This window comes from Oreochromis niloticus, linkage group LG22 (assembly GCF_001858045.2).
Source record: "Oreochromis niloticus isolate F11D_XX linkage group LG22, O_niloticus_UMD_NMBU, whole genome shotgun sequence".
Taxonomy (NCBI): domain Eukaryota; kingdom Metazoa; phylum Chordata; class Actinopteri; order Cichliformes; family Cichlidae; genus Oreochromis; species Oreochromis niloticus.
In genome coordinates, this window is record NC_031985.2 from 26,583,419 (window position 1) to 26,727,597 (window position 144,179).

Consider the following 144,179-nt stretch of genomic DNA (forward strand, 5'->3'; position numbering starts at 1 on the left):
AGAGGCCTGTGTGCTTGGCGTCCTCACAGGTGCAAAGCTTGGACAGGATACCATAATTTGAATACTATGAATAAGACAAATTATGTGTGCACACACATCTGTACATTCTTTATATAATTTTCATGTAGAATCACATATCAAAAGCTGAGCATAAAAGAGAAACGTGTCCACGGTAAATGTTAAAGTTCAAGCAAAGCAGCAGCATTTATGATTGAGTCGGGGGGGGAAAGAGTGGGAACTATCTGTACAAGGGAGCTGTCTGTTTAACATTTTATATGGAAAATTCACTTGGCATGCAAGACCATCAGACTTGTGTTAAGTTTATGTGGCATGTTTGGAAAACTTGGCCAAAAGAAAATTGTTCTTTTTCCAAAGTCCTGGAAGCAGAGGAGGGCTCCATCAACTTCTGAATAACGTGGCGTGGTGATCATGTGACCACAGACTCCTCTCTCTGACTCTGAGAGAAAGAGGAGTACAGCAACTCTTTCCAGACCCCAATGGAAAACTACTGCTGGAGCTACTGTATTTCCTCCACTGCTCCCCAAAACTTTGTGGTCTCTCCCCTCTCTTTGCGTGTGTGTCTCCATGTTTCTCTCAGACTTTCTTTTCTTTCTCATTAGCCTGTCTCTACTTATTCCACAGACCCATCCCCCCCTTCACTGCCTTACGAACCTTTCTTCTTGTAGGAAAGACTGAGTGAAGAAAAGGGAGGGAGAAAGGGAGAGAAAAAAATGAAGTGCTGTTGTTGGAATATGTGTCAGTTGGACAAATAGGCTCCACATGCTTGTCGTCATGGTGCAGGATGTAGCACACTTAATCTACACCGCCTTCATCTTTCTTTTGCCTTCTGCCCTCCTTCCCTATCTCCCCGCAGTAACTATATTTTGCCCCGTTCTTTATTGATCCCATTCCTTCGCTTTATGATGCTCTATTTTGTGCTTCTCCACTACCCCCGATGTCACGACAGGCTAAATTAGACTTTGGTAACGTATTACAGCGCGTTGCTCCGGTCTTAAATCCGAAACGCGCTCGGTGTGTGGCGATGTTGTTGCTCACGTTTCTGGTTTGCTGCAGCAGTGAGAATGTTTCAGCTCGGCGCCTGGCAGTTTGACTTTATTCCATGGCTTATTGCGGCAATAATGCAGACCAGCAAACTGAGGAGCTTGGCAAACACACGCACACACTTATACACATACATACACATTTACCCATGCTAAGCTGATGCCTGGGTTACATTATCAGCCCACAAGAGCCAGCGTTGAGCATTAAGCCAATTTACTGGTACATACAAGTGTACTGGAGCTTTTAATGACTATCAAAACAGGAGTACCTCACACTAAATTACTGGAATTTAGAACTGTGCTGGAATGTGTTTTGGGCCCCTGCCCATCTCGGAGCATGTGTGGCTCTCTCTTTCGTTATTGATTGACTGATTTATATCGCCACTCATGCTTGAAATAGAATCCACTTCTCAGTCTGCGTTGAAGATACACGGCCTCGCCGAGTGCACCGACTGCATCTTGTCCTCGGCTGTGTGTCTGCGCGAAACTTTCACTGCTGCTGTGTGAGGGTTTACTGACTGCGCCTCTGTCTTTCTTTCTCATTTTCCCTCTCTCTTTTCTCAGCACCCTACCCCATCTCTACCTAAACAACGCCCATCCTGCCTGCCTAGTCCCCTCTTTCAGCTCCACCGCACCCTCCACCCCCCCTCCCGCCCTTGCAGTCCAATCCCTCATCCTTTTAGGGGAGCATGGGAGCATGCAGTGGAAATAACTGAGCCAATAAAGACACTGCCAGGATCAATTCACTCCGTGTGCCTCACGTAGTTACTGAAGGAGAGAAAGAGTGCTGGAGATGGGCGTAAGGGAGGAGGAAAGGGAGTAGAGTCCATCTTCAGTACGGGTATGACCATGGATGAAGAGGATGGCGGAGGGTAATGTGAAAGAGGCATGAGTTTGGGTAGAAGATGAACAGGAGAGGATCGAGAAGGAGGGCATGAAGAAATAAACAGACTCAGAGTCTGGAATAGAGCATGTGCTCCCACATGTGGACTCCTCCCTTCCCTTGATGCCTCATCCTAACCCATAGGTGCCAATGACAGAGAGTCTGGCTAGTTCTGGAGAACCTGTTTAGAGGGCTTTGCAACAGGTGCAACCTCTTCCTTGAGACTCTTAGATTTGTTTGCGGCACGAAGCTCAAGAGTCCTCAGCTGTAATCACACTGGATTGCCTCCCTGCTCATTTTTAATTAGGGAAACTCGAGAGAGCTGAAATTGAAAAGCCCTACTTAATCTTAAAAGCGGTGTCCTGTTAAGCAGTATGGAACAGGTGCGTGTAAAGTAGAGGTGCCGAGCAGAGCTGAAGTTGAACAGAAGGCGAGGCAAAACTCTGAGTGCTGATGGAATAAAGCCGGTTAAACCGAGGCCTCGCCTGTCGTAAATCATGCAACGTTTTCAGACCACCATACGACGCCGGTTGACTAGCTCATTGATCCTCCTTTCCAGATATCCTCCCCAGCCAAGGGCTGGAACTCGGCCAAACCTCCCACCGTGCACGATATATGTGTGATGGTAATGTATCACACCGTCACACACACACACCTATATGACCAGAGAGACACACAAGGCCTGTAAAAACCCGTCCCGGTCTAACCAGGACAGGCGCGGCAGTCATGTGTTCCCTGTCAATTTGTTTAACAGCATCACAGACAGTGATTTGAAGTGAGGCCTATTTCCTCTGAACCCCTTCTTCCCCCAAGGCTCCGAATTTTTACGATCATATCTCCGCCGCTGATCCTTCATGGCAATCTTTTATTTTGCCTTTATTGTCTTTTGTTTCCCATATGTTTTAATGATGAAGCCCTTTATGATCGTGTCTCTCAGGGCTGTCATCACAATTTAGTCCCACCAGGCAAAGATATGAATGGCTCATATGCATGTGAACTGGAGCATTTACATCAATTCTCATTGAAACCGCAGTCGCATGCAGCAGCATGGCCTGATTTCCTTGTACGCGTAGTAGAGCTGTGAAGAACTGGAGGAGAAGACAAATCTGTTAACCATATGCAGCTCTCGGGAGAGCTCCGAAACAGCGTCTTTTCATGTATAATACAGAGACCTTCAAAATAATTGCATCTTTCTTGTCAGTCCCTTTTTCTTGTTATCCTTCAGTTGCTCAGAAACACTCAGAGGCACCTTTGAAGGAAAGGTCTGGTAATTATTATCGCAATTCTCCTCTGCATTGGCACAGCAGCAGAAAACTTTGGCACGGAAATTATCTCTCCTCAGTAATCATGGCATTTGTTGATGATGGCAAAGTGGAGCAGGTAAATAGCTATGAGTCCGTTATGATGAAAGGGTGTTTGTAAAGCTGTGAAGGAGAACTGTACCTGAACGAGTGCTTAAGTGTTTGTGTGTAAAGGGTGACAGCGTGTGCAATATGTGCTTCAAAGCTCACAATTCCTATGGCAACAATGCCATTTCCCTTACTAAGCCTTTACAAAAATGCAATTAAGTTTTGTTTTGTTTTGTTTTTAGACCGAGCTTATTCTTTCATTGTATATAATTAAAACTTTAATAGATGCAGAGAAGAAAAGGCTGTGATGAAAAGAATTTTATAAGAACACTTTACTCTGGAGATTCAAAAACCATTGAATTTTGAGCATTAAAATATTTAACTCTGAAGACTACGGGCTCAAATTAAAGTGATTTGAATTTTTATCTGTGAATTTGCCAGTAGCCTGTTTAAAGTTGTGCAATTTAAAAACTTTAAGTATTAGTTTTATCCATTCAAACAGAAAATTAAAGTTCCCAATATTCAAACAATACCAAGAATCTATTCCCACGCTAGGTGCTCTGCTCTTCAGGGTTCTTTGGCAGAGCATGGCTTTGAAATGAATGTGAACATGCTCGTAGGAAAAAAGTTGCAAAATAAAGTTTTCAAATAGCAGGCATCAGGTTCGGATTATATAAAGAGCTCGGAAAAATGATTTGCCCACTTTTTAATTTCCTGGGTTTTTCACATTTGTCACAGTTTAATGTTTCAGACTATCAAAACAAATTTTAATATTAGAAAATACAGTTTTTTAATTATGATTTTTTTTTATTAAAGGGGAAAAAAGTTATCCTAACCTATCTGCCCCTATGTAAAAAAAAAATACATGTAATTGTCCTCTAAATCACCCTTGGCAGCAAGAATTGCAATCAAGTCATTGCGATAACTGTCAATGAGTCTTTCAAAATCGCTGTGGAGGAATTTAGACCAATTCACCTTTGCAGAATTATTTTAATTCAACCACATTGGAGAGTTTTTGTACATGAACAGCCTGTTTAAGGTCATGCCAAAGCATCTCGACTTTGACTAGGCCACTCCAAAAACATATTCTTTTGAGCTATTCAGAGAAACTTGCTGGTGTTAAGACTCAGGGACTCAGCCCGTCCTGCTTCATAATCTAAGTTTGCTCGAGCTTCAGGACACGAACTGATGGCCTGTCATTTTCCTTCAGGATTTTCTCACAGAGAGCAGAATTCATGGTTCCATCAATTACAGCAAGTCGTTCAGGTCTTGAGGCAATAAAACGGCTCTAGATCATCACGCTAGCACCACAATTTATGACTATTGTTGTACTTTTATGAAAAGTTGTGGTAGTTATGTGCCAGATGCTTTTGTCTTATCACAAAATATTTTTCCAAAAAGATCATTAAGATGTTTTTTGGGAAATGTGAGACGAGCCTTTGTGTTCTTTTTGGTCAGCAGCGGTTTTCTCCTTGGAACTTTCCCATGGATGCCAATTTTTCCCAGTCTCATGAACTCTGACTTTAACTGAGGCAAATGAGGCCTGTAGTCTTTAAATGCTGCACTGGATTTTTTTTTTTTTTTGGTGACCTCCTGCATGAGATTGAGCTCAGCTTTCCAAAACCTGTTAAATCACAGTTAATTCACACAGGGCCAGGTAGGTTTGGAGGGCTTTGTTCCCATACTAAATCAAATCATCATTTAAAAACTGCATTTTGTTTTAACTTGGGTTATCTTTGACTAACATTACATTTTTTGATGATGTGAGACATGAATGATGAATATTTAAATGTAGAAATCATCCATGGCTACTTTGGAGTTTTCCCAACCCAATTCCACTTGCCTTTCAAACTCCAGGTGCTTCTGGGCTTAGATAATCCCATTCTACTTCTCTAAAGTTCAAGCATGAGCTAATTTATAGCGCTGTATTGAAAAGGAGATGAAGTGTCTTTTAGGTCTATTTTACCATCTCTTCGTTTCTATTGACTTTAACCCATCAGTGTTTCTTCACTTTTGAGTTAACCATTATTGGGAGGATGTAATGACCATTAATGATTTAATTTTCTGTAATATTTATTCTTTTTTTGCAAGTTGTTTCAGTTGGTGCTTGGGGGAAAATGAATTCCTTTTCATGTTGTCTTGGCCCCCTAGATGGAACATAACAAGGGGAAATTGACTGTCAACTCCTATTGTAGCGGCAAGCTCTAAACGTGTCTGTTTCTGCTGTCATTTTGGGAATTTTAACAAAACATTCTATGTGAACCGACTTGCTTTTGGTGGCAGCGGCCAACCGAGGAACTGTAGTTTTCAACACTGACTTCATTTTTATTAGCATACCAGTCAAAACACCAGTGAACTCTAGCCACGGTGAGGTGCCCATTGTGTTTCCATTCTACTGTCCATCTAATCAAATTTCACAAGAATCACTACTCCATCTACAGAAATGGTCAGATTACAGCAAGAGTTACAAACAAATGTACACAATCACCTTATGGCCTTCAACAAAAGTCATTTGAAGGGGAGCTTTTCATTTTCACAGGAAAAGCTTCATGCATGATACTTAAAAATTTCATCAAAACTTTGTCGGGATGTATTGAACAATTTGCAACCTTTAGCAAAATGGTTAATCACTGCAACATTCTCAGTGTTAATACATTTTTGCATGTACAATATGATAAAGAACAGACTTCATGAAAAACCAAGTTATAAGATAGCTTGAAATATATCTTTGCCATATGTTGTATACCACTTGTAGCCTGTTGGCAGTGGTCCTATTGGTTGATTTCCAGATCACCAAGGTACGGTTGGTTGGGGCCATCCTATCACCGTTACACTAGCATCATGCTTATATGTTCACATATTTTCATGCTTTTAATGCTCATGGTTGCGACTGACCATGTGGTCATAATACTCCTGAACTTCAACACTTTTGGTCCTGGACATGACACATTTGGGGAGCCTCTTTGACTTCTTTGTAGATTTAAATTCTACTTAGATTGTGCAACACAGCCAGGCAATGATAAGAAAGCCTTTTACTTTGTTTCTGCACTTCACACATTGCAATAAGTCATGAACTGTGATGGATTGAACTGGATGAGCAATACATCATTAACATTTTGGCTCATCTCTGGAGGTTGGGTAATATGTCAGGATAGGGAGATTCACCAGAGTAACTTTTATTGTCTGGTCAGAGCTAAACTTCAACACATCATTTGTCAATATGCTCAGTGAAATAGGGGAAGCCACACCTTTTCAATTCCTTTCTTTCTTTGCTTATGACATCAAACCATACAAAGACATATGCACACATTTGTCCAGATTCCCCATTGGTAGTGGCTGAATGACCTTGCTTTCCACCAGTGTTTTTAGTTCAAAGAGGACACCTCTGGGTAAGCATCTAGTTCAAAGCATTTTCAGCTTTATTAGACAGAAGTGAAACAATTTGAGTGGACGGATGCTACTTAGAGAGTTTTCACATTTTCCTTTATTGTTTTTTTTAAACTAGGGGTAAAAGCTAATGAGAGAGTTAAAGATAACTACTCAGTAGAGATGTTGACCTCTCAACAGAGGACAGAAATAAATATCTTGAAGATGTGAGCACACTCCCCTACCTATTCTTCCATACCATCTGGAGGGAGGTACGCATAAATCAAAAGACAAAGTGATATTTATTCGCCTCCTGAACTATTTACTTACTGACAATAAAGGTGGAATTTATGTGGCTGTTAGGACCAGTGTTTCTGGATGGTCAGGGGCTCCAACCGAGGCCACTTTATGGATTGGATGCAATAAAAGCCAGTGATAAAACAATATGGAAGCTGTGGAAGTGGCCTTCAATCATAAGTAAGTATGATAAGTAAGTTCATTAATTTTAATGGAGTAAATTCCTCTCCATAATGCACCAACCAGGAGAGCCTAATCTGTATTTCTTTTCCTAATACAACGCTTTAACCCAGGCAGAATTGAGGCAAGCCTGGTTTTTTTGGGGGGGGTTTTTTTTGCCTCTCTGGTATGTCATGAATCAAATAGTAAGAGGTGAGGGGGAGATGGAGATGATGGGGGTAGAGGGTAAAGAGAGGGTAGAGAGGCCTGGAATAGCTTGCCAGAAAGATTAGAGAGATGCCCAGGGCTTATTTTCCAGCCTTGTGGACAAGGTGATGTCACCACATGTTTGAGAGAGATCTCCCAAAGAGAGAGGGAGAGAGCAGGGAGAAAGAGGAGAGGAGAGGTGAAGGAGGGGGTGTGTTGGAATGAGACTGGAAGAGAGACAGGCTGGAGGAATAGACAGAGACCAAGGGGAGGAAAAAAGTAATAAGAAACCGAGAGACAGACAACAGAGAAAGCAAAGAGGAGGCGAGAGAGGGAGAAAGACACTTGGGATCAGCAGAGAGGGGAGGGGAAAAAAAGTTGGACACGGCTAATCTTGCTGTAACTTTTTTTCCCTCTTTCTTTTCTCTGTGGAAGAAGACTCAAGAAAAAAAAAGAGTCAAGGGGACAAAAACCAGGCTGGATTATATTTGTCTGCATTTGCATCGCCCTGCAGGATTCCCAAGCCGGACCTTGGATCTATACACGCACAACAGCGGATTAATGTGGTCGCAAACTTGTGGATTTATCAGAAATTGAAGGTATGGCTTTTACATGCTCTCTGTCGTTTTAACTTTTCGTTTAAAAAGCGACGCTTTTTTGCCACATCCGCCGGAGATTTAAAGATAAGTTAGTCAAGTGCAGCGGAACTTTAGTGATGGAAGTGTTGCAGCAGCAAAGACTGCTTACAGTGGGCAACATCACGTGGGGATACCATACTGCGGGGTTGGCCTAAAGAAAATACCACACACCAACAATCTGGGATACTGAGCAAAAGTACTCTAAAGTTGCTTTCTCTCAGCGGAGATCATTAAAGTTGTATGTTCTCGGCTCTGACTCGTGTAGTTGTAGTAAGCTAGTATTCCTTTATTGGATTTTGCAAGCGAACGACTAGCTCCTGGCAAAAGTGATGCTGATTTTTCCTTCACATCTAATAAGCCAGGCATGGGCACAGAACGGCTGAGGTGTTGCTGTTTTCTTTGGATGGCATCCAACCCCCTGTGGCATGGAAAAGCCTCCTAAGTACACAGATTTTTTTCCACTACATGCATATCATTCGAAAAAAAGTAATCAGCTTTGGAATGACCTCAGATCGGTCTCTAAAACTAGTTTTCTCTTCTTGGGAAAGAAAATGAACAGCAAAGGAGTGGGGGCTTGAATACCACAGGAACATCTGCTTTCCTAATTACTCAGCTATCCCCCATGTTTGCTGGATTTTGCATCCTGTCTGCACCCCACGACTCACATTAAAAAATAAATCCTCCTACTCTTTTTTTTTTCACCCTCCTCCTTCAAAATGTGGACCATTTTCCACGCTTCGCTGTTGTCCAAGTGGGATTTGGTTTCACTTAAGGGTCATTTTAACGAAAAGAAACCTGCACATGCAAGCTTGAAAACCCTAGTATGCAACAGAACTCTCCTACCACCAGTAGTCTCCTCATAGCCCTGTTACAAATGTTACAAATCTATGCCCATTAAGTGTTGCTCACTTAACCTGCTGGAGGCTGCCCGTGCAATGCATAGCTGTAGGCCACAGGGTGGTATCTTCTCCCACATATTTCTTCCATACCAGCTTTTGTTGGGCCTACAGGAAATTGTATCATCCCCTTGACTCCTTGCTCATTCAGTTCAGCTGTGAAGTGAACATTAGGCGGAAATGTAAAGTCAAGCTGAAGAAAATCGGCAAGTCATCTGCTCTCTCCAGGCTGACTTCATCCACAACATAGGCTAGGAGCCAACCGGGTCATGTCATCAGATTAGGACTGACTTTGCTTCGTTGCTTTTGCAAAAGGGCCGTAGGTGTCCGTGGCATTGGAACTTCCAGGTAGCCCTGAGCAATCAAAGGAAAGAGTTTTATGTATTTAGTGCTCAGTTCCTTTCCTGGTCTGATTCACACTAGCAAATATTCAAATAAAGCCCTTGAACACTGCCCAGAATGTAAGACTAGTAAAAACTTGCCTCAGTCTCTGTTCAGTGTTACACAGGTTCTGATATTACCTTCGCTAGTTTGAAGGTTTTTGCTTGCGGTCAGTTGATATCTGGAGTGTTAAGCCCTCGGGGGCAACTTCAGCTACTTTTATTTAAAGTTAAAACAAGTTTGTGAGAAGGTCAAAACTTTCAGATACAGAGTGTGCACGTTCATGTCGTCAAAGCAAAATGCATGTTGGGAAACAGCATTTTGACCGACATCGACATCCAGCAGTAAACTAGTATTGTTTGAACCTATGAGTGTACTTAGAACTGCATTCAGGTCAGAAACATTGAGAGAAATGTAAACTTTACTTAGAGGGTGAATCCCAGACTTTGATGACTTTGCCTTTTTCTCCTTTTCCTTCAGCATAAGGTTCAGATTTGTGGTTTGGAGTCTCAAAAACCACCGGATGGATTTCCATGACTGATCCATGACTCGTCTGGTCTACACACTCACGTTCCCCTCAGAAGTAACTTATTGTAAACTGCGAACCCTCTGATCCATCTGACCATAAATGACTATTATAGGGTCTAAGTTAAAGTTTTCCCGTAGTGTATTTCTATTTGCATGCATTTGTGTTTAGTTCTAAATCTCACTGGTACATGCTAAATGAAGATATTGAATGTAGTAAGCGTTATCAATATTTAAATCAGCATTTTAGCATAACATCTGCATTACAGCTATGCAGAACTGCTATAGACGCTCTAGGCAAGTAGACTCTAGTTTTTTTCAGCCATGTATTCTCTGGAGGAATGCAGGGCTCACAGCAGCCCAACAATTATTTTAGTTTTCTCACAATAGGAATTGACCAACCTTACTCACAGTAACAATTAGCAGAGCTGATTTTGAAGCACCTCGTAAACAGAAATTGAGTTTGTGATTGTGTTGTTGAACAGTAGCTTGTGGAGCATGGTGTTAAATGGCTTGAGTCACTGTGTGTGTGCTCATCTGCATAAATGAGCCTCTGTTGACTTCCTATTCAGTATGTCTGACCACATCTCTGTATGGCAGCCCCTTTCGCCTTCTGTAGAACACATGCTGTTCTTTACACGAACGCACACAGGCGGGCTACCTGACAGATAAGGCAGGGCTTCTGTTTGATTGCTGAATTTCACGTACAGCCTCTTCTCAGAGAGAACTTCCCTTGAGGATTTTGAGCCAGGGTCACAAACTGGCGGCCAATGAGGAAGTTGCTTTCACAACTCAGCAGCAATACCACTCTTGGATTGTGCCTTTTCTTGTGTGATAGCCTAGAGTAGATTGAAAGCAGACTAGATTGTAAACTGCCCCCTATCAGTCTTCTTGCTTCTGGATGCTGTGAGAGACAGCTGGAAAAGCAATGAACCCTCAGATAGTGAATGACAGACACATTTACACCGGGTTCTTCAATCTAAACAGATGCAAACTATTCTAAACAGTGGGCTGTTGGATCACTGTTATTTAATCATCCATGTCTGGGTGGCTAATAAGCAATATAAGCAATTCTCTTGTCAGGCCATAAAGTGGACATGTTTCATTTAACTCCGTCAGAATGTGTTCCTCTAAACAGGCTTGTGCTAGAGATGTTGTTCCATCTGTAAACAGTGGCAATTGTGATGAAATGCAGGACAGTGAAAATTGCTAAGCCCTGAGCACAAGAGCCTCGGTTATTATGTGGGACTGCATCAGTGGCTCATTCTGTATGTGTATTCAAATCCATAAAAAGTACTGGTACTACTGGGCTGGGCTGTGATTGTGGATGCTGGTCATTACTTCTGTCTGTCACTCCTTGTCTTTCGGCTTTTAGAGCTATAACAGTTACACATCTGTTCCTGTTTTCCTTCCCGTGTCTTCTCCATAACCAGTGACCCAATCACTCACACGCCTGCTCACCGAGTCATGGCCGGGCCTGCGGCAAGCCCAGTGGCCTGACCCCATCCTGGCTTTACTGTATCTGTTATTGCAAGCTGTGAATGTAGTGCAGAGACAGAAATGGAAAGAGACACATCCATAGCAACTTATATCAAGAAGCCTATTAAACTGTTTTGGATTATGGCCAGATAATAATAGCAATGAGCTGTAACTTTTCCCCCAGCTTGTGTTCTGTGGACTGTGATGCATTATGCATTATGTACTGTGTGAACTTTCTTATTATTGTGATCATGTGGCATGAAGCCTATAATAATGGCTGTAGCTTCAAACTGCTCAAACATAGCTGTCTAAGGCTTTGATTAACTTCCCACCCATCCGGCTGCAGGAGAAAACACGTTTTTTAACGTATTCTTCTTGTCGTTTAGCTAACAGATGGTTTCCCCTTAATAGTACTCATGCTGGCAACAGTAGTGCCGACAGATCATTTGTGGCTTAGCATGATTGTACAGGATCTTGCAAAGACCTTGGTTCTTAAATAAACCGGTAACCTAAAATAAAAATATGGAAGAAAAAGCAACCACACCTGTGCTGTGTTTCAGGGTACTTGAACTTGCAATATGGCGTGAATAATAGTGTTCCTATCATCATGGCTACATGAATTGCTCCAGGAGTACGATGGTGTGCTCAGAATGGGCCAAAAAGTTAAGAGCAAATTGTGTTCACTCTTACCGTCTTGACTACTAAACTATTTTTAGTCAACGAAACCATTATATGATATCATCATTAGCGATGACGTCAGTGCTAGCTTAGCAAGCTAACAGCAGCAGCAGTTTAAAAAAAAGAATTACAGGAAATACATTATGTTAATTTATTCTGATATTCTTTGGTATTTATGTGCCTAATAGTGCCATCGTCCCTGTTGAAAAATGTAGTATTATGTAGGACCGAATTTAATATAACGCAGGTTACGATAGTTACAAAAATGGAGCAGCTAGCATGACATTGAAGTCTTATATTTCAAACATCGTCTTTTTCTTACTACACTGATTGTAGCATATTTATTCTCAACAAATGTTAGCAATATTTAACATATACATGTTTTTAAAAAGCATTTCTTATAAATCAAAATCTTTGGGATTTTCTTATTCGTTATTCCCAAAACAATGTTAGGTTCCCTGTTTGTTTTGCATGTTTTGTTCGACTTACATTACCTGTGCATCACTTAACGGTCACTAAAATTAGTATCTGCAGCAGAATTTTGTTTGACTCACTAGTTAATATAAAATAAAGAAAAAGCACCACAGGCCTGGCAACACCCCTATAGGCTATAGTTGACACTGTTCGTATTCTTAGTTCACAGTTTACAGTGTTTAATGTAGCTAACCTGTCAAAATCTCTTCAAAGTACACTGTGCATACAAGCACATTGTGTACATATTATGGTACATGAAAACATACTAAGTGGAGTATTTGAACTGAGCCACACTACTTAAGTCAACAGCTCCCAAAGTGGACTGCATACTCCAAATGAAAGTCTGGGGCAGGTCAGGCTGTCTCTGTTTCTCCAGAACATAATTTGAAGCACCGTCCTCCACCATATTGTCTTTTAACAGCTTCCTACAGAAGTCAGGTCAAGCTGGATGGTATTCACACACCACATTGTGTAGCCCCAGGGGAGTGTGGGGGTCATTTCTCCTGGCAGACAGCACAGGTGTGTGTTCAGAGATACAGTCTGCTTGCCTGCCTGCCTTGAGGGCCCTGCTGAACCTGTAAACACTACAGAATTATGGGGTCTTAGCACATGCCGAGGGCAAGTCCGGGTCAGCTGGGATGTGTTTACGCGGGTAATATGCAAGTGGGCGGGATTAGTGTGTTTATGCATGTACATTCTTGTGTGCGTTTATAAATGAGCTACTGTAGTAAGGGAGAGGGACTGCGCAGCTAAGATATAATGATTATTTATACGTGGCATGCATTTTAATCTATGCATGCCTTTGTGTGTGTGTCTGTGTGCCTGTTGTTTGGCCACGTGGAAGCATCTGGTACAGCAGAACAATGGCTCCAGTGGAATAGTCTCCAGATGTGTTTGTGTGTTTTGGCCCCTCTGTCTGTTTGACTCTAGACCAACTGTCCTGCATGTAAATCATTTTGCTTTCATGTGCATTTTTTGTTGTTTTGCATATGCTGCCGGTTTTGTTTGCGTCAATAAGCGCATGTGCTTATAGTCAAATGTGGCTGCATTTAAATGTAACTCCTATATATATATATATATATATATATGTGTGTATATATATATATATATATATATATATATATATATATATATATATATATATATATATATAATGTATATGTATTCACATGTATGTGTCAGAGTTTGTGTAGCAGCTGCCCAGTCAAAGGCCAACCAGATGGACATGATAATGACTATGATCAGACTTTATAGAGTTACACAACTTAATGAGGACCATTCTGGTTAATTCATATGCCACTAACAAAGCCCGCATCATACTACATAATTAACACATCAACTGTGACTGACTCATAAATATACATCAACGTCTATTTAGGAGTCAAGCATAATGCACAGCTGTCGGCAGAGTGAGCAGACTGGGTGGGATGTTGACAGAATGAAGGAGGGATTTGACTTTTTTGACTTTCCCTTTTTCTCTTTGTTCATCCATCAGCTGGTGGCTGGGGTGAGGTGAGGTGGTGTTTTTGGAGGAGTGGAACCATGTGGCTTCTCTGCTCCTCTCTGGCTCTACTGGCCATCGGCTTTGGATCGTGTGACCCTCTGGTGTCTGAACAAGGTAAGTCAAGCCTTTCCAGAAGATGTAAACCCTAGTTATTTACTTGCTTAGATAATGAAATGTAAAATTTTGAACAATGTTTTGTTTAACAAAAGGAATAATTCAATTTAAAACAAAAAAAGAAGAAAATAATAAGAAAAATATCTAAAACAGGAGTGCGCCCTCTTGTGCCTGTGCATAAAAAAGCATGGACACTGTAAATCTAAGAAACAAACTGTGCTGTCTTATTTATGCTAACCTAAACCCTTTTTGTAATGATTTCTGCCTTTTGTGCTTGCTCTAATGATGTTTCCCTGTCTCTTCGTTACTTTTCAAATGAGCTTTTATGATTATAATTTAGTCTGCATATTAATTAAATTATTTTCATAATTTTCAGTTGGTTTTTCATTGATGCTAACAGGTTTGCTAATAGCTAATATCGGCAGATAATATCGGCCTGCCGATACATCAGTCAGGTGTTAATCATCAGGATTCAGATATTGTTGGGAAATAATTCACAGTTTGCTTAAATAAAAGTGGTTAGATAAAAGCTTACCTGTTACCTAAATAAATATTAAGCTAGTAAGTAAGCTTGCTGCTTTTGCAAAGCTAAATTAAACTAACAAGATACTAGCTTTAGGCTCAGCTTGCATGGACAGAATGTCCCATTGAGCTCAACAGTGAACGAGTGCACTGGAGAGGTTTTTTCTCTCTTTTATTTTTCCAAATGGGTACTGACTGTACAAAAAGAAAATCAAGTGCATATCTTTTGTGGAGCTCTTTTTGTATCCTTCTTATTTATTAAGTTTTCCTGTTGTACAAGCTGTGAACAAAATGCTACTGAATATTAAAGGTCACAAAAAGGAACACGTTGCCCTCAAACTCTTTCTTTTTCTAACAGTTCATTTAAATGTTAAAATGACAGTGAAGTTGCAAAGATGTGCCTTTATTGCCTAAAGCAATACTATTAAAAAAAGTTGTAAACAGGATGTGAATCCTCTGACACGTGTCTGTCTGTGTGGGTATGTGCCCTGTAAGTATGAAGGCCCCAAGGCAACACAGAAAAGAGCGTAATTACACCCTGCGTGTGCGACGCTGGTGGCTTTTGGTAGCTGCGTGGTCAGGCTGTGGCAAAGAGGCGTGTGTGTTTACCATGTGCGGTTTTGTTCCTCTTTATGATCCGTCAGTCATTTGTGGTTGTGTAGTTGTATAGAAGAAACATGTTTGCATGCATGATGAAACGCTAGCTCGACTGTTTGTCGGTGTCAGGGAGAACGTGCATGTGTTACCACGTGTAACCAGGTGCGTAAAGTGTGTGAGAAGGACACAGAAACCCCAGAAAACAAGCAAGAGTGAAGAAATGTCTTTCCTCGTTTCTTTCTTTCTTTATTTTGCTTTCAACTGCCGTGCTCCCTTATCGCACTGTCAGTATGTTCTCGGGCCCGGATCTGTGATATCACTTGGGGGGCCAAGCAATTCTCCATAGCTGGCTGAGCTCTGAAGGGAACTTTGTGGAGGAGTGGGACCCCCTTGGGAGGCCCTAGTCGGAGCATTTTAGATGAGACTGAGTCAGCTCGCAGCTCCCCTGAGTCCTTCCCTCCAGTGGTTGAAAGAAAGTGCTTTCTCAAGTGCAGCAATAATACTTAGTCCCAGCAAGCGTCACATGCACACACACAATTCCTCTGACTCGTCCAAATCACTGCTTGCTGGTAATTTCCTGACATTGCAGCAGGAAAGCAGGTTTAAGTAAAACTAGTGTTGAATAGTCAAGCTGGAGTACTAGAGTCTAACCAGCAGAGTCCACATAGTTAAAGTCAAAATGCTGACATTCTTCACCATAAAGTATTGACAATATCTTTCTTCCTTGTGTCATGCCTACTTGCCGGTTTTTACTGTGTTAGGACTATTTTGCTGTTATACTATAGGTCCTTAAAATCAGTGCTGAGATATTCTGAGTGGTCCCCTATATCCTGTGATGCAAACTAATTTTTAGCACATAAATGTGAATGTGAACTGTATGCTTTTCACATTCAACAGATACTGGACACATAAGGAGGATTTTAAACAGATGTGTTAGACACTGCACCATCATTAAAGCACCACATTAGGGAGTATCCATTGCTGATCACCTTATAAAATTGAGCCTGTTTGTGCATCCAGTGAAGTTGAAGTTTCCAGGGGCCATTCAGAATGTGACTGCTGGGCTAGTTTGTAGTTCGAGCCCTGATTGTTTAACTGTGTTCTGCAAGGGGGAGTTAAGAAAGCAGTGGGATACTGGATTACGTTCAAGTACTGAACAATGCACGGATATGATCATAATAGTCATTATTTACCTTTCACATTTCTTTACGCACATGCACGTACAGGATGCCAAACATTATTTAATCTGAATTGTCTGGGTTTATTGCTGTGCATAGCGTGTAAATCTGCGTCATGATTCAGTTTATATCTGTGTGTGTGTGTGTGTGTGTGTGTACTTGTGAGAGCATATGAAGATGAGCCAGAGGCCTACAAGGGGAAAATGAGTGAGCTCATCTCCCCGCAGTGCTGTGTTTTAAGTCTTTCCACTCCTCTGTACTGCAATTTTATCTCTGGAAAATAACCAGGAATGCTCTCTATCGTCTGGCTCGTTTGCCCGACAGGGCAAGTAAGACGCACATCGTCTCCCTCTGTCATTTTTTGTTATATTTTTTTTTATTACCACCATCATTTAGCTCTTTCCTTACAGGTTTACTGTACATTTATTGTGTTAGACTATCAAATACATCACCCAGTATGTCTCTTTGCTTCCTATATGTTCCATGTCTTTAATCGACCGAGGAAGTGGAAGACTACCTCTGAGCCTGACTTTCTGCTGATCAGCAGCCTGGTCCAATTATCTTGCAATGCCACATTGTAAGGCACATTCAATAAGCACCACGCGATCTCTTATTCCAAACCACACAGCACATACTCTTGACACCGTGAGCAGACTTGTGACCTCCTTCCTCCGAAGAAAGTACCCTGCCAAGTCTCTGCTGCTCAGAAGACAAAACTAAAACACAGGCCTGACCACAATGAGGCCCTGGTAGATAAGGCCACTGCTACTTTAACCTTTGAAAGTTTGTTAAATATCACTCACAATGCAAAAAAAGGTCAAATGTAACTTATTTTTGCTGAAATATAATAGCAGGTCGGTGAAAGTTGAGTGAATAACTGTGCACTTACGCATAGTTCCGTGTCATAATGAATGCCTCAAGGGTATGAGCCTAAACTTGCATTTGAATTTTCTCACTGTCTGTATATTTGGAATATTAAATCATCCAGGTGTGATCCTTGCCTGACACGTTTGTACTTTTTAACCCTCCAAGCTAAGTGTAAGCATGTATACATCAAAAAGTAGAGTTTTACCTCACTAAAGACCTTTACATGTCTTGAATTTTTATCTTTGGCAATGCGGAGACCTGAGGGGAACACGCTCAGCAGTGTGCTCTGTGACTGCCAGTGTAGTATCATTACCTGCTTTGGCAAGGCTCAAACACAACCCATCAAAGAGGAAGTGAACCCAGCCAAGACCATCCAATCTCTTTAAGGCTACATGCAGCTACTAGCAGGATCCTGGAGTGGCAGTCATACTTTGTGCTAATTAGCTTGTCAACAAGCAAATGCTTTCATTTGATCACAGCTTGAGACGAAATGGGGTTCAAGTTCCGTAGTGGGTCCACTGCCAAACTGCCTGAGTATGCTACAGTCCACTAAAAAATCATCGATCCTTTGAGTTATGTGGAAGTAGTTTGTTTCTTCCTTGAATGAAAGTGCAGATCAAACAGTTTAGAAAGTATGCACAGCATTTATAGCAATAATGTTTAACTAGTTACCTCAAAATAACAGCGTTTGTTCCCCCTCCTCATCCTTTTATCTGGAATACTGCATTTATTATTAGAGAGCTATCCATAAATTAGCCTATCCATTAGCCTAATAATCCCTCATAGTAAATCAAAGAATTTCTGTATGTGTCTAACCAGTGATTTGATCTACTTGTTTAGGACCTATAGGGTGAGGGTGAGGTTGAGGTTGCGTTGCTAATAAGCATGTTTAGAATGGACACTCTCCTAGCTGTGAGTCATGAGAAAAGCCTCTCCCAGTGTATGTGTTCTGGAAAGGGTGTTACGTTCTCTTTGTTGAAAGATTTTTAAAGCACTGAACAGTTTATAGACTCTGTTAGCTTTAACTTTAGCAGCCTTAGTTGTTATTAGTGTAATGCTAATGCTAATATGTTAGCATGTTAGAGCTTCAAGTTAGCAAGTTAAAAATCTTTACATTATGCAATCAGGACACAGCTAGCACAATTTAGTGCTGCCAGTAGCAGAGAGGAAGATAACTCATTTGCTCTATGGTGACTTTGAATTATGTAAGGACTCAGTCACACAGGCCTAGAAACTGGTTGTCAACTTCCAGTATGACCATATGGACCGCTAGCATACTATATTCGCAGTATAGTGAAATGTCGATAATTCAGAAACCTGTCAAGATAGTTGTTTGCAAGTGCCTTAGTCCTAGTTTGCTAACATATAAATAACATTAATTCATGCTAAGAAAGAACACTGTGGATATGATGACTGATCGAAAAATACAGAGTTCATAAGGAGGTGCATTGTCTTTATGGCTCTAGGGGAACTTTGGTGGAGCATGAGGAAGTCAGAGGTGGTAGAGAGGTATGTGAGGGTGGTGCAGAATATAGATGAGGACAACGAGACAGCAGTGAGGTGTGCAGTAGGAGTGACAGGTTGAAGATGGGGGTGGGATTATAGCAGGTATCAGCTCAGAGCTGTTTCTTATTTGCAGAGGTGTTGGACATGTTAATAGCCGAGGTCAGGTAAGAGTCTCTGCAGACTTTAATGTCTGCAGATGGCATTGACATGACCTGTAGTGAGAGTAGGGGGAGCCTGGAGAAGTGGAGGTATGCACTGGATAAAAGAGGAATGCACGTGTGGGAGGGAAGCAGGGGAAATGGTGAAAAAAGGAGTAGAGGTAGTGAAAGTGGATGAGTTTAAATACCTAACTTCAACCGTTCAAAGCAATCGACAGAACACAAGAGGGGTGAAGAAGAGAGTGCAGGCAGGTTGGAGTGGGTGGAGATGAGTGTCGAGGTTGATTTGTGGCAGACGGATAGCAGAAAGAGTGAGAAAGAATTTGGAAGTGGTACTGACAAAAAGACAGAAGGCTGAGTGGAGGTGGCAGAGTTAAAGATGCTAAGATTTGTAGTGGGAGTCACCAGGAGGGACAGGGTTGGAAACGAACACGTTAGATCTATACGTCTCTAATCTATATGCTCTACTTAGGGTTTCTTTTTACTCAAATTCTAAGTTGCTGAAGGCTGTTGTGCTTTAAGCATGCTGAAAGTTGAGCATGCCCGTGAAGCTTAGGTATCCTAAAATTGTCACAGGAGAGATAAAAGCTTATTTTTTTAATCCTAAAAGACGCCCCTTCAAACTTAATTTCTTTATCTTGCAATATAATACATTTAGCTATTCTTAGTGTTACCTCAGAAAAAGCAAACTATAGCCTGGGGAGTGCTGGTCTGGGTGTAGTGGGCTAAGTTGCTTTTCCTGAAGTGACACTTCACACCTTACATTACCTGTTATGTTTCCACTTTCTCTTTTTTTCTCTCTCTGCTCTCCTTTGTTCCTCCCTCCTCATCTCTCCACCTTCTCCTCTATTGCGCTGTTTAACTTTTTATTGTGCTGCCCGTTTGCCTGCAGCCAGGGTCTCTCCACTCCACACCTGACAAAGCCTTCATCTCTATTCCGTCTGATGGAACTGCGGCAGTGATGAAACCAACCCCCACGCAAAAAGCGAAAGGGGGGAAAAAAAGAAAGCAGCCCAAGCAGCAACAAAAAGCAGATCATACCATGTCTTGACTTAAAAAAAAAAAACTCTCAGTGGGAGATATAAAGATACACTCTTTCTGTGTGTGTGTGGATATGCGTGTGTGTGCTTGTGAGGCTGCACAGTGCACTTTGTGCTGAGTTGGCAGATTAGGCTTCAGGATGGAGAATTCAAATTATGAATACAGCATGTGTGACTGTGCGAGCGAGAGAGGGTGCGAAGGCAGGATTTAAGAATGAGTGACAACATCAGAGGGCTGAGAAGACTCTGAAGCAGCGCTCGATACCTTCTCCACCGGATCCGATGTTCGGAAGTCACCTCCAACACGTCTGATTTCTTTTACTTTTAATCTCAAGCCTCTCTTAGCGTGCCGCAACATTGCTGCATGACATCTCTTTTCCGCGGCTTGATTTGTATTTGTTGACAGCAATAAGAAAATGACACACTGGTGGGGGGCTCACGGGACAAAATGTGCTGCGCTTTGCAGTACAGTCATTTGTATTTTGGAACCAAAACTGGGCAAAAAACTGCACTGCGTAAAGTGATGATCTTGATAGAAAGTGAAAAAGTGATGAACAGCTAAAAGGGATTTAATTCTTTTCTCTTTTTTTTTGAGCTGGCCTCCGTGAAATTAAATTCCAGGGTCTTGATTAAAGTTGGTTGGTTGTTATTATTCGAGGAATTATATTCCTCTATTTCACCCCGTTTTGCTGTGAGCCTTGATAAAGCTGCATTTTGCTTGGAAACATACACAGTATCTTCGGATTGCACGCTTCAAGGCAATACTCCCTGAAGCGCGCTGCCCGTTTCATCAAAAAGACATTCCCTAGGACTCCAGAGAGTAAGGCCCTATTTGCACAAGATTAGTATTGCTGTGTTGTTTAATGTGATTAAACTCTTACATCTTTGTTTGTTGTGCAGCTCTGGAAAATTGAACTTTGTGTTAATGTCAGTTTTACTGACATTAATATAAATGGTTGAGTTTCCTTAATGATAGCAAAAGGTTCCTTACCTAAAAAGGAATAACGTATCCAACCTACACTGAATAAAAATTCTTCACTTTTAATAAGCATGAAGCAATAATTTTGAGATTTTTGAAAGCAATTCATGATTAAGGAACATGTGCTTGGTCTAAATTGAGTACCAATCAAGTACATTTCATTTGACCAGATTCCAATACATCGAACATTTTTATGTAACAAAATAGCATGGCAAATGTAAATGTAACTAAATTAGTTAAAGTCAGGAATTTGGGGCACTTTTTTTCTGAGACTGCTTTTGCAGTATATTTGAACTTGTTTTCTCTATGAATTAGCAAAACCAAAAGTCAACCAAAATTTCCTTTTATAATTTCCATTATAGACTCCATAACATAATGGTGCATAAAGCACAAAAAAGCTTGCAAAAAGAAAAAAGAACACATGAATAGCAGAGATGCTGATTTGCCCAGGACTAATATGATCAGAAGACCTTAAGGTTGGTGGTTCGATCCCTGGCTGCTCCAGTATGCATGCCAGTATCCTTGGTGAAGTTCCTGAACCCCAAAGTTCTTCCCGATGCAGTCAACAGAGTGTCTATGTTAAACAGAACGCACTTAAAATGTAAAAAAAAGCGCTTGTATGAATATATGAGTGAATGAGACGTTGTATAATGAGCTTTAAGTACTCAAGTAGAGTAGAAAAGCACTATATAAGAACCGGCAATGTAAGATCAGCAGTTTCTAGACGTCTCCAAGAAATAGTTTGTGGTGTAAACAGGCCTTCAGCCTCTACTCTGTCTTCCTGTTAGGTGATAGAAACAAAGACCAGTCCTCCAGTTAAACTCCTCCTCAGAAGAAGCACCTAGTCTTTAGTTATGTGCTCCTACATACCATTAAACCATTTACAATTAAATATCTTTTATTATATTAAATATCTGTAGCCAAATCTGTAAAAATTCAACTGTTTTTTTGAGAAAGTAAAGATTTATTGGAGATCCTACAAGTCCATGTTCTCGAGTAATCACATTCACAAGATTTTTAGAAAACTTGACCTCTGACACCGGGATTTCAACTTGTCCAAGATGTTTTGCATTCTTAAAGGCAGGGTAACAACAATACACCATCAGCCTTTTCCTAAACTCCCTGCTGTCTCCTTAGTGCAGCTACCTCAATGGCTGTTCTGTATGTGCCACACAGTTAGCGGATGGCGCTGCATTAATCAGGTGCAATATTACATCTTTCACCCTCCCTGTCACAACTTCCGCATTTAACAACTTCTTAGTGCAGAAATTCGCCACAACACATTGGCTTGCTACACAATTTAGTGGTATAAATTCTTTTGGACATAACACCTCCGCAGTTGCTGCTTTGCAGTTGAAGTTGCTAGAATCTGTTGACAGTAAAAGTTCATTTTTTGAAGCATGGTGGTGGAAATGTCATGGCTTGGGGTTGTTTTTCTGCCTCAGGGACAAGGCCTGCTATATTAATGACGAGGTGAATTTTGAACTGGATTGTTGAACGTGACCTTTCAAAGAGTTAACGAGCCAAAGAACATGAACAAATCCGTCAAGTAATTGGTCAGATGAAGGCTTCTTGAACGGTCTAGTCAACGTCATATCTGAAAGCTGCTAAAATGTTATGGAGTGATTTGTAAGCAGCAATATATGCAAAGAAAAGAAACCCTTCAAACGTCTTGCAGCTGAAAGAATATTTTCAGCAAGGTGTCAGAGACTGGTGTGCAATTATGCAAATTGCAGCAGAGTTATTTCTACTGAAGTGGGCAATGCTAGCTTTTAAAGCCAGGGGGGTAATTACATTTGTAGAGAGTCTTACTTCTGTTGATGTTTTTCCCTGAATAAGCGATTGAAAAAGCACATCATCTTCTGAAGTCGTTCATCTTTATCTCTACACGTGCTTTTAAATAGGGACTTACAAGACGTCCAGCTATATCAAAAAGGCAACATTTTAATGGAATACAGTTATTTTGTCAAGTAAAAATAGTCTTTAAGTTTGTCAAATATGACCATCCTTCTGATTGATGGGGCAGAAACTAAAATCTCTCATCCTGAGTTTCGGCACACGTGAATGATTTTGAAAACCAATCAGCAAAAGAGGTAGTTTTGTATTAAAACAGGGTATCGCATTCGTATTATCTGCAGTCATAATAAAAGAAAAATCTCAAAACTGAGCCCAGCAGAATGTCTTGCTCCTTGGCCCCAAAGAGATCAATTAAGGGTGGATCATAGCATTTCACAGGGTCCACGTCTACCTGTGCTTGCCCGGTTTCACTGCACATCTCACCCCCCACCCCCCCCCACCCCCCACCTCCCTGTAGTCAGGCAGTCCGCTCTGACAGGCAACACTTTTCTCTGCAACCTCCCCTGACAGGGTGAGAACACATCCATCAAACGGAGGCAACCGCGACAGACAAGCTTGGTGCGAGACAACCTGTCAGGCTGGCTTGTGTTCCACTCGGCATAGCTTTGCCCTCATTTCATCTTCTTCTCTGTGTTTTACACTGTATTTTTTTTTTCTTTTTTCGTTCGGACTCTCTTTCACCCCCACCAACTCCCATTCTCCTTCCACCAGATCAATATTTCTGCTACTCTCAAATGTATATATGTTTGAAGCTGCTGACTCTCTTTTTTTTTAAACAAAACCTCTGTCCGTTTCACTCAGTAATAAGTGTCAGAGGTTATATTTGACAAAGCTTCTGAACCAACTTCTTTACATGCTTGTCTTACAGTATGTGTCGAGGTTTTTCACTTATTAGATACCCCCCTTTTTAATTTCTTTTTTTCCCCCTTGCATTTCAGATGTGCAGTGCCCGTCCTTACAAGTGGAGGACTGGAAGTTTCCCCAGAGCGCCAGGACCAACATCACCGGTTAATAGACGAGCTCCAAACACACATGCTGTTATGTGACTTTTATTTGGTGTGGCTGCTCACGAATGCCTTACCCTTTGCAGGTTTTAATCTGGTGAGGCGATTTTCCCTGCTGAAGAGCAAAGATGTCAAGAAGATCCGTAACCCTCGAGGAGCTGTCATCCTTCGCTTGGGCAAGACTGCACTCTTACGACCCAGCGAGTAAGTCCGCTGTACATCTGTTTCATCAGTTTCTCCACGCACCTGCGGACAAACCCGCGCACGAGCATGCAGTGTGGAGCTTTAGATTGCTGGGGATGTTTTACTGAGAAAGAATTAGTGAAGTTCTGCAGGTTTTCCAGCTTTCTGGAGGCCTGTGTGGACGGGCTCTCTGTTTCCATGTCATATCTGAACAAAGAGGACGGCAGAGAAACTGAAAACCCTCGGCTCTTCAGCCTCTGAACTCTCACTCAACATGTCAGCGCAGTCCAGTGTGTTTAAAAAAAAAAAGGAAAAGGAGAAAAAAAGCAGAATCTTGGCGATCTGTATGCCGTGGGTCAAGCTGTGATTGCATTTCCAGAAATACCCATTCATTTCCCTCACCACCAACCCTGGCTTGTAAACTGGGCTGTAACAGCTTGTTGGTTTTCCACTTGCAACCGCATGTACTTATTATAACTAGCTTTCATAATGAAATGCATGACTTATTTGCCTGAACAGAAACTATAAGAGTGACGTCTTAATTAGTAGGTGGGCCACAGTTGGCTGAAAACAGAAAAAAAAAGATTTTAAAGGCCGTATTGGGCAGCTTGTTCTTAACTTGTTTCTGCATGAAGAGACCCGCAGCCATAAAATGCAGCAACTCATGGCTTCACTCCCTTCTGTGCTTTTTGCAGCTTGACATGGTGTAATTATGCCTTCTCGGGGTTTTCACGTTGTTATTACACAGCAGTCGGGTGTAGACTGTGTTTGGAATTGTGTGAAAATTGCTTATTAGAGTTCTGTGCTGGCTGTTTTTCCGGCTGGATGAGCTTCTCTCTGCCCACCGATAAAGCAGTTTTTCACAACGTGCCAATTGGGTCAGCGCGCAGTATTTTATCACTCTGTCCAGCGCTGCGAGCCGTGAGCTCCGCTCACTTGAAAGGCCCGATAAATCTGTCTACAAAACACTCTTTTCGGTTGAGACGTTTTGTTCTAAAAGTGTCACATATATTGTTTGTCACAGACTTGGAGAGTAGTCGTACTTATGAAAAAGGGGCGAGAAAAAATGAAAAAAACAACTGTCACTTCTTGGGAAATCAGCATCTTAGGAGCCAAAGAGGAAATACCAAGATGTTTTTGTTTTGCCTCTAACCATACAAAGAAAGGATGGGAACGCCATCTCTTCTCTGCTGCTGGTTTGGGATTTTGTGATTATTGAAATTTTGATGCCACCGAGAGCTCCGCTGTCAGTTTTATCAGTGAAGAACGCTACCTGGGCGACTTCTTTTTAACAGAGACAGCAAATAATCAATGTTAGCACATCAGCTTTGCCTTCTGGGTACCTTTCATTTTGCTTGCATTGCTCTATACATAGAACACACTGTCATTTATGAGGTTCTCTAAACGATTAAATCAAATCTGAGAAAGTCTAGATCAAATATTGTCTAATGGCTACGAATGCTAATTCTCTCCTTTGTTATTTGGTTGTATAATTTTTTTTGCTCATGACTTTAACCTGCATTCAACTCGATTTTTGAACAGGTTACCAACATTTAGAAAAGAAGAGTGCGAGTGCACAAGACTTTAAAGGATGTAGTTAAGGGTTAAATCCAGCCAATAAATGAGAGCAAATCAGAATATCAGAACAAACCTTCACGATTGTTTTTCTTTGGTCATTTGCTGCTTTTTCACACTTTTTCAGGAATAACTTTGGTTTGTTAAACCACTTAACACAAATCTATGAATCATTTAAGCGCAAAAAATGCACTTAAGGAATGAATCAGTGTTGTGTCTACACATACCAGATAAATTATCAAAAAGATACTCTTTTGACACTAAGTTAGTATGCAGTTGCAAAACACATAATTTGTTCTCATTTCTAGTCGAATCTACAAAAAATGTCAAAGATAACATGCTCTGACAGGCATAAAAGTACAGCCGAGTACTTTGGCAACAACAAGGTAATTCCCAAAGAGCTGTTAGCCCAAAAGCTTGCCATATTTCAGCAACGTGTTCTTAACAAAATCTGAGAAAATTTGAAAAATTTCGAACAAATGAAGAAGTAGCAGGCATGAAGAACTAACTACTGCGGAAGAACAGTATCTTAAAGTCAAATTATAGGAGAACTGGACTGAAACTCAGTGGCAACAGGTTATGTGGAGTGATGAATCTAAGTTTCAAATCATCATCTATAGCAGTGGTCACCAACCTTTTTTGCGCCACGGACCAGTTTATGTCTGACAATATTTTCACGGACTGGCCTTTAAGGTGTCGTGGTTAAATACAACAAAATAAAACCTGTACCGGTACCCAAAAAGACGATTTATTCATAACACACGGGAAAAGACCCAGGGAAACCGAGTTAACGATAAAAACGATAAAAAAATAACACTAAAAACTGATAAAAATCCTGTAAACCATGAATTTCACACCCGAGCCTCAACTCTCACAGCCCGGTAACAAATGACTCACGGACCAGTACTGGTACCAGTCCGTGGCCCAGGGGTTGATCTGTCATGCAAATCCATCTAGAAAGCGTCTCTTTGGCAACAGCTTCATTTTTCAGTATGGTGGTGATCACTAACGCACTGCCACTACTGTAAAACCTGGATAGAAAAAACACACTGGAAGCCTATCAGTCATGGATTAATGTCCCCCGAGCTCAGACTTCAACATTATTTAAACAGTGTGGGATCATGTTGACAGGGAATGGAACAAAAGGCAGCCACCATCCAAAGAAGAGCTTTAAATGTCCTTCAAGAAGCCCGGAGAACTATTCTGAAGCCTTCTTAAAGAAATTACGAGAAAGCTTAAAGAGAGTTCAGGCTGTGTCGAAGAATAAAGGTGGCCATACGAAATATCGATTTTCAAACTTGTTAGAATTGTTCAACCACTGTTTTCTTCCTCATGTGCTTTATTTCCATCTTGCTGAAGAAGTAGTTTAATACATAACTGCATCTATTTACCATTGTTCTGGCAAAATATGACGAAATGAGGTGTGTCTCAAGACTTTTCGCAGTACAGTATTTGTGTGTCCCTGCAAGCATACAGTATGTGTGTTGCCCTGCATAGATGTGGCATCTTGCGTTAGATTTGACCCCTTTTTTCATGCAAGGTCAGGCTGCACGGGGTGTTTGTAAAACTAAGTAACAAACAACGCACATCCAGCTCCGACTCGCTGTCACTCACACGGCTTTTTAATTCATTGCCTGTGAGGCCGACTCAAGTGAAGGACGTGTTTTCTGTAATTGGAAAGTGGTGTTTTGCTTTGTATCCCGGGCTAATCCAAGCAAATGCAAATGAGTGACAGACAGACGAAGCTACTCGTCTGCCGCCTCTCTCAGCTGTCTGCTGACAGTGAAATGGGCACCAGTCACAGCTGGTCACACGCATTTTAATTTCAGAGAAATATAATGTGGTTGCTGTTATGCTGCTCCAGTGTATAGAAGTCCTTTTGTAATGTTATGGAAAGAGGCCATGGTGGAAGCTTGTTAAGTCAGAAATGAGATGCGTTTAACGAATTTGAGACTCACCATCACCCAGCAGGAGTGGTACAATTTGTAGTTTAATTTAAAAATTGATGCTGCTCTTATTAAAAAGAAAGTAGTTACAAATTTACAGTATTAAGATCAAGAGATTGAAGTGATGGGGCTCAGGAAAGAGCAAAAGAGCAAAGATAAGTAGCAGCTGTATTTTTGAAGAAAAAAGGCAGATTTGGGATAACTCAGTAAGGAGAGACATGTATACTTATAGCTGTTGTTCTCCGTAACACTCTTACTGTGTACGATTTTATCTTTTTTCTCTTCTCGAAATCAAACTTTCTGCAGCAGCTTAAATTTCATTTTTCCAAATGGGGGCGGGGCTCTGGAACATAATTTATTAGCAGTGCTATCCACCTGCCACTGGGGATGTCAGTGTCTGTCAGTTATTCAGTATGTTGTTTGGTTGTTCCACCGCTTAGGTCTGAACCAAAACATCTCAGAAACTACAGGATGGATTGCTGTAAACTTTTACAGACATTTGTGGTCTCCAGAGAATATATTCTAATTGCTCCACTGATCACCTTGGTTTACCCTCTAGCTCTACCAGCAGGAAGACGTATCTTGCTTTTAGTGAAATGTCTGGCAGCTGTCAAATTGACTGACATATCATCTGATACAAATTTGTAGAGGCAGCCAAGGTGCCCAGAGGATCAATCCTAAAGATGTTGGTAATCCCCTGGCGTTTCAGCTAACGCAAGACACTGACATTTGTGGTTCTGAAAGAAAACTCTCCACTCACGGATAAATGGAATTGATGAAATTTAAATCATATATTAACTGTCCTCTCAAGAAGGATTGTGATAGCTTTTATTTTTTTATTTTCCTATCAGCTTCAGTTGTAAAATCAGCATGCAAGCATTGTCATTGTGGAAATTCAAGCATGCTAACGTTAGCATTCAAGGGAAAAGTAACATTATATGTCCGCTATAACTTGAAATTGTGCTTTTTCCCTTTTTGTGTGTGTGCGTCAGGTTCTAGCTGTTTAAAATTCCTTACGTTTAGTTGTGTATAATACCATCAGGGATAGAAGTCCTCTCCACTGAAAGCAATTGATTCCAGCACAGTTAGAACCCAATGCAAGGGTGTCTGTATTCCTCTCCAGGTGATATTCTCATCTTAAACCAGAGATCTGCTATTTCAACATTAGATTTCCTCTTCCCATCTTCCCCTGTGCCTCTCTGGCTCACAGAGACTTTCTTCTGCCGCCTTCCTCTTTCTCTCTTTCTCTCTCTCTCTCTTTTCTGTTTTTTTAACAAGTAACTTTCTCTCAGAGTTAGAAGAGTCTCGATCTGAATCTGCTGGGCCCCGCAGTGAGTGATTTATCTCCCCGTTGCATGTTTGTGTGTATATGTCTGACCCTGAACATAATAGGCCAAGTTGCAGTACTTCCAACTTAAAAGTCAATAGTTTCAGTACTATGAGTGCTTTTGTGCCCTGCAGCTCATGTCACTAATCGACAGCAAAACAACTATGTTCTCAACATTGGATTTTCTGTCTCTCCTCTCCATTTCCCTGTCTGTTTCTTTTTCTTGCGTGTGCTTTTTCCATTTCATTTCCACAAGCTGTGTCGACCCCAGAGTTTCCTATATATTATCTCTACCTATGTGCGGATTAGTTAAAGGCAAATTCTCATGCATTTTCATATTGTACCAAGAAATTTGCTGTAAGTTTTCTACTCTCTCATCTTTTACTCGCTTTCTTTCATGTGTTTTTCTTTATCACCCTTTTCTTCCACTCATCTTCGCTTTGTTTTGACATCCTGTAGTTGGCTGTTTTCCCTTGGATCTTTCCTCAGTTATAAATCACTGTCACCCCACTTCTAGGAAGGGGAAACCAGCTGCTCCTTCATCTCTCAATACATCTGCACACTTCCAAGCAGTGAATGCGTGTGTGTGCGTGTGTGTATTATATTTATGTGCTTAGGTGCCCTTGACCAGCAACTGAGAGATGAGGCTTGCCGGACTGTATCTGCTATGAAAATTAATGCCAAAGGGTAACACATGGGCTTTGCATTGTACTTCAGTCACAAAATGTGTAGTGCAAAAAAAAAAAAACAAATGAAAAAAATAGAAACGTAATGGAAACATGCATGGAAAAGGACAGGACTCACACAGGAGTGTGTAAATACACAAACACACACAGGATTACTTTGTTACTCTGTGCTCATGAGGACGTGAAGGAAAGATATATGAGCCCAAAGATTTGTCCCTGCGAGTAAAAGCCCAATTAAATGAGATGGCAACTCTCTGGTTACTGACTGTCTTCATGTGAAGACGTGTTTTGCAAATAACACACAGTAACCATCAGTAGGCTGGTACATATATTCGTAACCCATAAATACACTTAGTGTACACACCTATAAATATTTCTATGCATGCAAATTATTTAGTGGTACTGCAGTACAGTAACTACATTCCCTTTTCTGCTCTCCAAACTAACTCCTTACTGGCCAATGAGTTTAGGTCATTGTTCCTCCATATTCATATAGAGAATATATTTATAGAGATCTGCTAAGACTTATTAGACCACTATCTGTTTTGGGGGCTCTATGTGACACTTCACGTCACGTGTTAGATTTTCAGTTCACTCAGAGGCCACATAGTACACAAGATGTGTTGGCTTGAAAAGGTTAAGCAGCAGGTTTTCCCCTGAGAAGGCAGGTTTTACATCACACATGAAGCCATTATTAGCTTATTGTTTGACTGGTGCAGGTTTAAGTGACTCAAGCAGTTTTCATGAACTTGGGACAATCACCCCCAACTGGTAGATGGCTGCCCCTCGCTAAGTCTGGTTGTGCCGGAGTTTTCTTCCCACTGTTGCCAAGTACTTTCTCATAGGGGTCATCTGATTGTTGGGGTTTCCTTTCTATTATTGTATGGTCTTTACCTTACCTTACTGACTGGAATGCCTTCTGGACGACTACTAAGTGAGGCGAGACTTCTGTCCTGTTCTGAGGCAGATGCAGGATGCTGGAGAGATTATGACTCTCAGCTGGGTTGGGAACCACTTGGGTGAACTTGAAGATTTGGGATGAGGGAAGTCTGGATTTCTCTGCTTAGGCTGTTGCCCGTACGAACGGAACCCGGATAAATGAAAGAAAATGTGTGGATGCTACCCAAATGCCAATTTAAAAAGATGAGTCTTCAGCTGCCTTTGAATGCATACACAGATAAGCTCACAGAAAATAAACTGGAGGGGAGAGAATACTAGAGAGTGGGGGCCACTACTGCAATGTCTCCATCACCTTTAGTTTTTAATCTACATTTCAGTATGGATGATTAGCCTTGATCAGAGCACCTGAGAGTCCTGCTGGTGACATATGGCTTTAAAAGTTTGCTAATACATGTCGGTACTTTATGCAGAACCTAAAAAGTGAATAGCAGAACTTTGAATTAATTTCTAAATTTGATGCAGAGCAATTGCAGTAATATCAGCAGAGGTGACATGTGAGAATGTTTGGAGAATCTGGATATAATAGGATGAAAATGTATTATAGTTCTCCGATGATGAAAACAAGAACAAACTAAAGCCTTAACATTCAAACCAACCCTAACTTCTGGTTCTCATCAAAAGTCATTCCCAGGTCTCTAATAGATAACATAAACAGGACATAACAGGAGAGCGAACCCAGATTTCTAAGGACCTGGGGGACTAGGCTGGTAGAGGTGCACATAAGGATCTCTGTTTTATTCTCAGTCAGCTGAAGAAAATTACATAACATCCAGGCTTTTATACAGTTCAAACAATTCCGTGCAATTAAAGCTTTAAAACACATCGAGGCTTAAAAGTGATATAAAGAAGAAAATCATCAGCATACAAATGATAAGAACTGTTTGTGTCTCAAAATCTGATATAAAGGAAGTTGAGACATCCAAACCTTTACTGCCTGATGAGCACCAAAAGCACTGGATACAAATCTATTTCCCAAAACAATGGAATGACTTCATAATATCTTTGTTAGCAATCACTGGGAGAACATATGACTGTAGTTTTAGTTTTCTATTCATTCTTCATAGACTCCTAAACCGTGAATATTCTAGTTTTTCTTTGCCTGTGTTTTCTGCCTTTTTCATTTCTCCTCCAATAAAGAGAGTAATGCCCCCAAAAAACATCAAAAACACATTATAACTTTAAACTTGATGTTTTTAGTTTGTAGCACAAGCTCTTTGTAGTTTAGCTATTTTCTTATTTTTTAAAAATACTTTTTGTTACTGGTTCTCAGTGAGTTCTCTAAAGTGTGAGAGGCTAGCACTCCCCATGAGCTTTTAGTATAAAATTGGAGAAGTCCCTCTTTAATCATTCTCTGTGTGCAGCTTCACAGTTTGCAGCTCCTGTGAATAGAGGAGTATCTTGTATCTGACCCTTCTGAACTTCTGTGCTCCAGCCAGGTGTTCCCCCATGGCCTGCCAGAGGAGTTCACTCTGGTCTTCACCCTGGCGTTAAAGAAGGCTGCCTTGAGAGACACCATCTACCTCTTTCAGATATCGGATGCGCAGGGATATCCACAGGTGCGGCTCACTCATCATTTCCTCAGTTTTACACTTTCTCCTCCCCCTCACTCCTCTCTTTCCTTCTGTTCTCTCATTACTTGCTTCTCCCTTGATCTTTCACCTTTTTATCCCTCTCACTTTTTTGTCTTTTCATTCTCTCCGCCGCTCATCTCTCTCTTGCATAGTCATCCACTTTCCCTTTCGATTTCTTTTCTCTTGTGACATCTTTTCAATTTTCTCCCCCCTCTTTCATTCCATACGCCTTTTGTCCCCTCGTATTTTTCATCCGATACCCTCTCTTTTGCTCCCTGTCTCTTTGTCAGTCTTCTTTCGATCATCTCCCACTCTCCTCTTTCATTCACCTTCATTGTTATTCACTTGTGTTCCATGATGAAGCACTGGAGTCCCTCGGAGTCCCGATAATCACTAAGAGTTGGAGGCCAGATTTAAATACTTGGCGTGTATGATGGATGGAGGCCAAGTCGCCTCATTAGCAGTGATTGATTGGCTGTACTGCTTGTGTGTGTAATTAATATGTCTTTCCCCTTTACCGTATCTTTGCTAGTCAATTGTACAGGTTTGTTAGGTGGTAATCACGTGTACGTACTGTATTAAACTTTGTTGAAGCCACTGCCAGTCAAACACTTTGAGATATACTACTTTTTTTTTTTTTTACCTATTTGCATTATTTTGAGTTTAACTGGTACAATGCCACCTCATTCATCCTGTTCTTTGCCTCCAACTAAAACCCAGCTCTCCGTAGACGTCAGCGGCCCAGATCGCACCCTGTCCTTTCGAGCCAGAGGGGCAAACCCTTCAGCGGACCTGGTGGGTTGTGTTTTCACCGGAGACGGAGTGGAAGCCTTGATGGATCTGCACTGGCACAAGTTGGCCCTCAGTGTCCAACACGGAGCTGCTTCCCTCCATGTGGATTGCAGCTCAATTGAGACCAAACCCCTGGAGCCCAGAGGAGCCCTTCCCTCTGATGGACACACTCTGCTGGGTATTCGGGCGTCAGATGCTGGGGCTGTGCAAGTATGAGATTAATAAAAATTATAATAATTTTATTTTTATAGTGTCAAGAATAAACAACAGACTAAACAATAAAGACATTTAAAAAAAAATACAGAAAATCATAAACACACAGGATATAAAAAACTTACATGTATAGTTAACAGGAAAACCTCAGTAAAGACACTTCCTAGATAGTAGATACATTTAGAGCTAATCTGGCACTATCAAATGGTGTGTGGGCCAGATGTGTCACAAATGGTTGCAACATATCTAACATCTGGCCCATATCAGGCAGACCTTTGGCAGAGTTAGACAATCTGAGTCAGCGTTATAAGTTAAGACCAAATGAGACCCATAAAATAGGGCCACATTTGGGCTAAACATTCAGTGCTCACTTGGTTTTACAGAGCGGAACCCTAAAAGCTGCTATTGATTTACTTGGGATGCTCAGGCAGAAAGCTCCAATGCTGAGACACGAACAGCAAGGTCTCATTCACCCCGAGTAACAAAGTGAGTGGCTGGAAAAAACCAGGAGACTTCTGCCAGAGGACTCTATAGGGATTAAAATATCAGCAAAGTAACCGAGAGCCTGACTGTGGAAAGCCTTAGCCATATTTTAAAACAGTCCTCAAACTCGGTGTATAAATATGCAGAAAATGGAGCGACGTGATCTGTTTTTTTTTCTTCTGTGGCGTGACTTAGGTGCTCCCAATTTCAACAGTGAGGCTTCTTTCACAAAGCTGGGTGCAAAACAAATCGAGAGCGGTGCAATCTGCCGCCAGCACATTGATTAAAATAAAGTGGTCGACAGAACTCGAAGCCAGATTAAAACACACCAGTTACCAGAGTTTGCAGTTGTCCTTTTGAGCCTCCTGAGCGTGTTTCAGTGTTGTGAATTAAGCAAGATTGGAACATTTTTTCCACCCAAAAAAATGAAGTCTTGTTGTTTATAGAAGGTATCGATCACAGGTTAAATTTAGGTTTTTTTTTACTCCCCTAAAATATTCAATACAAATGCAAGCAAAGCCCAAGGTTTGCCAAGGGTAGAGTTTTTTTTAGCTAGTGCTTGGCCATTTCATGCTTTTAAAAATGGTCTACTGGGAAAATAGAGGGACATTAGGCAAAGAAATATCACACGCTTGACTTCACGGTCTTGACTGTTGAAGAGCTTTTGATTAAGATTAAGGTTTGCAACGTAAATGTCATCTCAAGTTACTATTTGAGCATATGGTGACCTTTAGTCTCTCTGTATGAGGAACAAACTGTTTCAGAGGCGTTATGAATGAGCCAGGTTGAGGTTAGTGCCACAGATGAGGGCATCCTAGAGCACAGTTGAGTAATATAACACAGTAGACCCCTGACATTTAGAATTTCACCACTTTATCGAAGCATTTATCCAGGAAAAAAGACATTCCCTACCATCCTCCCATAAATGCCTTTCAACTGAAATCATAGACGTTTAAGCTTATATTTATGTGTATGTGCATGTGTTTTACACCCATAAGGTATTCATTCCTTTAAGACAATCTCAATGAGTCCTGATTTAATAACATAAGCCTACCTAAGCGAATATATGTAGTGAATTGAGACTATTAGTGCTAAATAGATCCAGTAATCCGGACACTTAATTTAATGATCGGTTAACCGGCCTAGCTGGGAAAACAGAAAAGGTCTTTCGTCAGTTCAGGGGGGAACACATGCACACTCTCACGCAACCGCAGACATTCACAGGAAGCATCTGATGAAGTGATTTCCCATTGCTTTACATTAATGAGAAATTAATTGACTCTCAGCCATGTTTACTGCCTCATTTACACTTGATGTTCTTAATAAAATAAACAAAGCAAAGTACCCTTAGACACCGCCACATCCAGCACTGTATTTACTATCCTCTCTCTCTCTCTCTGTCTGTCTCTGTTTTTTGCAGATGGATATTCAGCAGGCAGTGCTGTATTGCGACCCCTCGCTCGCCATGCACGAGGCCTGCTGTGAAATACCTGGGGCACGGGTGAGAGAGGAAACCCTTACTCTCTTTACCAGCAACTATAACTTTGTCTGAAGCAAAGACTAATAGCAAAGAGTTTAAATGAAAAGTTTAGCTTTTTGGGAAACTCTTTGCTTTCTTCCTGCGTCTACGTGCACTTTACAGCATGCCCTACTTTAGCATAAAAAAGAGCTGCTTAGCGCACAAAAGAGCTAGCCTAACTCTACACTATCGAATTAGACCAGTGTTGGGGCACAAAAACTTTAAAGCAGTCACCACAGAAATAGAGGCTGCAAGCCTGACTGTTCATCACTGCTTTTGTTACCTGTTGAAGATGAGGATCTGGCTGCTCGGCTGGTGTTAGCATACACTCAGCTTTAACAGAATTCTGGGTTCTTGGCTAGCTTTGAGTTAGCATGCTGTCTGTGCAGATGCTCGCAAAGAGCCGAAGTTGTGTTAGCAGTATAATGCTGTTATTTCTGTTTGAAGGTCTTTGGCTTGTTTAAACCCGAAGTTCATTAAAAATTCAAATAAAGTAAAATAGTGTTGTTTTGTAAACCTGACTGAATGTAAATTTGGAGCAGACTCTTACTTTTGTTAAACTAAAGCTGAGCTGAACTGAGCCCCAGTGACTGTAACTCAGCACTTGTCGCAGCTCCATGACAGTAAAAGTAATCTGTTGGATAGCTTTTACTGTTAAACAGCTGCAAGAAAAGCTGAGTCTGCATTATCCAAATTAAATACCATAAAAAAAGTCTCTGCAATTTCTCTTGAGGCTTTATGGGGTTTTTTGTTAATCGGCAATGCTTTGTCTTTATAATGCTTTGTGCTGTTTTTCCCCTTCCACTTATTTTTGGTGCTCAGAAAGGAAGAAAAAAACTTGGCTGTAGATCATGGCATGCAGGAAGCCCGTATTTTTATAGGACTCCATCAGCTGTTTGACTAAGATTATTATCGTAATTCTGCTCCAGAAACTTTGTTTGAATCTATAATATGTTAATCGACAAGAATTTCATTTGGTTATTTGCGCATAAAACGTGATTTGCCAATATTATTAGCTTAAGGCGTGACTAAAAGCCGTTTTCGATCATTCACGTTCCTTGTCGCACCTTCCAGAAGCCATTTTCTATTCTGTTTCATTGTTTTTATAGTTCTTTGTCTTTGTCTTGCCTGTCTACCTCTTTTCTTCTGTGTTTTTGAGCAGTTATTGTTTGCAAACTTCAGATAAGCACCTTATCAAATAGAAAACAGATTCATTGGACTGAAAACCCCATAAAAGTGTGTTGAGCAAGCAGTTGTTCATGGAAAGAATTGCAAACAGCCAGTTCAGAGTTTATTTTTAAGCTGAAGGTATTTCACAAATTCACCCAACTTTTTGTAGCAATTCTCCAGGGTTGTCTGTGCTTACGTGTCGTTTCGTGCATGCATATGTGGCTTTTTCATTACCAGATGAATTCATGGGAGGGATACAAACAGGGTGAGAAGCTCATCCAGAAGTTTGAAAATGCAGAGGCCTCTGGAGGAGGGATTGGATCCTGTAAAATTGATTAGAGGGTTTGAAGACGAAAACCTCTTCTCCTTTGCTCAAGGCGTGTGTGCTGCAGGGCCTCCTCCAAGCGGCGTTTAAATTTGAAATGAGAAGTGGAGGAGCACATACATATTTGTATACGCACACCCATGAAGGTTGCAGCGTCTTTAAACGCAACTAAATAAGAGAGATTTTTTTGTTTCTACGCACAAAGTCAGTGACTATTATGTTATTTGAATGTGAACTCTTCTTATCAGAAGGGATTTATCCCAAACGTCTCTTAAAATTTGATTTTATCCAAATTTTACATCCTACCCAAAGCAGAAATTTAAACCGTAGCGATCTAAATCTTGTCTTTGCTCTCTTGCAGTGCCCTCCTGATGCTCCCAAGAGCCGCCGTGCTGCTGAAAACGACCTGTTGGACAACACATTTAACCAGGTAAGACTACCGATGCACAAACACAAAGCGAGAAATTTCTAGCTGTTTAGAGATAAAAAAATAATAATTACACAATAATCACAGAACAGCAGCACAGACCTGGCAGTTATAAACCATGTGGACACCACTACTAAAGATCAACAGGACTTCAGTGGTGTTTCAACTGATGCAAGAATAGCAAGTTACTGATAATATTTCAAAATGTTGTACTACTTGTACAAATGTATTTAATTTATTAAATCAACATTAGTTTAAAATAGGTTTTAGTGAATTCACTCCTACACTGTCTCTCAAGGAGATTTCTCAGACTGTCCCATGCCACCATTTGTAATCGCCACATCTACAAAAGACATTACAAAACCATAAAGTGAATAAAACATATGAAAAAAGTATGAAAGGAGCATACTTTGTTCAGATTTTGTTTTTGTTTTTTTTACTTAATGTATGTTAATGTGAGTCCGTCTTCCTCTTGCGCTCTCTGGCGCTCTCTCTCTTTCTTGAGCTCTGCTGTACATAATCGTGACATCAAAGTTATATTTGCAAGCAAACTTCAGTTAATGACACTTTAGAAGAGTCTAATAGTGAAACTCACACATCTACAGTATGTGTCACTGCACAATTCAAGCATTAAAATCTAAGTGAGTCCTTATCTGATGTATTTATAGAGGAGATGCAGTAATGTCCTTTACCATGGTTTTTTTAAATACCATGTCAACTATAAATCAATGACTTTTCAATAGTGGACAAATGGGATGCACCATTGGGAGAGGGGTGAAATGGAATAGTCCAAACGATAATAGCTTTAACTATAAATTTATGACTTTTCAACCTTGTTGTTGCCACCTACTCTACACTTACTACTCTATACTGTATTTTCTAACATTAATTCAAGATTTAACCATAATGATGATTTAGATGACAAGTCAGCATTGTTTTAGTATCGTCTTACTGTCCAGAAAATATTGTAATCACCTCTCAGAAGAAGAAAAAGCCAAGAAAAAAAACAGAGTCAACAAGATGTTCCTGCTGGAACTTAACTTCCACTTGAACTTATCACGTGGAAAAGGAAAATCCCTCCACTTATTCTCCTACCTATGTATGTTATTTGTCGAGCGTCAGTTTAAATGACCCACCAAAGAAAACATGTATGCGATTTGGCTACTGAAGAACTATGGCAGAGTAAATGGAGGAAAGCCTCATTTTGCCCTCCAGGTGGACATTAGGATAATGAATCGATGTCATGTGGAAACTATAAGGAGACACACATGCACCAATTACCGTACACGGCAGATTCGCTTCTTATGCCCAAGTAATTCTAATACCAATGACAAACACTTTACTCTAGGAACAAAATGAAGGGGGGGGAAAAACCCAAACCCTTGTCTCTTGGATCGTGAATTATCTCACACACCCCCGCCTCCCATCAGGCATAGAAATAACACAGACAAACACAGACATACACTTGGCTAAAGCTTTGTTCTTCAGGCAGTTTGAGTTGTCTGAGATGCTCCTGCTGGCAAGCAAACGCTGGCCAGCAGGACTTGTACCAAATGGCTTTGTTGTTCTCCGTTGAAGCTCCACCATGGACAACATGTTTTCTGCTCTGCAGTAGTCTTTATCATTTTGTCATTTTCTATGACTTCTGTTCAGTAAAGTCTGCTGGTAGCAATTGTTCAAAGTGTCTGTGAGCAGTGTCCAACGCATGACAAATAGAGCCTTATGCAACACATGGGAGCCATTTTTTCCTCAAATTGTCACAATACTTTTCAAAAAGCTTTAATATCACTTGATATGTGGAAGTTCTTCCAGTAACATACAGGCAATTTATTTTTGTTTTCACAGCTGCCTGTTTTATTATTCATATTAATGGGATCTGTATCCAATTATCTATTCATTAGGGCCTGGTGTTTGTCCTGTGGGTTGCTAACTTTAAACTCTGGCAGATTTCAAGACAGTAATCAGTCCCATAGATGGTTTCCTCACCTTTCACTCTTTCTCGCCTTTTCTGCTTTTATAAGTTCTCGTAGACTGACTGCTTTTAGGTAACAAGGCATTTAGTCTTATTATGATTGATGTTTTTATCTCTTCTGTACCCGTCCTCTCTCACTCTTTTTGTTTTTTAAATATAGTAGCATAGCGCGCAAAGACTGGTAATTCTAATTTCATCTGTGCGTCACTTTTGTACACACTAAATAAACTGTGAAATCCAAGATTCCAGTGTGTGAGCCAGATTTTATTGATGCATACCAGAGCAAGCATTAACCTTAGATTAACAGAGAGACAGCAAGTTAACCTTGGCATATGTGAAGAGACTCGAAAAACAACTTCTATAGATGTAGATTCCTTTCTTTTTCATCTACAAATAGCCTTCTACTACTTCTAAACATGAAAGTTGTTTTAGTGGCTGGAGTAAAAGTTGTACACCGTGGCTCTAGAGGGACCTGCAAAGTTATGTCACTTAGCACTTAGCATGGCTCAGCCTTTTGTGACAAAAACCGTTGATGGCCGAATTGCTTTCTGTGTAGCTTTTGGCCTATTTTTTGGTGTGTTTATGTGCTTTTTAAGGACAAAGACTGGACAAAGATTTCAGGTAACAGAGGCATAATATGAATATAAAGCTATTGAAAGAAACTCAGCTTAGATCATCAAAGTGAGCATTTCTTATGATCATTATGTTTGTTTGTTTTTTAAGCAAAACTTAAAAAGAATTTAAAAAATTGAAAAAAATTCTGTTCCTTCCCTACCTCACATCTGATTTATGCATATATTTGCTTTAGCTCAGCTTGTTCCAACTCTTCATGCATGTGGAATGAAATATTTAACACAAAACTCATCCAAGAACTGTCCAAATCTATATACTGGAATGCCTCTTTCATTATGCGGTAAGGATAAAAAGACAGTCGCCTTCTTTTATATATCAAGGCGTATTAAAAAATAATATAGCTCTTAAGATTAGTTAAATACAGCATGAAATAAACAACAACAGTATTGCACATGTCATTGTTTATTTAACAAAAACTGAGCCAAAATGCAGATGCAGTGCATGAAAAACTAAGTAAACCCCTGATTCTGTACCTTCTAGAACCACATTTAGCAGTATATTGAACTAATCGGCTTTTTGTATAACTTAACACAATGCTGTGGAATTTAGTCCCACTCTTCTTTACAATCGTGATTCAGTTCATTGACATTTGTGGGCATTTTTTAATGTACAGCTCTCTTAACATCTCACCACAGCATTTCAATCAGGTTGAAGTCTAGACTTTGACTGGATCGTTGCTAGACCTTGATTCTTTTCTTTTTCAGCCATTCTGTTGTAGATTGGCTGCTGTGCTTGGGATCATTGTCTAGTTTCTAATTTCAGCAAAGCTTTAGCTGACTCACTGACTGTAAGGTGTCTAGAGCCCAAATCGTCACGCCTCCATCACCATGCTTGACAGTTGGTAAGAGGTGTTAGTACTGACATTTGAGTTTCACCAAACAAAGTGCTTTGCATTATGGCCAAACATGTCCACTTTGTTCTCATCTATCCAAAGGACATTATTCCAAAAGTCTTGTGGTTGTTTTAGATGCAACTTTGCAACCTAAGCCATGTTGATATGCTCCTGTAAGAGAGATGCTTTCTCCTTGCAACCCTTCCAAACATGCTATACGTGTTAAGTCTTTTTCGAACTTTAACATTACACATGCTAACTGAGGCCTGTGGACTGTAGCTCTTTGGCTATTGGAGCTTCGTTGAGCAATGCCTGACTTTGGGGTGAAGTTAGTGTGATGATCACTCCTTGGAAGATGGGAATTTTTTTCACTTGGGAATGCTCTCTCACTTTAGAATCATGGATGTCAAATTGTTTGGAAATTTGCTTATAACCCTTTAAAGACTGCTGCCCAGCAACAGTTGCTTCTATAACATTATTGTACATTATTGTTTATTTTCATGAAATAAATAATGACATGGTGTAATATGTCATTTGGTTTTGTATTTAGCGAGCTTTAAGACTTTGTAATGACCAGTTAATTTTAAAAAAAATAATATCCCGATTATGTCCTTATATCTACCTGAATCTCAGCTTGCGAAAAGATCAACCCATCCACCCTTACCCTTATGCATAATGCTGGGTAAACTCACCACACCTCCACACCTAATATATCTTGACTGGGAAAGGAAGCCAGAGTGCCTGGAGTGAACCCACACAGGCATGGGGTCACAGCAGGTACTGCCTTTCTGAAGTATAACAAATCTCCCCCTCAGTGTTTCTTATCTCTGACCACTGGAAACCTCTTTTTCTTGCTTTCAACCCAGAACCCCCGAAAGGTCGTCTAGTCCTCAATAGACTCAATAGTCCTTTGTGTTTCGTTTCCAGGGCCCCATCGTGTATCTCTTGGACTTTTTATGATGAGGTCCAACACCAGCTGTAAAAATGACTTCTCCCCCCTTCCCTTTGCTGACATGCTTTCTTATTGTTCACCTCCCAACTTTCCATCTTGGAACAGGTTGTTTCCGCTCAGCGTTCTGTGCTTCCTCTATCCCTCTTTTGTTGGCTGTTTTTACTTATTTATTTATTTTGTCTGACTTTTTTTTATACTGTGCACAGCAGGGTCCATCTCTTTACTTACCCCAAGGCTCCAGAGTTACAGCGTTTGCTTTCTCTCTCACTTTACTCATCTTCTTTCATCTCCTTTTCTTTTTCATAAAAACCAAAAATAAAGAATAAAGAATAATGACCCATGTGTGCAACCAAGATGGCCCTTATTCCATCTTCCTTTGTTCTTCTTCTGATGCAATGAATTGTAATGGTAACAAAAATTTACGGGGATGCGCCGGACAAGCAATAGGAAAACAGAAGCTTCTCTATGCTGCCTCTAAAAAGAAAAAATGTCATATGATGTAGAGCCCTGTGATTTTTGAGGGCATTTGGTTACTTATAGCAACAAAGCACAGGGATTAAAAGGAACTAGAAACATACCATAATAATAATGTAGATTAAACAAATTTGAGAAGGAAATCAGGCTCTGGTAAGAATGTTATCACACCAGCGCCAAAATGCTAATCTGTTTGAGTCAATATGGCCTAATATTAGCTAATCAAGTCATTAAGGTGAAAATCATGGTGGTCATGGTCATGCTCAAATATGAATTGAAGAAAACAAAAGTGCCTGACGTTTTCTTTCTTTGCTTTCTTTTCTTCTTTTCTGCCAACAGGAGATTTTTGCATCCAAGGATCTTGCAGAAAAAGTAAGCCTCGCATACACACAAAGCACATGTGGTTTTACGGTTTTACAGTACTGAATTTCTAACCACACTGCGCACTTGTTGCATAAGATGGTCGCCTCAACGGAAGAGAGCTCTGGGTTCAAAAAGTGAAGCTGACATGTTCTGCATTTGTATTCTGGCTTTCTTTAGGAATTCATTAAAAGAAAAACAAAATCAGATTAGGGAGGAATCGCTAAGAACTTATTGGCAGCCCAGGATGTACCCTTCCTTTGACCCCAGTGCATTCTGCAATCTGAACCAGAAATATCAACCATATGCATGGATAACAAGTCTTTCGGCATTTATATGCTATTGAAACAGAAACCCGAAAACAATATGCAGGCCATGTGTGTGTGTCTGTGTATATGTGTGTGCAGGCTGCGTATATGTGTGTTGTGCATGGGACTGTTTCCTCCTGCCTCCACACATTCTCACAGCTTGCTGACTGACTGAAGACTGATTTACACCTCATTATTCGCTGGGTCTCAGTTGGGAGTTGCTTCTGCCTATTAATTTTGTCATTCACCTACAATAGGCATGTTCTGTTCACAAATAGAATACAAAACTCCAGACGCTTCATTATGTTGCTCCGGTGTGTGCTTACTAATGCGGGCTGCCGCCTCCGCTGACTTCCTCAATGTAGGTTATTACCTGGGTTGGAACACGCAGCTTGCCCTGCCGCTGGGGGCACACACACACACACACACACTTTCAAGGAAACAAAAGTGAGTTTTTCGTTTGTGCTACCAATGTAATTTGGTCAAATTATACAGGCAGCTGTTTTATTCAAAAGTAAAAAATGATCGTGCGACCCATAGGAATCTATTGATAATATTAGGAGATATTATGCATCGCTGATGCCAACAAATGCACCAAACAGGCGTATGAATTAGTATGATTATTTTCATAAATGATGTGAATAAAGGATTGATTTGACTTGTGCGTCACAATCCCAAAGCTCAGTTAGAAACTCGTTTTCGTCGCAATCTTGATGTCATTCTTTTTCATCTATTCTTTTATAGTTTGTTCCTCTTATACGAGTGCTTTCTTGGGCATGTCAGTCAAAATGCTCAGCATCGCCAAGCTGCAGGTTTTCATGAAAGGTTCCTCTATGATAGGGGGTGTCAAATATAAGGCTCAGGGGCCAGAATTGGCCTGGTGAAGACTCCAATCTGGCCCACTGGATGGGCACATTTATGTTTTATAATTTAAGCCCAGTTAGTCATGCTAAAAGTTTTCTTTTATTTTCTACAGCATTTCTTTATCGTGTAGAAAAAGTCAGACATACTGTTGAAATCGCTCTTCTTTTTCTTATATTAGGATTTTTCATTGATTTAAGGTATAGTTACATTTCTGTACATTGACAGGAAGGGGAGGTTTCACTGATCTGGTCCATATAAGATCAAATGGGCTGGATGTGGCCCGCGATATGAAATTAGTTCGACATTTATTTACACTTGTAGATTTGCATTAGTGTTCGCTGGCTCGAGACCTGGCAGATGGAGAGAGGGAATGCCAAAAAGTGGTACCAGAAAGGCTCCCTGACAGAATGTTGGTGCCTGTGTTCTCAGATGTTTAAGCTCATAGATTATGATCTGTGCTGGTTAGCGTAATGAGTAGTGAGCGCCTCTGTTTTGGGATGGCGATGTCAAAAAGAGAGTGTGCTTTGTGCGGGATATCGAAACTTTCGACTAAGGTATTCATCGAAACATTTTGACGGAAAGGCTCATGCAGTCAGTTTCTTCAAAACAGAAGTGTAGGAGGAAATATTCATAGGCAAGAGAAGACAAAACGCCTGTGTAATGTACTTTGACTTGTAATACTTAACTCTACTGGAAATTCAACTTTCTGGCCTCACCCGAGGAAGTGCTGACCAAATGTATCTGGCAGTTTCATAGTCTCCCAGATACCCGACAAAGGTCTAAGGGCCAAAACATTGTACTTTCAGTAAAGTTTATATACAAGTAACAGGACAGTGAGTGGGAGTTGTTTCTCTCCTTGCAATGATTATCCAGTTATCCAGAGCATTTTAGCTAGAAGACAAAGTTGGTGAAAATAGAGAAATCTTCAGCAGCTAAAGAATCATGAGCCAAGGGTTGGCAGAGCCCAACATCAAGAAAACAGAAACATGACTGTAAAGTAATGCCAATGTTGCCCTGTGCAGTGTTTTCTAAACTCGACTTTGAAAAGTACTTGATGATATACGAGACTCTTGCCATTTAAAAGTAATCCATTATTTCATATCATTACGTGTTGCGAAAAGTAACTCATTAGAGTACAACCCCAATACCTCAAAAGTTGGGATGCTGTGTGATTCACAGTACAACACAGAAAACACATCAAATGTTTAAGCTGAGAAAATGCACCGTTTCAAGAAAAAAATAAGGCCATTCTGAATTTGATGGTATTAAATTTGGTTCTTTTGAATTCTTTTAGCGAGAGAGAAAGACTTCCGACTCAGAGTGGTCAAAGCTCAAAAAATCATCTTTACTGTACATTTCCGGAAACGGAGAACTGTAGACACGAGCACGCACTCCCCGGTCTAAAAGCATTGCCAGCCAAAATATGTATATATAGTTCTGCTATACGTCACACACAGACACACATAGGTTCGATCAAAACAACTCCTTCTGGTCTGACTAATGTGTGTGTGTGTGTGTGTGTGTGTGTGTTACTTAGTTCCGCTTTTTCTATCTGGTTTCCTGTATTTTATTAATATGCCTCTGCAGCTCTGCACTAAACTTCCTGTCTCTTAACTTCCCCTTACTAAAGCCTCGGTTGCTAAGGCGACCAGTCACCCTCTGACCTAGTTCTTTCTCACATCTGGCCTTGGTTTATAAAGGCCTTTATTATTAAAATACATAAAACAATCTAATCAGAAAATAAGCACTAAGAATATATATTTATCTTGTAACAATGGCAGCAACTACTCAAAGAAGTTGGGACAGGGCCATGTATTCCTTCTTGTTTTACTAGTTCTTGTCTGATACATGATTCCAGCTCTTTAACAGTCCTGGGTCTTCTTTGCATTTTTGCCAAATTCTTTCAGTTGGTCAGAGGTGTCTACTTTGAATCTTTTACTACAAAGTTGTGTAAGAGATGCAGTTTAGCAGCTTAGCATTGTCTTGCTGAAATATGTACGACATTCCCTGAAAAAGATATCTCCTGGTTGGGGGCATATGTTGCTCTAAAACCTGGATATTCCTTTCAGCATCAATGATGCCTTTCCAGATGTGCAAGCTGCCAACTGCTTAGCCAATAGTACAGTGCGCCCTCCATACCATCAGAGATGCAGGTTTTTGAACTGAGGGCTGATAACAAGCCAGATTAGTCCTGAGGACTACATAGATGTCCATGTTTTCTAAAACCAATTTAAAATTGGGGTTTTTCTCAGCTTAAAACAGCTTCCCACTTTGCCTTAGTCCATTTCAAAAGATCTGTGGCGCAGAAAAGATGGCAGTGTGTCTGGGTGATGTTTACATATGGCTTCTTCATCATATGTTAGAGCTTGAACCTGCATTTGTGGATGGCACAGTGAACTGTGTTCACAGACAGAATTGGGCCTATTTGTAACACAGAGCCACCTGAGTACCCAAAGATCCCGACCATCTAATTTTGTTTTTCGGCCCTGTGCACAGAGATTTCATCAAAAGATCTCGGAATCTTTTGATGATATTACATAAAATTTTATGCGGAGGAACATTATTCTGAAATCGTTCCACAATTTGCTGAAGCAGCCTACTGCTATTGGTGAACCTCTGCGGATTTTACATGTGAGAAACTGCCAATTTCAGTGTCTCAGTTTAAACGTGATATATTTTCTGTTCTGTTGTGACAAAATGAGGCTTTATGAGCTTTCCAAATCACTGCATCCTATTTATTATTTACATTTCATATTTCACACTGCTAACACATTTAGCTTCTACATGGTACAGAGCCTAGTGTACATTCTCATTCTCTTTACATAGTGAGCTGATAACAGTAGCTTTCCACCACATAACAAGCAACGGGCATGCTAATTTTCATTTAAGTTGCATGTTTAGCTAAAAGCTAGCCATTGCAATTTTTGAGCTGAACTTTCTCAACTAGCCACGCCCACACAGATGTCCTTAGCCTGCATGTGCATCTTCAAAATGTGAAGTATCACCTAGCAAACACTTGATATCAACCCTGCACACAATAAAATGTGAATACTTCCACAATGCAAAAGCTGTCCTCTCCGCCAACGTGTTAGCTGACTGACTGACACAGGATTGGACCCATTCCACAAGCACACAGCTGCATGCCAAGGAGTTGGAGGGAGGCAGACACATTGCAGATGCGTCAGGGATTTTTCTTTTTTTCCCCTCTCTCAACAAACAAAAGAAACATTTTAACAGTATTTGGCTGCTTATTTGCGAAATGAAGCTAAAAGAACAGCAGCTTCAATTGGGGAAATTAATGTGTAGTGTTATTTGTTGCAATGAATCAGTAATCAAAGTGCACTGACAGCACTGGCTCTGTCGATAGGTATGTTATTTGTTACTGTAATTCAATGATTTGCACTGCTTATAAGGCTCATACTTATCTTATTGCCATTAAGAAAGAAAGTCTAGGAATCTCAATGCCAAGCATAGTATACATGCCAAAGCTTTGTTTCACAGTTTTGGATTTGACAGCAAATCCAGCAAAGTGATTTGAATTAAAGCGATATTCAGTAGTACATTTTGCTCTTACACTTTTCTTTCCAACTTTGAGAAATGTGGAGAACAAACAACAAAAAACAGGCTGCTGAAGGTTTAAGTAGATGTATAAAAGGTCTTGACTAAGCCCACACTCACAGAAGAGAGCTTGGAAAGAGTGACTCGTCACTGCAGCTGGTCTAGCCAGCCATTGATAGATTTGTAGCTGCTAAGAGTGAGCGAGTGAGTGCGTGAGGGTGGAAAAGCAAAAAAAGAGAAAAAAAGAAATGAAAAGGGGGAAAAAAAGAGAGAAGTGGGAGAATTACACATTGTCTCTGTGCTGTTACAGCCCTCTTCACAGCACAGTCACAGCTTCAGCCTATATGCAAACCTTCTGTTAATATGAAGGCAAGGCTCCCAGAAACACAGGACTGGGGATTTGGCTTTAATTACTCGCTTCTGCTAAAAATGCTTCAGTTATTTATAATGGTAATCCTTATTTCCTATGCATGTGCCTGTGTGTGCGCACGCGAGTGTTTGTGCGCAGGCGTGTGTGTGCCCTCCTGTGATGAGCAGCTGGTCTGCTCACTCCTGTGCTGTGGGAATCAGACATTCCTATTGATCTCCATCTCCCATGGGAGATGTGTGTGTGTGTGTGTGTACACGTGTGTGCCCACCTCTCCTTCCCTTTGACTGCATACTGTAGAGCAGAATTCGATTTGTTTTTGTGCAACAGTGCCACTGCCAGGTGACAAGTGGCGCTGCAACATGCATCTCTTATTCAGGCACACAGCAGGTCCTTCAGTGGATGTTAAACTCATATAATAATAAATCTCTGTTTCTCTGTGTCTGTAGTGTGGGGGGTGTTTACTCCTGAATAGGGAAGAAAATGTAAGGATCTCTGATCTTTACTTTCTCTTTCTTTCTATTTAAAGTGGTGTAAAATCAGGCTGCTGGGTGACTGAGCATTTTTGTGTTTTGCAGGTTGTAAACTTCGGTGGGGTTGCCGGGTTGAAAGGGGAAAAAGGGGACCGGGTGAGTATGAGGGATTACAACAAAGAATACTGACATACAAATATGTGTGTGGTTTTTTTGGGGGGGGGTTGGTGTAGTAAGACTAATATCAGAGGTATGAGCGATGCGATTGCTTGTGCCTAGACATGCCTGCTTTGGCGCTTTGATATTGCTGTAGTCCAATACGATGCAGGCTGTTGACCAATTACCATCTAGGTGGTACGCATTGTTCGGTGTTCACTGATTCTATTCATCACCCACATCATTGTTCATTGCCATCATTGTTCTTTCTCTACCTCTCTCTATTTTCAGGGTGATGACTGTTCTGGCTCCCATTCAGGTCCAGTAAGTTACTTTTCCATTGTGTGTCACACTCACCCCACGCCACGCTTTGTGGAAAGGCATTGTTATTTCGGTTGGTTTTTTTAGTTATATGGCATGCAGTGCGGTGAGCCTGAAATTTTGGCCAATAGTGGTCTGTGATTATACATGCCAACCAAGTGTCTCTAACCTCAGTGCACAGAAGGACCCAAGGGGCAGAAGGGAGAGAAAGGCGAGTCGGTGAGTGCCAATATTCTGCTACAGGTTACAGCAGCACCTTCCACTGCCCTGCTAACCCCCCAGCTATTTAGTTTGAGCTTTATTCGAAACCTCATTTTCCAGCATCCTTTTCCCAGTATTAATTATGCAGTGGGAATGATGGTGTGCTTTGTATGTTTATTTACTTGGTGAGTGACTCACCGAATTTGCATGAAAGTATATATGCAGGGGCTTGGTTTCTCACAGGGTAGATTTGACTAGTTTAAAGGGTTAGATCAGCTTTAAATTTTATCCTCGATTTGTCTGAAGCAGGTCAGACCCATCAATCCATTTTCTACCGCTTAGCTGGCTTCGTGTCAAGGGGGCAGCATTCTAATCAGAATCGCCCAGACCTCCCTTCTCCACGGCCACTGCCTCCACCTCTCATAGAGGTATAGAAAGGCATTACCACACCAGCTGAAAGACATAATCTCTCCATCTTGTCCCAGGTCTGCCCTGGGGTTTCCTCCTGGGTGGTCATGCCTGAAATCCAGGCGGCATCCTGGCCAGATGCCCGAACCACCTGGACCGGTTCCTTTCAATGCAGAGGAGAAGTGGCTCTATTTTGAGCAGCCCCCCGGGATGACTGAGTTCCTCACCCCTCCTCCGAGGTTGAGCCCAGGAACCCCCGAAGAAACAAATTTCTGACATTTGTCTCTCACTCTTGACATTTGTGGGCTCACTCTTTCGGTCACTAGCCGCGATTCGTGGCCACCGGTGAATGCAGAAAGTTAGAGCATTGCACAAATATAAAGACTGACTTGACTGCCTACCTTTAGGCTAGCCAACCTTAAGACTCAGACTATCACCAGCACCCAACAGGGCAGAAGAGAATAAAATAAAATCGGGTGTATTTTAGGTTTAAGAAACATAAACACCAGTAGCACTACTTTTACATTTATTCACACATATTTTGCCAGTGCCTTCTCTGCAAACCACATCATGAATTCACAAGATTAGGCAGGAAGTAGACCGTTTCATTCTGATCTGATGTCACATTTTCCACTGTTTATCTCTCAAAAAGCACATTTTTTTCTTCTTAGTTCCATCTGTGTTACTTGGTTGGGTGTGATCACTCAGTCAGCACTTTATTTTTTCATGTTGTTGTTGAGAAGTCTTAATTGATCCAGTATTTATTACAACACATTCCTGCTTAAGATAGTCAAGGTCTAACGTGTTTTGTGCAGCAGATGAAGAATTTGAATTAGTTTGATCTAATCCATCCACAAAATCCATCTTTGCTTTGTGAAACCAACCCCCGGGTCTCTGTTTCTATATTAAATTTAGATTCTCAACAGTGAGTTGCGTCTGATTAATATGCACCATGTAGAGCCATTCAGACTGCTGCTCTATAATGTGCTCCTGTTTCTCAAGTTGTTTGTTTGTGTGTGTCCAAATTGGGCATATGGCCCCTGCTGGTAGCCCTTACCGGTTGCCAACTGGTCACTGTGTTGTTTTGCTATGCTCCAGTGGTGTGTGTGGCTGTTTAGAGTTTCTTTAGAGCCAGGTCATTGATCTGGGCCTTGTCTCCATTCGCTCTCTCCACAGGCGACCCCTGCCAACTGGGGCGAAGCAGCTGGGTACAAGGTGAAGAGCTTAAGAAACTTTTGGTGATGAATAATAAAGATATGACTTTTTAATGATCATCTAATTAAAGTCTAACCTCTTGCTTTTTCATTCCTCACCCCCCTCTGATTCTCCAGGGAGACAAAGGTCAGAAGGGTGAGAGGGGTCCACAGGGTCTGACAGGCACCCCAGGAAAGGATGTAGGTGCTTTTGTATTCGTTGGTTTTACTTCTTTTTGCTTTCGAATTAGAGCGTTAGAATCAGCCAAAGTACCTTTCAGGCTTGAAATTTAGAGGTTAGCTTTCAATCTACATTTTCAATAGCACAAACATGAGTGCACACTCACAAACATACTAATACATTCACGCACATCCACTTATGCAGCCACTTTTATCAAGCTGGAGCGGATATTCAGTAAACTCATACGGTATTACTATTTAAGCTCAGGCGCCCATTGATATTTATCCCCCCCTCCTCTCTCTCTCCCATTGTGTTAAGTCGGCCTGTTAATGCCTGTTAGATTAGGCTAGAGCAACAAAGCTTGCACAATCAATGCTGCCTCATTGACTGTGCTGTTCGTCTCTCACACAGGCGGGCGTCTATTCAGGAAGACTTAAACCTTTTAATCTTCCCTGTTCAGTGCAGTGATCATGTAGACGCATGAAAAGTTTTGAGGAACAAATTACGACATGTGTGTGCTCTGAGATATTCCCCTGGTTTCAGCGTCAGACGCGCACTCACGTTCACCGGGCTAAGTGCTTGTTGTGGCCAGATGGATTTGGTGGAGGATAGATTTTCTTAAGTCTCCCATCCATCTGACATTGTGAATATGAATGTGCGGTTGATGTGACTTGAATCAGGCAAGGAGAAAATATTACGTATGCACCACTGAAGATGATACATCTTACAGTCTCTACATTTCTCCCGTTTTTTCTTATTTCTCAGACAAGGAACATCAGACAAATGGGGGAAAACAAGTGTCTTTAACAATTTATGAAGACATTTTGCAGATAAATTTCAACACAGTTTGTTTGATTATTCGGAGTTGGCACTGATGATGGCAATTCTCTTTTTGTCTGTCGCCTTTTCCCAGGGTCGAGCAGGATCGGCCTGTGTGGTCGGCCCCAAGGGACAGAAGGTCTGTCTGCATCACGTCTACAATTAACCTGTCACATTCTTGCAGTCCAGTTTGCATTTAATAAATATGTTTTGAAATTGTTTCCCAGGGTGTCCCTGGTATGGTAGGTCCGGAAGGATTGGCTGGAGAGCCAGGAAGGCCGGGACTTCCAGGCCTACCAGGGATTGGAAAACCAGGTCCTCCAGTGAGTACGCTTTTTAATTAAAGAACTGGTCACAGAAAGCAGAAGAATGATATACACAATTATTGGACAATGTCCTTGCACTGATTATCTTAATGTCCTTATCCTCATTTTAGAAATGGCTTCTATTTGACCAAAGTGTGGTTTTTTGTTTTTTTTTAGCCATTGCTCTCAGAAATACATGGCAGGATGTGGCAGAATGCTTTCTTTTGATCAGATTGCTCCTGATTAAAGTCTAAAAGCATCTTAGGAAGGGCATTTTAAAAGATTCATTTCCTTTTTTTTCGTTCCCAGGGCCCTCCTGGAGAACCCGGCGGTGCAAAAGGAGAAAAGGTAAGCTTACATTTTGGAAAATGAATTATTATTGTTATTATAATGCTCTTAGGGATATTATAATAAAGATGTCCCTTTTGCTTTAATATATGAAGCATTCAAGGCCGTGGCACTCGAGTGTCTTTGTATCTCGGAAGGTACCACTCCAGCTACTATTACCATTAGCATTAGCATTCACTAACTTGTAAATTAATAAATTTAAAAGATATGTGCATGTATTTGTTAAGAAGATACTTGTTAAGAAGGGGGGTAACTGGTAGTAAAGAGTTTGAAAAGTTGAAAGTAACTTGAATTAGTCGAAACAATTAACCCTAAAAAAAACCCTAAATAAATAGGTACTAGTTAGCTAACTAAATATTTCAAATAGTTTGCTAAAAGTAAGGTATAAATGTTTAACTAAAAAGAACAAATGATAAAAATGGGTGAAATATCTACCTAATTAATAAATGAAAACTTGAAACTATTAGCTAAAAGTTAAAGTATTAGCCAGATAGTTGAAATGGCTACTTTTTAAGCAAGTGATATAAAAGTTTGCTTAAATTAATGGACAAACAACTGAAATGGTTAGTACACATAATTAATAAATAGTTGAAACTATGATACCTGGCTAAGTATCATGGCTTTGAATAGGCTAGTTAGCAAAATGCAATGTTTTTGCAATGTAATAATGTAAATGCAGTGGTTTTGAGGCTACTCAAGGTCCTGTCCCAGTGCTTTATGCAAATCCTGCTTGCAAGTTGTTAGTTGATGAGTTGCACATCCAGGACCAGCAAATGCAAAAGGAAATGTGTTAAAACAGCTTTTATATTTACAGGGGGATAAAGGAACTTCGGGAGAAGAAGGATTCCCTGGAGAACCAGTGAGAGACTTTTTAAAACATTGATTAGTATTCTGTAATGTATGGATGGGCTTCCGATGGACATAAGTCGAACTTATGTCGAATGTTTGACTGTTTTCAAAGGGTCCAAGAGGACCACCTGGATATAAAGGAGAGAAGGTATATCTTTTAAACACTATCTTTAATATCTATATGCATTTTGTCTGAGTCCTCTCTCATCATCAGATTGTACGTCTGACTTGCGTTAAATCTTCAGGGTGACCCATGTGAAGTGTGTCCAGTGCTGCCTGCAGACATAGGCAACACAGTGGCTTTGCAAGGGAAACCTGGCCCTAAAGGAGAGCCCGGATTACCAGGGATAGGAGAGAGAGGACCGCCTGTAAGTAGCGCGCTTGACCGGAATGTTAAGTTTACCATTTTTTTACGATCTTGCTACATTTCTTTATTGTGGAGTTGTAGACACAGTCAGAGTTGTAGCTGACAATTGAACCTTGAGCACACTTTTTTTTTTTTGATAACGCGTATATTTTATTTTTCTTATCATTCAGAGGGAAAGTGTGGCATTTATGTCTACCTTGGGCTTTTATTTGCCCTTGTAATTCTCACAGTATTGCAGCAGCTCAAGGGGAGAAGGCGTGATATGCTGTCAAAAGTTTATCCTCCAAGGCAAAGGGCTTTTTCTTAATGTAATCTTAACTCGTCTCTCTGTTTCTCTAGTGAGTGGGGACTCGGCACCCTGTGCATTGTGTTTCTCTTTCTGTTCATTCCGCATCTTCCCACTTACCCCAGCAGGTGAAATAGAGAATGATTTGTGGTGGGAAAAAAAGAATATAAATCTCGAGCCTTATGAGATTCACTGTGCAACGATTTCCAATAGTGCCAGTATCCGTCTGTCATACCTGGTTAGGGCAGAAGGAGAACGAGGTAGAGCAGCAGAGAGGGAGAGGGGAGATATGACCTTACTCTCACAAAGTTGAACTAACATTCTTGCTTCTAGATAATTCCTGTTCTTCCCGTCTCTTCCCTTTTCTCTGTATTTAACAGGGTCTTCGAGGTGCAGATGGCAAGGAAGGACGGAAGGTATTGAGCCCCCCCCTCATGCATTTACAGCTTATGGTTCATTCATATTCTGTGGAAGCGTGGCCTATTCATCTGCATTCCTACACATTCAGATATGCTAACATCAGCACTGTAGAAGACTCCCTCCTAAAGCAGATGCAAGCAAACCAGCAGTATTGAACTCAAAGCAAGGAACAAATGAGACGACAGTCAGCACGCACACACTTTCAACACTCCTTCACATGGCTATCTAAGTGGGTCGATTCCCAATGCATGTATGTGCAGGACTGACATACTCCCATATCTGCCTAATTGTAATGGCCAGAATGCTTCCAACGCCATGCTGAGACATGACATGACAAAGCAAGCCTGCTTGTCAGGATGCGCTCTGTCTAATTTGCCTTCTTGACTGTTGTCTTTTTGTATGTTTTGGCAGGGAGAACCAGGATCTGATGGTACCAAAGGCGAAAAGGTCAGCGCTGTGTCTTTTTTATGTTTGAGGCTAAACAGTTTCTTGTTTGCACAAGTCTTGCAGCACCAGAATGTTTCTAACCTTATTAATGTGGTTTATTTTTTCCATGACTGGCACCTTGTTTGACCGGGTCAAAGAACCAAATGAGTCTGTTCTGATTATTCGTTCAAGGCAGTCTGTGACCCACTCTGAACCTCCCTGCTCCGTCTGTGTGCTTTAGGGAGAGTCGTGTTCTGCGTGCCCCACTCTCGGAGAGTTTTCTAACTCTGTCCCCGGTGTTATGACCCAAACCCAACAGCAAAAAGGCGAGAAGGGAGAAGCTGGAATTGGGCAGAAAGGAGAGAGGGTAAGCCTATTTTAGGAAGGATTAATGTGATTCTGGTGATCAATAAGAAGCAAATTGCACACAAAGTTAAAAACAACAACAAAAAGAAGACTTTGGAGCTACTAAGGGGAAGCAGTGGTATTTAAACGGAGTGGATAATTGGGTTGTTTGACTATACTCCTATTGCTGATTTTGTCACTATATTTGCTTGCATGTGTGAGCATTGATAAGTACCTTAATTAAAATGATATATTGTCCACTTTTTCTCCTACACAGGGGGAGCCGGGAGATGTAGGGCCGGCTGGTCTTAGAGGAGAGCAGGTAAGTCCCACAAAAAGAAACATGAACAGAGTAGGTGACCTCAATAGCAGACAAGGCTTACATAAGGGGAACTCACTCAGTAGGTTTCTGAGTGAAGCTCTTAATAGACTTCATGAGGAAGATAATCACAGCAGTGCACTAATTTTAGTGCCCCAGACTGTTTGCCATTGGGATTTTCCTCAGTGGGAAACTTATTAGTGAAGAGCTTAGGTAGTCAAAAGCCAATTTTTAATTTTTTTTTTTTTTTTTTTGGACACGGCTGCCTGTAGGGTCTGTACTCTCAAATGTGAATTACCAATTGAAAAGACCCATCCATTTTTATTAATTCTTAAAATTTAGATTGTGATTTTTTTTCTTCCACTCGACTGCAGGGTAATCCAGGCAGCAGAGGAGCTGATGGAAAGACCGTAAGTTCGGATTCAGTTCTTTTGAAACATCATTTTTTGGATGACATCCCGATTTACTGAAATCATAAAATTTGCCCACGTGACAGGGAAAACCTGGATCAAGGGGCCCAAGTGGCAAGGATGGACAGAAAGGTGAAAAGGTAGGAAAATGTGTCAAAACCTGACATATTTTGCCAAAAATATGTCAGACTTACCTTTTTATTCAATATAATCCAAAGTGAGTGACTGAGCCCATTAACCCATCAGGAAAGTGTTTACAGAGGTTAATACAGAAAGTATAGACTTTTATAAGACCAGATGTCTTTTTGCAACCACAGCTATGGGCATTCGGTGGCCTTCTGATAGAAAGCATGTTTAAGGCTCTTCTGCGTTGGCTTAATCTTTCCACCTCAGAAGATTAGTAGATTAATGTTTTCTACTGTCTATGAGTACCACTTTGGTGCTTTTCCTAGCTCGCTAAAGTAACACCTTGGTACTCTTTTTAGTTTGTTGAATTAACACGTTTGCACCCTTTCTATCTCGCCACGTTAACACGTTTGTACTTTCTCAAGCTCACCAAAGTAACACTCTGATACTCTTTTTGGCTCACTAACAGAACATTAGCACACTTTCCATCTTGCTAAATTAAAACCCTAGTGTCCCTGCTAGCATGCTAAAATAGCACATGAAATTGACATGAAAGCTGTAGCTGTAGTGGTGATAATAACTGCCAAGAATATGAAAATATATACTGAATATAAATATGTACTTCCCACAATATAATGAGCGAGAACTGTGCCCTAACCTGTGAATGTTTAACATGAGTTAAATGTAATACATCACAGCTGCAGGAGTCAGAGATTTAGATTAAAAGTAGCATTAGCATATAAACTCCCAATGTTTCCTGGCACAAGTTAAGAGTATGGAATCTTCATTCTCTATGTTCAGCATCCAAGTTTGTTAATGTCAGCATGCATGCTATTAAAAGAAGAACGACACTATATTCCATGTCTCCTACTGAGGTAAAAAACCTTTTAAGTCTATCTTCCAAGCTTTATATCTCATAAAAAATATCTCAAGGTGGACTTTAACAAGTGGTATTGTTTTCAGCTAGAGTTTCTTCACCCCAAAACCCTTCCATTTCTTCTTACTGAGTGTTTATATAACCATGTATAATTTTACAGTAATATTGTTTTATATGTTACGTTATTCCAAGTTTTTTTTAATTTTACATTTATGCTTTCTAAGGGAGAACAAGGGCAGCCTGGTGTTAGTTCTCCGGGCCAAAAGGGTGAGAAGGTAAGTGCAGATGTATTTGTTGGTTTTGTATCCTTTAATATTGTTATTATGAAAACTCATCTCGTTGACTCCCTTGCTTTCCCTAGGGCGAGTGCGGTGTGTGCGAATCATCAGAGGTTGGCCAGATACCTGCTAATATCAAAATGCCCGTGGGAGCAAAAGGCAGTCAAGGTGAACCAGGCCCTCAGGGGCCACCAGGACCTCCAGGTCTTGGGGCTGAAGGCAAACAGGTGCGTTTGCACTATCAGAAAAACATATCCATCACACTGATTCGAAGCATCTTTTTGGAATCCAAAAACAGCTAATATGTTCGTGTATTGTTGTCTTCTTTTCAGTCAGGAAAAAATTACAGAAACTGCACAGTGTATTTTACTGTATTGCTGCTAAAATAACTGCATCTTCAAGAAACACGTAGCGGGAAGTGCTAATGACAGGGCAGCACCTTTTAAGACCTTCTTGGCTTTGCTTGTAGAGAGCACTATGGTATGAAAGAAGGAATAAAAGATTTATTTATATAGTGCCAAATCACAACAGCAGTTGCCTCAGGGTGCTTTATATTTTTAAGCTAAAGCTCCTACAGAGAAAACCCCAAGAATCAGATGAACCCCCTATAAGCAAGAACTTGGCGACAGTGGGACAGAAAAACTCCCTTTTAACAGGACGAAACCTCTATAAATCCTTAAAAAGAAACAATGCAACTTGGCTAAATTAGCATGTAACAGTGACATAGCTTGCAACCAAACCCAAGAACAAACAAAAATGGAAACAGCACTGCACACACCATTACTTCCATAACTGATCTTCATCAGAATTAGTAACTCAAATCGCATTATGCAAATTCCACAAAACCAATGCAGCTTCTTTCCGATCCTTGCAGAGTAAAAAGGATTAAGCATTATCTTGATGAGTGAGACTTTTGAGATACTGAAAGATTGTGCCTCAAGGGTGCGTCAACCCATAATACTTATTGTACAAATCGGCTATACAGCAAATCTCCTCTTACCACAGAAGTGCTACTAAGTATAATAAATCTCCTTTGGCTTGTGTCATCCCTCCCAATTACATGCTGTTTGCTTCTGTGGTTAGCTCTGTGTCAACAGTTTTTATTTTATCTGAATGGATAGAGGCTCCCACAGTGTTTGCAGATGACTGCACATGTGTTTTGAAAGTGCGCGTGCATGTTTGTGTTTCTACCTGTGTGCATGCATTTTTGTACATTTGTACATCCTCTTTTGTTTGCCTTTACAGGGCCCATCGGGGCTGCCTGGTGCCAAAGGAGAAAAGGTAAATTACTCAGTAATGTCTCCTATGGTTTGACCTAGTAAGTTAAGAAATTAAACCCAACATATGAAATCTACAACCATTCTGTGACACTTTCCCAGTGCCCACATAACCAAAGTGGTATGCCTTAAATAAGCTGACAAAATGAGACTATTTGGAGTTTTTGGTGGCCTTTAGAGGCAGCCAGGCGTTCTGACATAAGCACAGGCCAAGGATGTCTGGAGGAATCCCACGCCGCATATTAAATATTGTGCTTATTTTAGATCACAGAATCCGTGTGGTGGAACATTCATATCACTTTACCTATAAAACCGAGAAATAAATCTCCCAATAGCAGAGCCAAGCTGCCTTAAATTACCTTGAAAGTCATCCACAGGAATCACTCTGCTTCAACTTCAAAGTGGAGGAAGATAGTTACCGGAATACTGAGATTGATTTTTTTTTTCCACATAAACACAGATCAGACAAAAATACTGGCCTGGTTGATGTTGGGGAGGGAATTCTTAGCTACCCTCTGGAGCTGTCTTGTAAATACTCAAAGGTTTCCAATTAGTGTAAAACTGCATTGTGGGTATTGGTGGCATCCACCATACGTGTACATTTTCTTTCTCATAAGATTGCAAAGCCTTTTTAATTAATATCATGCATTATTCACATCTGTGTTTGCTCACTAGAAATCTTCTTCTCCTCTACCTTTGATGATACAATTCATGCTGCAGCCAGCTGTCAATAAGTATCATAGCATGAAACCATCAGAAAGGTTGCATCACGCACAGTCTTGTAGTTGTTCTCGGTGGAAAAAAAAAAAGAAGCCTGCCTAGAATTCATTTAGAGCATTGTGCACACTAAATACAGGTCACTGCCTCTCCTTTTAACAATGTATTTCAATTTAACCAGGGTGAGGAAGGAGATCGAGGAGAGAATGGATTAGACGGAGCTACTGGAGCCCCAGGACTGCCTGGAGACCCTGGACGGGATGGCCAACGGGGTTTGAAGGGAGAAAAGGTAGTTTAGCATTCCTGGACCTTTACCTTTCATCCTCTGATGCCAGTACCAGTATAAAATGTGTCAGTCGCGTCCCTGTACCTTAGAGATCTAATTTGTTTTTTAAATGGACTTAACTTTTATCTCTCCATCCATTGAAAGCATCTATTACATATTAGGAAATAGGAGTTAAAATTGATGCTGATTAGCTAAATGGAGACACAGAAGTTGGAATGAAGTTTGATTCGTCCTGAGCTACTTGGATTATGATTTTGGATTTGTTGATTTGCTTTTATTTTATTATTTTATTTGTTTATTTTTTTTACAGGGGGATGCGTGTACCAGCTGCCCTTCTGCTGGTGCTGTGGTGGGTGACGGTGTAGCTGTGCCAGGCCCCAAAGGAGAGAAAGGAGACCCCGGCCCCCCAGGAGAAGGAAAGTCTGGCAAAAATGTAAAGGCACTTGTTTATAAGTGGATATAATTTAAGTTCTGTGCTGTGAGATTTGCAGATGATGAGCCTGATTTTTTTTTTTTTTTGGTCATTTCAGGGAAAGCCAGGTTTGCCTGGTGTGCAGGGCCCCGTCGGTCCCAAAGGAATCAAGGTATGAATTCCCATTTATTATATTATCACGTCTATAAATAAATATGGAGGACTGCTTCACTGTCAATCTAATCTCTGTTATGTATTTTGTTGTCTATAGGGAGAAGCCGGAGTCCCAGGAATTGGCCTTCCAGGACCACAAGTAAGGCTGACGTCTCCTGAGGAAAAAAAAAAAGCCATCTGGATCAAGTTTGATGTTGACATTTGAAACAGCTGTTAGACACAACACTCATGCAACTCTTAGGTGGATGCTGTTTTAATCTCACTGCACCAAATTCCCCCATGACATCAGCGATTAGAGTTTTACGGCCTCGCAGATCTGACAGTGGAGTTGTAAATAATCGCCATAAAGTAATTTGGGAGTTTCTTCTCTCTCAAATGCTTTGAACTGTTGCGGAATAACAGCTCAGTGATTTGTCAGTCTTTGTCCATATCTTTGCTCTTTTCTCCCCAGACTTCTTTAACCTTCAGATTCTTTTTTGTTGTTGTTGTTTGTGTTTCCATCATAGGGTGAAGAGGGACCTAGAGGACTCCCAGGACTTGTAGTAAGCTTCTCCTATTTTTAAAGTGCTGTGTTATTTTTTACACTGCATATGTAGACTTTAGTGTAATCTCTGCTTTTTGTACAGGGATCTGCTGGTGCCAGAGGATCGCCTGGGCCTGCTGGCCCTGCAGGGGTGAAGGTAGCAGAAAAAACAAGTGGCTTAAATCCTAAATGATCATTGTACGGTTATATATGACCATGTGAACCCTCCTTAAACTTATGTGTTGGGTTTTTACTGTTCACAGGGCTCCAAAGGTGACTCTGGGCTTCCTGGACCACCTGGTCCCCTGGGCGTTGGAGTAGCAGGCCCCCCGGTATGACGTAAATATGTCTTTCTGCCCCTCCATATGATGTAATGCCTTTGTTTTCAAACACTCTCTCCTATTTCCTTTTTTGACCCGCAGGGTAGAGATGGAGCCCGCGGCTCCACGGGACTGCCGGGAGCTGATGGAAGACCTGTGAGTTGTTCATTTAAAGTCTGTTTCATTCACATGTTTTTCACATTTTTTTGTTACTTATGAATCTGCAATTCAGAGAGTTGTCAGAGAAATTCAAGTGGCAAACTCGAGTTGTCGCCCGTGCGTTAGCGTCTTTTCAGACTTTTAATTTTCTTTGAGCTTCTTTGGGAATTGTCCTTGATTTAGGCATCATTTGTAACCAAGGATGTCTGCCTCGATCCATAACAGAGGCGATGTCTGCTCCCATCTCATCCTCTGTCCCCTGATCTGCTCTCAGCTCACTGCCCCGTGAGCTTTCTTCTGAAACAACAAAGCAAGAGTAACTAAGTGTTTGTCTTTGTGTGTGTGTGTGTGTCTGTGTGTGTGCGTTTGCTCTGTCTCCTTCTCTTGCAGGGATTTGATGGAGCTAAAGGGGACAAGGTAAGTCTACCGTTTTGTTTGGATGAAGGAAACTGGAGGGGTTTTAATATAAAGGGGGTGGAACAGATGGTAATCACAAGAGATGGCTCAACACCCCACTACCACACCAGACTGGCCCAAACCCCTGTCTCACACACACACACACACACACACACACACACACACACACACGTATGTGCACGCACCGGCCTCAGGGCACATATAGAGTAGCAGTGGAGGTGACAAGTGTACTGTTGCTGGCAGACAAGAGGAGTTTTGGGGGCCTTAAGAGAGAGCGTGTGCAAGACTATTAATTACTGAATTCATCAGAGCCACTGGTCCAGACTGTCACCGAGCGGGTGGGAGAGATGAAGACGTGGCAGAGGCAGAGTTTAAGAGTCGGGAGGGGTATAAGATGTGGGGGCAGAATTGTTTGTGAGGGCTGAGGTAAAAAGAAGAATAAAGTTAAGAAAGAATAAGAAGTTGAAAAAAACCCAGAAAACAGAAATAATGTGCAAGAGGTAACTTAGCCTTTATTCTGTGGATTTATTCAGACTCTGTGGCTCATGCATACTGTGAAAAAAGGGCTTTGGGTGGAATATAGTCAGAACAGATGCATATGAAGAAATATTATGTGATTTTCTCTTATATGTTAGCTGTATTTGTGTAATCGTACAATTGCATGTTCATTGTATATATGCAAAAGTTAAAGCTTTTTGGGCAATTTTGTGTATTGCTGCACTTTATATTCCTGATATAGTATAAATTAAAAAAAAAAACAACAACTTTAAATCCCTGCCAGTTACAAGCGTCTTTGTAACACATCAAGATTTAACAAAACGGAACAAAAGCGCCGTGAAAGCTGAAAGAGTTCTCGCTTTCTTCCTGTAACAAGAGCAGTTTTAATCTTGAATGAGGGCTCGTTTTTGCAGCCTGTGCTTAAAATTGTGGCAATAGCTTCACTTTACTGTTTCATTTTTTAAAGGTCTGCATTTTGGGGTCTTTTTTATGTATATTCCAGGGTGAACCTGGAGAGTGCGGCTGTCTAATGCCGCACACGGGCGTAGGCGGACCAGTAAGTACACCCACGCTGAAATCACCACATGTGGACATGCAAATTCATCTAAAGTAGAGAGAGCGATGCTGCTCAGTGAATGTTTTAAGTGCACAGGTCGGATGATTTGGTGCGAGTCCAAAGGTAACATGTCGAGAAAAAAGAAACTGCTGAGTTTTTTAATTTCTTTTTCTTCTTTTTTTTTGCTCTTCCACAGTTTTCTGTAGTTTGACATTTGTTGTGTAATTCTTAACATCACACTGTGTGCTTTCTGTATATCCTGCGAGCAAAGGTGCATCTCTGATTTTGACTATTCTTGCCTTGCAGGGAGCTCCAGGAACTCCAATAAACACGTGGCAGCCCGGGCCTCAGGTCTGATCTGTCAGCCGAGCCGTCCTGTATGACAGCTTAGGCTTTGTGTGAACGCTTTGTGTCTGTTGTTACCTTGCAAACTTTGTTTGGAAAATCGCAGCGCTCGTCTCCTTTTTTGGGGGGTTTCACTGTCAGACTATGATGTAATCATTTGTGGTCCTCCCTTCATATGTTGCAGGGTCCCCCAGGACCTCCTGGCCCACCTGGACCCCCTGGGCCTCAGGGAATTACTGGAATCCAAGGACCTCAGGTATAAGCGAGACTACAAGTAGGATGGTCGGGGGGGAGGGGTTATGTCTTTGCTTCAATTCAGAAGCTGCTTCATTATGCTGAATTGAAAAAAAAAAGAAGCTACTTATGTAGGCTTTGAGCTTGGGCAATTTGGGTTCATAAATAAGGCTTTAACGTGCTTCGCATTTTCATGGGTGAATTAAGTCCATATTATGCATGTAGGAAATGAACTGTCATTATATAAAGTATGTGTGCAGTAGCTTGGACACAAGCAGGTTAAGGATCAAATCAAGTTTAAACTTCAAAAACGCACTAACCCATCTGGTGCTTCGAGCTTTAACCCATGTGGGAAGCAACTGAGCAAGCTTTCTGAATGTCAGTCAAGACATGAACAGTTATTTGAAGGTCTGGCTTTAAATACACCAAATGATGCAAAGCTTACTCAAAGTATGAATTTGGCTCATTTGTGAAGTTTTTTCTTTTTTTTCATTTAAACAGACCTTCAAATAAATTGATGCTCTGATCTGTGCTGCAAGAGTCAAAGGCGTAAGAAACTTTAGAAGTGACTGGATTGGAGATATCATGTCTTTGAAAAGAGTGCATTTGTTTTTTTTTTAATTCAGTAGTGTTTCGAGATTTTTTTTTTTCAAGTTTCATAAGACATGGCTGGAGAGGGAAAAGGTTTCGTCATTTTGGCACTGCCCCTTTGACTCTGCCTTTACCATTGGTGCCGATGGGAGTGGCTAGCCCTCGATTGGCAACAAACTAGTTCAACCTCAGTTCCTTCTTTCAGGGTATCCCTGGAAACGACGGGCTACCGGGGAAACCGGGTTTGCCTGGAAACATCGTAAGTAATAATAGAGAAAAAGGAGGAGAGGCGGCTCTTATCTGCTGATTTGAGATCTGGGGCCTTGTGTATAAATGATGCAAAAGCACGAAATGAATACATATGTCAGGAAGTGGAATTATATATAAGATGCTTCCAAAAAGGGAAGACTCATGAGTTTATTTTCTAAACATTTAGTTTTTCACAAACTTTATTACATCATGATTAAAGTGGTTTATATACTCTGCCCCAAAATGTTCTGTGTTTACTTTTGTTAAATTCTGCATTTGAAGCACAAATCCTGCTTTTCTGCTTTTAAATTGAAGCTGATGCGAGAGGAAGGACGTTTGTTTCATGTTGGACAAAATTAAAAGGTGGCATGCAGGTATCTGGCTCGTACAGTACAAAGTGGAGGAAAGATTTATTTGAGCACTTGCTGAATTCACAAGTTTGCTCACTTACAAAGGAATTATAATTTTTGTAATTTTTATGCTACTTTCATTTTACTGGAGAGATGGAATATAAACAGAAAATCTATAAAAACAGATTAAATAAAAGTTATACATTGATTTGCATGTCACTGAATGAAATAAGTATTTGTTCCCCAATGAAGACCACATTTCTTGTAGTTGGTCACCAGGTTTTTTTGGTCCACTTCTCTTTATGGAGACCCTCAAAATCCTTTAAGTTTCTTAGCTGCTGCTTGGTAATTTGAAGCTTCAGCTTCCTTTACAGAATTTCTCTAGCACTGAGGTCTGGAGACTGTCTAGGCCACTCCATGACCTTAACCTGCTTCTTCTTTAGCCACTTCTTTGTTGCTTTTGTGGTTTGTTTTGGGTCATTTTGACCCATCCACGACCCATCTTCAGTGTTCTGCTTGAGGGAAGACTTTTGTCCAAGATTTGTCAGTACATGGCGCCATACATTCGCTCCTCAGTACAGTTAAGTCGCCCTGTACTCTTAGCAGAAAAACAGCCTCAAAGCATAATGTTTCCACCTCTGTGCTTGACTATGGGGATGGTGTTCTTTGGGTAATACTCAGCATTTTTCTTCCTCCAAACAGGGCGGGTCAAGCTGATTCGAAAGCCCTTCTCTGAATCATTTAGATGTTCACTGGCAAACTTAAGATGGGCCTGTACATTTGCCTCCTTGAGCAGGGGGACCTTGGTTGTGCTGCAAGATTTCAGTCCATTACAGCGAAGTGTGTTACCAAACTGTGTTCTTGGTCACTGTGGTCCCATCTGGATTCAGATTACTAACAAGCTCCTACCTTGTAGTTTTGGAATGATCCACCACCTTTCTCATGACCATCCACACCCCAAGGAGCTCTAGACCCAGGGCGATTGACTGTTAGTTTTTATTTCTTCATTTTATGAAGAATTGTAAATTAAACGGATGACATTGATTTTATCGACAGGTGTGCTTTATAAATATAATATGCTGAGATCTGGAGTCTCTGTAATTGATTGGCTGATTGACTCATTCGTTGCAAACAACCAATCTGTGTGACGGGGGTGGAAGGGATCAATTACTTATTTCATTTTCTGGATTTTTGGTTTATATTCCGTCTGTCTCCATTAAAATGAAACTACCATAAGAATAAGAGACTGTTCATTTCTTTGTAAGCGAGCAAATGTAAATGCAGCAGGGGATCAAATAATTATTTCCCCCGCTGTGTATGCCTGAATGCTTCAATGTGACTGACTGAGTGCTAGGCTGTTCCTTTTCTAGCCTCAGGTGTGTTTGAAAATCTCTGAAGGTAATTTCTTTTCTCGTGACAGTAAGTGAAAGGACAAAGACAAAGTGGTGAAATAAGGTGTTGCGAACTAATCTGTGCTTTCTGATTCTTCTGCATATGCTGTCAGTATTGCTTTCTTTCAAGGCTGTTTATAACTTAATTTAATTTTAGGAACATCGATGATGATCTCCAGCCAGCTCTCAAGGGCAACTTCACCTTCAATGCAGGATTTCAACAAGTAGTTCAGTGAAGAAAAGAAGTGTCCTACTTTTTAAAAAATTGATCTTATAGAAACTGCAGACAAGTGTCGAATACTCGCACATAAAGCAGAGTCTGTGCATACACACAGTCACAGTCTGCTTGGAAATCGGGAAGGGAAGAGTTGTAGCATAAACCTCCAGTGGAAAAGTTTGAACTCTGTCCTCCACGCGCTCACCTTTGCACAACACATTTGTCCAAATTTGCATTTTGGCACATGCCTTTGCAGCGTGGCAGAAGTAAGCATTATCCATATAACTGACGTAAAATTATACATGCAAAAATTATAGAGAACTTTCTTTTGAGCGAGCCTGTTAATGCACGAGGCCTCGTTTTAGCTCAAATAATCACCGATAGCGTGCGGCATAAAATAGCCTTCACAGCTATTAGCTCCAGTTTGAACAATGTCAAATGGGTTTGTAATGACTTTGAAACCAGGCCAGGTGCTATTGACAGACTCACTCAGTGGAAAGGGTCCCACTGCTTTGATAGGGTGCTGACCGCCTTTCACAGTGGATGCGATGGGTGTGTGTAATGAGCAGTTGTGTTTCAGGATTTATAAAAACTGGAGATTGTTACTCTGTTGTGGCATTTGTTTATCTCTCTGAGTTTGAAGTTTTTCTTTTTTGGACTTGATTTAATAGAAAGAAAAAAAATGAGTTTTTGTTCTCTCTCTCTGTGTCTTTGTTTTTTAATATTGCATCCCGGCTTCATCCCAGCTTTCTCCCACAGTCCAAAAACAAGCATGTTCTAAAGTGACCTGTCCAGGCCGTACCCCCATCTCTTGCCCAGCAAAAAGCTCTCCAAGACTCCAACCCCCCATTGGAGTGAAAAGAATGTAATGATTGAGCTCACGTACTGTGATAGGAACAAAAATTTAGTTCTCAGCTTGGATGTGTCTCTCGGTTGAATTGCCTTCAGTTCTGGAGCCTTGGTAATTTGTTTTGTTGTGACATTGTGCGGAATGAGATAGTCATACACAGACATATTGCTTGCAAAGGTTGTGACAGTTTGTACCAGGTTTCTGCAGCTTTGGGTGATAAAGCAGCCCTCGGTGATAAAGTGAAGTGTACCCCATCAAGTGTGGAATTTCAACAACTCTGTGAAATCGTATTTGTACAGCAAAATAGCAAGACAAATACTAGAAAATGACAGTGACAACAAGACCATGTTTGGTCGGCTAGCAGACACAGTTGCCACCGGAAAGTTTGTGTCTTAAGCTAAACCTTTACTGCAGCAAAATGTTGACTTGCCTGACCGCTAGCTGCCAGTTGAGACACTATTAGTAAATGTTTGCAACTTTCTTACTTTGACAAACCAATTTTGGGGGGTTTTTTTGGATGAGAATTTTTAAATAAATTTAATTTGGACCCTCCTATGTGGGTCTGTTTTTTCTGGTCAGAATTGATAGTGGTACTCAACTGGTACCAGGGTACTGCCTTCAATTGCCAGTACAAGTCTGTACAATAAACATCTAAACAATAGACATTTACTGTACAGACTGTCTATACAATAAACCTCACTATACCTTACCAAAGGGATTTTGCATTGCATTCTTACGTTATTAAAAAGTGATGGTATTATAACATTATTTAATAAGTAATTTTGTTTTCTCTCAAATAAGCCAGAGCAGAGTCGGTGGCTGTAATGTGGGTGGTCATTTTTAAGTTTAATGTTTAAAATCACATTCATGGAATTTCCATGTCCATGCCTATTCTGCAGCCTTACACTGGACCAAACCAGCTGCCTCGAGACTCCCCAGGAAGTCAGGATGTAAGTTTAACATTAAAATTTTGGATTTCACAGAATGGGAATGGCACAGCGTGTTTGGGTATACACACATGTGTGCTTGTTTCATTGTGTATGACACAGGATGACTGCGAAGGGGGATGTTCCCAAGGGTTGCCAGGGGTGCCGGGGATGGCTGGTGCCAAGGGAGAAAAGGGAGACCAGGGCAGGCCTGGCGTAACTCCCTTGGACAGCTGTGACTTGGTGAGGCTCACCTGTACTCTGTGATTCTCCAGATTCAGAATCATAGGAAATAATAGACCAGCTGCAATTTGTTTGCTAAATGCAAAATGGCAATGACGTTTTGCATTAAATTCTACTGTGCATGGCTTAATGTGATTGGCTGTCAGTGTGACAGTAAGGCATTGGTCTGATAAGCTGTCGCCCTGTCTGCTTGCAGTGTTTGGAGAGACTGCAGAGTGAGCAGGCAACACAACCAAGGGTCAGTTGAAATCAGTCCCTGTGTGTTTACAATGACAGAGACTTGCGTGCACACTTCCTGGTATTTTATTTCTTCATCTCATAGGGTGATCAGCCTTGTGTGGGAACACCTGGAATCCCAGGAATGCCTGGATCAGCGGGAACAAAAGGAGATCCAGTGAGTCCGAGTGTCTTCATGTGCATAATATTATTTTCTTATGTTCTTCTTTGCTGGGGCATGCCGATCTGTTTTTGTTGAGTATGTATATGAAAATAACTTTACAGAGATCTTTATTTTTCATATTTACTTCAGGGTCCACCCGGAGAAAGAGGCCAAGCGGGAATGCCCGGAAACATGGTAAGGGTTTTAGCTACATTTCAGCTTTAGTTCAGCTTCATCAGAAGTTGATTTGCAGCAGGGTGAACCTACTGTGTTCTGGCTGGTTTTCTTTAATAAAAATCATAACACTAGGAAGCTGTAACAGTGGGCTCTTACTCTGAAATCTTAATCTTTCATATGGATGAGCCTGCATCGCCCATTTTAAGATACTAAGAAAAAGTTTTCCACTACTTTGATGACATCTTTCTCCAACTTACCACTTTGAAAAATCTATTATCAACAGAAAAATGTTCAAAAACTATAAAGTGCATTTTAATCACTGCCTTACATTAGTTTGCCAGTACTTCTGTGAGTGGGAAAAAAATCTTTTTTTTTCCCTTTTTTTCTTGTTATGATTATTGTAGGACAGCACCGTTGGGTTTTTGTCTCAAAGCTTGCAATTGAAGTGACTTGATGGAGGTTTATTCCTTCCACTTTCCATGAGATCACAGAGCCCCCTGCTGGCCCCAGTGAAAATGTTGCGCACTGGGTGCCATAACACTAAACTCTTAAAGGCTGACTCACACAAACCCACACTAGAGCTCTCTGTTGGCATGCCTAGTGCAGCATTCACCTAATTGTCAGGAACAAATTGAAACCGGCTTAAACAAAAGGGGTAAATTGTTTTTTTTTTCCTGTGTGTATTCTTGTTACTTTTGTGTCTCAGGTGTTTTAAAGTGTTCCTTTTATTATTTTCTGTCTGCAGGGACCTCCTGGATTTCCAGGTCCTCAGGGCCCACCTGGTTTACCTGTAAGTTTCATTTGAATTCTCAGACTTTAGTTGTTTTTCCATTTTATTTAGCAAAGGCAAAATTTATCAGCCGCACATCCATGGTGAATCTTCGATTCCTCTACATCCCAAAGGGTCTTTATTGGATTGAAATGTGGTTGCTGTGAAGGCCATTTGAGTACAGAGGACTTGCCCTCATGTTTAAGAAACCAGTTTGAGATGATTTGAGCTCCATCATCTGTGTGGCGTTTGTTCTCCTCTGTGTCTGTGTGGGTTTTCTCCCACGGTTCAAAGACATGCAGTTAGTGAGGCAGGTTAAGTGGCCATTCTAAATTGGACCTGGATGTGAATGGTTGTCTGTTTCTCTGTGTAAGCCCTGCAACAGACTGGTGACATGTCCTACCGTTCAACCTATGACAACTAAGATAGCCTCTAGCCTTCCTCTGCAACTCTGAATTGGATAAGTGAAAGAAAATGGAGCATTATCCTGCTAGAAGCAGCCATCAGTAGATGGGAATACTGTGTGCTAAGGAAACATCTCCCACACCATTATGACACTTGGAGCACACTCATCAGGCCATTTAGCATTTTTTTCCAATCATCTATTGTCCAATTTTGCTGAGCCCATGCTAAATGTAGCCTTGGCTAAAAGACGTGGCACCCGGTGTAGTCTTCTGCTTCAAGGTTTGACGTGATACTCTTCTGCATACTTTGGGTGTAATGAATGGTTATTTGAGTGACTATTTCCTTTCTGTCATCTCTCAAAGCACTCTGGCATTTCTTCTCTGACCTCTGGCATCAACAAGGCATTTTCTCACAGAGAACTGCCACTCTCTGGATATTTTCTCTTTTTTGGATCACTCTCTGTAAACGGTTGTGTGTGAAAGTCCAAGCAGATCAGCAGTTTCTGAAATAGCCAGAAACAGCCAGGCACCCAAAGTCACTTAAATGATATTTCTTGCGCATTCTGATGCTCAGTTTGAGCTTCAGCAGATCGTCTTGACTACGTCTGCATGACTACAGTCGTGGCCGGCAGTTTTGGCAAATGCACAGTTGTTTGGTTTTGTTCATGCACTTTGCTTCAGTGTCACTATACAGTGAAGAATAATTACAAGGATTTTAAAGACTTTTCTTGGCAAATAAATGAAAAAATCTGGTTTTGACAGAACTTTTGGCCACGATTGTAAATGCAGCGAGTTGCTGACACATAATCAGCTGTTCAGATATTTACATTAATGAGCAGTTGTCCAGGTATAACTAAAAAAGTGGCCAGTGAGTGTATATATATATATGACATTACTTAATTGTTAATACTAACACTTACATGTAGTGTGTAAGTCATGGCTGGTTGGGACAAGGGTTAGGGTTAAGTGCTGGATTAATTGACCACATAGGCCACTTAAGGGGGAATTAAGGGGAAGAAAAGAAGATAGAGCTTTTTTTATTTTCTTTATCCTTTGCTTTTTTCTGTAAAATCAGATCAACGCTACAGTTTTACGTTTTGCCTTTAAGCTGTTATTTTATTTCCCTTTCCATTTGACAAGTTCAGAAGGAGAATTACTTGTAATTTCAAATGACTCGCACAAATCTGATAAATGTCCAAAGGCCCAAGTACCCTCTTGATTATTTGCAATAAGAGGTTATGCAATGGATTTGTTTTTTCTGTTTGTTAGACGGAACGCTCAAAAGGTTATGGATCAAATTGCATAACAGTTCTACTAGAGCTGAGGCTTGGCTCAACTTAAACGGGATAACATTTTGCAGGAAAGTTCACGTCATACCTTTACAAACTTTACATATAATGTTCGCTCCTTAATAAAGGTAAAATTCATTACATCTTCTGTGCAAAAGTGGAAGAGTAGGAGTACAAGTACCTCAAAACTGTACTTAAGTACAACATTTGAATCAATGCAGTCGAGCTGCTTTCCAACATTGTTCTAATGCTGCAAACCAATTTTCTATTTATTTACTTACTGGTCTTTTCCTCTGAATTGTGGATCCTCCCACTTTTAAATCAAAGCCACCCTTGTTTATTCCATCTTGCGCCATCTCCCCATCCCCGTGTCCTTTCTGTGTGGCTCTTTAATGAAAGTTATGTCAGATGAGGAAACGATTTGGTTCTCTCTCTCTCCAGTTGTTCAATTATTCCCCCATCTAAGTGATGGAGAGTTGCACTGCTGTGCGGACGCAGCCCTCCCCTTCCGCTTTTCTCCTCATACAGATTTATTGCTTTAGGAGAATAGAGATGCTAAATGAGTGAGCCGTGTGAGCACTGCATGGAGTCCATTTGTGGTGTAGTATCGCTTTATAGCAGGTGTTAGCCTCTGCTGTGTGCAGCAGTGTGTCTGTTTGTGTTGTTTGTGAGGAGGCAGGGAGAGAAGTGTTACCCTGCTGTTGAAAATGTTGCTCATATTCAGTAGTTAAGAAGTTTCTGACAATGACGGGAAACCAATCACAGGGATTCGTCTTGGCTCGATGTAGGCTTTTGCAGGTGTAGATTATGAACAGCGGTAAGCATGATCAAAGTATAAACTAAAGGTAACCAGGCAGTTGCCTAATTGTGAGGTAGTTTTCTCTCATTTCTGACCATTTGCTTTACAAACTGTATATTTTGCCGAGGTAAAGGAAATCCCAACTGACGAAACTATCAGACACTGTGTAATAACTGATCACGAGTTCTCTCATATTAAATGTACAGTAAGTAATGAGAGCAGTGTGTATTCATTAATCGCACTGAGGAAAAAGTACAGACTTGAGACTCTGGAGTCTGCTGTTGGATTTGTGTGATGTCAGAGAGGCGGTCGTCTCAGGCATGCAGCTTGACCCCACAGCTTGACCCCACATATAGGGTGGCCAATCAAAAGAAAGTTAGCTTAAAGAAAGAAATACTAATAGAGGTTGTTTCTGATGGCAATTGAGCTTAGTGGGCTGCACAAGCTATAAGATAAATATGGGTTACTTTTAGAGCCCAATTGATAAATGGTTTTTAAGATCAATACAGATATTTGGTCATTTCAAATCGATGTATCGGCCGATACTTTTTCCCTCTCAGACCTAAAAAGAAACAGTTTTCCCTATCATTTGGTATTCGTAGTTATTTATGAGTTCTTGCAAAAATAACCGGAGTTTTCAAAATAATCTTGTTCTACTGCCGGCATCAGCTGGTTGTTGTGTTTGTGACGTTCCAACCGCACACTGCAGGGAAGTTGGAGAGTAACCTCTGGGGAAAAAAATAAGCAACATCAACACTAATACCATGAAGAGTGTTTAGTTTGTCTTTACTTTTTAATTTTTATTTGTCAGTCTCTATAACTGTTGATATTGATATTAGCAAATCGCTAATATCGGCTAGTATATTGGTCTGAGTTTAATTATTTTGAATAGATTATTGTGAGTCATGTAAACCTGTACTAATAGAGAATAAAACGACCAAGAAAAACTTTGATTTCAAATGTCAACAGTTAATGAAATATAGCTCTTCTACGATTTCCTGTTGTTCACAACATGTCATTTTATTTGGTGTCAGCTATTTGTTTGTTTTTTTCAATGTGCTACAGCTGGTGTCTAAAAGCTTTTGTAAGGTCAATCTTTTGTTAGTTCAAATTTCCACCTGAAACACGGAGGATGGGATTTCAAGTCAAGTGTCTGGATAATATGCTGAGTAAATTTGAAAAAGTTCCAAAGAAATCTCTTTATATATGTATTTATAATGATTTTCTCCCGGGTGTCACCACCTCAGAGCTAAAGCCTCATGGAGGTATAGAGCCGAGGACAAAATCAAATAGGGAGTCTCATGGGGATGTGATCCAAGCTAGTTAGCCTTTTCCACTCTTTGATATTGACTTACCCTGTCACTTTTATTTCTGCCAGGGGAGCCTCTCTCGCAGACGTACATATCACATCCTCTTCTTCATTTTCTAATCGTTCTTCCCTCCTGTCACATTCAGGGTCAACAGGGTGAGCGAGGGTCAGATGGCCTCCCGGGAATGAAGGGTGATCAGGCAAGTATCACACAATCATTCTGTCTCACATTATAGCATGGAGAAAAAATAAGTGCTGTCCATATTTGATTGATTCTGTGATCTCTACTTTAGGGTCCTTCAGGGACGCCTGGGTACCCAGGAACCATGGGCCCTCCTGGACTGCCTGTAAGTCACTGTCCCCACTTGATTATGAAGGAACAGCAGCACTGACATCATCCTGACAGCTGGGGGGTGATACTGACATGTCAGCAGACACTAATTTTCTGCCTTTATTTATTTGTCAGGGACTCAAGGGCGAACGTGGAAGCCCAGGAACTGCTGGCCAAAAAGGAGAATCAGTAAGGGATTGCATCAACACTGTTCTGGGCGCTTGTGTTGGATATATTTGGGCTAAAACTTTCCTCCCTTTTGCAGGGGCCTCCTGGTAACCCTGGATATCAAGGACAAGCTGGATTGCCGGTCAGCATTTCATCGTAAATTTAGCTTGTCAATATTTAGGATCCGGCTTTTTCATTTATGATTTCTAAGTTTAATAACTGGGTGAACATTGTGCGTCTGTAGGGCATTAAAGGAGACACTGGACCAGCAGGGCCTGCTGGTGCTAAGGGGGATCAGGTATGCACTATAAAACACAAAGACACATAGACCTAACAGACAAATCCAGTACTACCGGTTACCAATGTGTTTCTCTTTATATTTTTAGGGCTTCCAAGGACAACCAGGCTTCCCAGGACCACCTGTATGTAAATGCTTTGAGTCCCCTACAGCAGCCATTTGTTCTTGATGTTATTGTTAAGACTTTCTGTATCACTGTGTGTGAATTTAGGGACCACCAGGTCCTGCCGGCAAAACTGGAAGGGAAGGGCTTCCTGGGCTCAAAGGGGAAAAAGTGAGTACAAAACACACATTTAGCTGTTTCAGTTTTTGTTTGCACTTCAAATTGGACTGAAAATCTCTACTTTTAGGGCAACGACGGCACTCAAGGCCCACAAGGATCAAGTGGACCACCCGGTTCAACCGGCTCGCCAGGGTTGATGGTATGTGCATTATTTATTTTTATTTTTTGCACTCTATAGTCTAAGTACGACCCTTTCTGACCTACCTGTGAACTGTATGCTGTTATGAGTCCTTATCTGTCCTCTCTTATCTTGCAATATTAAAAGGGCCCCCGTGGCATTGATGGAATTGACGGAAAAGATGGGAAACCAGGACTGCGGGTAGGTCACACGCATGAATCAGATGGGTGGTCTGCCCACACATGCAACATACACACAAACGCACAGTATATAATGAGAAAAAAAAAAGCAGTGGTGAGTAAAGATGTGGATGTAATAGCTGATCTTTGGCACTGGCTCTTTTAATTTTTTTCTCATCAGGGAGAAACAGGACCTCCAGGCCCAGCAGGACCCCGGGGAATGCCCGTGAGTATTCCCTCTCCTAATCAGAATGAACAGTATCTTTTCATATTGTACAAAAATCATGTTATTATTAATGAAATCTTGCATCGATTTGATCTTGGTTGTTCAGATTTAAAACACTGAAACAGTTCCACAGTTGCAGAGAATGAAATCTTTTACGTAACTGTGCAGAGAATTAAGACTGGCTCATTATTAATGTTCAAATTTATGTGGCTTTAATTTTTTAATAAAAAAGATTGTAATTTATGACACATCAGTTATTCATGAATTGCCCTCCTTACTGGTGCACTCTTTTATGGATTGTAACTGGATTACAATTATATTGTTTAACATTAAAAAACCCTTCAATTTACTATTTACTATAAAATGTTACCTTAAGATTCATTTTTATACAGATAGAATATGCATCCTGGTAACACCGCTTGAAGTTAATGGTTGTGTTTTATGTGTTTTTTCCACACACGTGCATTTTCCACAGTATGTTTTAATTTGTCCGTACTCGAGCTGACTATATCCCGAAACTACCTGGAATATTGTTTCCTTAATTCAGTTCACATCAAGTAATAAGTCCTCTCAGTGTGCTTGGCAGGTACCAGACAGAGTGTGCAGCGTTCCCCCTTAAAGGACAACGGAGAGAGAAAAGTTCAATAGGCTACTGCTAATTAGCAAATTAGCAGTAGGTGATTTAGTGAGTTAAAGTCATCAGCTAAGCTGTGTCAGCAGCAATATCTAAGTGCACAAGTGCTCATGAAGTGATGCTATAAATGTAAATGCCTTTTTCCTCTCAGCGTTAATATCAGAAAATAATCTAATTATTTCTTCAGCATGTTTTGGGTGATCCAGTCCGTTTGGCAGACACTTTAAACATACACGACAATACAGCATCACGCATTTGTCATCCCAAAGGTGCTGTGTTGGATTCAGATCTGGTGACTGCGGATGCCATTTGACTACAGTGAACTCATTGTCATGTTTGAGGTGATTTGAGCTTTGTGATTAGCAAAGCTCAAAGCTAGTAAGATCTCTGGAGTTTACCAAGAAAATATCTCCCACCACTGAACCACCGTCATAAGACAGGATGGATCAATGCTTTCATTTTGTTTTTGCCAAATTTTGACCCTAACAAACAAATGTCGTGACTGTCTTCTTCTGTTGTCCAAATTCGGTGAGCCTGTGTGAATTATAGACTCGGTTTCCTGTTCTTAGCTGACAGGAGTGGCAGCCAGTGTAGCCGATCTGTTTCAGTGTTTGAAGTGTTGGGCTTTCAGAGATGTCCTCCTGCAAACCTTGGTTGGAACAAGTTTTTTTGTTTTGTTTTTTTCTTCTCGTTACTGTTGCCTTCCAGTTACGCTATCTGGCCGTTCATCTCTGACCTCTGGCATCAACCAAGCATTTTTGCCGCTCACTGATTATTTTCTCTTTTCTTTCTTTCAACCATTCTTTGTAAACACTAGAGATGGTTGTGTGGGTGAAAATCCCAGAAGATCAGCAGTTTCTGAAATACTCAGGGCCAGCCTGTCTGGCACCAATAACCGCACCACGTTCAGTCGTGCTCGGTTTGAACTTTAAATGCACTGAGTTTCTATCATGTGATTGGAACAGATGTACCTAATAAAGTGACCAGAGCGTTTACATTGCCATGGCTTATTGCACAAAGTAAACAAGTATGCAAATCAGCCTGCATGACTAATCATTTTGTTGTACCTTTAAAGCCGACCTAACGTTCTTTATGGAGACACAGAACGTCAAACACGGATGGACTGTTTTCCTGATGTTGGGACTCACTTTGAAATTTAAATTAATTCAAGAGCAGAAAAAGGTTTTCAAGACAGGTGTGAGGATGTTATTCCTTGACTTTTTTAAAAGTTGCTCTGGGTTTGCCCTATGCAAATTAACTGACAGCGCGACTCGTGATATTTCGCTTCCCCTCAGCTATGTTGGAACAGCACTAACACGTGCAGTCTTTACCGACTCTTGTTAAGGTTGTAGATGTTACTCGTAATGTAACCAAATCTAAAACCTCTAACCTTCATAGCTCCTCCTAAGATCTCACTAACTTTCTGTCTTGTATAGCAGCGCAGCTTCGCTTCACTGGAGACATGACTAGCTGTCTGTCTCCTTCCAGTTCTCCTGTTTTTTTATTCCTCCCTCACCATATCACAGTTTGTGTTCTACCCAAGAGCAGGTGTTCAGGATTTTCAAAGACATGCCTGTCTCTTCTTTTGGCTGCTTCGACTTTGTGAATTTTTATACTGTACTAATCTCATTCTCTTTGATGTCTCTCCTCAGGGATTCAAAGGGAAAACCGGCCACGTTGGCTTTCCCGGACAGAAGGTTAGCCAGCGACTCCCTGCTTTACCATCACACCGTGTCTGCCTTCTTAACTAGTCACAATTACACCGTCTTTCTTCTGCATGAAGCCAAATTGTTTTATCAAGCTGATCATTACAATGAAAGTCTGTTTTTGGGGGAGTTTTTTGTTGCTTTGCTAACTTATTCTTTTGAATCTCCCAAAATCAGAGTCCTGCATTCTTATCGTGCTTCCTTTATTTTATATTCATACGTTTCTTATCCCTGCAGGGTGAAGCCGGACCCACAGGTCCACCCGGGACACCTGGCAGACCAGGACATGAGGTGACTATTTTGCTTTACATCTTTCCTCCAACTTGATTATAAAGCACATCAGTAATCTATGCATGGAAGCTGAAAGCGAGAGTTGGCATACATAACAGTCAGTTTGTGGCCTTTCCAGGGTGATCCAGGTACGCCAGGACCTCAGGGGAGACCTGGACCTCCGGGCCACCTTGTAAGTTCACTTCCATTTCAAACGTACACATTCATCATGTTGTGATATTTCAGTGTGTTAACAAGTTAAACTACACAAATCCATTTGCTTTCCTCTGTAGGGCTCTACAGGTCCAGCTGGACCTCCAGGACCTCCAGGACCATCAGGAGTGGTAAGAGAGAGAATCTCTCAAATATCATGATAACTGCTTAGTTAAACAAGAGCTGAATGATTGAATGTGAATAAATGCATCTTTAACAATCCCATAGGGGAGAATGGGTCGACAGTATAGTCAGACAAATATAAACAAGTGAGAAAAGCGAGTAATATTTACACTGACTGTGATCGAGGAAAATAACTGCAGAGGCCAGAAAACATAAAGTAGAGTAGTATCTTAATTTCCACAACTGTTAATTAATGCGTCAGTAGAAAGTGGGAACATTATGTGTTGGTGGGTCTGTATTGTTGGCGTATGCCTGCGTGAGGGAAGTGGAAATGAGGCACTATTGAAATTCTGTCCTGCTGCCAAAAATGCAAATAATGGAAGAGAATCGTCTCCATTTTTTTTCTCCCTGGTTAACTAGGGTATAAAAGGAGATAAGGGCCAGGATGGAGAGAGGGGTCTCCCAGGGATGCCAGGATCTCCAGGGCCACCGGGGCACCCGGGGCCTATGGTTGGTACTTTTCTAAAATGACCCCATCTACATTTAATTAAACATAATTCAGACTGCCAACATTTCTCACTTAAATTGTTTTTTTTTTCCCTTGCTTTGACTTTGTCTTCCAGGGTGAGCCAGGAAGCGATGGAGGTCCTGGAAAAGATGTGAGTAATGTCTGGGTGTGGTGTTGGCCCTCTTTTTAAAGTATAATGGAGGCAGACTGACAGATTATGTTGCGCATATTTCTTTCCTTGATCCATACTTGTTTTTCTGTTTTGTTTTGTTTTGACAGGGAGTGGCAGGTGTGCCAGGGGACAATGGGCAGCCAGGGCAAAAGGTAAGAGACTACTCTTCAGTGAAGTATTCTAGAAATGTGTGTGTTTGTGTGTGTGTGCATCCTCAAGGTGAAGCTCAGCCATCCGTCCCCTCTGCGGACCATCTGAACGCAGTGAGATCCACCCTTTTCCTGTTCCCTTTAGCCCACGGAGACTAATACCGGCACACTACGGTGCTGAACACACTCGCTGCCCCCCTCCCACATTTCTGCTCAGTCAGCACTCGCACTTAACACAGTCATCAGATCACTAACCCTCCGACCCCTCTGCTGACACTCTCATTCCTTCTCCCCTCTCTTCACCCTTCTCCAAACTGGCAGATGGCTGCCCGCTAACCTTCTGTAGCTGCAGTACTGAGCCTGTTGGATGTAGCCTGAGACGCAGGCTTTACAGTAGGTGGGTACAGTGATAAAGTTATTCTTCTGCCGCTGGGATAATGCTATTAAGCATGAGGGGAGATGCTAGATGAGGCTATTTGTCACGCTGACAGGACGGCATTGTCAGGGTTTTTAGCCGCACAGAAAAGGAGAACAGAGGAGAAAGACAAGAACGGACTCTTCTATTCTTCTCGCTCCTCTCTGTTTCAAGAGCCGCCTGTCTGCCGTTGATGTGTAAACATTAGACGTCCATTATGGGCTGCTTTGTCCTCGATAAATCACTGTCGCTAATGTAGCGGGCCTGTTTTTGAGTGTATTTACACAACCTGAGTGCTGAGCACCACAGTGTGGAAAGTGATATAGATGTAGTCAGAAGCCGTCTTATAGGGCTTAATGCAGGTATTAATATTGTCCGTATTTGTACAGTAGGCTTCCTAAATTGGCAAACTAGTTATGTTCAGCAGCACGGTGGCACGGTGGTTAGCACTGTTGCCGCACAGCAAAAGAAGGTCCTGACTTCAATTTCACCATCAGGCTGGGGTCTTTCTGTGTGGCGTTTGCATGTTCTCCCTGTGTTTGTATGGGTTTTCCCCGGGTACTCTGGCTTCCTCCCACAGTCCAGAGACATGCAGTTAATGGGAATAGGTTGATTGATCAATCTAAATTGCCTGTAGGTGTGAATGCGGGAGTGAATGTGAGTGCGAATGTTGTCTCTGCGTGTTAGCCCTGAGACAGACTGGCGACCTGTCCAGGGTGCACCCCGCCTCTCGCCCTATGACAGCTGGGATAGGCTCCAGCACTCTCCGCGACCCTGAAAACGATGAGCGGAAGTGAATGGATGGATCGTTATATTCTTAATGAATACTGTATATAGGTAGCAAGTAACGCGTTACAGTAAGGCCTGCAACTAAGGGTGTATTTCCTGTGTAATTAAATGGATTTTCAATGTATTTTATTTTGAAATTACAATGTTAGGTAATGATATTAGGTAAGTACACTGGAATAAAAGAGTAACAAGTCAAGTTTTTACAGGACACACAACTTCCAGGTACTTAACAGGAAAGGAAACACTCCTTTGGAAGGTTGGGTTTGAAGCGTGTTTGTGAAAGAAAAATAAAATAAAATTAATGGCTCCATCGTGATAAGATCACACAGTTCTGCATATTTTGACACTGTTTATTTTTTCTTGTAACTTGGTAACAGTCCTTATCACATTACTCTTGGTAAAATAAAAGGACAGTACAGTTATAGAACATCCATCATGCACATCAACATAGTGAATACTAAATAAAGGTGTAAAAAGGCGTGCATAACCTTTATTTGTCTCTGTGTCTCAGGGTGAGGCAGGGGCTCCTGGCCAGAGGGGTGCTCCAGGAGAAAGAGGTAGGCCAGGGCCCCCTGGTGGAGGAGCATATAGTTCCAAGGATGCACAGCCCATGATTGGCCCAGTCGGCCCCAGAGGAGAAAGGGGAAGCCCAGGCTCAGCAGGTTCCCCCGGCCCCCCTGGTCAACCAGGATCGCCAGGAAATGACGTGAGATGCAGCTTCATTGCACTTTTGACCCGCCAGCCTTTTTTTTCTATTGTTTTTGGTTTGATGTTTTTTTCTTTCGTCCAACATTTAATCAGCTCCAAATCATCCTATAACCAGGCTGGTTGTGAGAAAAATTGAGGAGACTGGCCACAGGCGCTCACTAGCTCCATCTGTTCTTGTAAATAATGAATTTTTTAATTATCTACCTTGATTAATGTGTGCTCGTCTGGTTTTTGTTTTGTTTTTTCCCCTCTTTGTCTGTCTTCTTAAACAGGCTGTTGTCAATTACGACGAAATCAAGAACTTCATTCGCCAACAGGTCATTAAGATCTTTGATGGTAAGGACATGTGCAAATGCACTTTGTGTGAATATTTAGTGGGCAAAAAACCCACTTTGTACACTAGAGTAGTATTATCTCACGAGAGGCATATCTGTGTTTCAAGGAATGATTCTATTTGTCCTTTGGGAAACAGCTGCTCCTTCCTCTGTGGACTTCTTTTATTCACAATGTTTTCTTCTTCTCCCCAGAGAGAATGGGCTATTACATGTCTCGCATGCAGATGCCAGTAGAGATGGTGGCGTCCCCGGGTCGGCCTGGGCCTCCAGGAAAAGATGGAACTCCAGGTAGTCCCGGAACCCCAGGTGCCCCCGGTCTTCCAGGACAGATTGGCCGACAAGGCCGGCCAGGAGGACAAGGACTCCCAGGTGAGGGTGACAGTATTGTCATATTATCATAAGCAGACAGTAAGCAGCTTAGTTTCCTTGTGGTCATGTGTTACTTTCTTGCCCTAGGACCACGAGGACCGCCTGGAGAAAAAGGAGACAAGGGTGTTGGAGAGATGGGAGATGTAGGCCCTCCTGGAGCACCGGGTAATGTACCCCACTCATCCATCATTCATCGTGTAGTTCAGTGGCAGCTATTTGCCTCATTAGATTTCTTTCTTCCTTTGCTCACATTGTGTGACGGCATTTCCATCTGCACACGCTTTATGTTTATTCTACTGGCTGAAATACCATAAAGGTTGCTAATTCCTTAGAACTTACTGTTGATTAGTAAATTGCCAGCACGATGAGGTAATTTTTCATCGTTCTTAAATGGCCTTAATTAAAATCACCAGTCTGATTCTTTCAAGCCAAATTCGCATCTGAGAATCCCTAATCATGATGGAGTTCACTTAGCATGGTGTAAATTAGCAAATTAGCATCTGTGCTCACATTACATGGAGCAGGACGTTGAGCGTGGGCTGAAAAAGATGCCGTGCTACTCGTGAAGTGATCAAAGTGGGAGTTTAATATCCGTTCATGTTTAATTCAAGTTCCCCCAACAACGGGCACGAAAATAACGTCATGATGCTTCGTGTTGTGTGCTTATTTTACATATTTTTCTGATATGGCATGTAGATGATATTTGATGATGTTACTGATGATTATATTCATTCGTCTTGTGTCCACGCTTTTTTATTTTGGAATGTTGTACTTATGGATTTTATATTCTAATATTATACGTCCAATAAATCTTTAAAGGAGGATAGCGTTGCATTTAGGAACTCATGTTTTTGTTATTACTGACAAAGCTGATGCCACTCTAATGCTGTCTTGCTGGGACTTTTTTTTACAGTACTATCAATTTGTTGTTTTTCTATAAACCAGTTTAAAGTACCTTTAAAAATATCTTTAGTAAACCAATCTACATTTTTTATCGAGACAGGGTAAAATCTGGGGTGTTTTGTGCTCCTGGGCAGTTGTGTGCTTTGCTCTGCTTGTATTCCAGCCTGTGAGGTGTTGACATGATGAATATATTCTCTGTTTTTCCTTTCATGCTGAAGGTGTTCCAGGCCCCCCAGGCTATGGTAAGATGGGACCCCCTGGTCCCGTTGGCCAGCAGGGTGTCCCTGGGATCCCAGGCCCTCCTGGACAGCAGGGTTCCAAAGGAAAAGATGGCCGCTGTAATCCCGCAGACTGTATGAGCCATGCAGTAGAATACAGCCCCAAGGGCCCATCTGTCAAGGGCCCCTGGTAAAGGGCTACAGGGGATGGAGGAAAGGAGCAGGGGGGCTGAAGCAAAAAGACTACAAGGAGAAGAAAGAAAGCCAAACACCGTGACCCAAAGTTATTAAGTCTGACCACAAGATGGAATATAGGCACTGCCTTTGTTGTTGAATAGCTAGATTTACCCTCACCGATTTCTTCTATAGTTCTGAGCAAACATCTGCGATTTCTTTCTAAGGGCCTCGCTGGAACTGAGACCTGCAAAGATACACCAGCAGCACATTTTTATTGCATCATTGTTGTTCCCCCGCGAAAGCCAATTCGTTGCTTTTATTTCCTGCTCTTATTTTTGGTCTTGCCTCTTTTTTTTTTCGTTTTCCTCGCTGTGTTTTATTCCTTTTGTATATTTTCAAACAACCCAGGAGAGGTGACAAGAATCACAATCTGCAGTTTCTTCTTCTTCTTTTCTTTAACATTCTGGTCTCGGCTGTTGTTTTTCTTTTTCTTTTTTCTACTCTTTTTTCTACCTTTTCTTTGTCTAAATCTGTAGGAAGAGAATACACACAATTATGTTAGCACTGCTGCCATCTCTCATATCTCTGTTCCTTTCTGACACAATCCCGTTCTGAGTGCATCCCATGCATTTCTAATATCCTGTCTCGGTGCTTGGGGTGTGAAGAAATATATTTGAATTTGACTTTTAAGAGAAAATCCCCTAGAAATGTTTTCCAGTTCTATAGAAACAGATGTCAAAAACTTACATTCAAGGAGTATCTGATGGATTGACTGTTTTGTATATATTTATTTTTTATATATATATATGGTGGCTTTTTATACACTTTCAAATGTTTTGATAAAAAGTATGGCTAGCCCTTGTTTTTTTTTTTTTATTGTCAATGGTTATCCAGCAATAAAAAGTGCCAAGAAAAGGGATTTTTTTCTAAGGTCGATAAGCTTTCAAAATGGAATAATGTGTGCAGAAAAAAACAGCTTATTTATAAAAAAAAATACTTTTACACAGAAGACACATTGGATTTTGTAATTATGTTGGTAAAGTTCATTTTGTGTCCTCTTTTAATGCCAATATGTTTGGAAATGCAACCACTTTAAAACATTTCCTTCCATTTTGTACTTCAAAGTAGCGGCAAAAGCCATCTGTGTGCTTCACTCTGCCCAGATTTAAGAAGAAGCGGAAAACATGAGCAGAAATTGGGCCCATTTACCACAGGTACTGTAATCCAAGCACAACCACCAAACCCTCACAATCACATAAGGATAACAACATATTCTGAAAAAGCCTCACAAAGTGCTTTTGCAGTGCTACATGTTACTGTATTTTGGGGTTTTATCTGTTATTTTACCGTTTTTTTGGTTTTGTTTTTTTATATCTGGAACTCTGTGAAGCTGTGGTCAGACTTTAGTTTTCCACAAAATAACCCAAGGGGAATGTTAAACTGAATTAAATTGCTTTTCAAAAAAACGGTGGTATCATGTGGTCATCATTGTCAACCCTTGTGTTGAGATGTATACTCTGTTTTTCCTCTTTGTAGTCAGTCAGTGACTCCATGCAGTTGTTTGGTGTCTTTTTGTTCTGCTTTTCTTTATAATTGTCTTCTCCCACTGTAGTTATCTTAACTTGTCATTACACTGACCAGTTGGGTTAGGACTTGTAGGAGGAGGAGGTTGTAGTAGATAAATGGGTTTAACACAGTACGTGTGAAAACCTAAATGGAAATACAGCATACGAGTCAAAAACAGAGTTGTACTCTTCTCTCAGGAGGTCAATCCCATTGTGTGTGTCCCAGATATGCTTTACAGTGTGTTTGTGATCATTGTAACACTGAAAAATGAAGCGGATGCCGATCATATGCTTTCCTGCCGGTATTCAATGGTGTATTAAACTCGTCCTTTAATGGATTCATAACTTTATCATTTTTAACACCATCTCCAACACCATTGGTTGAAAAACAGTCTCAAACCATGACAGCGCCATGTTTTGCTGATGGCTGTAGTTACTTGTTGTACCTCTCTTGTGATCTGATCCTCTCCTGACCCTGCTCTTTTGACCTCAGCTTGTCCAGTTTCCTTAGATTATCATTATTATTATTATTGTTACTACACACAACACACTATGCCGAGATGTGCCACATTTTGGGCTAATAGCTATTTGGGAACTGAGCGGTGCAAAGTCAGCAAATTTTATGCATCTCAAATGGTGCTATTTTTTTTACCTTTTTTAACAACAAAAATGGGTATGTGTTTTGCTACAGGTTGCTAGAAATAAGGTGCTTCAAAATATATATTGTTCATACAGTAGCTTGAGTTAGCTGTCTTTTTTATGCTCGAATATTTATAGGCCAGAGTTCAGTAGCTTAACAAGTGAAATAGACTAGACAAGATGAGTGAGGAAACAGCCAATGTCCTAAGGAAAACCTTCAGAAAAACCTGGAGAAATATTGGTCAAGACCACTTAAAAAAAATACCAGAAAGTCTGGCTGTTTTAGAGCAAAATGGAACCGAACCAAGGGATCATTCAAGACTTTTGCATGGTACTGTAGCAGCTGTGACGTTGCCCGCCGCTTTTGGACACACTTGCCACCATGTTGGTTTTGGGCTCAGAAGCAACCAGAAGTAACAAAAAAAAAAAGAAAGAATGAAAAGAAAAAAGGGTGGGTTGCTATGCTAACAGCTAACGCTAATAGCAACGCACAGACACACATCTGTTATTATAACTAGTAAAATACTAGATTATCAGCAGAAGTGAAGCATAGAATTGTTGGATGGTTCGTACTATCAGCAAGTCATTTTAGTCAGAAAATTAACTAAAAATGCGCCAAAAGTCAAATGGTTCACTTCAGTTATCAATTAGTGGATTAAGTCTGCAACAGCAAACATTAACTGGCTTCAGCTGCAGGAGTTGAAGCACTTGTCAGTCTACAGCGTCACCATCCAGCTGGATGGAAAAAAACCCCATGACACACAAGTTGTTTTTTTTTGTTGTTTTTTGTTCTTATCAGGTTTATGTATAATGCTACAAAGTTGAGCATTTAAACACGAAAGTCTGTGGAGATTTCAGTCCATTTTTTAGCAGGCCACAAGAGGAACTTGTTTGCTACTTCTGTTGGCTTTGTTGTTTTTAGCTGTACCTTGATCTAACACAAGACTTTCAATAGGGAAACTGAGGTTCGTGCCCTCTGTCACACTGAACTGTCGATAATGTTGAATTATTATTCCTAAGACTTTAGAAAAAAAATAGACCGACTCACAACGTTGAAATGTTAGACAGCACTGAATGCTTCTCACAGTTCTTGCTATCTTTTTCCCCAGGCACAAAGCTGTGACATCGCAAAAGCAACTGACCTGTCAGTTGCAAATACTGCCCTTGAGCAATTTTGAATTTGATGTGTGCAGTCTAGTAGTGCTGAATGGTTGCAACTTTTTGCCTCGGTAGTGCAAGATTATTAAAAGATGCTGAGCATATGCAGCTTAGGACGCATGGGAGTTTATTTACATGCATACATGAGTGCTCTTAAAGATTTGGACGAGGACAAATAGCAAGAAAAACGAATTGAAATAGATCATTTTCCATTCCCAACATGATACAGAAGAACATTGGCTCTTAGAAAAGGTTCCTCTTTATTAGTCTGGGATTGCCTGAACAGCCAGCAAACAACTTTATTTATTTTTTTTACAGATGATTATATATAAAGAACAATAAATAGCTTCTTTTGATGAAAATAAGTCGTCATTAAAGCACTGACCTCCCATGGAAAGTTGACAGTGGCACAGAAAGCACATTAGGACCGTTAACTGATTTGCTCTGAGGAGGAGTCATTATTTCTGTAGGAACTCCTTATTACTCACTGATTTCATTAACACAGGATTTTTGTTGGTGCATATCGTAACCCATTCCTTTTCCTCTACATAATAATCAACACACATTTACAAAGATTTACAGCACTGCATTGTGGGAGATGGGAGTGCCCATCGGGATATGCTGTTGCCAGGCAACAAGAAGAAGAGATAAAGCTAGTCGTTAGTTTCTAAAACGAGACTTGGGTTGAAAGCGGGGGATTGGGAAGGGAGGGCAGTGTACACATGAGGTAAATCAGGGATCTCACTCAAGCCTACGAATGAAAAAGACTACATTTTACAATGCGGTACAGTACTGAGTGGAAACTGGGGCTGCAATCATTTATTAGTCAGGTTTACGGGGTACACTTTTAAGGCAACGGGTGTGATGTTGCAAAAGAGGCAGGTTGTTAAAACTTCAAAACATTCCTCTGACAAAATATTGCATATGGAAAAAAAAAAAGCATTTAAAGTGACCAAACAAAGAAAAAGCATCCTTCACCACATTTGGTTTAGCTCCTTTCAGCTCATAGACGCTTTGTGTTGGTGAGAGACCAAAAAAAAGAGATGTAATATAAAATCTGTTCCTCTTTCACTGCTTGAGCAGGACTGGGATATTTGGACGGCGCTGACACCGACATCCAAAAAAAACACTTGAGATTTCAGACGGATGTGGGTGGCTGTGAGCTGCTGTTGTCATGGTGATGTGGAGGATTAAGATCATGATGTCCCACCAGTCAAAACTTCAGGTTGTCAGTTCTAGGAAGGAGCGGTGGGGGGGGGCTACACATGCAGTCAATGTACTATTATTGTCCCCCCCCCACCTCTCGTTCTTGATGTTGCCCGGCTTGAGAAGAGTGGTCTCTCGCCTTTTTTCCTTGCCTCGCTCCCTCTCTCCCAGGTGCTGTGATCTGCTTATGGGGAGACAGGGCCTCTAAACATTGGGTCCTTTGATCGTTCCCGCCTCCTGTAGTCTCGGTGAGGTGTAAGCAGACGCGGCCAGGCACATCGCTGCCTCGCAGAATCCCGGGAGACCCGGCGGACCCGACTTACCGGGGCGACCGGCCTCTCCAGGTGTTCCCTGAGGTCCTCTCTCTCCGGGCCTACCGTCCCGAGCCACTCCATCGATACCGGGGGGGCCTGCAGAGTGACAGAGTTTAACATCAAATGGGATTTAGCTGATTTCGAGGGGTCAAAAAGATTAACTGCACCAAATTTCATTCTAAGAGTTGAAAACCCCATTCTGGACTTGGATTACATGTGTGTACTGTATGCATGCATATATTTAAGTTGTGTGCATGTGTGCACACAGAAGTGTGAGTGTGTTTCTCTGTCTTTGAATTAGCGTGTGCTGTTGCAAGCCTATTACATTCTCATTCAAGAGCATCTGTTAAATTACTGGAGTTAATGATGCCTTTAAAATGCCTTTCAGCAGGCTCTCCTGTGGAGAGAGCAGTAATGCCAGGTCCTTCAGTTGCTTGCAGTACCTTTCTTCTTCTTCTTATCTGTGTTCATGAAAAAAACTTTGCGGAAGGACTACTACAGTGCCCCAAGAAAAGCTAGGTTGAATGTAGGCAAAGTGCAATTGAGACACACTCTGTGAGTAAACGTTGATGTACATGTGACTTAAATGTCCACTGAAGCTTCTCTTTTTCTTTAGAGATCAACAAAATCCATGTGGAGGGATGAAGAGACACATCTGAGCTCATACACATGTTCTGACTTTACTGCATTTGATTGTATTGCTGTGTCACATGCACACTGCACTTTTTTTAAAGGCTGTCCAGAATCTTAACATTTCTTGATTTCACAAGTGAATCCATTGTTAGGTACGTTTATGCAGCAGCTGTGTTGACTTCTGGCCCAGTCACTAGAATATTACTATTCAAAAATTCTCCATCCCTCTGGCACTCCCACTTGCATCTTAAAATTTGAACATGAGAGTATGCTGTAAACAAGAAGTTTTTTTGTTTGTTTTTTTTATAAGAAAGTTTTAGGTGGCAGTGTCACTAGATTTTGTGGTTCTTCCCCCAGATTGCAGTGACAGTGAGTAGTATGTGATTTGCAAAGAATCAGTATTTTAGTGGCATTCTGCTGCAGCCCAGCCATGATGGAGGTGGAATTACACAGATTTGACAGATCCTGTGATTTCATGTAACTTCCCTCAGCTTAACACAACTTAACTCCTTATAAAAGTGTGTTTTTCCTCCCCACTGTCGCCAAGTGCATGGTCATGGGGGGTTGTCTGATTGTCAGGGTTTTCTCTGCATTATTGGAGGGTCTTTAACCCTATAATATAAAGTGCCCTGAGCTGACAGTGGTTGTGATTTAAAACTTCATAAAATAAACTGGATTGAATCAAATTGAACTGAATTGCCTAGGAATATGCACAAAATCTTACCTTACAGGTTCATTTAGAAGGCTTCAGGTCTTACCTTGTATTCCTGGAGCTCCTGGTGGACCTGGGTGAGGTCTACCTGGATCTCCTCTCTCTCCCTTTGGACCTCTTTTTCCTGAGGTAGATGAAAGAACAAAAAGGCGTTTAATGCCTAAGAAGTTAAACTTCAGATATTCCAATATGCAAAAGTACTAATGTTTAGTTTTACCCTTAAGCCCTGTGTTTCCAATTTGCCCATGTGCTCCAATAATGCCGGGGATGCCGCGGGCACCAGGTAAGCCATGTGGTCCCTGAGGCCCAGGTGCCCCTGGAGGTCCAGGGGGTCCGGGAGGCCCCATTACACCTGCACCACCAAGCACAGCTCTCTTGGCGCTTACTGCCACGGCCGCTAGCCTCTCTGTAACGGAAGAGAGGGCGTCATCATTTTGATTAACTGGTCTTTGATGATTGCTCAGGAGATTAAAGCAGGTCTAGATTCTCACCCTGCATCATCTTCAGCACAACCTCAACAATATGTTGGTCAGATGCATCACGTCCCTGGAGAGAGGAGGAAAACACTGAGCACTGACTAAACACTGCTTGGTGTTTTGTCTGTATATGTGTCTTTGATTAAGAGTGGAACTGGACTCACTGATGGTCCCTGAATGCCCGGCATACCGGGTACTCCTCGTTCTCCATTAAGCCCCCCTAGGACCGGGCAGCCCCGGTGGTCCCCTGGTCTCCTGGTTTGCCAGGATCTCCAGTGGGTCCATTGTGTCCAGTGTCACCCCTGATTCCTTGCTGTGAGGAAAAAAGAGAATCGATCCAGTGAGGCCCAACACATCATGAATAATGAGAATTAACTCTTATAATTAATACCATAGGCTTTGGGTTACAGAGTTAAAGGTCAGGGTTGGCTTATAGAAAGGTGGCAATGAGTAGGGAAAGAATGAAGCAAAACAAGTCCATCCAAGCAGTCAGATTTCCACTCGTTGCAATTCTCACCTGTCCTTTGGGCCCAGGTTCGCCAGACAAACCCTGTCACAGCAAAGACAGAAAGTCATTTTCCCCATTCATCATTTCCATCCATCATTTGCGCCTCGGAGACACTCACTGAGCAATAATTCAAGGATGAATATTGTAAATGAACATCTAAAAATGCAGCTTCAAAGACCCAAATGTGCATCACTGCTTCACTGTCATGTAAATAGCTTATTTGCCATCTGGATTATAATGGGGATTTGTATGCAAATTTGAAAAAAACAGACATCCTGTTCTTCTTCTTAACTTTGGTAACGCTTCCAACATTTTCTTGTATATAACTGTCTGCTTTGATGCCTCCAGAACCAAATGTCTAAACCTTTTTTTTTTATCTAAAACCTAAAAGTTGCATTTATTTATTTCCTTTTCCTTTTCAAACTTGGAAACTTTTTGTGGTCCTTATGGCAACAAAAACCACCAACAACTTTAAAGCAGCTTTAGTCTGTGCTGGAACAAATGTACACGTTTTTACCTTTTCGCCTTTTTCGCCGGCCAATCCCTCGACTCCGGGGTCACCCTAAAAGCGACAGAGAGGTAACGAAGAATAAGGGGAACGAAAAGGCTCTTGAAAGTATTCTTAAGTACGGAGCCAGTGGTGCAGTTTAAAAGAGGTGCTACTCACAATGCCCCCCTTTGACCCGACTTTTCCTTGGAAGCCCTGGCAGGAGAGACGGAGTAAATGTAAATGTGGACAAATGTAAACTGGATTATCCTCAGAAAAACAAGGATTCAGTACTGATTGAAACCAGCGACACCAGAGACCACAAACTAAGAAAGATGTTGCCTCATTTCTAAAACAAGGAACATGATTATGCCTAGATTATCATTTATATTGCTTCACTCATTCAAGGGTTTCACTGTGGGGGGTTCGCTTTGACTTCTATTATTGAGTAAACACTGCCCCCAATGTGCAGCTTTGTGTAACTGCATTATCACAAAGTCCACAGACCTTGTCTCCCTTTGTTCCACTGAGACCCTGGGCACCAGGCACACCGATGGGCCCTCTCTCTCCTTTGCTTCCCTGTGAGGAGAAAACAGAGGCTCTGCTGCAGTATGTGTTTGAAGTAAAGAGCACGTTATGAAGTGTGAAAAAGACACGGTGCAGCTTACAGGCTTGCCGGCTGCTCCCTGTGGCCCAACTGGTCCTCGCTCCCCTCTGTCGCCCTGCGGACATCAGGTGAGGTGAGTAAGCAGCAGCTGCCACTAGTGTTTTAATGTGATATTCAGGTTTGTACCTTAGGTCCAGGGATTCCTTGCATACCAGGCTCACCAGGAATACCAGGCTCACCCTGAGAAAGTGAGAAAGCACAATTATTTGCTACATGCTATAGCTTTTAACTGTTTTTCTACTTTGCTATACCATCCAGAGTAAGCATGTGGGTAGACACCAGGTTAGTACCTCTGGATGGCATTACTTTGGCCTCCAGTAACACTGTGAGGAATATTAGCCAGGATATATCCCTCAGTGTGCATATTAAACACTACATGAATGTCTCAAAGACATAAGGGCCCGGATGACCTCTAATTTCCTGTCTCCCTCTACTCTCTTCTTTCCCCCTCCCCCCTAACTGGTCACGACAGATGGTCTTCTGGTTCCGTTGGAGATTTTGTCGCGTTAAATGTGAGTTTTTCATTCCCTCTGTTGCCAAGTGCTTGCTCAGAGAGTCTTTAAATTACAATATAAAGTCTGTTGAGGCGACTGTTGTTGCGATTTGGTGCTATACAAAACCCCCCCTGAAATTCAAATTGAACACAAAGGAAAGAAACAATCACATGTTTACCAAAGGTCCAGGGGGCCCAGGCAAGCCGACATGACCTCTAGGTCCAGGTTCCCCCTAGAAAGAGAATATTATAAAAGAAAGGCACACATTACAACTACATGAAAACCTGTTATGCTCATTTCTAATGCCACGTTTTTTTATTCATGGACTCTACTAGAGAAAATGTACACGATTCAAAGTCCACCATAGTCCTTATTTGTCATATACTGGGGAGGGCGGGGGGGTTAAATCTTCTTAGTTCATCCAGAGTCTGAAACAAGTTGTTGTAGTTCTCCTCCCTTTATGCATCTCTCAGACAAAAGATTTAAAAAGCAGGTTGCTGGGGCTTCTCTCCTCACAGGCAGAGCTGTGTGTCTAAAATGGCAATGTTAGCAATATCCACTCTCACTGACATACGGAGATGAGAGTGTCTCCCTGTGTCTGGAAACTTGGTGTTTAGAGGAGTCTGAAGCCTGAGCTTTTGGCTCAAAGGGGATTCATGTACATACCCCGGGCTGCATTATCTGAAACTTGTAGTATGAACATGTAGAAGGCATACCTTTGCTCCAGGTCCACCTTTTGCTCCTGGGCTGCCAGGTAATCCCTGAAGATGGAATAAAGAATGCTGAAAACAGTCCTAATCAAAACTACATATCTGCACATCAGACACGTTTCAGGAAAGCAAGCGTGAAATGCACATGGCTACGTAGGCGTCAGCAGTTGGCGGTAATAATGCAGTTTGATATAATGATAATGATAAAAATAGGCTTGAGGTGTGATTGCCACAGTTGTAGACCTTGCATTGATTTTATGTGTGTGTGTGTGTGTGTGGTTGCTGTATCACAGTTTGACATAAAGCAGGCTAAGTTGCAGTGTATGAGTTTTAGGGAGTGTTAGTGTCACTGCAGTGACCGCGTAGCATCTCATGCAGTGCACATCTCAAGCTCCATTACCCGTTAGTCAGAACGGCGCGCGCACAAACACACACTTATGTCTACCCACTGGTCTGATTGTGATAAATTGCTTGCGGTTGAAGAGAGAATGCTATTTTCAAGGTGCTTTTTATTCTAAAGCAGCATGGGTCACGGGGTCACTGTTAACCTGGATGACTGCCCAGAAAACAAAACACGCCGAAATTTTACACGCTGCTTCAAGCTGGTTTCCCTTGTCTGTGTTCCGGCTTTGTTGGATTCAAGAGAAGAACAGATTGCCCTTCTACGTGGTCTGAGTGACAATGACTGTTTACTGGTTTATTTGCATGTGCTTTTTTTTTTTTTTTTAGTGGCGTTGTCGAACAGTTCTCCGACAAAACGCGCACGCCCCCGTCGAATGATCACTCACCGCTGCTCCCTGAGGACCAGGAGGACCGGGCATCCCGGCCTGACCGGGGCCACCCTGCATAAATGAGAGCAGAAGAAGAATAAATTGATGTTTTTGGGTTGCTTTTTTTTTTACCTCCGATTGAAGTTACTCATCATTATCACTGCTGGCACACGCTTACCTTGATTCCAGGAATGCCAGGTGTGCCATCTTTTCCATCAATACCCGGCAGACCCTGAAAAAGCAGGCAGATGAGTCAGTGGACTTCATTTGGCACACCTTGCCAAGCACCTCCACAACTGTGGCCTGAAAAAACAAAAGTGCGTTCACTCACATTCTCTCCCTTTTTGCCAACTGCACCCTGTGGGCCCTGGATACCTCGGCTGCCCTGCAGAAGATAAACAAATCAGCCTCAGTAGAGCCACGGTGCACATCAGTATCGCTGCCTCCATTCAAGCTCTGAAATAGATTTTTTTTTTTTTTTTTTTTACACAAACCACTGCCTTGACAAAAAAACTTTCAGGGAAACCACTACAAGAGTCACCCACTTTGTCTCCTTTATCGCCTGGCTCTCCAGGTGGTCCACGAGGTCCTTCCTCACCCTGAAAAGAAAAGAGCAGACTCCCAGTTGCCTTAGTGCATTCAGTGTGTGAATATACCTCTTTATATGAGTAGCTGAATTTGTATTTGTGTGTCTTTAAGTGTGTGCCGTCTTACAGGTGGCCCAGGAGGTCCTACTGGTCCGCCGATGCCCTTGTACCCACGAGGGCCCTGAGGGAAAACAACGAAGTGCCATCAATCTGTTCGGATCAGAGAGGGAGCTAAGTCGCGGTAGCCTACCACTCATTGTGATAAGGGGATAATTAGAGCTTAACTCACTTCTTTAATGGGAGCTACACAGAGAGCCAGGCACTCTTGCTTTGGCACTAAGCCGGGGTGCTAACTTGGCTAACGTGGCTAATGTTAACAGTAAGACGGATGGCTACAGCGGATCATTAACTACAGATGGAGGCACCGTGGACCCAGACAACCCCAACTCATTAGAGAGGGAGAGAGATTTGTGTTAGCATCATTTCCATATGTCCCCATTGCTGGTAATGGATGATGTTTGTAGAGTGGGGGCAAGTCTGGCTGTGCCTCCTTGGTGCTCATCTAAGAATGAGAGCAGCCTTGTACTCAGAGAGAGAGAAAGAGGGAGAAAAACAAAAAGCCAATACGCTTTTTTTATGTGACTGCGATAAACTGAGTGGAGTACTCACTGGTTCTCCTTTGGGACCCATCATTCCTGGATAACCACTCAGACCCATGGGACCCTTAGAAGAGAGGCAAACTATGGTAAGACAGACACCCTTGTCCACAAGAAATGGCTATTTGAGATGATACTATGTAGATTATAATATGAAAACGATAAATATTCAATTATCAGCACACCGAAGGTCCTGGGATGCCCTGCTCCCCAGAGATACCAACTTCTCCCTTGGGGCCCTGATGAAGAACAAAAAAAAGATTAATAATAATCAGTATGTGCTTCACCCTGTAGCACACATGCCTGGAAGCAATTGTGAAACCTTCAAAAACGTTTAACCAAGCCACAGATTTCATTTAGTTTTGTCTCTATATGTTTGACTTCAGCAAACATTCACCTAAAAATCTAATTGAAACCAGTTTCTGATGTTTGCATGTTTGGTGTGTGAGTGGTTTTGGGGCCTATCGATGAACCGCAGCCTGCTCACACCATCCTCTGGTGGTCTTCAGCACCTGAAGCAATTCAATCAGTGCATAATTGGTTTGCCAAGACTTTTAAAGAGGCGAAAATGAAGGCTCGATGGAACTCTTGTGCCGGGATAAGTCGGGATAAGCTTAGCATAAAGACTGAAATCTTGGGAAAACAGGGAATAATAGTCAAAGCGCCAATTGTTACTCCCCGAAAGCACGACTTGTTTTTGCATATCCAGAAGGCCACGGATTAAACAAACATAATCAGGGAGATTTTTGCGTTACTGGGAGGATTTAGGAACTCTAGTGCCCAGCTAGATGCTCAGCTCAACAATAAGCTAAGCTGGCCTAATTGTTTCCCTGCTGAAGTTACACACTTCATCAACACTCAGTTTAGCCTGAGCAGTCTATTAGCCTGCCCTTTGAATGATGCCAGCCCTGAACTGGACACTTCAAACCATTTGTTTATGTGCCAATAAAGAAATATTATTTTTGCTGGGGTTCCAGGTTCTTGCTCGCCACCCTCAACAGGTTCATTAAGTTCTTGGGGTTTTTTTTCGCACTTTAAAGATAAATCTGATAGTCTTACTCCATCTTTGGTATCACGTGGGCATCAGTGATACAGCAAACCCTGTTGGTATCCATTTAAACAACTGGTGAGGATGTAAACAGCTTTCATTGTGTTTTAGAAAAAAAGAGAGCAACATTGAGCCAGGCAGCTCCTTTAAAATACTGGTCGGCCTGGGAGGAGCGGTTGCTTGATGCGTTGAGTGTTTTGAGCATCTAAAGCAAGCGCTGCCAGAAAGCTCCTTGTGTGGGAAGATCAGAGGCTAATTCCTGGGGCTTGGCTAGCCGCTCCCTTGGAGCCCACAGTGTGCTCATTAGCTCTGCTTAATACAGCGAGGTGAGAGGCCCGCGCTAACCCTGACTCTCTCATCCAACTCTTCATGTACCTGGCTCCTCACCACCCCTTTCATCTGGCTTGCTGCGTGCTAACTCCAGAGCCAGGGCCAGGCCTGACTAATCGCAGCCAGATTAATGCCAGTCATGTGCCTCAGGGGGCTTCATTAGAGCTAATCCTTGCCTCCCCTTGGTCCTGTACGGTGGGTGAGTGTACAAAAGCGACTGTACGGCATGAACACGTATGGGTGTCTGAGTACACGCGCATATCCTCTCAAGCGGAGATTGTAGCAGCTCACCGGTCTTCCAATGCTGCCAGGATCTCCAAGAGTACCGGCACGTCCTTTGTGTCCCTAGAGGGGCAACAATTAGTCAGGATGGTGTCATAATAATTTGGTAATGCGAAACGATCACTGATGCCTGAAACAGACAGATTACTCACCTTGACTCCCTGCAGTCCCTGCGGGCCTTTAGGTCCTGCTGGGCAGTTGAGAGGACACTGGGAAGAGATAGTGAGAAGAATATGCAGTGTATGGGTTATGAAATGTGAAGTTGTGTCAGAATAGATTTGCAAGAGGGGAGGAATCTTAAGATCTTACCTCGAAATCTGCACTACCCTCTTCTCCAACAATAAACTTGCCTGGAGGACCCTAAGCAGACAGACAGATACATGGATGAGCAAAGTCACCCAGTCACAGTTGGCAGACAGTTGCGTCTACCACCCTCCCAAGCTGAGCCAGCACTCTCTCCCTCTTTCACTCCATCTATTTCTCCCTCCATTTTTCCCCCTCTCTGTTTATAGATTGAGTTAGAAAGTTAAAGTATCTCTACAGGTGCTGATGTATTTCTGCAACAGCCAGATGAGACAGCCCACTGATCTAATGGGGGTTTATTTACCCTAGGACAGCACTAAAGCTAAACAAATACACTCCCCTGGGCTGGGAACATCACTCTCAATGAAGCACCCCCCTCCCCTCCTTGGAATCAGAGAGATGCACACAGGAGAGTTCATACGCCGCTGGAAAATGACTTAAAAGCATACCTCTTAAAACTGTTTTTGGTGCATCACCACTTAGTGTCTGTTGGGACTTGTTCAAGCAGCAGTCATCTCTGGCTGCGCTTGGTGTTTTGTTACCATTCGACGCATTAAAAACACACACGCACACATTAACCGTGTGCTGGATAGAGCACGCATTTAGCATGGCATCAGCAGTATGTCCTTGCCTGTGATCCTATTCAGTCATTTCAGTCAGCAACAATTAGACTGATGGAAATGTACGCTTGATTAAGCCTAATGAACTTATTTATTAAGTTTTTACAGCCGATCTCACCAGTCTCAGTGCCTTCATCTATTGTTTACTGTGACATCCTTTCTGTGGATTGACTTTGAGTACATTCAAGCAGCGCTTTGGTGCTTATGTGTAATGGAATTGGGATGAGGCAGTGACGTTGTGAATGTTTGCCCTCTAGAGCGCTATAAACTGTTCTGCAAGTAAATAATACATTGATAAAATAATTCATGTTCAAACAGGTATTATTTTATATGTTAATGTAACATTTACTAATATCAGCCTAAAAAGAATGTTTTTATCTTTGCTGCATCTGCACTATTTATATCTGGAACCTCACCACATATGCTAAGGAGGCCTAACAGTATATAGCGTAGCAGCAAGACCAGAGCAGGCATCAATAATAGAGAACGTGACGCTGAATAAGTCAGAAAATAGCATGAAATAGAGGCGCTACTGTAGAAGTAGACGTTAGGCCCAAAGCGGCTTGCAGAAGCAGCACCAACTGTATGCAGGCGGGAGCAGCTTAAATAGCGTGCCCTACATCAGACTTGCTAATAGGATGCACAGGTGAGCATCAGCTGATGTGGCAGGCACTGAGACCAGCTGACATGCTGAGATTGCTGTCTGAAGCAATGCTTCAGTTAATGGTCGTTGCTTATGCTATCTTTCCAGATTTCTAACTGCTTAATGGATCTACAGCAACAAGGAAATCTACATATTATGATACAGTAGTTTATGTTTGTTTTGTTTTTTAAACAGGCTTTTTAAAAGATGGTTTGGGCTTTAACTCGAGGATCTTTGTGACACTGAGTCAGAAAGACACATTACAATCCATAAGATTTCTCCTTGATGGACAATTACCGGCTTGCCCGGAGGTCCAGGAAGTCCTGGAGGTCCCGGTGGTCCAAGGATACCCTAAATGTTTGTGAGGAGAGAGAGAAATTGTGACTTAGAGCTTCTGAGAAGTTACAAAGGTCCCCATAATAAACCGAAGCTGGAGTTTTGTTACCTTTGGTCCAGTTGGTCCGATCTCACCAGGGAGACCAATTGGCCCTGGAATACCCTATACAGGACAGTTATGTTAGTGAGCGTGACAAACAAAATGATATGTACTTATCCCACCAGAGACAAATTATTGCCACGCTTTAAAGAGTTGAAGGCATAACTGCACAATACCAGAGAAGCTACTTACAGCCAGTCCTGGAAGGCCAGGTCCCTGTGTGGACAAAAGTGACAAGGGGTTAAATTACTGTGTAACAAGTGGAACCAATCCATCAGAGTATCAATTAATGTTTCCAAAAGCCAATTAAAAACAAATGCAGGAATTCAGTAATGCATGTGTACAGTGTGAGTGCAGGTTAAATAGTGCTCAGGAACAAAGACACAGAACACAATCAGTCTGTGTTTGCTGTGTCTTTTGCTTGGAATTAATTATAAACAAAGTAATTAAGTAAGTAAGCCTTCTTGGAGGAAGAACAGCCCACAGGGCTGGATCTCCTGTCTGTGGAGCGTTAGACAGCTGGGTGTACAGCACAGCCCCCAGACAGTACGCCTGTTAACGCTAAATAACGGATTAACTAATAGTGTTGTGCTCAAGCATGACATTGAATGACTCTGGACTTACAAAGATTGTGCGATAGATGGACATCGAGCACCACCTAGTGGCGAAAGATTGTGCTACAGCTGATGCTTCATGGTCGCTTGTGTGGAATGGCTGAATCTAATGACAATATGGAGTGTGACTCCTTTATTAAGGATTGCATATAGAGATCAGGCTCATGTCAGCTGCAGAAATCTTACAGCACATTTGGATAAACTGAACCCAAAATAGGGCACAGCTGGTCAGGCATTCAAGCATGACCAAAAAGGCACTAAGGAGGTTGCCTTAAAAAACCAGCTGCGTTCCAATATGTTTGTTAGAGAACTGAGCAGGCTCGAAAAGAATGCCTAATTCAGTCAATCATAACTCATTTCTTAAGTATCCCGAGAGCCCTATGAGATAATGTTAGCCAATTAGTCATGCATCATTTTATATTAATATACAGAGAACACATTTACTCAAGCACTGAACTTCAATACAGACTTACATGAATGTACTTGTATATTATAAAACTATTCCATTCCAATCTCTATCTGATAGTTATGTTCTCGGGGAATTTCCAGGTTTCAAACTGCTTACTGATCTACAACAACAAGATCCAGTAAGCAGTTAGAAATCAGTTAGACAGCCAGATATTGCACGTCTCTCGAATACATGCGTAACAGATTAAATAGAGATATTACAAAAAAGTGTTATCCAAACATTTTGACTGAAGGTTCCTGGCAGTAAATTGCATGGCTGCCTCATAAAATAATATAAGAGATGAGTTGTTTCCTTTCCATCAAGGGGTAGTGTTTCGAATGGTGCCAATCATAATACATATTAAATACTGGGTATCACTTATTCATCACTCAGAGTAACTGAACAGAAAAAAATGAAATGAATGATATATAGGAGGAGATATTTGGGCTTTGCACAAAACTAGTGGCAGAGCAACCTCTGAAGGCTGAAAACTGCAGTTTCTCACACGACCACTTAAAGCAAGCCAGCCCTCGTGGACTCCCATGTTAAAATATTTCTGTGACATAATCGGCAACATAATTGTGGCTGGCCTCGTCGATTCCTCCTGTGCATTTCTGGCTACTATTTCAACACATTTTCTGAATGAATCAGTGAGAGTATAATAATCATTTCCTCATTATAAGATGATAATCATAGCCTCCATATATGGAATTACAGATGTCAACAAATCCTAAAGGGAGATCGCTGAAATTATTGGAATCAATGTGAAGAATCGGAAAAACACGAGGACCACAACAAAGAGCGGGAAGCCATGAAGGGAAAAAAAACACCAAGATGTGACCACAAGTTAATTAATATATAATGCCCAATGTTGCAAGCTGGCAATGGCCACTTAAGCAGATTATATCTGCTTTACAAACATTTCCCACAGCAACATAAATAAGCTTCAAGGGGTTAGCTATTCAGTTTCTCTTTGAATAGGCTGAGTCTTAATACCTGGAATTGGCATTGTGTTTTCCCACAGTGAATTAGAAATGCACCTGTTAACTACACAGAGTCACGAGTCCCTATCTGCTACTCTGTCTGTCCAAAACAAAAAGGAGAAATGGTTTCATAGGATGGGAAAGTCAAAACCTCAGGGTTTGCCTCTTACCTGGATTTAATTTTATTTAATTTAACAACGGTACAGTACTCTGTTTTTGGTAACCATTGCCCTTGATGTAAATATGTAAACATTGTGTATGTTTCTGTTCTGTGTCTCGTGTACTGTTTGTTTGTATATGTGTCTTTCTTGCTGCTGTTACATCCAAATTTCCCCTTGTGGGACAATTAAAGGATTATTCTATTCTATTCTTGTAAAATGCAAAGAAATAAGTGATGGTGTCTGTTTGTTGTGGACAGTTTATGATGCTACATTGTAACTTCAGTTGTCAGAAAACTAGAGTTGACATTTTGTATATTAAGTTCTTTTAAAACGTTTACAAAAACTAAAAAAGTGACAGTTTAAAATTGATTTACTCACAGGAGGTCCGGGCTCACCAGTTGGACCTGGTTGACCCTGCAAACAGCAGAAATCAGTAACATATCTGTGGTTGTTAACTGTGGTAATATTACACATATAGATGATAATGACAATATCTTTGCGAAATGAAAACAGCACACCAGGATGAATGAAATAAAGTCCTTAACAAGACAGCGATTCTCACGCTTTCCCCTGCAAGCGGGAGTTCAACGTCATTCTCAACATCACAGTGACAGGACAGAGGGAACATTACCCATTTTATATTTCTATAAGTCTGAGCCTTTCAGAGTATTCCACCAGCAGCACAAACAGATTTCCCACAGAACAGCAGCACAATTGTGGTTTTGCACTAATAATCTTTTTAGGTTAAGGTTTAGACACTTGCCTTTGGTCCAGGTCTCCCGATAGGACCTCGGTCACCCTTCGCTCCAATCAAACCCTGGAGGCAGACAGAAAGGGATGAAATCGGGTAGATGTGCTATGCAGTATATACTGAAAACTGTTACAAATGAAACATAATTAACATCACAAGAGGGTTAACCTCACATTTGATCAAAGTTGACATGGTTCAGGTAAGTAATTGGGAAACAAACCTGAGACTGAGATTCCAGGGCAGATTACTGGCTAAACCTCTGAGGAATGCCTGGTTGTGTGTGTGTGTGTGTGTGTGTGTGTGTGTGTGTGTGTGTGTGTGTGTGCATGTTTGTGCTTCTGTTAGCATATGACCGTTTGGCACTGATGCTCAAGTTCCATCTAAAGCAGCAACTCACATTGAAAAAGCTAGGACACAGTTATATACGAGTCTCTGGCTCTGCACGATGGCAGTAGTTAGGACTTGCAATGACATAATAATATGGCTCTTATTTTATAGTTAAAACAAACATACATAAGCAAAAAAAGTAATGTGTAGTATATAGACCAGATTAAACGTCATCAACACCTACTAATATTCTAAGCTCTCATGTAAACTGATCTATTCCGATGACAACTGGACAAACTCCACTCTCGATAGGTTTCATGTTCTCTGTGGAAAGCTGGGAAAAAACCTGGTGTAAATATGTAGAAAAAAAAAATAATATTAACTAGCCCCTTTCACTGTTAAAACAGATGCCTGGGTAAGAAAATGAATAATCTGTGAGGTACAACAGAATCAAGAAGCTTTCTGGGGTTTTTTACAGACCACTTGTAGAGCGTATTTTATTATCTAGTCATATTTTAGTGTGATGTGGTTGCATGGAGGTAAATATATTAAAAGCAAAGAAGAGGGATTGGGTTGTGAAATGTAGTCCTAAAACTTCTGGTAATAGCTTTGAACCTGATATCCTGGCTACAAAACACTGACCTCTGGGTGCTCAGACTGCGCTATCACAAACATAGCATGTTGTAAAGATCATCCAGGATATAGGACAACAAACAAGACTGAGCCTCTAGTGCAGGGATGTTAAACTTATTTTACATCGCAGGCCACAAACAACCCGCTTTGCTCTTACATGGGCTGGACCCGTGAAGCTCCCCTTTCTGCCAATGTAGAGAAATGTAACTACACATTTAATGAGTGAATATCTTAATATAAGAAAAAGAAGCACAATTTCAGCAGTTTGTCTCATTTTTCTTCACGATAAAAAACGCTGCTGTAGTAAATGAAAGAAACCTGTCTGCATCACTCTTTGGCCTTGAGTTGTAACAAGTAAATGCACAAAATTACAGAAATTTATCATTTAATTACTTTGGCATCGTATGAATGGCCATGGGGGAGGTGTTTGTCTGAAGGAAAAGCTGTAAAACTTGTGAAAATATGTTTCAAAATTGAAGTTCAAAATCTGGAAGCAATTTTTAAAAATTTTTCTCCTTTTTTCATTCTCTCTTACACACAGTTTACTTACATCAATGCCATTCTCCCCCGGTGATCCGTCAGGACCTGGTTCTCCTGGCTCTCCCTTTTGCCCCTACAGCAAAAAATATACCGTGCTGCCGTCAAGAAAACCATGTTCAAGTAAATCACAAGTTAAAGTTGCTGCAAAATTAAACTGGCACCGTGACAGTATAGACTTACTGGTGGGCCAGGTGAGCCGGGACGTCCTTTCTCTCCCTGCAGATAGACAAAGGGCATGTGTTAACCCAACTAAACATACAGTATATGACATGGTTACACCTTTGTGTTCACAACTGTATCATATTCATCACCTAAATGCCTTTCACTGCTACGCATCACCTCATAGAAATGAATTTGGGAAGATTTATCACATCGCAAATTTCATGAGACAGCATGTGCCACATAAATATATACTGTGCTGAGCACAGAGAGGCCCACGGGCAGATGTTAATCAGTTGCTCCAGTGTTGACATTATAAGCAATCTTTGGATGAACTCTGAAGTGTGTCTACACTGGCTGCGTTTTCTATCAGGCTTTGATCCCACTGTTAAGCCTTTGGATGAGTGAGCAAAGAGTGACAGGTTTAATAACATGCTAGACTGACACCGTTTATTGATAGATAAAGAGCTTTTTAAAAATTGTTTTTTGGCTAAAATGCTAATAAAAAAAGAGACTTTTTACATTTGATTTGGGGTTGAGCCATAAAGCATGCTATCTCCACACTGCTCTACAGCAGCTTCTGTTTCCAACACATTTACACGACTTTGTCTGTTGTTAACCCTTTGAGTAACTCGCACATATCACGTTACTGTGACCCAAACTCAGGTCTGAGGCAAGGATCTCTTCTCAAAGACCCCTCTCTCTGCTGGGAACAGAGCTCTTTTGTGCCAGTGTTTTCATTTGCAGCGCTCTCTGCTGGTACGACTTCAGTACTGCGCTGCACCTCCTGATTTGGTATTTCTCCAGTACAATGAGGAGCTTTGTGGGAAAACCTATTTGGCAAACCTGTGTGGATACTCACATCAATGCCATCTGACCCAGGAGTGCCAGAGGGGCCGGGTGGGCCTGGCGGGCCCGGAGGTCCAGGTGGACCGTTCTGAAACACAGACAGAGAGGAAAAAAGGTCAAACGGCAACATTTATTAATTCACTCTGTGCAGTAGTCTGTGCAACAATCAGGATGCAGTATCATTGTGGAATATATAACTAACAGATCTTAAATATACATTATAATATCGTAGTGGATATTAATTTTCATGGTTTTTTATAAAACAGAAAACACATTTGATGTATGTTTTATTTTCCCAAATGAGGAAATATAAGCTAACCCTCCATCATACAATCAAATACCGGAGTGGTTATTGCAGGTTAAGGTGGGCAACTCTGAAAGCCGAGTGAGTTTAACATGGAGCATTGTAACAAAAATAATGTGATAAAACTGGCGTCTTTGAGGAGGTAAACACAAAGGATTGAGGAGGAATGTGGGAGGAAGGGCTATGAAACTGGCACTGTTTACCCCCACCCCACCCACCCCCCTCCTTCTCCATCCTACTGCCTGTCTTGAACAACATTTTATTGCAAGAGTCAGTCCATCAAGTGATAAAAGAATAAATCCAACTTTGAATTCTTCAGGTGTTAAAACCCCCAAAACAAAACACAGAGTGATCCTTGAAAACGAAAACTCCTGTAAGTCCAGAAGATAACGTGTAGGTGTCTGTTTGAATAACAGCTTTCACGCTCAGTGGACAAAGTTTGTGTGTCTGTGTCAGTGCACACTGACTTTTTTTTTTTCTTAAATCTGGCATGGCTGCAAAGATTTGACCCCCAAAAAACTGAAAAAATAAATCCCATCATTCTTGGTTAAATGGTGCTCCTCTTGGCCCCTGTAAAGGTAGCCTAGGTAATGATGAATCCGTGCCTTAAAAAAGAGGGGGCGCCGTGGTTAGAAAGACCTAACAGTCCATGTGCGATAAGGGTGATCCATGAAAGATCCACAAGATAGCTTCCACCCCTGAAAACCATTTTCTTCTACATTCATTCTATAAAAGCTGGGTACTCATCACACTTATATCCTTGCTTCCATGCTGTGGTTATTTAATCCCTTCATCCAGCCCAAGATGGCACGAAACCTACAAGATCACCTCAATATATCCATAGCTGACTGGACCCTCACCGAGGGCCCTTACCCCCTGAACCCTTGAGCCCCGATCAGGTCTTGAGCTCCTCTGTGCCACTCACCACTTGAGCCAAAGCCAGGCACAAGGTCTGCAGAATAACCCAGGTCTTCAGCAAGGCAGAGAGAGCAGCCATGGTCCCTCTCCCCTGTCTGTCTCTCCTCGGTTCAGCAAATCCTCTCTTCTAGTGCCTCTTTCTGCTCCCTTACTCCTCTCAAGGCCGGCACAGTGCGGAGCTGGTGGAGCAAAGCTGTCCAAGAAGAAGGAGGAGGAGGGGAGGTCGGGGGTGCTGTATGCACAGCCCACAGGATGGATGGCAAGTTGAGGAGGGTGGGGAGGGAGTAGGGCAAAGAGAGTAAGAGAGGTGTTGTCCAGCCCCCAGTGCTGGCCCCTGGAATTCTCTGTCTCAGGCTCAACAGTGTAAAAACACACACATACACACGTGTAGTTTCTAAAACCCGTTGGGCAGGATTTAACAAACTTCCCAAATTTGGGGGGAGCTGAGCAGTGAATGAAACTGGAGTGTAATCACAAGCATTTCATCAACTTCCTCCCTTATTCACATCTTGCTTTTTGTTTTCTTGCACTGTACTAAAATAACCTTAGAAAAAAATGTAAATGGATGTGATTCAGTGAGTGAGGAGGCACTGGTGACTTTCAAGCTTGTTCACAAAAATGGGTGTCTGCATCTTCTTTGCTAACAGAAGGAATGAGCGAACACTTCCAAATAATGCACCTGATCACCAAGCAAACAGTCACTTACTGACATCTAGTGGTCACTAAGCAAAGAGCACGTTCGCTCCCACACTAATCCAAAGTGGCTTCTAAAAACAAGCAAAACTGTGAAAAATGACCTCACAGTGACCCCTATAGTACAGATATTTTATTACACCAGCGTTAGCCTCTGTGGCCACTAGATGGCAGCAAAGACACATCAAGAGATGCCAGTGTGCAGGTTTGGTGGCCTCTAAGCTCTCCATCAACGGGGCATTACATTTGCTGTCCTCTGTGATAATAAAGACAGTACTGAATATGCTGAGAGGAAATGCATTTATTAGTAAATTGAGATCCATTACACTTTGCAGGGGATCTCAACACACCCCTACGAACAATAAATTAGGGAAAACATCTCAGTGGTGGCTTTTGTCCTGGATTTGTTTTTCCCATTTCCATTTGCGAACCTATCACTCGCTAAATCAAAATTAATTGGTATTACATTTTTCATAGTTTACTCAAAGGATTAACTCTAAACTGCGTCATGCTGAAAAAACCCCAAAACCCACCAAAAAACACTATTTAAAAGAATAATTAAAACGCAACATGCAGAAAGCCTAAATTTGAGTGTTTATGTATAATACATTTTACACTTGTCTTTTGTATCAAAACAACTTCAATGTCAGCTTTTTTCTTTTAGAATATAAAGTTATTCAATACAAGAGAAAAAAGGGTTCAACTGGCTTCTTAAGTCAGAAAAGGATTGCAAAATATTACGTGGTTTTCCTCTTTCTGCATTTCATTTGATGCTAATACTGTACATTCATGAAATAAGCCTGATTATTATGAAGATATAATATAAGGTGTGTGCTTTGTGTAGTCCTATCTACACAAAGGCACCGGATCTTCCTTTTTTCAGGGGCTGTGAGCAGGCATTGTGCAGAGAGCAGCCCTCTGCTTCATTATGCCTTTGTGAAGTGTTAACTTCAGTGGCACCTCTCCCACAAATATCTTTAAAAAGTCAATGTCAGCAAAGTTCTGCAAATGAGAAATAGTATTTTCTTGTAATTCCCATGAGTCATTTCCTTCAAGCCGTTGACTGTTGCAACATCAAGTAGGAACTCATTTTAGATGCAATTAATCTGAGAAATACAAAAACTGATTCAAAAGAAGCTCAAATGCAGAATTCAGAGCTTTAGGCTGTAAGAGAGTCAAACTTAGTTTAATGAAAAAGAACCTTATGTATTGTTCCTGTTATGTTTGACATGCTTCTATTAATGGATATGGTGCATATAAGTGTACAGTTGTGTTGGTATTTTGCTGGTAAGTCTGTGGGTTGTGTGATGAGCTGTGAGAAAGAGGACAACTCTTTTTTCTCTAATATCTACAATCATATGAAAAAGAACGTTTTCGTATGACTCTTTATAATCCTGTCCAAAACTAAATAGACTGTATGATTCAGTAGCTTGTAGAACCACCTTTAGGAGCAATGACTCAAAGTAATCATTTTCTTTATGACTTTATCAGTGTTTCACATTGATGTGGATGAATTTTGGGCCACTTTTCTTTAAATTGCTTCAGTTCATTGAGGTGTGTGTGAGCATTTCAATGAGGGTGAAGTCTGGACTTTGACTGGGCCATTGCAACACTTTGATACTTTTCTTTTTCAGCCATTCTGTTATAGATTTCCTTCTGTGCTTGGGATGTTGCATTATTCAGTTTCAGTCAAGGTTTAGCATTGGGAGATGGTCTTACATTCGACTCTACTATACGTTGGCACACAGAGAAGTTGATGGTCAACTAGGCAAGGCATCGAGGTCTAATGGCTGCAAAACAAGCCAAAATCATCACCCCTCCACCACCATGCTTGACAGTTGGTATGAGATGCTTGTGCTGATTTACTGTTTTTGGTTTTTGCTAAATGTGGTGCTGTATATTATGGCCAAACATTTTTATTTAGGTCTTGTTGTTCCAGAACTTGCGTTCAAATGCAACTTTGCAACCCTGAGCTGTGCAGCCATGTTCTTATAGAGGAGAGGCTTTCTCCTGGCAACTCTTCCACACAAGCAGTACTTTCAGTTCACTGTTCAGTTTTTTTTTCTAATTATAATCATTAACTTTAACATTTAACACACCAACTGAAGCTTGTAGAATCTGAGATCTAGCTCGTTGTTTTGTTGCAATTCCTCTGAGCATCACATGTTCTGACCTCGGGGTGAATGTGCTGAGACAAGGACTCCTGGGAAGATTGTGGCATTGCGTTAACACACACCTGAATGCTTCACACCAGCAAGCTGCTAAAACTTCCAGTTTTATAGAGGTGCTCACACTTGCTGATGATCAGTCATTTAATTATCAACACCTGGCTGCTACTTACCCTCTTACATCATATGGGAGCAGTAAGTGAGCAACTTGGATGTTCACAGGATTGGATACAGTCATGTGAAAACTTTCTTTTTCACATGACTGTAACATTCAAATATCTGTAGAAACAACACACGGACAAAATGCTGCATTGAGAATGGGTTCTGTATGAAATAATAATTCATATAAACACATATGTTTGCTTTATTGCTCAGAGCTGTATGAGAAAACCAAGTGCTGGGAAATTCCATAATCTCTACGGTAAGCAAACTGCTAGCTCGAGGTTCATTGCAAACAGAAAAGCGCGAGTGGTCAACATGTTTAATCAAAATTCAGACATCAACATCATATCATCACATTATATGATCTCACATAAAATGATGCCACTCTGCCAGAACCTGCTTGGGCTCTTGACTCGTTGCCCACTGCAATACTGGATACCAAAAGGTAACAGCCACTTTTTAAAAACCAGAAGAGTTGTCTGTTTTTTTTTTGCCTTTGTTTCATTTTGTTTTCACTTGCTGATTAGTTTTAGGCTAATATTTCATTATGATTAAGAAATAGTTGCAGCTTTAGTGAAAATGTGCCCCATTCTCACTAAGCTTACTAAAAATGCCCCCAAAATAGGCTTACTTTGTGCATTTTAAGTGTGATGGATCCTTTGGGCCCTTTAAAGATGTCCATCTCATCTGACTATTGCCAGACCTCTGTCTGTCACAAATGATACTATTTGAGTTAGGTGCCTTTGTTAAAATGCCAGCAACTGACATACAACACTGAAAAAGGGGGCTGGAATAACACACAGTGAATGAGCCTGGCAAACCAGTTTAACAGACAAGCTCTCACAGTGCACCAGCACTTATCCGAGTTTGAATTTTCCCATCAAAATCTCAAAAGCTTATAAAACATTGCTACAGCACACAGGCGCATCAAATTTCACACAAAAAAACCCTGGGTGTAGCAAATGCATGGAGATGCATCTGCATCCAAAAATCCCGCTGTGCTGATCTTTTCATGGGTGAAAGCTGAGAAGAATCATGATCCAGTTGTTGTCTTTCTCATTACAAATGACTCCCAAGCCTTCTCAAAGTTTGAAAACAGAGACTGAACAACTGGCGTCTCCCTCCGTTCTCTCACTCCCCCCTTTGCCTCTTTCTCCCTGCTCATGTTTAAACTCTCAAGGGGTGGGTGTGTGTGTGTGTGACTTAACTCTTGTTTTTCCAAATGCAAGTGATCGCACTGTGGCTCACAACAAGATCAGTGCAGCATGCCACCCAAATTCATCACACATCCCCACCCACAACACCGACTCAGTTATTAACTGATCACAACTCACACACACACACACACACACACACACACTTGTTTTTATATCTTAGGGAGGACATCTATTTGACATAATGCTTTCTATAGCCGCTATCCCTAACCCTTGCCCTGAACCTAACCATAACCTAATTGTAACCCGGACACTAAAACCACATTTTGAGGCTCAAAAATGCCTTCAAACTCGTGGGGATGGGCCTTTTGTCCCCATAGGGACTGCTGGTCCCCACAAGTACAGTAGCAATCCAATTTCTGGTCCTCACAAACACACATAAACACACACACAGAGAAAGGGCATGCTTTTGCATTCAAGTTGTGCCTAATTGATATATTATGAGTGACCAGGGAGCTTTTGGTTTTGTGCCGGTATTCAGCCCTCTGCTCCCACTTTTCCTGAGAAAGACCTATTTCACACAGACAGAGCGTGTCTACTCCCCTCTCTAATAAGACGCCTGAGAGAAGCGGAGAATGGTAGTCATCATTAGACCCTGACACAAAGGCAGGAAGACACACATCCACCGTGTGATGATGACAGACAGGGTAAATATTATTCTTGAGTGCAGGTGTGAGGAGTAGTGGTGGAGTGATAATAAAAGAGGTCATTAAGAACTGGCTAGGGTTTTTTCTAAGCAAAACCCAGAAGACAGTACAACTTCTGGCCGTCTACTAAAATGGCATAGTTTACTGTCAGAGCACAGGGGAGTAGAGGTACACACTGACAGGCTGATGATATGCAGGCAGAGGATGTTAGTTTATATCGCTGTGAAGCGTATTCATTTAGGGTGTTTTGCGGTTGTTCTCTTGGTGTGAAAAACTCCACTCAGTTGGAGGTCGAGGCTCAGCTCATATGTAAAATTACTGAAGATTTCGGCGAGCAAAGGTATTTTAAGTAAAGGCATTTTGCGGAGTCAGTCGTGGAGCTGGCTGCGCAGTAGGGGTGTGCGTATGTGTGAGAGAGAACTAAATGTTCACAGGACAGAGACTTTATATGTTTTTCTCCCTTCCATGTTCAAAAGCTTTACTGGTCCTAGAATAAAAATAGTCATCTCTATGCACACTTTGCACTGCAAGCCACTTTGAAAGCACCGGTCACCGAGAGGGTCACCCAGCTTCTCACTGAGCCTGGTACCTGAGCTGAACCTGATGTAGTGGCAAGACCCAGCTGCACTGTGAGAACTGGCCCAGACACACTGGCTGACAAAGCCGTGACTGCAGCACAGATTTGAGGTGTGTGTGTGTGTGTGTGCGCGCGCAGGGGGGGATAAATAAATAAAACACCCCGATTAGCAGAAGTTGACCCTTGTCTGAGCTAAGCGAGGGGTTTCTAGGCAACAAAGCATGGCACATGTAGTATGTCGGACAAAAGCCCAGACCTGTGCTTCGCCACCAAACACAGATAAGGGATAAAAAAGGGGATCAGGATTGTCTCATGCTGTGGATTCTTACTATTGTTTTTATACTGCGCTAGCTTTAGCCAACACATACAAATATTTCATGATGTGACATTATTATAGTAGCGAGATATTGTAGTTGTATCCCCTACAATTTTTCTCAACCTCTTGTGAAAATGATTTAAGTATTTGGATGATGAAATGCTGTTCTTAGCAAACATAATTGGTGAAATATATTGCCCTGTAGAGGTGGTCTGGCACGAATCGATGTGGTCTTTAAATCCTTTTTGGCCTCTCGGTGTGAGATTTCCAAACTTCAAACATTACAAATACCAACCAGTGAATCCACATTATCACAATAAATTTGTTGCAGATGTAAAGTAGGAACAAAGAGATTATGTTTAAGGTCTTTAGGCTTATTAGGGATTAGAGTGCCGCATGTGCTTTACACATAGAGCATATACAAAGGACGGACGCAGCAACCATCAAGTCACACTTTTTTTTTTTGGTGAAGTCGTGTTGTGAAGCCTTGCCATTTTGGTGTTTTGAAACCGAGACACGCTCCACAGTCACATGCTAGCCATTTGTCAATCACGATACAGACCAGCACAACAGCATGCCCTGCTTCGATCTACTGTTTGATTTTAATGGGGACCAAATTTTTTAAATGAGTGTCACGTTGTGTTCCTTGAAACTCAATGCTAGCGGTTAAGACCATAAACAGCAGGAAGTCAGCAGGAAAGTGTTTATGGAGATCACAGACCCAGGAAGCTGAAGACTTGTGTCCAGCTGGATGTTTCAGTGCAGCCAGAAAAGTTGCCCCCTGCTGGTCATTAAAAGTAGACTTCAAGAAATGCTAAGAGTTACGATACTTACTTTTATCACTCTCTAGTAGAAAAAAAGGCTATTGCACAACTAGATTCGCTCTGAATTCCAGGACTTTGGAATTTGTAGTTGCAGTTCCTGGAGGTGACGCTGTTGATGTTTTACTAGTAGTTCAATCCCTTGCTTCTCCAGTCTGCATGCCTAAGTATCCTTGGGCAAGATGAGCCCCACGTTCATCGGAGTAAGAATGTGTCTGAATGTTAGATTTAAATCATTTAGGTGTAGAAAAAGTGATTGTATGAGTGGGTGTAAATGGGTGAATGAGGAAGAGTAGAGTAGAAAAGCACTATATAAGAACCCATCGATTTACCGTTAATTTAATGTAATTTTGTTTATTTGATTTTACTTTAGTTTAAACTGTTGATTGATCCAAGCTTGACTTTTTGCACTGATAATGCACATAGCCTAGATATTACAGCACTGATCCTCTTTTTTTACCCAATTGTTGCATTCATTCCTTTGAATCAAAAGACCCATTGTCTTTGAGGTTATTTTTTGTTGGACTATTGCTTCTCCTTTCTTCGCCCTTTGCAGCTACATCTAGTCTTACAATCCTTTAATCCTCAAGATTTAAAATGGAAAGTAATTTATTAGGCTTTTGAAAAATGTTATGTATATTTATCAAAGTCCGATTTAGCAAAAATAAACTAAGCTTAAATCCCCTCTGCCCTGCTTCCAGCATAAACCCTGCTGTGTGCCATCAAGGTATCCATCTCATCCAAGAACAAAACCAGGGATACAGGTTGGGGTTATTTTGGACTATCGGCATATTCTACTTGGAAAAAAAGTGAGTGACACGTGTTTTGTTAGGCTGATAGCTGTGTAGAACATAAAATAAATCACAATAAATCCAATATGCAGCAATGTCCAATTTGGTCTGAAAAAGCACTTCAGCAAAACAATGGTCTCATACAACCGGCTCTGAGCTCCCTGGATGATCGAAATGAATGTCTCAAAGATTCAGCTGTATCAGCTAACTCTAACTGTATGCTTGTTCAACAGAAAGGAGGTGTGTAACCACACTGCAAAATGTGTGTGTCTTTCTTTAAAAGTAAGATGATTTTTTTTTTTTTTAAAAAAACCCCAAAAGTTTTATCTTCATGTACAACAATATTCAACATTCAGGTTGTTTAAATGATTTCATGAATTTGTTACTGCATATATGATAAATATATGGGCATAAATTCCATCTTTTGTCTTCTGCTTATTAATATACATGTAAAATGAAATTAATAAAGAAAAAACAATAGTAATAGCACAATTCAGCAAGCTAGCCAAAAAGATTTGCACAACAAGAGTGATGAGAAAAACATTGTACTACAGAGATGTACCATTAATTTAGCAAACTGCTCAACAGTAACAAAGAGCACTGACTGGTCACCAAGTTCAGTTTTAGCTGATTGTGTTTTTGTGTGTATGAGTGGAAGCGACTGAGGCAAGTCATTCCTATGTGTTGCATTGGGAGTGACTAACAAAACTGCTGTGAGGAAGCTGAGGAACACACACACACACACACACACACACACAACCCCGTTCAGCTATCTTAGTGAGCACCCTCATTGACATAATGGTTTCCCTAGCCCCTTACCCTAACCCTAACCATTAAAAATGAATGCCTAACCCTAACCCTAAACCTAACCATAACCTAATTGTAACCCTGACACTAAAACCACGTTTTGAGCCTCAAAAATGGCTTTAAATGCCTTTAAAAATGTGAGGACCGGGTTGTGTGTCCTCACAAGTGACTGCTGGTTCTCACTAGTAGAATGCAGATTTCGGTCCTCACAAAGATAGCTAGACAAGAACACACACACACACACACACACACACACACACACACACACACCAAGAAAAGAAATAAATTGGAATTGAGCTTGGAAGTCTTATGAAACCAAGCTTTCCTTATTTATCACTGCTTATCTGTCTCATAACATTGCTTGCAAATCATTTACGCATAAAACAAATAAAAAAAAAAAACCCAACAAACAAACAACAGTTAACTTCTAAATTACAGTTACAAAGTATGAAGCTGTGTAAACATGTTTCATAATTACAGTATTAACACTGAATGGAATGCGCACAGGGATTATTAACAAAGGCACATTTAAACTGTTAAAGAGAGCTGTAATTAAATCTTATGCCTGCTGTGACAGTCCAGCATAAGCTCTGAATTGATTTCAGCAAAGAATAAAGCAGAGCAGTCGATGCTTTTTAAAAAAAAATATATCTGCTTTATGAAATAGCCCATGTAATAGTTTAATATGCCCATGATGACAGATAAAAGCCTACACATTTCCTTGAAAATATGCACAATATTACTCTGAAACCCGTCCTAAAACAATAAATATGTAATCCCTGGCACGGTTCAGAACCACACCTAACCTCTGAGATCCCCGAATCATTAAAGCTCCACAGCCTCCACACGCCTCTTATCTGAACGTGTTTGTCACAACAAGAAATGTCTCTATACAACTGCTTTTCAGATCAACTTTAAAGCTACGCTATTTTTTAATATATATTTATGAGCTACACAGTGACACTATTTTCCATCTCTGTCCTAGTGCCCAAAAATCACTTGCCTTGTCAATCACCAGTTAAGTCAGAAGAACATTTAAGGTACTGTAAGAAAAAGAGCCACAACCGGAACAAGTGAATTACACAGTGACATACGCTATGGTGAAACATGATAAACTGCATTACAGACACAACAGAGTATTTTATAATATTGTATATATTGTTCTTTTATTTAAACAAACACCCAAACTAAATAGAACATGAATTTAAATTATATACTTAAATTGCATTTACATAAATTGTACGACTTATTTAGTTAATTGTCAGCCCTGTTTTTGTTTAAAGGATCAAATTAAGCACAATCCAATGTGTTTAGGCATTTTTGTCAAACTTGCCAACGGTGCAGACTCCACTGAGACAGAGGGTTCTCGTTTAGTGATCTGGACCTACTATAACTGCTTTGGTGTGTTTGGGCTAGCTAACAAGTTAGAAATGATTTCTCTGTAATTCGTGACAGAAAGCATTACGGACAAATAAACCACATTTGGATATCATTAAGTTCAAATCCCAAATATTTTTCGCTCTAAACTTATAACCACAGATGTATACACGATGACAGAAAAACGACACCTGGCTGAAAACGCATAAATTCACCTTCACACTTTCAACGAATTGCAACGGATCCTTTGCAGATATTGTCTTACATTTATTTTCAAAGTAGAAACATTTAAACTGGCCACAAACCAAAGTTCTCCAAACAGCACACACACACTCGCACCAGTAATTTGAATCAACTTCTTGAGTAACACCAGATGGTACACGATCAGCTCGATATCGCACAGCATTTAGGTCTCGATTTAGAGTTTTCCTGGGGTTTATGGCAATGTGCACTACAAATTGAGCAACGGGTCCTCTCAAGAAGCATACAACGGCATTCTTTTTCTTACTTCAAACATACAAATTTGGTAATAAGTAACAGGAAGAAGAGATGATGTTTCACTTTTAGAACACAAGATCTTTTGCCTGCTGCTGCTTAGGGATGGACATAGTGAGCCAGGATGGGCATATGGTTTGCTGCATCTTCAATCTTTTATTTTTTCCATCTTTTTCTCCGAGCAGGTTTGTTTGAAAAAGCCCATCTGTAAACTGAAATCATCTTTCCTCCCTCAAACCTCACTGCACTGTGAAGGATTCTTATATCATCTCCCGTAGTGATCATTTAAGATAAGACTTGTTAGTTTTAAGTTTGAACCGCAACCTACAGCTTTCTGCCCTCTTACACCACAAGCGACTGCTTCTCCTTCCTTCAAATTCCTATTTTTCTTCATTTGCGTTATCTCCCTCCCCTCCTGCCTCACGTCCAGCCTCATCCATCTCTTTATCTTTCACTCTTTCAATCCTTGTCATTCCTCCCACCTCTCCCAATAACATGCAACCTTCAGAGCTCCTGCACCGCGCATTTGTCAATGACATTTTGGACAGAGTTGCCATGTCTTTTCCCTTCAAATTGCATGGTTGATTGAAACCCTCTGTGGCCAGTGATCCATATCACTGACAACATTTTACTTTAACACCTCCATCTGAGCTGATATTTCCTCAACAGAAACAACCTGGGTGGCCCGGCATGCGGCACACTGGATGGTAAAGCAATGACCAATCGCTGGGGGTCAGCGGAGCCACGGTTGCATAATGGAGTTAAGGCAATCAAAAGTTGAATAACAAGGTTAAAAAAGAGCTTTGTAGATTTAAAAAGTGCAGGTAAAAATGGGATGAAGGTAAAACAGAGACGCTGCCACGGATATGCAATTTCCTTGGGCGCTGCCAGATTGCCAGGCAAACAAACACAACAGAGTGAGATTTAGTTTTCTTTAAACAAGAAAATTACAAGGTCTAGCATCAAGGATGTTTGGAAGTAATAGCTGTTTGCAGGAGTAAAATTTGTATTCACTGCAAAAGCTCCACAAGTATTTGTCCCTGATCTGACAACAGGGAGATTGGTCATGGAAATGGAAAATGTTTAACATGGCGGAGACATGCAGTCAGACGAGCTTATGCGAAATCAATATTCAATCGCTGCTGATAAGCTACGACACAGTTAATACCACGTTGGGTAGATGGGCCGGCGCCAATTTCATAGTACAAGTCACTATAATAAGCTGGCATTACGGAACACATTTTTGCATAATTGCGTGTTTCAGCGTACAATTACTGGCTTTAATAGTACATTTTATCCCTTTTCTCTAATCTCCCCCAAATGCAAACAGACGGAAACAACCCGTGACCTGCAAAAACCAGCCTCTGAATTCACAGGCTGAGCTAAAATTGATAGTTTAGATCATGCAAGTCTAAACAGCCCAGTGCTGTGTTTTGGTTCCCACCTGGTGTCAAGGCCACTTTTCTAAAGCCCGTATTGCAAGGGACAATACAATGAGCAAACGAGGAAACACACAGACGCGCGCGCACAGAAACAAACACGGACCCATTTTTGTCAGACAGAGCAGTCGTGAGTAGCTATCAGTATTGGAGGGATCTCAAGCCTTCCCTCATCACCATCAATCTGTCTAAATGACCCCTTTTCTCAGCTCTGTCTCCGCACCGCTGCTGTTGCTCGTCCATTTTGTCCTCGCATTTTATCTCCTTTCAGGTCACATCAACATCCCCCTCTCTTTCTTTAATCCTTTCATTTACCACCACTTATTTGCATGCCACCCCTCTCACCCCCCACCCCTTTTTTCCCCCCTTCTTATTTCTTTCTCTCAACCCTTTGCTCTGTGGTTTTCGTGCTCTTACGTGTGCACACCTCCTCCCGTCTCCCCTCGCGCTTCTCACCCCTTGATGAAACCGCTCCATGACTAAGTGAGCACCGGCGTGATGGATAGCCTAATGGGAACAGATGAAGCATTAAAACCATAATTCACAGGGACATAATGTTCAGAGGTTTTCCGTAAGATTTGCACTTGAGGTGTTCCTGCAGCCTAGGTGTATTTGTGTCAGATTGTTAGATTAGCTACATTTATGCACTCACCTATGATTGGGACTTAGCGCCCATTTGTATGTGCAGACACGCACGGTCTTAATGTTTTGCTAAAGTCTTGCCTCAGTGTTTTCTTTGGCGGTTTTGTTCAGCATTCGTTTGAAGGAATACATATTGATGATCATCGTTTCAGTCTTTCCCAAATGCACTGCAGCAAAAAGCTTTGTCAGAGTGAGCTGGAAACGTTCCATCCTCCACTTCACGGGAAATCACATTAAATTTAGTCATATTAATAAAAAAGACTAAAATATATTTTGTTGTCTACTTTTCTCAGAGGCTGCAGGTGTTACTATGCACTCACTGTTCTATTGTAAGCAGGGTTGCCAACTTTCAGATAACAGCAGGAGTGAGATTTAGGAACAGTATTTGAGTGTGTGGCTACATTAGTAAAAGTCACAATGTCAATTTCAGTTGCCATAATATTATTTAGCATTATTGTAAGTTGTTATTAAAGTTATTTCATATTTGGGGAAATGTATAACAGCTCACCTATCTGAAACAAAGAAAAGCACAGAGTGTCATTTATTATTGTTATTATTACTATTACTGGCTTTTTTAAGTAATTAATGATGTGTCCTATGCGTAGAACTTTGGTTGCTCATATGAATCCTGCTGCTGCCTAATACAGCTGCGTAGCATAACATTATGACCAACTGTCTAATATTGTGTCTGAGGCATGGATTCCATTAGACCCCTGAAGGTGTGCTGTGGTATCTGGCAACAGATCCTTCCGCATGTTATGAGGTGGGGCCTCTGTGGATCAGGTTTGTTTGACCAGCACATCCTATGATGCTTGACTGGATTGAGATATGGGGAATTTGGAGGCCAAGTCAGCACTTCAAACTTATTGTTGTGCTCCTCAAACCATTCCTGAACCATTTTTGCTTTGTGGTTTCTATCCTGCTGAAAGAGTGTGCAGTTATTGAGGAAAACTGCTCCATGAAAGCATGCACATGGTCTGTGACAATGCTTAGGTAGGTGATACATGTCAAATCAACATCAAAATGGATAGCAGGTTTTCCAGCAGAACATTGCCCAAGTATCACACTGCCTCCGCCGGCTTGCATTCTTCTCGTAGAACATCCTGCTGCCACGTGTTTGCCAGGTAAGTGACGGACCCGGCCTTCAATATGATGTAAAAGAAAGATTCATCAAACCAGACCTTCTTTATTGTATCTCTCCATGGCTCAAGTTTTTGTTCACGCTGACTGGGCTTGTGGTATGCAGCGTATTTGGTCACCTTTCTTTTAGAACCAGCATTTTTTGACAGTTTGAGCTACAGTAGCTCATCTGTTGGACTGGACCACATGGACCAGCATTGCCTCCTCACGTGCATCACTAAACCTTAGCCACCCACGGTCCTGCCGCTGGTTCACCACTATTATGTGATCATTTTTTGATAAATACTGACCACTGCAGGCTGGAAGCGTCCCACAGGAGCTGCAAAAAAAAAAAAAAAAATCCAACAGACCACATCATCTGCAGAAAGTAGAGACAAGCTCCTGAGACCACCCTCCACCCCTTGACTGTGTCAGATGTTATGTCCTTAAAAATTATGAAAAGAATCACTGACAAAGGGCAGCCCTGATTGAGTCCAAATCCCACCTGGAATGAGTCTCACTGTCAGCAATGTTCTCACTGCTTTTGTGCAGGAACCGGGGAGTCTACCGGCCTAATACCCCACACTCCCAAAGCACTCCCCACAGAACGCTCTAAGGAATGCAGTTGAATGTCTACTCCAGGTCCAGAAAAAACATATAGACTGGTTAGACAAACTTCCACTCAACCTTGAATATGCTGAGGAGGATAAAGAGTGAGTCCAGTGTTCAGCAACAGGACAATCTGGATTGTTCTTCCCTAATCTCCTCTCTCCCCAGTACCCTGGAACAGACTTTCACAGGGAGGCCAAGAAGTCTGATCCACATGAGGTTTAAAGCCCCACAACATCCAAAGAATTATAGAACTCAGGGTAAACCTCACCCACCACAGGGGGCCCAGCTACCACCACCATTTTTTAAACTACATTGTTGACCAAAATTCAAATTCAGTTATCTACACTGAAAAGGTTTTGTAGTCTAGGATTATGCTTAATCCATGTCTGGGAAACTAAGCCTTAATGTTTTCTCAGTATCTGGACGCTTTGTTTTTCTCCTTATTTTAACAGAAGCATGATCGTTATATCTGTTACACTGTGTGACATGTTAACTCAGTAGTGATGCTGGAAAAAACATGGTGTGTACAGCTTTTGACCTATGCATTCGCCCATAAATGAGGGAGTTCAAAGCTTCCTCTTATTTACAGTGAAATTTATTTGGGCAACACGAGAGCGTGAGACAGAAAGAAAAAGTGGATGTCTCAAGCCAAAAACATGAGAGTTGGAAACCCTGACATAAGGCAGCACTGTCAAGCTAAAACCATCTGGGCACGGTGCCACGACTAGCTTTATCTGAACTAAATTTACTCTTCTTTTCATCTTACATTTCTGAGTGAAAATTCTAATTTCTGATTAACCTTTAACACAGTCGTGAAGTTCATCATCTTTTCCAGCTTAGCGATGCTGCTTAAGAAGTTCTGCTAAAATGGGATTAGCTTAACAGGTAGCTTTAGGCTAACTAGCACATTAGCTTTTAATTAACTCTTAATCACATATCTAAATGGCAGAGAGGTGTGGTCGCACTCTGTTGGCATTATTTTTTGGCATATTTCACCCCTTCCTATCTCTTATGTGTAAGATAAGCAAATAAAGCTGTATCTCACTGTGACAAGCTAACACACATCTAAAGTCCTCTGAAAAGGAAGCTAATGAACTCCAATTAGCGAACCCGTTACTGCCTCCGGAGCCGGACACTGAAAGCATTTACTGTGTGTGCACATACTCAGACATACACACATAAATATCTGCATACTCACACACAAAGCACCCCCCAGATGAAAAAGTGTAAAGTTGAAAAGTGGACCCAGGTGCACAGTGTCAGGTAAAGGAAACAGACTACTGAGAGTGTGCAAGGTCAGAAGTCATATTGCATGTGTTCCACGTGAAATCTAATGTAAGAACAGGCACGCAAAGCCATATGTAGGGCATGCTGGACTGTTGACATGTTCTTGATACTCAACACACAACACAGTCAATCCTGAGAAAAGCAGCTGCTTTCAATATGTGTTTCATCTATAAACTGCTTTGCATTACCTAATCTCGCTGCAAAACAAGAGAGGTGCCTCCCAATCATTCACACACACAGACCCACACACTACCTCGCTCACCCACTGCAGTTAGAAATCACATATGAGGCACATTAAAAGCCTCTAGAGCAGGATCATGTGTGAAGCCACTGAAGGCTTGTCTAACCAGAGACAGTGAATGGAAACAGACCAGTTAAAGGTGACAGTAAACTTGATGAAAGAAATCATTTTTATTATTATTTAATATGTGCATTAGCTCATTCATTGCTATCATGACATCCTTGCCAAGATTCACAAACCGATTCTGTAAAAATTTTTGCACAGGTCATCAATGGGCAGGAAGCAGCAGTGGTTAAATACAGACCGCATCGCGCTATTCATCTGCCCGTTTCTCGAAGTAATTGCGCCCAGGCGTCGGATGGGTTTTTGTGGTGTTTTACAAGAGACAGCTTGCTACAAAAATGCTCTCTGGGCTGTGCATCAGGCATCGTTCTCATAGCAGACTGCGTGTGTCACAGGTGAATCGAAATGCAATGTACATTAAGAAATTTATAAAAGGCAGAACTGCAGGAGAGCAAAGTCGGGACGTTTTTGATTAGGAGAGAAGTGGTTCGCAAGCAAAGGATGGACAAGGAAGTTCAATGAGAGACATACGTGGATCTGGACATGCTTTGCCTAATGTTCCTGTTTTTACGAGCGCTGTTAAATTGTCTGTGTAGACTATTTGGCAGGTTTGAACACAGACTGAGCGCCACATTCTCGCAACTCTACCTGTCTGTGTTAAGATTTAAAGGGAGAAATTGCTCATTTGTCAACACCATTTTTTTTATCTCCATAAGCTGTGATCAGTTACAGAAAACTGTTTTTCTTTCTTTCTTTCTTTTCTTTTTTTAAAATTGCAGTATGGTTGAGTTTTATGGTCAATAATAGATTGTTTTTTGGGTTTTTTGGCAAGTGTAAGAATTTCCTCTTTGGAATAGCCTGTTTGCTTTGATAGGCGAGTGAGCAGAGGTAAAAACTCTCCCGTATCGAAGAAGAGGAACACCGACCGCTCTATTTGTTTAGTCTCCATGGAAATGAAGGCATATCATTGTGTACACAATCAAAGGGTCCACGGGTGAATCACTCTCTATGGCATTTGGCTTTCTATTCAGTCTCCGGCTCTGAATGTGGAGCTGTGTTTTTGCTGGACCTAACATTTTGTGATTATGTCATCTTCAAGCACCTTTACAACGAGTGAATACACAAGGAGTTTTTTAAATTTTAACTGCACAGCATATGTTAAATGAGCATTGAGCAGAAAGACTTTTCTCACTCTTTGGCTTGTCAGATGCGGTTCATTTGAGTTCACATTACTTCCAGTTTAAATTAGCTGAGCTAAACTTTGTTTTCTCTTCAGAGCAGTTCCCCTGGGCTCGCTGTTGCCTGGTTGCCTTGTTCTCCCAGAAACAGCACGATGGGAGACAGCAAAGCTATGCTACCATCGTCATCACTGTTTAACTTGCTTTAAATACCTGCTTTAGGTACTTTTTTTAAAATATGTCACATTTAACAAACAAATCTGTGGACATCTGTGAGTGACAGCTGGCGTAGAGGATGGTGCTCTTACAGTAAAAGTGATTTTAGAAGAAGATATATTTCAAGGGATTCTGATGCATTTCTGCTCTTGCTCTCTGGTCCTTCCACCCTACCCAGATGGAAGGTTTAGATTGCTGTGTGGAGTGATGGGGCCCACAGCACAAAGCTGTACCATGGGGCAGATAACTCCCCACTGCTCCACTAGAATAACAAAATGGAAGTGAATGGCCATAAGTTTTCAGCAAGCTGGGATTCGGTGAAATAATCTAAAATTAATTTACATGCTTTTTTTTCTCCTTCTGAATGTAATTTAACCAAAAATAAATAAATTTTAAAAATGGTTGCTTGACATTTCTGTCACTTTCACCCGGGGGACAGGACGTGGTGATGAGTGGGGCAGATTAGGAAAAAACCCAGCCGCTAGACCCAGATCAGGGAGGAGGGGACGCCGAATGTGACCTTCAAATCCAGCAGGCGGATTGATTCAGGTCCTTTGGGGAGCAGTGGGAAATACCTTGGCCTGACAGGAGACACTGAACTAAGCAACCGGGGTTCCCTTGGGACAGCACTCGACTATAGGATCCCATGAATTCCAGACTCTGGGAAATTTCTTTCCACACCAAAACTTTGTTTGATAAAACAGAAAATGTGCGAATGTTTGACATTTCAGTAATGAACAATATCTAAAATATATTGCTGTACGGTGACTGATACACAAATATTTTACAGCATCTGGTAACTTTAATGATGAAATTGAATAACTTTGTAGCTGAATGTATATGTTTTTATGACTGTGTTGGTGTCACTTGGACTTTTAATTGAAATCAAAGGAGATAGGCACTTGTGCTGTGTATGTACTGTGATCTGATGAGGGACAAGGCTACATGATTTAATTAAATTGAATTGAATTTAATTGAATTCACCATACTGCTATTTCTTTTAAATATTTCTTTTTGGCCTTTTGAGCACCATAAAGGCAAGTACCCACCATTATATTTGCAAAATTGAAGACATCTTTATGTCATTTGACAGACTTGTCCCTGTTTGACCCATTACGACCCATTAAACATTAAGGAGAAAGTCAATGAGTTAAAGTAATGGGACACTATTAAATTAATAAAATAATCTGATCGACTTCACATTGCTTTGTTTAATAAACTTAAAAAAAGATGCAGAAAAAACAACACTGCTCACTAAGCTCATTAAGGACCTTAGAAGTTTGACAGTGAAAGTATTATTTCTTGTGTTTTATTTTGATAGTGTTTCCTGTCCTCCTAGTGGAGCGAACCTGAGATTGGAGTTTGCATCAGCAGAATTGATGTCTGCAAGGAGAAAGATAGATATGGAGTATCCAAACAGTGGATGCAATCTGCATTTGGACCACTTATAATTATTACTCGTTAAGAGCATTTAAAATCTATGAATAATTTAAAAGACTTAAGCTAGCTTTCGGCTAAAGAGTTCCAAATTTAGCTTGCGTTGGCATTTGATTCAAATAGTCTTTTAGTTTGACAGCACCTACTATTTTATCATTCTATAAGAGGCAATGTTGTTTCTTCTGATTTCACTGGTTATATTTAAAAGTAGGAAGAGATCTTTTCAGCCATTCTTTCCGATACATCCAAACAATCTAGATTTACGCTCCAGAGGGAAAAATATGCAAATCTGATTTTGGAGCAAACTATTTCTTTAAGTCTTCCAATTGTATCTGATTTCACAGATAAAATTAAGTGTGATAATATTAGCATTATAGAAGTGGACGTAAGCTTGGATGTAGGTTTATAAGCAGTTATTTGTTTTGTGAAAGAACACTGGACCACGTTCAAACTCCTCTCAACGCACAGCAACAGTCACTTTTCACTTCGACTCATATCCAGTTGCTTAACTGAAAGCAGACTCTGTTAAGTGTTACATATTAAATATTTACTTTCATGCTGTCATTGAACACTGGAACCGGTCAGATGATACATGGAGTATTTGTCGACACACAACAGACCTGAGGCAGATTGTTTAAGCCATCTCCATAAATAATCATATCGATGTATTTCTCTCTGGCGTGACCCTCTTAGATTGCAGCCTGGTTCATTGCTGTTCATTCGGTCCCATCTCCTGCCAAAAAGATCTAATCCTGTCTTCCTCTTCGGCCTGTCTTTATATGAAAAAATACGTGCAATAAAATGTGAATGGGCTCTTTTTTTATTCTCCAGAAAGAGGCCACAGGGGGGAACAAGATTCTGAGTTCTCCCTCTGGATATTGCGGTGTCATTGAGTTTGCACGAGATCGTTACTCTGCTGCGTCTTGTTACCCAATACACTTGCTATATCACCTCATACAAGATCGGTCTCACATGTAAAATGTTTAACACATAAAAACCAGCATCTGTGTCTCAGTGGGAAAACTGAGAACCAAAACAAAACTCTTGAATCCATGTTCTCTGATTTATGCAATTAAAGCAACATTTGACTGTTCTCCACAGCAAGAAGCAAAAATGACTTTAGTTGGAAATCATTTATTAAGACAGTCTGATGTCTGTCTCGCCGATGTCTACAGAGAACGAGACCGCACTGAATCAAACGAAACCACAGCAATAGTCTGAGGCTGAAGTAAATCATTTTTTGTCTTGTTTTCTGCAGATCTCACACTGACTGCTGTGCATGAGAAGTTGATGCAGTCATTTACAAAAAAAATATATGAAAATCCGTAAATTGAGCCATGTTTAAAAGGTTGGTGCGATATACAGGGCATGCATCACTCGGATGGGTACGAGCTGGTGCGCAGATTCGAGTCACTGGCATGCTGAGTGATGTGGCCGCACACTGAGCTTTAAAGCTGCTGGGTCATTAAACGTCCACACAACAGCAGCGGAGTGGAATGCTCGTCATGTTAAGGGTCCAGAGTTTAAAACACCGGAAAATTATATGTGAGATTGAGACGTTCATACTGTACACTGGCTGTATTAATGCAATAGAAAAAAAAAAGACCCAAATCTGTGAATTAGGAAGTCAAGTATGTCTCTCACTCTTTGGGAGTATTGATCACAGGAAGCAAACAAGAAGCCTTCAAGTCGGATGTGTGACGGGCCAACTTCCTCTCCTCTTATCCTTTGAGAATGATGTTTGGAGCTTGTTTGAGTCAGTAGTGCTTGATCACTGTCACAGTAGAGTATTAGGAAGGAACAAAAAAAAGGATGTGTTGAAAGTGAGCATGGTGCCCTGTGGTGTATTCACCCATTCAAGCTATGATTAAGTGGATCATCTGTGCTGTAGTGTGGACTGAATCTTTCACAGAGCAGCAAGAGATAAGGCAGAGGGGGCATTGGTGACGCATCAGAGAATAGCAGTAATATGAATGAAACATAATTGTGTAGATGGGGAAATGGAAATGGATGGAGAGGCAGGTTTGGTGAGAGAGGTCTGGCCGCGCTGTGGGGACACTTCCGGAACAGGCACCGCTATGAGGACAGGAAATAACACACACAGATTTGTCCCTGCTTGCCATAATAGGAATGGACATGGCAGGCTTATGCATGTTTTACCAAAATATGACAAACTTAAACAACACAGCAGTGTGCATGTGCCTTGACACTGAAGGTATAAGCCTATGCATTTCATTTTGATGAGATTTCCTGTCATCGTAGTGAAGTAAACCTGAGGGTGGAGCTTGCATCAGTAGCGTCCCTTGAGTGGAGTTTCTGCAGGCAGAAAGATAGATATGGAGTATCCAAACAGTGGAGGCAATATACATTATGACCACTTACCATTATTACTTGGTTGGAGCAATAAAAATCTATGAATAATTTAAGAGTTGTGAGTGCTTCTTCTAAAGCTATTGAATGAAGACACCTTAATGTTTATTTTAGCTTGTGTTGTCATTTGGTCAAAATTATCATTAAATTTTAGATTATTATTGTGTTATTATATTATTGTTCTCCAAGATGCAGTGCTGTTACTGCTGATTTCACTGGGACAATGCATACAAGGCCATTTTTCTTAGCATGGAGACTTTGTAAAAACATATATAGCTACTGTCATAATATCCATTGGTTCTTGATGCCATCCACTGGTACTCTTGTAAAAAGCCCTGAGATAAGCTGTTTGGCTAGTCTCATCTGATCTCATCACATGTGTCCAGCCAGTTGTGGATCTGATTGACAAATTAATACTATATGAATGTGCCAGTTTCTCAGTCACTTGTATACCATATTTATTGTCCTTTTTCTTCTCATGGTTACCATAATTTACTAAATGGACATCAGGTAGTCTTTAGTAAGGTTTATAACTGAACCTTTAACGCATTAGCAAAGTGTTCACTCAGGTTGTTGGTCACAGTAGCAGAAGGATAACTTATTTCCAATGAACATCTATACAACCACATTAACCAGAGGAGTTTTCACTAGTGAGTATTGCAGTAACCTTCAAAATATGTCAGTAATGCCAATGCATTCATCCATCCATCCACTGCACCTCCACTGACAGCACTTGGAGGCCAGCAAAGATGAGATCCTGAAATCACCAACGAGGAAGACTTTAGCCACTTGGATACTTCTAGAATTTATTTAAAAATTACGAACAGAATCTGTGACAAAAGTCAACCCTGGAAAATTTAGACACCCACTTGGATTGAGTTCAACTTATTGCCAGCAATGTGGACTACGCTCTCACTCTGGCTGTATGGGCTTTGTAACAAAGGGTCAGCTATCTCATTCCTCCTGAGCACCTCCAACAGGTAGCATGTGAGGGAAATGTTGCAATGCCTTCTCCAAGTCCACAAAGCACATGTAGACTGATTGGGAAAACTCCCACAAACCCTTGAATATAGTTGTAAGGATATAGAGCTGATCCAATCTTCCGAAAGAATGAAAGCTGCATTGTTCCTCCTGAATCTTAGGTTCAACCAATGGATGGGCTTTCCTCTCCAGTGCCTGGTTGTAGACTTTCATAGGCAGGGTGAGCGATCCACCTCAAGGGTTCTGCCACCAAGGAGCTCTTCAATTACCTAAGTGACCTCACCACTAGTGATAGGCGAATCTTTTTTTTAGATTCTTTCTTCCTTCACTCATCCCCAACTGGTCATGGAAGATGGCTGCCCCTCCCTGAGGCTGGTTCTGCTAGAGGTTTCTTCCTGTTAAAAGAGAGTTTTTCCTTCCCACTCTTGCCAGAGTGCTTGTTCATATGGGGTGAGGGTTTTCTTTGTTTTCTCTGTATTATTGTAAGAACTTAACCTTACAGTATAAAGTGTCTTGAGGCACTATACAGAGTGAGCAGAGCATCGCTTTTGCTTCAAGGTGGACCAAAAATCTTGTTCCATACATCACTGAATTTTTCCCACACCCATGTTTTTAGTTCAACTACTCCCAGAGCCGCACTTCTCTTGGGCTGCCGCTACCTGTCAGCTGTCTCAGGAGTCCCACAGGCTAACCAAGCCCGATAGAACTCCTTAGATCGATGGATCTCTTCATCTCCCGTGTCCTCCATCTGGTTCAGGGATTACCACCATGGCAGGTAGCAACCACCTTGAAGCTGCAACTCCATCAACTCCACCTTCATGTTTCATTTAGATTGTGAATAATCTAAATGAAAGACTGAGCAAATATCAGTTTAGCCAAAAACCGAAGGCAAAGCAGTCATCGTACTGCAGGGTTTGAAAACACCAAACTAGTATTGATCTGTACTTTAACATAACAAACGTGATTCCTAATCAAACAGATGAGAATTTGACACACTCGGTTTTTTGTATAGTTTCAGGTAAACATGTTCTTTACCAAATAATAATTGACATGCCAGTAAAACGGTTTTAAATTAAAAAGACGCAGGAAGTGGGAAAAGGAAAGACTGAATGGGAAGGAGCAAAAAGTTTTCAAAGAGAGTTCCTAGTTTTTTGGCTCTTGTGGTGAGCTGTGTGTAACTTTTGCAGCTTCCTCTTCTAACCCCCCCCCCGCAAACAGGAGTAGCGCAAGAGGGAGGGAGAAAGTAAAAGAGGGAAGGGTGGTTGACTGATTATGTGCTCAAGAGGTGTGTGTGGTGAGGTACACGGCTCTCCCTCTCTCTCTCTTTACTGCTTTAAGAGCTTTACCGCTTCAGCCAACATCCTGGAGCAGGCCTCTCTTCACTTCTCTCCCCTCTCTCATCCAGACCAATGTATGGAGTCCAGGAGCTTGAGTAGACGGCAGTGAGGAAAGCAACTTTTCAAAAGAGAGATAAACGGTGGGAGGGAAGTCTGCTGTTGGCTTCCTGGGCTGAGCTGCATGTGCTGGCTGGCCGGGTGTTGGAGTTACAATAGGAAACAATTGCCTTTTTTCCTGTGTGTGTGTGTTTTTGTATCCACCCCTCACAAAGAACAGCTGGACTACGAACTGGACTGGAGAAAGACTTCTGGATGCAGCAGCAAAGCGGAGGATCAGCCAAAAGAGGACAAGTGAAAGTGATAAAACAGAGGCTGGAGCAGCAGGAGTTGGACTGAGAATACAGGAAGAAGACAGAGGCAGAGCATTCAGGGACAGAAAAATATAGAAAGGGCAAAAGGAGAAATTGACCTCACTCCCTTGCCAGTTCTCCCAGGTGTGGTGGAACCTTCTTCCGTCTCTCTTCTCCCATCCCTTTACCTCTCTTGACCCTGACATGGGCCGCCTGCTGGCCCTGACCTTCGCCTACCTGGCCTACCTGCTGGCCATCGCGATTGCCTCAGAGCGCCAGCAGCACCGTGTGCAGCACGGCCCCTGCAGCTACACTTTCATCCTCCCTGAGGTGGAACACTGCCATCCCTTAAAGGACTTCCAGGTCACAAATATCCTGCAGAGGGACTCCCCACCTGAGGCCGAGCCCGATACAAGCCAAACCAAGCAGAGCAAGGCCCAAAAGGAGAGGCCTTCCTGGCAAGAGAGGAAGCTGCAGAGTCTGGAGAGTGCCATGGAGAATAACACTCAGTGGCTGCAGAAGGTAAGGTTTCTGAACTGTTGACTAAGCCGACCACTTCCTCCTGTCACACCGTGCTCTTCTTGTCCTTTTTTGTAATGTCGCTTTCAGCTCGCAGATCTTCAAACAAAATGTTGTAGAAGTCCACAGAGTGCTCCATCCGATAACATCTGTTGACAGGCCCTCATTATTGATAAGTTCACTGCTTAGCTGGGATTTCCTGGATGCTTGCTGTATGGATATCTGGCTCCATGACAATACCTAGTGTATGAGTGTGTGTCTGAATTTAAGACCACTGGGATGTCAGAACTCCCTGTTTCATGCAAGTGGAAGAAGAATGGATGAAAAAAAGTTTTATAATATCATGCCAAATATGCCTCACATGGTTAAACCTTCTAAATGAGTGTTTTCGCCCCCACGGGCAACAAGTACACAAAACCTCTACTCTTGACTCATGTTTTAGTGGATTTATGAGCCAAAGTCAACTCAAATGCTCTCTGTACCAAACCCAGTGTACATAAAAACAGTATCATCTTTTCTCAGTGAGATGGTGTTGGACACATTTTGGCATTTGTCCTCATTGGATTGTTAGCCTTTATAGCTCCAGTTGACTCAGATTATGATTGAGTGAAATTAAATGATGTAATGTAAAATGGCTTCACAGTGGAGTTTCCATTCCTAAGGTCATCTGGGCAGGGAATCAGTGTTGGGCCATTGTTTTGGACAGAGTGACTGAGTGAGTGACTGACAGGTCACCCCTCTCCACCCATCTGTCTATTCTCGTCTCCATCTCCGCCAGAATATTTATGGTACGTGCTAACCCTCAGTTTGATTATAAGCATTTGTGTTGGGTGTTTAGACTGGCCGACTGAGTGCAAACTCATATCTGAGGATTTGAAAATGCGGTTTTGTGAATGCCAAAATGTTTCCTCCGCTCCTGTCACTTCACCCTTCCCACCATATATACTCATTTTTAATTCTTTCCTTTCCCTCCTGACAATTCTTTTCCATCCAACTTTGTCATTTCTATCCGCACCTCTGATGTGATGAATGTGTCTCATCGATCATGAGATCTCAAAACCTTCTCCCATCCTGCTGACGTTCACCTGAAACAGAATAGAAACACACACATGAAAGCACACACTGATATCCCCCTGTGTATTCGCTCTGTGTGATACTCCATCTATGAACTGGAGTCACGCCTTCCATAGGAAGCATCTCGTGGGGTCATATTATTAATGTATATGTGTGTGTTTGAAAGATGGAAAAAGGCACAAAAACACTTTGTCCTCATGCGTATCATATATTATTCCTGCCTACAGTTTACAAAGCTCGAGCTGAACTGTAGAATTTAAATCTTCACATGCTGCTCTCATCTTGGACTCATCTTGGCCTCTAACTTTCCACTTTCTCCACCAGAGATGTGATATAAGCGGCTATAAACAAGAAGCAGTAAAACAATCCCACAACATGTACAGAAAAGCCTCTGCTGACACACATCGTGCTCTGTTGCCAACATCCTCCACATAACGTCTGGAATGAAACTAAAAGATCCAACATTTCAACAAGTAACCCCCAGCAGACTAAACTGATGCATAAATGATCAAACTGTAGCTGGGATTTCAACAAAAACACAGCATTACCCTAGAGAGACTTTTCTTTTCAATTGCACAAGGGTATGCTGAACTTTGACCCCAGATGGCAAAGCTTTTTCAGCACCTTGTGAGGCTCATTAAGCTTATCTGCATACTGCAGGTTTTGGAGGAACGTGGTGGTTTGAATCTGGAAGAGCTTCAGGCACATGTATGAGTGTGTGTCGGTGTTTCTGTGAAACCTACGATCTCCCTCAAAGCTCCCCTGGGATGCTACGACCCTTACTGTGAGCTTTCTACCAAAACCCTATGAAAGAAAACACACACCCACGCATACAGATTTAGGAGCACACACACACACACACACACACACACACTAATCCAATATGTTCCACAGAGTAAACTCTGAGTGGAAGTGGAGTCCAACAGGACTGTATTAATGCTCCAGATTCCTCCTGGTGTTTCCAAGAAGAAACTGGTGTTTGTTTTCTTTTGGAACAACCCCCAACATCACCCCCCCCCATCTTGTCCCTTTTGCCCTCTGCTGCCCTGAGGGCTTGGCTGCTTTTGTTAGTGAGTTTCAGAGGCTGTGGTTATTATGCTAATGCAGAAATATTGCACAGATCAAGGTAGCTAGCTGACCACTGGTGACCTGATATTTTGGCTGCTCGATATTTCATTAAGCCAAAGTATTTCTACCACATTACTTACATCATTCGATCGGGCTCCATTAACTTTCATAGACTTACACACATTTTTCCCTCTTAAGTGGTCTGATTCTGACTGCTGAATTATTAAATCTTAAGTGCTCATCTCAATTACAAAGACACACTTTCACTTATGCTGCAGTTTTGTTTAGTTTAGTTTTTTTTTTTCTTTACCACAGTCTGTGGGTGTCTTGGCAGTCCTCACAGCAATAAATAAAGTGACACTGAGACTAGAATAAAATTCTGCCCTCATGCTACTGGCTGTGTTGGTGCTTTGAGCTAAATTGTAATGTCAGGACCCCAGCTGTCTGATTTATCCAGTAATAGATCCAGACACTGCAGTCAAAACTACAAAGGTTAGTGTTGTCGTGGTGTTAAAGGAAAATTCAGGGTATCTCCGAAGTTACTGGGATGCATTTTTGGACTTCCTAAAAATATACCTATCCCTAAAACAATATTGCATTAACTAACATTTGGTAGCATGCTTCTGTTCTGGGTACCAGAGACATCATTAGAAAAACATACATACAAGTATAAGATGGAAAGATGAGCATCACCCTGCAGCAGATAATAATGCAGATATCAGTGACAACAGATACACCACTGGTTAAGCCAAACACAGGATGAAGGGTGGAGCTGAGGTAGAGGTGGGTTGCAAAGTGGCTTGGAGATGTCCCGCAGCTGGAGATAAACAGATCTGCTGGGACTACAGTTGAACTAATGCTGTTCAACATTGCTGCCAGTCTATCTATTAACTACTGAGATGTGAATAACATGATGAAAAATCAAAAAGTCTGGATTCCTCTGGTGGATGTGTTTGCTTTTTCCTGGCGGAGTGGTGAAATAACTTACTCCCAACCCCGGGTGAAAAACAAAATCAGCAGCCACATTGATTTCTATTCTTTGTTGTTACCCTGTTCAACCTACAGAACATGGTGTCAACCAGGGGCAAATCTTTTAACAGATGTTGCTACTGTGAAAACAGGTCACAGTGTGAAATGCATCTAGAGTTTTTGTACACTGCACAGCTTAAACAGACTCTCTGTCTCTTCCATTGCATAGAGGTGGTGGCAGAAAAAAATCTGCATGATTAAAGAGCAAGTCACAAAAGTTTCACACAGAAGTTTCTGTTAACCTTTTAAGGTTGAGAATAGATTTCTAGATTTCTGCTTTTGCACTGATATACCCGTCAAATCACTATTTCCATTCTCACAGTCGTACCCATCCTGTTGTGCCTCCGTCTATCATTGTCATTTGCCAAAACAACGTGCAGACATGTTTCCCCTCCCTTCTGCAATTGTAACCAAGAACAAATGTGTCCATTTGCTCAGTAATTAAGATATCAGGGAAGTCCTATGATTTTCTCAGCACCGATCCCTTCTTTCCTTCTTATACACAATAAAACAGAATTATGTTACATCCCAAAAGCAATTTATCTGGCTGCATAGTGCAGCGAGCGACAGAGCAGCAATTAATGCATTTGGCAGAAGGGGGATAGAGTACATCAAGACTTCTGAATTGAGCTCTGGAAGAAAGGATGTAATAGGAACACTTTGGACAGGCAGGCCGATAGCAGCCCTGAATGCACAAGGCTGATTATGATGCAGGGATCTTTGGTTCTTCTTTGGAGTCTGCTTTAATCCGCTTGGTAATCTCTTCATAACCTTCATTATGAAGGGATTTTTCTTCTTTCTTTTTTCCCCCTGCTGTCTCAGTTGTCCTAAAGTAGTAAAATATGAGGGAAGGATTTACAGAGAAAGATTGAAGGGAGACACTTTAAAAGAATGGGAAAGTTCAAGAGACAAAAAGAAAGATTACTAGCAAGCAAACAGTTTGAGTGCAGATTCATCTCTATTATCCCACTTGAATTAGTATTTTTTAAACTTAATAAAAAGAAAATGAATTATAATGACCCCATTCCTCCACAAACTTTTTTAGGCGAAGAAACAAACAAGCAAACAAATAAACCACCAAACAAACAATTGTCTGGTTTTGAATTCCCTTCGATTTTTGTGGATAGCCACTCATTAGCTGGATAATTTTGAGTGCTTTCTCCTTAGAGACTTAATTTTCCACTTGTGTGGTTTAATGAGTACAGTCTGATCTTTTCTCCCCAGAAAAATCATAAATATTAATGTTCTCGAGTTCGATATTCTACTTTGCTTTATTGCAAAAGGCGCAGGCCATTGCCCGTTAAACGTCAAACAAAACTGTATCATTCACAGTGGAAAAAGTGAAATTGGACTTCCCGATGCCGTTTTCTCAAACAGACCACATTAATAAGAAAATCTATTTATTGGAACAAGATGGATGTCATCCTATTTTTACTCCCGGTGTAACATATGATGGGTTTTAGCCAATGCTTCTTTCTCGGTGCTTGTGATTGATTACAGAGTTTAGGTGACTATCCCTGAAGTCCTGCTCATGAATATCTTGATGTCAAACTCCCAGTATATGCTTTCGCTTCTCTTTCTGCATACCCACTGAAATGCCTATATATTCCATCATTTTATGAATGTTAGGTGATTGGCCTCAGGTAAACCTGTAGATGGATGGATAGATGAGTGGAAATACACTGCAAATGCCCCGGGGATACTAAATTCTGTGACTCCATCACAGTGTCTGAAAAGATTGAGGTAAAAAAAAAAGGGCACACGACTTCAAGGTTCAGTCTTTCATACTGCGTCAATGTCCTACTGAATACATAAAGCACATTGCCTGCTAAAATCAAGCAGCAATCCCTTGGGGCTGAAAAATTACTTGTCAAAAAAACTGCAGTTCCCCTAGTGGCCATTTGAGGCCAGCATCAAAAAGTAAGTCAGTAAGCCCTCATAGACTTTTGTGTTAAAATGCTCAACTTTAGCCATTAAAATAACCTTTTACAGCCTGGCAGTAAATACAGAGCTCATCTGAACACAGATCCTGCCCCAGGGCCGTGCAGCTATCTATTTCCTTATGCGGCTGATCATTATCTCTCTACTCTTAATAACACTAAGAAGTGAAAGATTTCTTCCAAATCCACAAAGTCATCCACTAGTGTCCTGCACTCCTCCTCCTGCTCATCACTTAATGACTTAGAGTTGTACTGAAAGTCTGAGGTGTACAAGATGAACAGGAATGGAGACAGCACCCTGTGAGGCACCAGTGCTGCACACAACCAAATCAGACGGAGCCCAATCTCTGTTACTGTGTCCTACCTGTCAGGTTGTCAGTAAGCCATGAGATGGTAGACATGTTCATTGATATTTCCTGGAGCCTCTCCATCGGTAGCAGTGGATGAATAGTATGAAATGCGCTTGAGAAATCAAGGGATGTGATCCTTCTTACTATCTAGATGGGAGTAAGCCAAGTATGTGGATGATTGTGTCTAGATTTGTTCTGTATGTAACTATGGAAGGCCAAGAGAAGTTATCCCATGCATTTTCAGTAGGACCAAAACTAGTCTCTCCAGTACTTCTGTTGCATATAATGTGAGGGCAACTGGTCGATAGTCTTTAAGCTCTGATAATGTTGACTTCTCTGGTACAGGAACCAGACAGGATGTTTGCTATCTTCTCCTGCTTCGTAAATGTGACTCAGGATCACAGACACAAGGCAAGCACCAGGAGGGGGATAAGAGTCTTAGTCAAGTAGGGGGTGGAAGGGGAAGAAGAGGAGAAAGGAAAAAAAATCAGTAAAAGTAGTGAGTGAGTGTGCGTGGAGGGCTGTGAACTAAACCTGCAAATGAGGTAAAAAGGTTTACCTCATTTGCCCTCTCCAGGTTGCTCACTGGTTGTCTGTCTGTCACCTTAAACCCAGTGATTTGTTTTTCATTCTTCTCATTCTGCTCAACTTTAACCTCCAGCTTCCTCCTGTAGGAATCCTTGCATTTCCTCAGCTTCACTCTGAGGTCCCTCTGAACTCTCCTCCGTTCCTTCCCGTCCCCACGTCTGAAGTCTTTCTTCTTGTTATTCAGGAGCTCTTTCAGGCTACTAGTGATCTGAGGATTATGGTTCACAACTGCGTGGATTGGATTTTTGTAAGGCCTACATTAAGTGTTGTGACTACTTTGATTGATTGATGTGCCATACACACAGCTTCCTATGCTATTTACTGGCCACAGCTGCCTACACAGGCAGCTGTAGCTGGTAGTTGACTACTGTCTGAGATTCTTCACCTCTGCTATTTCCAAGCACTCGACTCCCTCTGGTCTAAATATGGTGGTTCTAACTCCATAAAATCAAAATGCTAATACTGAGGCTTCACAATTTCCACAAACTAATGGGTGACTTCATGGTGGCCACCTCCATCCTTCATATGCAGTGCATGGATAAAATCTGATTATTACCAACACAGAATGAGAAAATTATCAGCCTGTTCTCCCCACAGCTGGAGAACTTCATCAACGAGAATGTGCGCTCCGGGGTGGAGGAAATAAAGAGAACTGCGGTACACACCCAGACAGCTGCCATGCTCGAGATGGGAACCAACCTCCTCAGCCAATCAGCAGAGCAGACTCGTAAACTGACAGATGTTGAGACCCAGGTAAGCCTATCAGCGAAGACCGGAGCGAACCTATTTGCAGCCAGTCCAAATGAAAAACTGTGGGGGCCACACCCGTGCAAAAACAAATGATGTCACATGGGAACCGCTCGGTGAACAGCTAATTAAATGTAAATCAGATGTAACCTGCTGAGGAGCCATGCCCAAAGGTGGCGGGAAATGCTTTAAAACAGCTGGTATTTGGTCCTGTAGGCTCTTGATTGACACAGTGAGTCGAGCTTTACATCTGACAATAAGCCAATTAAAACACAAAGCTTGGTAGCACAACACAGATGTGTCTTCAATCATGCCATAGATTTTGTTATTACAGACCAGGCTGTTTTTGGTCCCATTGCTTTCTTTCTCTCTTATCAAAGCTGATATAAAATTTGCAACCTGTGCAAATAATCCGAGCAGCTTTGTTCAAGTTTTTGTTTTAACCGTGACTTCAAAACATGTCACAGGTGCACATGAGATCATCCTTGCTTAAGTTTTGATTATAAGATCAAAGAAGGCAATTTCACGAGCTTTGTGATGGACAGTTTATCCCCAAGGGTCCTTTTTATGAATTCCCGGTGAGCGCCCTTTATTTTTCCACTCCACATCTCTCACCGTTCTCATTCAATCTTCTTTAATGTGTGTTTTTTTTCTTGCTTTCTTATCAATCTATAGGTGTTAAACCAGACAAGCCGCCTGGAGATTCAGCTACTTGAGTACTCACTCTTCACTAACCGGCTGGAGAAACATATACTTCTGCAGACTCAAGAGATCTCTCGCCTCAGTGATAAAAACAGGTGAGAACACACACACACACTTCTCAAAAGACATTTGAGCACATTTTAGAGCACTTGAAAATGCTTCATCAGTAAAACCCTCCCTAGAACTGTACGTACGATAATGTGTTTTTCTTTGATTTTTAAAACATCTGTCTGTAAGGTTTGGTTCGTGCTATTTTCCTCATCAGTTTTTCCTTTGCTAATGAAATAAGATGAAACATAAAAAAGCAAATACTCCTTTGAAAAAGAATGCTTTCTCAGGAAAAGGCCACTTCACAGGTCTTTTGAAAGGGAGACTATAAAAGCCCTGCAGAGATTAATGCACTGTATATGCACATGCATAAACTGGCCCTTCCCATACCGCAACTGCAAAGAAATATGTTGAATGAGCTCATCAATTGTGAACTAGAGGGCAATTAGACATAATGCGCATTGTATAAGCGTGTGTGTGTGTTTGTGTGTGTTTGCTAGTGAATGGGCAGTGCAGTTAGGAGGGGTTTCCCTTTCTTCTCTCTAGGAACACAGGGTCAAGTAAAGGCCAGGAGGTTAAGGGCTGGGCTCTGGGTGGATTGAAAAGGAGCCAGTTTTCTTTCTTTCTTTCTATCCGCTTGTTTATCATTCCATCCATCTCTACCAAGTGTGACCAACAGAGAACACAGTCCTCCAGCGCTCTAGCACCTGTTACACATCTGGCCCCGCTCGACCCCCCGTTCTGCCCTTTGGCCCTCCTCTTTCAAGACGGTGACGCAGATCGGACGTGTAGATAAATGAATCCATCTTGACAAGGGTAAACTCCATGACAGGGTGCATGAAATTAGAAATGTAATAGCAGATTTGCGGAGAGGCAGCTGTGGAATGAAAGGAAAATAAGGGCTCCGCTGGTTGGAGGAGGCTACTGCTGCTGAGCCTTAAAGGCATGGGGCCAGTTTTTGAACTGCTGCCAAGCTAAGAAGGGGCAGAGAGACATGTTTGTTTTCACAGGCATTACATGTGAAATAGCATTGGCAGGAAGTAGAGCTCACTGCAGCAAGACTAATACCAGTGTATATTTTATAATAATAACAGTAAATAGCAGAATATCATAACCAGAACAGTATAATTGCCCAGGTCGCACAAGAAATGTTCCGTCAACTTACACAATCATTGAAACATTGCTGTGGTGCCTTTATGCCATGCTTTGCACTGTGATTGAAGCAAAGCGCCCATAATGGAGAACAATTTCTTATTGAGTGTTTTCCCACAAAGCAAAAAACTAAAATGGAAGTGGGTGAAAAGAAAAAAAAAGTGGTTTCGATTGATCCAGCTTTCTTTCCCGGCCACATACTGAGCAGCTGCCTAAAGTGGGAGATTGAAGATCCATCTGCGTGTTCACGGAGCTCAGAAGTAGCTTGTTCAATCTAGGTGGCTGGATTGTTTCAATAAATAACTGCTGCAGAGTCATTAGTCAAAGCCATAAAGATCAAGCTGCAGGGATTTATGGTGCTCATTTGGACGTGGGGGTGTGCCACTTGTGTGGTGCGCGCGCACGCACACACACACACACACACACGCACACACACACACACACACACACACACACACACACGCAATCAGGTTGTTACCTCATTGCTATGATTGAGCAGCTTAGCATGCAGGGCCATCTGTGAGTGCTGCTGTGGTACAGGTGTTTATATGATGTTAGCCCAATGAGACTGTGGAGCTGATGTCTATTAGTCATCCTCGTATAAATGTGCAAGTTTGTGCAGTCTCCACTGTGAAAGGTAAATGCTGAATGGATGGATTCTGCACCCCCCACCCCCCCACGCTTTTAATCTTCAGCCTCCAAACAATCCAATATGCATTTAACAATGGTGTTAGTGCTGCTTCAGATGTATTTTTTATTTTATTTTTTTCTCTTTTTGAGAATGCTCTATAAAGTAGAAAAATTAACTTTCTCTTTCTTTGCTTTGACAGTTTTCTGGAACAAAGGCTCTTAGCCTTGGAGGGTCGGTATGGGAGGGAGCTAAAAGGTCTGCAGAGCGAGAAGCAGCAGTTACAAGAGCTTCTCGAGAGGCAGAGCCAACTGGTCGGTCAGCTTCAGCGCGAACTGGGCAGCTCTTCTCTTAACAGCACCTTACTACAGAGACAGCAGGCCATGCTCACAGATACTGTGCAACAGCTGCTTGCTGTGGCCAGTCACTGCAATGGTAAGGCTTAGTGAGTTTACTGTGCAAATGGCACCATAAATATCAATTTCTAAACAAATATAGCCAAAAGCAGCTTGTAATTAACATCTGAGACATGCTATATATGTACATGCTTACACTGCAGACACCACAGGCTTAAAGCAGAGTGTAAAGCTGCGAGAGAACTCACATATGGGGTTGGGATTTGTGTGCAAAACCCGTAAGGTTGCCATCTGTAAACACATGTTTGCATGTTTCTTCAGAAATCTCCAATATGCCCAAGGAGGAGCCGCTTAGTTTCAGGGACTGTGCAGAGATCCTGCGATCTGGAGTGAAAGAAAGTGGAATATATAGCATACGCCTCCACAACTCCACACAGACTGTCAAGGTAGTAAGACTTTAAAGGCCACTGGCCTTTTCTTGCAAATATCACCTAACCGACTCTGACATGAAACTTTCTTTTGGTCTGTTTGTCTCACACAGTTTAACACTAGAGTTATTTTAACTTGGATTAATTTTACAGTTTTTTCCCCCAACCCAGAGTCATTATTTTGAGCCACGATAAATACAGCGAGAAAAAAACAAAACTAGTCTGATGTCATAGTAATATTCTAGGGATTTGGTGCAGAGGTGATGGAGATGTCATGCTGTGTTACAGAGAGCTAAAATAATAAGCAACAGGAGCATTATGCCCTGCAGGCTTTATGGCGAGTGAGCGTGCACTGCGGAATGCAAAGTCAGAAAAGCCTAAGAGGTACCTCTACTGATCTCAAGTAACTAGCCCTTGGTAAGTCAACCATGACATCCACCAGCAGGCTATTCGTATTCTGAGTCACATCGAGCATTCTGGGGATCTTAACTCTCAAAGCCTTACAGGGCAAAAAAGACAGGCTGAAGCAGTTTTGTGTTATTCATTATTTTCAGTCTAGTTAGCTGTTGGCACCAACTCCTACTGCCTCTGCCCCCCTCCTCCACCCCCTGTTCTTCCTCTTTATTTCCTGTGGGCAAGGCAGCCAGGTGTTAGGCACTGGTGCCATGTGTTTCCTGCCAACTGGGGCCAGTGTACATTTCCACTGATACAAGTTAGTACTCGTGAAATCATTGCTGCTTTCAATCTACGCCATCTAATTCAAGTTGCAATGTGGCTGGCAAGCTGGGTGGCTGCATAAAAGTGGGGCAGATACAAATTGCTCTATTTTCAAAGCAGAAAGCCAGCTTTCTCTACCGGACTACAGACAAAAGGAATACAAGAATACGTGTTTAATGCATAAACTGGATATATGAGGCAGATCTAGCGGGCCATCCATCAGGCTCTGTGAATGATGATAATGATTACAAAACCATATAGTTAAGGGTCTGTTTTTTTCTTCTTTTCTTCTTTTTTTGTGTCTCTTTTCTGTATATTTTTGAGAACTCCATTTGTAGAAAGTCCCTTTATCACATTGACCATAAAGTCATTATTATTTTTATTCTTGAAAATCCTAATGACCCTTGAGCTTCCAGCGCTTTATTGTAATGGATTTGGCCCTGGCATGACTTTCTTGGCCAATAACAAGTCTATTTGGAGTATTAAATATGAATCTGGTCTAAATCAGAGTAACAACCACATTTGGGAAATGACTTAAATTGAGAATTCTATTTCAAGACCCTGTTTTTGTATTCGGTGTGATGCCTTTAAGGTCAGAACATTGGCCTAATGTGCCAGAGGATAATCACACAACACTGCTGGTCTGCTGTGTATTTCAGGGTAAATGAAATTCTGGGAACATTCTGAACACTTTAATTTCTTACTAAAAAAAATTAACCTGCATTGTGGATGCTCATATGCCGTGACCGGTTCTCCCTCAACTGATCTGCCCCTCTCTGAGCCTGGTTCTTTTGGAGCTTTCTTCCTGTTAAAAGGGAGTTTTTCCTTCCCACTGTCACCAAGTGCTTGCTCAAAGAGTTGCCTGATTGCTGGGGCTCTCTGAGTCTTCATGATATACAGCACATTGTGGCCACTCGTGTTGTAACTTGGTGCTATATAAATAAAATTGAATTGAAGAGGATGGTTCATGACAGATCAGCGAGGTTTGGTTGGTTGAAGACATTCAAGCAACTATTGGTTGTATCCACATTCTAGAGTGCAAGATTGTTTCTGACACACAACTGTCGCTGACAATATTTATAATTTGAGGAGACAACATTTTATAGATATTCAAACATAGTGCCAAAGAACACTAGTCCAACACTGCCTTGAGGTATAATGAATACAAGTGTTCAATTAAAATGAATCACTGAAGTATCTAATCTTACCACCCATGGGAGAAATTCATTTAGCACACCTGAAGGAGGCTGGAAGAGGTCCAATTAAATACCTCAGATATCTAAAGTAAGTCCCTGGACAAGTTTAGATTTCAAGATCTGTCACGAGACAAACACGTAAAATGAATTTGTATTAGTTTGTCCAAACATCCATGGAAAAACCTGCAGCCAAGTAAGAAGGAAAGCAGACTGTGTAACCAGAAACGCAGAAGCCTCCTCCTCAGCTGCTACACAAGGGATAAGAGAACATGGTGAGGTGAAGTTTTTTCTTTCCCACCTGGGTCGTATCATTGTGACAACCTTAGACGCAGAGTTCCCCTGTATTCCCGAGGTTTCCGAGGCATGCTTTAAATAACAGAGAGGCTGTGGTGTGTTTTATTTCTTCATGTCAATTCTTCACTTAGTGTAGACAGCTTTGGTTCCTTAAGAAGTGACATTTTCAGATTAATCCCTCTTTAAGGATACTCAGGAAAGAATAGACGTCAGTCTCAGATGGTTTAAAATGGGAAAAATAGGGAATAATACTCAATGTCTGACATATGTTCATCATTTGTATCAATATAGTACTGATACCTCATAGACTATTAAGATGTTTTAGAACTTTTTTTCATTTTTGAATATAAAATAAATACTTTTGTATGTCATTAAATTAAATACTTATTTGCAAAGTAAATCTGCTGCAGGACTACTCGCATTTTAGACTCTTTTAGTTGATTGTTTTGAATTTACAGCATCACACTTCTTTCTTTTCATTCAGTCTTACTGCCATTTGAAAAAAAAAATTCTCCAATGGATCTGCTCTGCACCAACTTAATGCCAACCAACAATCAGTGACAAGCTGGTTAACAAAGCCAAGCATTTAGCTGATAAAAAGCCAGAGAGCTCTCACAGCAGCTGGTGGGGAATACAGGATCGACATTCACCAGGTGGCTTGAAGCAGGAGTCCAAATGAATGCTTTGCCTCTTCCGAATAGAGAACAATCACTGTGGCAAATACTCTATGTTCTGTATCAGCTGCTGTTGCGCTGATGTTTCTTTAGTTGGATAAGAAAGTATCGACGCACGCACAAACCTGAAGGGGACTTGATGTGGTAGTTCTTGGACTACCATGAACTACCTCTTAAAGAACTACCATTTATAGTTGAGCATAACAGGTCTTCTTTAAAGACTATGGAACAGCTTTTGCACAGCACTTCAAATGTACTTCTTTTAGCCACTCACCCCTAAGGAATAATAGCTTGTTTTAGCTGTTTTCTATTTGCAGGTGTTTTGTGATATGAAGACCAGAGGCGGGGGTTGGACGGTGATTCAGCATAGAAGAAACGGCTCAGTCGACTTCCATCGCGGGTGGAGGGATTACAAAACGGTGGGTTCCCCAGCCAGATGGCAGGGTCACTTTTAAGCTCAGGTCTTATGGTATCAGTATTGCAGGACTGGACAGGAGGTTTCAATAACTTTCCACGGGTGCTTTGACACAGAGAGGTGAGGGAAAGCAGTTCGCCTGTGATCCCGGGTGACCCGTGCTTGTTGTATTTGGCCGCCCTTATGTTCTCCACAGCCCCCCCATGTTATTGCACCTGCTCTCACTCCCTGTCCCAGCCATACTCCCACACATCCACATAAACAAAAGTGCACAAACACGCACACACTCACATGTCACGCAGCACTATTATTTGCATCCATCCTCAGATTCCCCAAAGCCTTCCTGTGCAGGGATATAAGTGTGTTGATGAAAGAAACCGAATTTTCAAATGCAAAGACCACCCTAAAACAAACTGGACACAATACAATTGCGCTTAAGAGACTGTGAAGTTGCTCCAGCGCTTTGGCTGGGAATCGAGCATGTTTTAGCACCTTTGGCTTTCATTTTGCTTGGAATTTAAATAATGCTCTTTTTTTTCTCAATCCATTTACAAAGTGTTCTCAATGGAAACAATATTCTGTTTGCGCAACAAAAAAAGCCAGCGCTTGCAAACCTTTTACAGACAAAACAAATTTGGGATTTTTGACTGAATGGAGGAGCAATTTGTCTTTCACCTGTGCCAAAAAATCAATTGCCCCAGCTCGGTTTGGAAATTAAATGCATAGCGGAGTGTGACTGCAAACAGAGAGAGAGGGAGAAAGAGTGGAACAAAAAAAAGCCTTAAAAACTCTTTGAAGGACAATATTTTTCCAAGTGGATGATAAATATTTGGCTCCAGCTGTGGCGTGGGAGCACAGGGGCCCCTGTAGATGCCAGATAACGTATGAACCATAATGCTTCACTTGCCCTGGTCCACACATAGTATTCTCAAAGAGGTTGTCTCAGAGGTCATCAAACTTTGCACCCAGACCTGCTGGAAAGATAATAAATGTTCCACAGCTCTTTATTTGAGAAAAAACAGCAAAAAAGCAAGTCTGACAGGGAAACAAGGTGACTTATATTCAAGACATAAACAAGGAGAGACATATCAGCAGCGTCAAAAATGCTATTATGCTGTTATGCTACTCCTTTGTGTAAATCAAACAATTTTACAAGCTGAGAACAAACCCTCACAAACATTTTTACTAATGCTGTGGGGATTATTTTGGAGTTTTTTTTAAAGCCAGTACTGTAGCATAACCCAGTCAGTTATGTAGCACCACAAAAGTGAGACCGATGTGTCACAAAAGGACGGGATGTGCCGAGCGCTGACCCTGGGAATCATTGGACCTGGCCGAGTCGCACCGAGCTGTTTTCACCTCCTCAAAACAGTCCTTGGTGTTCCACCCGATGCTAGGAACATCCCAGAATAGCATTTTTTGTATGTTTTTTTTTTTTTTTGCAAAGAGCACATGAGGAGGGCAGCAAGTCAGACACAGGAACTGCACTGAACATTGAACAGTGGTGAATAAAAAAGAAATTACCTGTGCAGACCAAATGCCTCACTTCTGAAGCGCTCCCATTTTGGGCTGAAGCCCAACAGGAGATGGCTCAGAATCGCATGGCAGATGTAACACGACAGACCCACGCCCGGTGTTTTCTCGTGGTGACACACAGATGGTATCTGACAAAACTGGGCTTTTCTGCAAGCCATTTCATTCCCCCATATTTAGCAGTTTGTGCTCAGTTACAGACTATTATTTGTATTATTGCTTCTTAGCACTATCGCTCACTATTTCCTTACTTTTTGTTTAATCCTCTTTACTCCTTGTGGAATATAGGACTTGGACAGTTTGTCTCCACATCACATCCTGTGCTCTCTGAAAGTTATTTTGGCGATTGGGTCGGCAGCTTTCGGTTTATCCATGAGAGATTGCCTCCATATCTGCTTGGGTTATCCTCTTCTTTGCTTTCTTTGTGGTTTCCAGTCGACCAACGACCCACCTGGACTTCCACAGGATACAGGGCTTAATTGTGCCACTGAGGATTTAAGGAAAAGGCAGTTCTTATTTAGAAAAGTGAAATAACTGACTATAGTTTATACAGTACAGTGAATACTAAAATTACTGTAACCATCAGATTTAAAATAATGTTTGTAATGAGCAATGTCGCCTTGATGTTTCCTGAGGTCACTTGATGTTTCAGCATCAGCAGCAACCTTTTTGATTTGGTAGTACTACCCGAATCTTCACTGGACAGACTGGCCGTGTTAGACTGCCTATGAAGCTCTTGCAGTGCACCTCCGTATCCTCACATGTCTTCAAGCCTATGCAAAAGGACTTTAATGAATATGCTGTGTGTTTCCTCTGTTTTAATTCTTCAGGAAACTCTGCTAAGGATAGTGAGTTCCAGCACAAACATATATTTGGTGGTTTTAAGGGAAACAGGGTCCTCTAGAAACTGTATTTGTTTCCTTTACTGACTCTTAGCTGCATGTTAGTGGCCATGCAGAGAAGACCTGCAGCTGTTTCTGGTTGTGGTAGGTGCTTCTCTTCAGCTTTAACAATGATTATGTCAGTAGTTATGTCAGTGGCTATTAAGCTAACTATTTATTTGTTAGGATTTTTTCCCACTGTGTGTTTAAGCTGAGTCAGTTTTCTGGCCTGTTTTCTTGATTCATGTCTGTTTATATCAGTTTGGGTCTTTGTAGACCGAGTTTGTTTGTATTTTTTGGGTTTTTTTCTTTGGTTTAAGCGGTTAATGTGCTGTCTTACTTTATGATCAAGCCTAAATCTGTTTATTTTAACTTCGTTTATGGGCACAAACATTATTATTTGACTTTTTGTATGATGGTTTCCTTGTTCTTCGTGCCTGACCGGCTGGCTCTCTCACATTACACCAGTAAAATAATGAGAGAAGAAATGGCTGCTAAGCCTATAAATGCACAGAGATCTCAGTGTGAGGTAGCTGGTATCAGTCTGCATTATTTATGAATTCCAGCTATTATTCACTTTTTGCCATTGCTAACTGTTGCATAACTTCTACATTGTACAGTTCTGGGAAATGAAGTGCAGTTAGCTAATGCTAAATTGTTAATGCTATAGAGAGCAGGGCTGATTCTTATATATCGCTTTCCAACTGTACTTGAGCACTTAAAGCACTTTATATCTATCTCATTCATACACACAGACACACACACATCACCTGTACCTTAGTTCTTTTTATCTATCATTGACACACTTCCATAATGAACACATCAGGAGAAAGTCAGGGTTTAGTATCAAGTATCATTTGGCATGTAGACTGGGAAGCAGCCAGGGATCGAACTACCAACCAGTGTTATATTTTAGGCATTGGAGTGTGTTTGTGTGTGAAGGTTTTGTATAATTTATTGCTGTTTATCAATATTGTCCAGGTCTAAAGTTCAAACAAACAGCCTACAAACTCACAAAGCCAACTGTTATTTTAATTTGTATTTTACATTTGCTTGTGGAGATTTTGTGCTTTGGGATTTTGAAGTAAATTA

At 41.4% G+C, this 144,179-nt stretch overlaps 3 protein-coding genes across 5 annotated transcripts in view; 2 read left to right on the forward strand and 1 right to left on the reverse strand.

The window, feature by feature from the left end:
* The first annotated feature begins 7,516 nt into the window (after positions 1–7,516).
* On the forward strand, positions 7,517–82,943 carry col16a1 (collagen, type XVI, alpha 1). 3 transcript variants are annotated; one of them, XM_005453865.4, is made up of 71 exons: positions 7,517–7,921; positions 13,889–14,011; positions 23,654–23,722; positions 23,806–23,923; positions 31,829–31,952; positions 32,688–32,969; positions 34,876–34,956; positions 36,831–36,899; positions 42,099–42,131; positions 47,666–47,701; positions 47,795–47,845; positions 48,137–48,169; positions 48,341–48,385; positions 49,952–49,990; positions 50,107–50,169; positions 51,063–51,107; positions 51,196–51,291; positions 51,583–51,621; positions 52,436–52,480; positions 52,583–52,618; positions 52,716–52,838; positions 53,504–53,539; positions 53,955–53,990; positions 54,211–54,336; positions 54,592–54,636; positions 55,008–55,043; positions 55,130–55,183; positions 56,271–56,321; positions 56,408–56,551; positions 57,570–57,605; positions 58,500–58,607; positions 58,915–59,037; positions 59,135–59,188; positions 59,288–59,329; positions 59,697–59,732; positions 59,817–59,870; positions 59,977–60,045; positions 60,136–60,189; positions 60,583–60,609; positions 61,610–61,663; positions 61,970–62,014; positions 62,193–62,264; positions 63,039–63,092; positions 66,790–66,840; positions 66,940–67,059; positions 67,256–67,297; positions 67,382–67,453; positions 67,589–67,633; positions 68,361–68,405; positions 72,332–72,385; positions 72,479–72,532; positions 72,652–72,705; positions 72,782–72,826; positions 72,929–72,982; positions 73,071–73,106; positions 73,194–73,256; positions 73,333–73,404; positions 73,531–73,584; positions 73,744–73,788; positions 76,075–76,119; positions 76,366–76,419; positions 76,538–76,591; positions 76,692–76,742; positions 77,155–77,244; positions 77,358–77,393; positions 77,522–77,566; positions 79,279–79,473; positions 79,748–79,811; positions 80,003–80,179; positions 80,267–80,344; positions 81,301–82,943. In XM_005453865.4, exons 2-71 carry the CDS (start codon positions 13,936–13,938, stop codon positions 81,492–81,494), a joined length of 4,848 nt encoding a protein of 1,615 aa, XP_005453922.1. In that variant the 5' UTR covers positions 7,517–7,921; positions 13,889–13,935; the 3' UTR covers positions 81,495–82,943. The 3 variants fall into 3 exon arrangements, with proteins under 3 accessions (XP_005453922.1, XP_005453925.1, XP_005453924.1); XM_005453868.4 differs by lacking the exon at positions 63,039–63,092; XM_005453867.4 differs by lacking the exon at positions 47,666–47,701.
* A 2,137-nt stretch (positions 82,944–85,080) lies between these two features.
* Positions 85,081–103,689, reverse strand: col9a2 (procollagen, type IX, alpha 2). The gene is given in 34 exon segments (XM_003448916.5): positions 85,081–86,455; positions 87,751–87,828; positions 87,922–88,110; positions 88,196–88,250; positions 88,345–88,398; positions 88,400–88,426; positions 88,428–88,493; positions 88,698–88,730; positions 89,206–89,250; positions 89,356–89,391; positions 89,683–89,754; positions 89,844–89,897; positions 89,969–90,022; positions 90,515–90,568; positions 91,053–91,097; positions 91,835–91,888; positions 91,995–92,048; positions 92,148–92,201; positions 92,362–92,415; positions 92,531–92,584; positions 93,073–93,126; positions 93,245–93,298; positions 94,729–94,782; positions 94,872–94,928; positions 95,029–95,079; positions 96,583–96,636; positions 96,731–96,784; positions 96,914–96,937; positions 99,306–99,341; positions 99,691–99,744; positions 101,189–101,251; positions 101,359–101,394; positions 102,200–102,274; positions 103,416–103,689. Coding segments are annotated over 34 exon segments (2,076 nt in total). The 5' UTR covers positions 103,488–103,689; the 3' UTR covers positions 85,081–86,249.
* A 22,669-nt stretch (positions 103,690–126,358) lies between these two features.
* The window catches only part of angpt2b (angiopoietin 2b), a 22,517-nt gene continuing 4,696 nt past the window's right edge, over positions 126,359–144,179 (forward strand). The window contains exons 1-6 of the mRNA XM_003448917.5: positions 126,359–127,270; positions 133,914–134,069; positions 134,739–134,860; positions 136,796–137,028; positions 137,271–137,395; positions 140,576–140,677. Coding sequence (XP_003448965.1) covers positions 126,953–127,270; positions 133,914–134,069; positions 134,739–134,860; positions 136,796–137,028; positions 137,271–137,395; positions 140,576–140,677 — 1,056 coding nt within the window. The 5' untranslated portion in view covers positions 126,359–126,952. The remainder of the gene's footprint in view (positions 127,271–133,913; positions 134,070–134,738; positions 134,861–136,795; positions 137,029–137,270; positions 137,396–140,575; positions 140,678–144,179) is intronic.

What these genes read in the sequence shown, in the direction of transcription:
- col16a1 (XM_005453865.4), top strand. Translation starts at nt 13,936, where the DNA reads ATGTGGCTTCTCTGCTCCTCTCTGGCTCTACTGGCCATCGGCTTTGGA. An exon ending in TTGGCCTTCCAGGACCACAA is followed by an intron (nt 59,330 to 59,696) that starts GTAAGGCTGACG and finishes TTTCCATCATAG; the next exon opens with GGTGAAGAGGGACCTAGAGG. An exon ending in CTGGAATCCAAGGACCTCAG is followed by an intron (nt 62,265 to 63,038) that starts GTATAAGCGAGA and finishes TCCTTCTTTCAG; the next exon opens with GGTATCCCTGGAAACGACGG.